Source organism: Sapajus apella, unplaced genomic scaffold, assembly GCF_009761245.1.
Source record: "Sapajus apella isolate SASKATOON/1434 unplaced genomic scaffold, GSC_monkey_1.0 scaffold1, whole genome shotgun sequence".
NCBI classification, from domain to species: Eukaryota; Metazoa; Chordata; class Mammalia; order Primates; family Cebidae; genus Sapajus; species Sapajus apella.
This window is the reverse complement of record NW_022436941.1, coordinates 64,302,546-64,432,225: the sequence shown is the minus strand read 5'-3', so window position 1 is coordinate 64,432,225 and position 129,680 is coordinate 64,302,546. Positions and strand designations below refer to the sequence as shown.

At 39.2% G+C, this 129,680-nt stretch overlaps 2 protein-coding genes and 1 non-coding gene across 6 annotated transcripts; 1 reads left to right on the top strand and 2 right to left on the bottom strand.

Moving 5' to 3' along the window:
• Window positions 1-9,618: 9,618 nt before the first annotated feature.
• ANKDD1B (ankyrin repeat and death domain containing 1B) lies at window positions 9,619-64,495 on the top strand. Its single transcript, XM_032278179.1, is given in 17 exon segments — window positions 9,619-10,041; window positions 10,043-10,115; window positions 15,343-15,446; window positions 18,799-18,897; window positions 27,415-27,513; window positions 27,604-27,708; window positions 34,516-34,614; window positions 35,405-35,503; window positions 40,035-40,133; window positions 46,565-46,663; window positions 49,392-49,490; window positions 52,379-52,477; window positions 56,206-56,236; window positions 56,239-56,300; window positions 59,630-59,831; window positions 62,389-62,520; window positions 64,087-64,495. Coding segments are annotated over 16 exon segments (1,536 nt in total). The 5' UTR covers window positions 9,619-9,894; the 3' UTR covers window positions 62,409-62,520; window positions 64,087-64,495.
• Window positions 64,496-67,295: 2,800 nt separating this feature from the next.
• Window positions 67,296-106,541, bottom strand: POC5 (POC5 centriolar protein). 4 transcript variants are annotated; one of them, XM_032278027.1, is made up of 12 exons: window positions 106,376-106,541; window positions 100,183-100,280; window positions 94,770-94,908; window positions 92,420-92,503; window positions 89,621-89,826; window positions 87,764-87,940; window positions 85,306-85,410; window positions 83,338-83,517; window positions 81,904-82,057; window positions 77,887-78,164; window positions 71,065-71,241; window positions 67,296-67,675 (listed from the first exon to the last, which is right to left on the bottom strand). In XM_032278027.1, the coding sequence occupies exons 2-12, from the start codon at window positions 100,264-100,266 to the stop codon at window positions 67,532-67,534; spliced, it is 1,728 nt and encodes a 575-aa protein (XP_032133918.1). In that variant the 5' UTR covers window positions 100,267-100,280; window positions 106,376-106,541; the 3' UTR covers window positions 67,296-67,531. The 4 variants fall into 4 exon arrangements, with proteins under 4 accessions (XP_032133918.1, XP_032133910.1, XP_032133924.1 ...); XM_032278019.1 differs by lacking the exon at window positions 106,376-106,541 and adding an exon at window positions 101,532-101,585; XM_032278033.1 differs by lacking the exons at window positions 92,420-92,503; window positions 106,376-106,541 and adding an exon at window positions 101,532-101,585.
• LOC116554178 lies at window positions 96,805-96,911 on the bottom strand. Its single transcript, XR_004270096.1, has one exon. It is a non-coding gene; the product is annotated as a U6 spliceosomal RNA (small nuclear RNA).
• Window positions 106,542-129,680: the final 23,139 nt, after the last annotated feature.

Below are 129,680 nucleotides of genomic sequence, written 5' to 3'. Positions count from 1 at the left end.
CATCCTTACCCTATTTACAAAAATGAAATGATCTAATGATACTAAGTTTTGGTGATGTCAACTTTTATATTGAAAACAATCACTGTGGAAAAGTTTGTCCTTTAATAAATTTAAAGATAAACATGCTCAAAGCCCAACAATTGCACTCTGAGTATACATCTTTGCAGTTTATCTTTCATTACCGTTATTTTTTTTCCCTGCTAGGACCCTAACTAATATAATGCCTTGGGAAAACTACTGAACATGTACCCTGGGAAGCATGTACAAGAAAGTTCTTCCCAGTCAGGAAGATGCCTCAAAAATTTTTTTCTTAATGTTCATAGTAGCACTGCAATAGCCAAAAGTTGGAAATGAAACAAATATTCAGCAGTGGTAGAATGGTTAAATTCTACTGTGGCATTTATATTAAAACAATAGAATTCTACACAGCGGTGAAAATGAAGGAAATAGCTAATCACAACGTAGATGAGTATCACAGACATATTGTGGAGCAAAAGAAGCAAATTAAAGAAGGATGCCATCAACATAATTCCACTTGTATAAAGTTTAAAACAGTAAAAACTGAACAACTACATTGTTTCAAGGATATATATATTTATGTATATGAGATAAAACTATAAAGAAAAGCAAGTGTTTTGCTGTCCTCAGAACCAGAATAATGATTTCCTCTGTGGAGAGGTAAGGTAATTTGATTGGGGAGTGGCACCTGGTGATTCTGGGATGCTGGCAATGTTCCATTTCTTGCCTTGGGTGGTGAGTGCATGGATGTTTACTTTTAAAATACTCTCTATACATATATATTTTACATATTCTTGTTCATATGTGACCTTTATCGTCATAAAAATAAAAAAGGGCAAAAACTGCTTTCATTAAGATAATATTTTCCTCCATCTCTGCAGGCTAGCTAGTTTCAATCGAGAAAAAAAACACATGTCTCTCTTCTAGTACCTTGCTGAACACAGCAAGAAAGAACCATCCCATGACAAATTTTTAGTTTTTCTCCTAACATTTCCCCTAATGCTACAGCCTGAATCAGCATTTGGTTTACTTTCCAAAGACAGCTGTTGACAGTTTGACCAAATGTTTTGTTACCACTTGTGATGGTTAATGTGAGTGTCAACTTGATTGGATTAAAGGATGCAGAAGATTGCTCCTGGGTGTGTCTGTGAGGGTGTTGCCAAAGGAGATTAACATTTCAATCAGTGGGCTCAAGAGGCAGATCCACCCTCCATCTAGTTTGGCATCATCTAATCAGCTGCAAGCACAGCTAGGATAAAAGCATGCCAAAGAACGTGGAAGGACTATACTGGCTAAGTCTTCTGGCCTCCATCTTTCTCCTGTGCTGGATGTTTTCTGCCCTCGAACGTCAGACTCCAGGTTCTTCTTCAGCTTTTGGACTCTTGGACTAACACCAGTGATTTGCCAGGGACTATCAGGCCTTTGAAGGCTGCACTGTTGGCTTCCCTAATTTTGAGGTTTGGGGATTTAGACTGGCTTCCTGGCTCCTTAGCTTGCAGATAGCCTAGTGTGGGACTTCACCTTGTGATTGTGTGAGTCAGTTGTCCTAAGAAAGTCACCCTCATATTTATATCTATCCTATTAGTTCTGTTCCTCTAGAGGACCCTAATATACCACCAAACAAGTCACCAGTTTTCCAGCCTGTGATATTTGCATCCCCACTCCCTAAAGTCTTCTCTCCAACCCTAAGGCAATTATATTAGGTTTTGTTATTTGCAGTACCCTATTTATGTATCAGTTCAGTCACAAGCTTCCTGGTGCCTCTTCCTCATTGAGTCACATGGGGACATGCTTCATTCTCCCAGAAATGTGTGACCAGCTTCCCTGGTTGACAATATTTAAAATAAAGCACTTCTGGTGGAGTGAATTGAATTTATACATACTTCTTATAATGCTACTTTTCCTACTATCACATAAGATTGAGGAAAGGTGTGTAGCTCCATATTTCAGGGACAATGTAAAGACTGATATTAAAAAAGAGACGTTTGAATTACATTGAAGAGAGGGTTATACACATATAATATTGCAAAATATTGTCAACCAGGGAAGCTCAACGAATCCTTGGTCCCATGGTTTTACTGGTAGTCACATAGACATGCATCACCCATGTGACTGACCTTACCTATTCAATCTCAAGACCCCCAGAGATGTAATAATACCTAATGGCTCAGGGCTTCAGCCATTCAAAAACAGACATTCACCATGAGTCATACTGTTAGCATGAACTATCTCATCAAACTAACAAAATGCAGCCCAAGACCTCAGGCATACTAGAGAACATTATCATCAAACCGGAAATCCCAAGGGCCAGGTCATTTCCCAGGAGCTAGTCAAGGGCCAGTACCAGTGTGCGTGTGGACGCAGGTCACACTGAGTGCTGGATTAGGTGTTATGTAATATGCTGAGGCAGTCACCTCAGTGGAAAAATGTAAAGACCGAAATGAATTTTAAGCTAATATGAAATCAGAGAATGTTGTAATAAATAAATGCCTTAAGAGTTTAAAAAAAGGCCGGGTGCGGTGGAGGCCAAGGCGGGTGGATCACGAGGTCAAGAGATCGAGACCATCCTGGTCAACATGGTGAAACCCCGTCTCTACTAAAAATACAAAAAATTAGCTGGGCATGGTGGCGCGTGCCTGTAATCCCAGCGACTCAGGAGGCTGGGGCAGGAGAATTGCCTGAACCCGGGAGGCGGAGGTTGCGGTGAGCCGAGATCGCGCCATTGCACTCCAGCCTGGGTAACAAGAGCGACACTCCGTCTCAAAAAAAAAAAAAAAAAGTTAAAAAAAAAAAACACCTCTCATTGAAAAGTGCAGTGCTTGAGTAACCTGAGGCTGCTGGCTTAACCCTTTACTGCACACTTACAAAATGTTAATTTATTAGAATTATATTCAAATAAAATGTGAAAAAGATCTTTTAGAGTAACTTTGGCCTGCCTCACTTGACTAATGCAGAGACACTTCAAATTTGTAACATGTTTAAGGGATCTTAAGGAGGATGGGCTATGCGTTTGGAATATATGCATATTAGAGTATAAAACAACAAATGACATAGGCCTAATAATTGTTTGCGTGTGTATAACCCTCTCTTCAATGTAATTCAAACGTCTCTTTTAATATCAGTCTTTACATTGTCCCTGAAATATAGAGCTACACACCTTTCCTCAATCTTATGTGATAGTAGGAAAAGTAGCATTATAAGAAGTATTTATGAATTTAATTCACTCCACCAGAAGTGCTTTATTTTAAAGTTGGTATGGGATTTGTGGTATCCACAAGGTCAGTGTCCCCACTGAAGAAGTGACCTTCTAGAGTAAGAAGTTTCAGCATCAACAAGGGTAATAGAAGCCATATAACAGAATTTAAGAGGGAACTTTGTGCTAAGAAAATGTAGACAGTGGTATAGGCATTTATGTAAGAAGGCTCTAAGTGAAAGGCAAGAGAGATGTAGCAATTAATAGGAGACACTTTTTCTGCCCTCATTAAAAACTGTATTTCTTTACTACTCCTTACATTTTAACTCATCCTGCTTATATCCACTGCTACTTCTGCCAAGTATCTGTTATCGAATTCTGTCTACTCTTGTAGGGCCTCTTGAAAATACCTATTTCTGTCCATTTCTCTTGTCAAATCCTTATCAGTTGTCTAAACTCTGACCTTCCAACTGATTTGTCAGTTTTCCCTGCTCTAAACCATCTTACGCATTTTTTACAGATTAGCTATAAACAACATGAGGGTGCTATTATGCTATTCCCATAATAGCACTCTCATATCAAAAAAAAAAAAAAAGGCAATTTTCAAAAGCTCTCAAGTCTCTCCAAGATTAGCAGTGGAATGGGTAGGAAAAAGGAGTGATTTTTAATGTTTGATTATTTCTGAGGTGTATATACTCCTACCATGACAGATTTCAAGTTATGTGATGTCAACCAGTTCACAAAATTCCCGAAACTTTAACAGCTCTTGCAAGCCAGTACAAGCTAACTCCTATATATCACTGTCCATAATACACTCTAAACACTGGCTTGGCAATCAGGGTTTCCTGAACAGACCAAGCTATTTCTCCTTTCTGGCATCTGTGCCAGGAGTGCTCCACTGCTCCCTCTGCCCAGAATATGCTTCCTGAATGCCCGTTTTCTCTCTCCTACGTACACAATCACTCATCTTTCAACTCAACTCAAGGCCCACTTTCAGAAAATGGTTCCTTGCCCTCTGGAAAAACTGATGAGTCACTATTTTGTGCTCCTGTTTCTCTACAAAGACCCTGAAACATTCGTTGCATGGTTCCTGATGTTGGTTTCTCCCTACCGGATTGTAGACCCCAAGAGATCCTGGGCTATCTTTCACTTATCTCTGAATTCCAAGTATGAAGTGTATGGCCTGGCACACAGTAAATATTAAGAGTCATTTGTTTACACACAAATGAATAAACAGTATGTGTCCAAGGGTGTTTACTATTGTTCTTCTCTGGGAAGACAGAATGGTGGCTAAGTGGCTGCACTCAAACCAGGTCCTAAGGAGTGGACATTTCAGAAAGAAACAATTGCATTTCTTTCCCTTTATTAAATAATGCCTATCTTTATACATGTTTTATTATTATACTGTGTCCTTTTGGAGTGGCTTGGAAGTATCTGGAAGAAGGCTTAAAATATGACTATTAACCTGGAGCTAAAAAAAACTTTTTTGAAAAAAAAAAAAAACTATTTTTTGAGGAAATATTCCATTTAAAAAATCATACCTGGTGTAGCTAGTGCTGAACTGTTGTTTTTAGAGAAAAGGTCTTGCTGTCATCCAGGCTGGAATGCAGTATCATGATCATAACTCACTGCAGCCTGGAACTCTTGGTCTCACACGGTCCTCTCATCTCAGCCTCCCAAGTAGCTGGGACTGCAGGCTGTTGCCACGATGCCCAGCTAATTTTTTTATAGAGATAGGATCTTGCTATGTGGCCTAGATTGTTCTTGAACTTCTGGCTTCAAGCAATCCTCCTTCCTCAGCCTCCCAAAGCTTTGGGATTACAGGCGTGAGCCACCACGCCTGGCCCTGGTACTGAATTTTCTTTGAAGTAATGTTCCATTTTGAAAAGCAGCAATATATTTGAACACACTTCGTGTTGGTAGGATTTTAGTGAACTTCACAGAGAGGTGATGTTTATTTCCCTGGAGCAAAAACTGTTCTTTCATTGTATAATTAAGGACTAATCACTTTTGCTTTGTGATACATAGCTGAATTAAGAAAAACTCAAATGACATTATGGTGAGTATTGGAAACACGATTCCATTTATTAAGCAAACCATAATATTGAACTGTTCCCCTTACCAGTATGAGGTAATTGCGACACTCTTATTTTGTAACTGCTGCTGTGTACAGAATGCTCAGGGAGATAAAAGATAATTGAGAGACAAATGGCACTAACCCTTTTCTTCTAAGTTCAGTTTCTAAAGTGTAGTATTATTTCAAACTCGTTCCTGTATACACACACACACATACTACCTCTGCTAACCACATGGCTATCATTCAGTTCTGTCTACTCTTGTAGGACCTCTTGAAAACACTTCTTTCCATTTCTTTTATCAGGTTCTTAACAGTTGTCTAATATCTGGCCTTCTAACTCATAGCTTAACTTTTGCTAGTTTCTTTCCCTGCTCTAGATCATCTTGTGCATTTTTACAGACAATACTTTCCTAATATCACTCATACTGTTGGGTGTATGTGGAGAGAGGGAGAAAGAGATTCCCTAAATTGGAGACAAAAAGGGGGAAAAAAGGTGGGTCAGTTCTGGAATCAAATCTACTTTTATGAAGGCTCAAAAGTTTTTTCTCTCCTAGAATATGCTAAACTTCAAATGTGACCTCTGAAACCGTCTCAAGTGTGAGATGCGCCAAGGTTTTTTGTTTTTTACTAGCAGTTCTGGGCAGAGATTCTGATTGTCCTTCAACATTCTACTTTTCGGTTATATTATTAGAATTTTAGCTAGGCACATGATCACCCAGAATAGACTACTGTATTTCATCAATTCTTTATTTTATAAACCACTAAGAAATAATACCTAAGATAGGGAGTCTAATAGGTTACCACTGCATAAATATGGGACACCAAAGTTTCTACCTTAAGAGCAAGGGTAAAGAAGAAGGGAGCAAAGCAACTTGGCATGCTCAACCTTGGCACTGGTTGGAAGGAGGAACTGCCAGTGAGAATTTAAACCACAAACCGGTACACATGTAGGCTTGTAATCTGAATTCATACAAATGGTATGATCCTAAAGAGCTCGAGCAGAAAATGTAATTAAAGTATTGTCCCTAGTGACTGACAGAAGCATATGCAAATCCTCTCTGGCAGAACTCAACTTCAGGGAGACAATTTAGTATCTCAATTAAAGAGATGTGATAATATGAAAAGTGGGTGTTACAGAATTGATGACTACAGTGTATCTCCCATCCTTCCAGCTCACACCCTCCCATCTAGGGTTAGCCATGTGACTGAGTTTTGACTAATGGAATATAAAAGGAAGTACTGGCCAGGTGTGATGACTCATGCCTGTAATCTCAGCACTTTGGAAGCCCAAGGTGGTGGATCACCTGAGGTCAGGAGTTCAAGACCAGCCTGGCCAAGAAGGCGAAACCCTGTCTCTACTAAGTAAATACAAAAAGTCACTGGGCATAGTGGCACACACCTGTGATCCCAGCTACTAAGGAGGCTGAGGCAAGAAAATCACTTGAATAGGGCAGGTGGAGGTTGCAGTGAGCTAAGATTGCGCCACTGCACTCCAGCCTGGGTGACAAAGCGAAAACTTATCTCAAAAAAAACAGAAGTACTATGTGTGGTTGCTTCTGGGAACCTTCCTTTCTGGCAGCTGTAAAGGAAAGTTTGAGGTTACGGGTGGTGTTCTGTTACAATAAATAATATTTTGTCATGTTTGTTTTTTCATTGATAAGGAAACATTGTTTTGAATTTAATGCCTCTTTGCCTCTTCTTTCTATTTCTCTGTTCCATCCTGCTGCCTGGAAGCAGAAGCTACCATTTACACCTGAGCATAAGGGTTGCACATGTGGATGGCGGGGTAGAGGGCTGCAGGGGCTGATTCCTGGGGGCTTTGTAAAACAGACATCCTATCAGCACTGGCCTGCACACTTTCAGACTTTCACAAGAAACAAACAAAAACTTTGTTTAAGCCATAGTTATTTGGGTTTTCCTATTAATTATAGCTAAATCCTAGCTGATATAGGACATAAAGATTATTAAGACATGTTTGTCCTAAAAAAAATGGAGAGCCAATCCAGGAAGTTTCCATTCAGTTAGGGAGGGCTATAATCAGTGAATATACAAAGTGGGAATCTAGAGAGAAATCATCTGGTAGAGGAGGACAACGAGAAATCTAGGAAGATGTTTTTTTAAAAATATGGAATCCTTGAACAGGACCTGGATTTAAAGGTTTACTTTAGAATTGAACGTATTTGTTTAGTCTAGACCTTCCTTTAGGGGAGAAACTAAAGCTTTCAGGACTTGAAGACAAGTTACTGTTCACATGGCTAAATTGCATTACATATTTATTTGACAAGTACTTATTGCAAGTCTGGTACTGTTTTAGCCACTGGAGATGCAATAAGAAACTTTTTTTTTTTTTTTTTGAGACAGAGCCTTGCTCTGTCACCAAGTTTGGAGTGCAGTGACATGATGATCACAGCTCACTGCAGCCTTGACCTCCTTGGCTCAGGCCATCCTTCCATCTCATCTTCCCAAGTAGCTAAGACTACAGGTGTGCACCACCACTCCTAGCTAATTTTTAAATTTTTTTGTGGAGATGGGAGTCTACGTTGCCCAAGTTGCTCTTGAACTCCCTTCCTCAAGCCATCCTCCCACCTTGGCCTCTCAAATTGCTGGGCTAACAAGCATGAGCCATCATGCCTGGCCAACAAACTTTTAAAAATCACTGTATTCATGAAGTTTACATTCTAGTTGGGGAAACAGGCACTAAACAGACATTTCAGTGGTAAGTGCTAAAAGGAAAGAGATAGCAGTGTAAGGGAATGGGACATGAAGGTAGGGGAGGCTTTTAGAATAGGATGATCTGGGAAGTCTCTTCTGGGCAAGTGACATTTAACCTGAAACATTAATGATACGAAGGATCAAACTATTCAAAAAATTTGGAAGTGAAGGTGGGGGAGAGAGGTTCTAGGCAAAGGGAAATAGAAGCTGGATGGCTTCAACCAGGAAACACTGGATGAAGGATGGAGAATTGTAGGGCCCAAGATCATAGAGATGAGTAGGGCCAGATCATGTGAGCAAACTTTTATGTTTTAGCATACTTAGAATTAATCTTCTACTTGAGAACTAACCTGATATTTGAAACAGAGTGAAAAAGAAAATATCTCCCACAGTATACTTCACAGCTTTTCATCTAGCCCAAGATCTCAGGGAAATTAAGTCCAGCTACGGTTAAGTTTCACATAATGCACTGCTTTGAGGTTTTCATCTCATCTGTTAGAGTAGGTTAAGTACCATGTCGTATTATAAAGCTATATAACATAAAATGATGATGCATTTTCTCCTGTCATTGATAAGAGGATTTTTTTTAAGTGAATTTCTTGGTTTAGAATTTGAAAACAATTTCAAACTTGGATAACACAATCAGATTTTTTTTTTTTTTTTTTTGATAGGGTCTGGCTCTGTCACCCAGACTGGTGCGCAGTGGCACAATCTTGGCTCATTGCAACCTCTGCCTCCCAGGCTGAAGCCATCCTTTCACCTCAGCCTCCCGAGTAGCTGGGACTACAGGCATGCACCACCATGCCTGGCTAACTTTTGTATTGTTTGTAGTGGGTTTGGGGGGGGGGTCTCACTTCGTTGCCCAGACTGGGAGATCTTTCTGTACTTAACTGTATGCCTTCCATTGGTCTGGTGCTGTTTTCACTATTATTCCTTCTTTTGTGTGGGTATTCTGATTTTTAGAATTTTAGTTGTAAACATGCTACACAAACATATAATTTGTGACTTGTTCTTCCACTTACATATTATACTTTCCATATTAGTACATTGTCTGATATTTCTGCATAATATTCAATTCAATGTATCTGCTATTGTTTTTATCATGTCCCTATTAAAAACGTTAGGCCCATTTCACTTTTTTATAAAGGGAACGTTTGAGGTTACGGGTGGTGTTCTGTTACAATAAATAATATTTTGTCATGTTTGTTTTTACATTGATAAGGAAACATTGTTTTGAATTTAATGCCTCAAATGTGGTGCACAGTAATTTGAAGGAAAAAACTGCCAAGTTTGAAATGAACATTCGTATTAGATAATTTACATTAAAATGATACCTCTTTTGTAAATTTGTAAGAATACAAAATAAGTGAAAATCTGATTTTCTTATTTGAAGTTTATTTGGGGGAGGGGTCAGAATTTCATTTGCTTCTGTATTATTTCACTTTTCAAAAGAATCCGCCAGGAAAGATTATATAATTGCATGGTCTTCAAATGAGAAATTTAGTCGAAAGAAAATGTTGGAAGTCCATTTCGAAATGATTTAATATTGAAGTTCCAATAGTGTTGGTTATAAATTCAACCTTGACATTTCTCAAAATTGTAGAAAGAAGTGGTAGAGCAGAGCTGGGAGTTTATTGGAGCTTGTAAATTTCTCAGGCCGTTTTATTTCCTGGAGAACCAAATTTAGCACAGTGCACGCCGCACCTGAGGGCGGATTCTCCCAGGCCGGCCCAAGCCAGGACAGGGAACCAGGGGCTTGTTATTCAGCGAATCACAACAGAGTGAACTCGATCCTGTGCTTCGGCCGGGCTCACCTGCCTGCGTCCAGCCCCGCGCCCTGGGCCTGAGTCTGAGTCTGGGTCTGGTCCCGCGCAACGAGTCCGCAGAGGCGACCATGGACGCCGCCGGCCGCACCCGGGGCCACGGGGCCACGGCGAGGGGACTGCTGCTCCGGGCGGCTGCGGCCGCCAAGGGGCTCAGGGAAGACCTGAGGGGCGCGACCGCCCTGCCTTGGAGGGGCCGGTCCCGCATCCCGAAGCGAGAGGGGCCGGTCCCGCATCCCGAAGCGAGAGGGGCTTGGAGAGGAGGACCCGGCAGTTGCCGGACACGAGCTCCGTGAGTCCCGGGACGAGGTCTCAGAAAATCAGGCTGCTGGGCGGGCTGGTTCGAAGGGACTTGGGAAGGTACCCAGTGCAGTGCCTCCGGTCGCCGCGGGAGCGACTCCTCCCTGGGACCCCGAGTCCCAGCCTCCACCGCTGCATTCCTGGTTGGCTGGTTTTCAGCTTTGGAATCCACCCCTACCATGTACTGTGGGTTGAAGGACAGTGTTATTCTTCCGAATTAAGGAGGAGGCTTTTAAAAATAACGATTAAGTCCTTTTGCAGATAAGAGTTTCCGTGCTCTTATCTCCTATATCGTGACTATGCGCCGATTTATTGTCTGACTTTAAATAAGTCACTTAACTTTTCTGCACTTAAGTTCTTAAAGCATGGAGTGGATCATCTATGCCTTGGGAATAATGTATAGAATAAATTGAGGCAGCTGTTAAACAGTTTAAAAGTTGAAAGTGATTCAAGCCTCTTTCTCTCCCCACTCCCTCCCCCACCACCACCCCCCACCCTTCCCCAGCAGGGTCTTGCTGTGTTGCACAGGCTGGAATGCAGTAGTGCGATCACAGATCTCCTCATGCTCAGGTGATTCTGCCACCTCAACCTTCCCAGGACTCAAGTCTCTAGACGGGGCACACCATCCAAGTCTGATAGCTGGATGGCCTTATTTCCTAAACCAGGCTTGGAAGCTGTACACCAATTCCTCAATATAATGTTCATTCAATCGTTCTAGGAATATTTTCAAGGGCTTAACTATTTGCTAGGCATGTTCTAGATGTAGGCATGGAGAGAAAAAGACAACCCCTGTTCTGGTGGAACATTCTGTTGTGGTGGAGGGGTGATAGACAATAAAATAAGTATAGAAATAAATGAATAAGGTAATTTAAGGTAATAGTAAGTGCTGTGAAGGCCATGAGACAGGGTGATGTGGTTGGACTCAGGCTGCCTGGGACAGTTCTATCACTTACAAAGCATGAGCAAGTGGTGTAAATTTTGAAGATCGCAGTTTCCTCATCTGTAAGATGAAGGGACTCATGCCTGCATCGTCAGGTCATTTGTTTTATATAAAACCTAGGGCATTCTAATATTTGGAGGTCAAGCAAAGGAAAAAGAGCCAATAAAAAAGGACTCTAAAGCAACGAGTGGTTTACCAGACCACTAGAGAAGAACATGTGACAAGGAGTGTTCCTTTGCGTCCCAATTGCCAAAAGCTCAATGCACGTGACAGAGGCGTGATGACTGGGTTTTGGCAAGACGGAGTGACCTCAGTGAGAGCAGTTTCAGTGGAGGGATGAGAAAGATGTCTGATTAGCGTGGGTTGAGACAAGACTGTGAGATGACGAAATGGAGACAACAATTATAGAGTACTTAAGTTTGGGGTAATGGAAAGTTGAAAAATGCAGCAGCAGTTGGAAAGGAAGCCGGGGTCAAGGGAGGGTTTTTTACACTTACGGGATTATGGCAACTCCATATTTTTTGAGGGGAGTGATCCACTGGAGAGAGATTAAGTGATCTAGAGGAAAGAAGAGATAATTTCCAGGAGATTGACATATGAAACACTTGAAAAGATAAGAGGGGCAGGGATCCAGAGCCCAAGCGTAGAGGTTGGCCTTTCCTAGGCACAGGGATGCTTCATCCTGTCTGTATAAATGAAGGTAAGTTGGTAGACTCGCCTAGGTGGGAAGATGTGGGAATTTGTGTCCTATTACTTCTGTTTTCACTATGAGGCAGTAGTAGTAACTGAGAATTAGGTGATGGTAGTGGGAGGAAGTAAATCAGGTAGATTAGCAAATTCAGATATTTGAGGAGAAAGGAAAGGATGTGACATGCTGAGGAAGGGAAGACTAGGGAAATGTAGAGGCTAGCTAGCAGTGCTGAGATTAGTCGGGAAGAATTTAGGAGACCTGTTAGCATGTGTATCTGTCAGGACAAAGTAAGCTTTTCCTGCAGCAATAAATGACTCCTACGTTTCAGTGACTGAACATAAAAACAATCTATTTCTGCCCAGATGTGGTGTTTCACACCTGTAATCCCAGCACTCTGGGGAGGCCCAGGTGGGAGGATCACTTGAGGCCAGCGATCCTTTTAAATCTCTACATTAAAAAAAATATATATATATTTCTTGCTTGTGTAGCATGTCCAAAATAGGCTGGAGAGGGTCTCTCATATTCTTAGTCTCTCAGGAACCCAGGTGTCAAGGGTCACAAAGGGACTGAGATTTTACCCTCCTTGTAATATCACAAGTTAGCTTACTAGGTGATAGAGATGCTGGCAGAAGACACTTTTGGATTAGAGATGATGGATTTCATTACTCACAGCAGTAGCAGTAGCCAGTGTTAGCATTTGTCTTAGTTCTCCAAGCCCCAATTTCTACAGGGAGATGTAAGGAATGCCCAATGACACTTGCACACACAGTGGGTTGTGTTACAGAACAATCCTGCACTTACGGAACCCAAAACTTTTGTAATAGTCAGTAAGCATGCTTATCATTGCTTTCTTCAAAGGCTGCAAGCAGACCTGCCCTTTGCTCCAGAGGAAGATATTATCTCTATTTTCAAAGGCTTTTCACTATACAAACATCCTTGAAAAGATAGTAAAGAACAAAGCCAGTCAATGCTTTTGCTTAGAAGATGTGAAGAAATGTGACAGACCCAGGGAGAACTGTCTCCCAATAAATACCAAGTTGATGAAGGTACCACTATCTTGTGACCTCCTTCATTTATACACGTGACTTCCAGGGTTAAGGCAAGAGAAAGAGACCTGGAGGGTGACACAGGCTTTTCACTGACTCAGCCTCAAAGTGACATGCCATCACTTCTGCTTTTAGTCCATTGGATAGATCTCATCTAGCTGTATCCAGGCTGGGATATGGGCTTACCCATGTGACCAGGTAGAAGAGAAGAAGCAGATATTGATGAACACTAGCAATGTCTACCATAGCATCGCTGTGTGTTTTTCTTCAGTACCATTTAGCTGTTCAGATACAGAAATAAAGCAAGTAGCAGTTGGATTTGGTCTCAGAATTAGGATCCTGACCAACTAGTCTAATGGAGGAAAAGATTGGTGAGGGAGGTAAGCGTTTGCATAGAAGTGATTTCATAGATGGACCATGTGGTATGGTCTGAATGTGTGAAGTAAATCTCTGTTCTTTTTAAATTACTCAGAGTCAGGTATTTTGTTATAGCAGCAAAAACAGTCTGGCACCATGGACTGTAAACATGGTAAGGAGAGAAATAAGGATATAGGGATGAAGAATATGAAAAAGGGGTTAGAACTGTGGATTGGAGAACTTAATAAGGTTGCAGAATTTCTGGACTTGGAGAACTGGAGCAGCTGAGCTGAATGGATGAGAAGTTGTGGTCAAAGAATAGGATTCTGGAAGTCAAGATTTCAGAAGTAGTGCCGTTTGAGTGATGATTAGTTCAGGAATGTGCCTCTGAAATTGGATGGCTGAGGTCAGATCTGGGGAAGATGATTAGAGGTGACAGAGTCAGGAAACTAAGAGGCAAAGGTGTTGGATTAATCATCTATGAGGAGGTTGAAGTCACCTAGAATAGTGACAAGAGTGGGGGTAGGAAGGAAGAAAACGATCCAAGTAATAGAAAGAATGAACATGTGAATCTATATGAGTCTGCTCAGGCTGCCATGACAAAGTACAGCAGACTGGATGGCTCAAACCACAGACACTTATTTTCTCACAGTTGTGGGGGCTGTAAGTCCAAGATCAAGATGTTGGGAAACTTGATTTCTTCTTAGGCCTCTCTCCTTGGCTTGTAGATGGCCATCTTCTCCCTACTTTCACACGGCCTTCCCTCTGTGTGTGTGCGTGTGCGTGTGCGTGTGCGTGTGTGTGTGTGTGTGTGTGTCCTAATCTCTCTTCTTATAGGGACGCCAATCATATCAGATTGGAGCCCCGTCGCATCACCTCATTTAACCTTAATTACCTCTTTAAAGGCTTTATCTCCAAATATAGGCAACATTCTGAGGTACTCATGAAGCAGGAAAAGTGAGACACAAACCTTTTGAACACCCAACTGGGGAAAGAAGTGGCTTTTTATTCGGCTGGGAGCTGTGGGGGGACTACAGCCTCATTTACCGAGCTCCCTGAAAAGCAGCTTCTTTCTCCTTTTATAGGCTTACAATGCTAAAGGAGAAACTGAGGTGAAACTATATCATTGTCCATTGGCTGGACATCTGACCTTACAATCTTTTGGCTTCATTGATTTGCTAGTTCATATGCAGCGTGAGCAGGAGCAAGCAGGGGAGGGGTCTGCCCTCTCACTTGGGGTTAGGACTTCAACATAAGAATTTTGGAGAAACACAATTCAGCCCATGACAATATTTCCCAAGAAGATACTCCTTGGTCTTTGATTGGACTTGGCAGTATTCTGAAGGGTCTTTGCTTCAGCAAAAATTTGGGGAACATTGAATGTCATGATAGTATCATTTAAAAAACAAACAAACCCTTGGGAAACTACTCAGCAGCAACCCATCTACAAAAACCTCTCTTTTTGGAGATGGTCTGTGGTTGACTCCTACTTATCCTCAATTCTGGTCTTATCCCCTGATGCTGGGCGGTCCTCTGAGAGCCCTCTACTCCCCTACATAACAAAAAACTCAAATCCTGTAATTTCTCTATGATAGTTAATAAAGCCTACCATCTGAATGTGTATATGTGTGTGAAATGTGATGTTTATAGTAGATGTGAATCTACTTTTATGTCTTTTTATATAAATGAGAATAAAACATTCTCATCCCATTTACCTTTGTGTCTGTGTGTATGACGGGCTGCATTTTGAAATTTTGTTCATGCAGGCCTGATGTCTGTATGGAGTTCAGAAGACAACAGTTTTATCTCTGTAAGCTGTATGGAGCATTTGGGCCCCTCCCCGTCTAATCTTGTACAAGGCTTTTTACAAACAATGCCCCCTGGGAAGTCTATGGCCACCTGCTTACCTTCTAAGCCAGATACCACAATGCTGACTTCAGGGTGGTCCTCATGAATAATGTTTTGTTTGGGGCCAGGAACATTTTTAAGGGTGTGGAAACCCTTGCAGCATGAGGAGAATGTGGAATCTCGATACTGCAGTTTTATAAGATACTGAAGCAAAGTTCCCATGTCCTAAATGAAATAGCAAAATGCGAAAGACTCAAGGCTGTTGTTGCCCTATGAAATATGCTTTCTCTTTGGCCTCCTTCAATTCCCTCAGTCCTGCTTGCTTGCTTGCTTTCAGTACTGCCAAATGAAAGAAGCTTTCAGAATGCTGCTAAAAGCAATAATTTGGATCTTACGGAGAAGCTGTTTGAAAAGAAGGTTAACATTAATGCTGTGAACAATGCGGGTAGAAGTCATAAATATGGCAAGTGACTACCCCAGTGATGGCTTGGGTTACATGGGACACCTGAAATAGTAATAAAAATAAAAATCATGGTGCTGGCTGAGATAAGGGAGATCTTCCGGGGTGTTTAAGCTAAAAAGTGGAGTCAAACAGTGGAAGAGGCTCTGGGTGTTTTGATTCCTCTTACAAGAGGGGGAGTGCACAGAATCTTCATGCATATCTCTGCAAAGTCTGTGGGTGGGCAGTAAAGCCAGCTGTCAGGGTTACGGGCCTGGACTCAGTCCTGGATTGTCGCCTGTGGATCGGTTTGGCCTCACACATTCTGGAAAGGCAGAACATTTTTTGCTATATAATCTGGGTTGTTTTCTTGCCAATGATGTCCTTTGTGGTTCTGTTTCTCCAAATTTAAAATCTAAAGGCGTGTGTGGATTTTCATTGTACTGGTTTTGAAATGTAGTGTATCTACCTCTTGGACAATGAGACCTTATCTAAAACGTGGCTCTTACTTGTTCTTTAAGTGCCTGGGTTTTAGCGGAGGGAAAGTCCACTGCCATAAATTTGGATTCTCTGCTACTTGCTTTTGTGAGGATTTCCTGATAGTCCTTTGAGGCCAGGTTTATCAAAGTGAAGGTTGAAGGCTGTGTCAATTGCTTAGGACAATTTGTGGAGTGGTTCAAGGTGGGTGTGGCAGAGGTGGATTTAATGGTAAATGAAGCATAAGCTTCAAGGCCCTTGCTTGCACAGTCCCCTTGTAAGGCACTGAGAGGACTCTAGTAATATGTTCCTATGACTATGTAAGTTTGTAAAATCTGAAAAAGGTAGGGCATTTTAACTGCAATTAGTTAAGCTTTCTGACTCTGGCTTTAAAGAGGACTCCTAAATAGTCTAAACTCAGGTTCCACAAAACTTATCTCTGTCCCAGGCAGTGAGGCCCTAGAAACTGAAGCTGCAGAATCTGAAATCACGTAGCATGTGCAGTGGAAGAATGTTGTGCATGTGCGGGGCGGTTTGTGCTTATGTGTGGGGATGAGTGTGGGGACTGCTATTTCTGTGTGTATAATGCGTGTGTGTGATGTGTTATGGGTGTATATAGTGTTCATGTTCCATAGATATCCTAGAATAGGAAAACAGCAAAATTTTGTAGCATAACAATTTTAGGTACAAAAAGAAAAACAAATCAAGAAAGCAAGGAAGGGCAAAAAGAAAAAATGCAAAGGAGGGAAAACAAAAGAAGTAAGTAAGTCTCTTTGAAGGGAATATTTGCATAGTTTCAAAAATTTTTATGGATAGATATCTTTGAAGATTATTGTGACCATGGAAGGTTAATTGTGGGAGTAAGTGAAGCAAAAATCACTTTTCCATGTAGCAGGAAATAGATTCTCCAGTATATTATTTAAACCATTTAACATTTTTCCATATACAACTTTCTGTTATTTTAAACATTTTTAAAAGTTGATTAAAGTACTTGGAGAGATAGTACAATCTAATACACTTTAACTTACAGTGTGGCAAATTATTATGAACTAATGAATTGTATTATACTTTCTAATGATACCTGTTTACTGTTTACAGAAAATTGTTGACATGGTTACTTGTAGAGTTCCTTAAAATCCGTGATGATGGAGATTTTTTAAATATAAATAATTTTACTGAATTATTTTGGGTGAAATTCTGGCTTACATCCTTATTCACAAATAAAGTTAATAGTGGAGCTTATAAGCCCAAAGTTGACATAATGGAGCCGTGTAACTCATGGGTTTTTTTTTTGTTTGTTTTGTTTTGTTTTTTGAGACAGAGTCTTGCTCTGCTGCCCAGGCTGGAGTGCTATTGTGAAATCTTGGCACCCTGCAACCTCCACCTCCCAGGTTCAAGCAATTCTCCTGCCTCAGCCTCCCTAGTAACTGGGATTACAGATGTGTGCCACCATGCCTGGCTAATTTTTGTATTTATACTAGTTACGGGGTTTCACCATGTTGGCCAGGCTGGTCTCAAACTCCTGACCTCAGGTGATCTGCCCACCTCGGCCTCCCAAAGTGCTGGGATTACAGGCGTGAGCCACCATGCCCAGCCATAACTCATGTTTTGTCAAACTTATTTTATCACTGAGTTAGCTATTGTAAAAGTTTTCAGAATCAAAATGGGGTCACCAATATTAAGAAAACCTTGACAAACAGAGCTGAGGAAGGCCATGAAGACAGAGTTCTCATGCTTGTATACTTGATAACAAAAACTATCACAAAAGACTGCAAACCCACAACCTTGCACAAAGGTCATCACAGCCTTGCACAAAAAATACTTCTGCAAGGACATCTGCCCAGCAACTGCCTTTCTAATCTCAGACTGGCGTCAGCTGGTTGTTAAACTTTGTAGCAAAGGATAATTATTTCAAAACAATTATGTAATCCTCCTTATTTTTTCCTTTAAAAAGCTTTGTCTTCTTTTACTCTTCTAAATACACACATAGTTTGCTATTATATGCATATTTCTGTTGCAATGCTTTATTCCCAAATAAATATCTTTTCTTTTGAAAGCCTCTCTTATTATTTAGGTAGACAGTACCAAAAAAGTCAAATATTTAATCAGTTCTCATTTTTTAAAATTACTTATGTGTAACAAAGAATAGTAAAACCATGACCAGACATCTTCTTTGGGAGCAAAAACAGTGCCTAAAATATGAGAAATGTGACACATATCACTTCCAAGCAAAACTTCCATTTTCTGAAATGGATTAGACTGTCTGTGGGCATCCCAGGAGCACCATGTTGACTTTTCTTTGGAGCAAAAGATAGTCATAGCTTTCTTTCTCTGCCTTTCTCTGTCTTACTTTCCTTCCTCCTTTCCTTGCTCCTTTTATTCCTTCCTCCCTTCCTTCTTCCTTTTAGAAGGAATTTATTTGCTTCAGTAAAATTTACAGTCCAAACACTTACAGAAGAACGAACATGAATGGATTGAACCTCTAGGTAAATTTTTGCTATGCATTATTAATATATTCTAAGCAGAAACTTTTACCATTATTAATGACTGCATAAGGATGGAATCCAACTTTTACTTTCTAGGCAAAACCCCTTATATTGCTACAACATAATGTTACAATATAATACAATATAAGCTGAAACAAGAATTTTAGCTTGAGGTGTGTTCTTCAGTGGATTGGCAAATTCTCTGATGTTATCTCATAATGAAGGCAGAATTCTGCTGGACACACTTCTCATAACTTTCAAAGGTAAAGAGTGGAGCCAAACTATCAAAATAGAAACACTGGATAGAAAAATATAGCCATTCAAGAAACAGGAAACCTAAAAAGGCTAAATAATGATCAGATGACTAAAAACATAAATTATGCTTCTGCAGATGAACCGCACAGCCCTGCATTTTGCAGTGGGGAGAAATCATTTATCTGCAGTGGATTTCTTGCTTAAACACAAGGCCAGGGTGGATGTTGCTGATAAGGTAAGCTCATCTTTATTGAGTAGGACAAGTTGGAGCATAACCAATGGACAGGGAGAATCTGATCACTCCAGACATCTTTTCTTCACATACACACAAAATATTTTAATTGGGAGTGCTCATTTTAGAAAGGTCTCTTTAGAGAATATATACATATCTGCTCTTTGAATTTGGGAACTAAATTGTTTACCCGTTACTTATGGGACTTGGGGTTTTGCTTATTTTTCTCATTTTGACCCTATGGCCAATAGTATGCATCTGTAAAAAGAATATCATTGTCCAGAGTATAATCTGGGATGTGGAAGAAGCTAACTGGCCTCAGAGACATTAAATATTGACTTTGCCCTATGAACTCTCTGATCATAAATAAGGCTTATTAAACAGGTACTAGGTGCCAGGCACAAGTTAGAAAACTTTGATAATAATCCTCCCCCTCTAAGAAAAGTATTATTACAGTAACTCATTTACAGATGAGGATCTGAGACAGAGAGATTAAATATATCCTGCCCAAAAAATTATGTCTAAGAAGGGTAGAGGCAGGATTTGGACCTAGCCTGTCTGATTCCAGAGACCATGCTGTTAGCGTAACTATTTATCTGCTTAGATTTCAAAACCCACACCGAGGATTTTTCACCTACTTTTCCCACCTTCATTTAATACTGTACCATGGCACAAGGAAACCAACAGAAGAGACCCGACATCCTGTTCATCATCTCACGTTGCGGAACAAGATGATAGCATTGCTCTAAAGTTCTTGGCTCTTAATACAAAGGACCATGATTCTTAAACTGTTCGGAAGATTCCCACAGAGGTATTCTCTTTTCTTTCTGGACTGTGACTTCTTGGAGGATAATGTTCAGCATTGCTTTACCTTCCTATCTCACAAGGTCTGGGTTTAGTATGTACCTTGTACATTTCTGGAAGACAAGTGGTTAAGGTCATAATACCAATTGGTCACCTTGTTGGTCTTGTTGGCAGTCATTCACAACACCTAGACTCGACAGTGATGAGAGTTTCTCTTTGTGTCACCATTGGGGCACACCCCTTTCTAGTTTATTGCACTAGTATTGGTGGGCAAGTAGTTTGTTACATTGGCAAACCAGAATTAAAAATTGGCACTGAAAGAACTCTGACTGTGAGTGTAACTAGTTGTATTAATGGCTGTAGTAATTAAGGAACATATATTTTAGGATTTGCAATATTAGCCTACAAAAGACACATTGGTTAATAGGCAAGATTATCCAAGTGTATTCTTATTTCTACATTGAAAACTTGATACAGTATCCTTTTATTTTACTTTAATTTTGGATTAATACACTTTATAATTAACTTTCCTTTTTGGTATGCAATTCTATGAGTTTTTAACACTGTGTGTGGCCAGGTGCTATGACTCATGCCTGTAATCCCAGCACTGTGGGAGGCTGAGGCAGGTGGATCATTTGAGGTCAGGAGTTCAAGACCAGCCTGGCCAACATGGTGAAACCCCGTCTCTACTAAAAATACAAAAATTAGCCAAATGTGGTGGTGGGCGCCTATAATCCCATTTACTCAGGAGGCTGAGGTGGGAGAATTGCTTGAACCTGGGAGATGGAGGCTGCAGTGAGCCAAGATTGTACCACTGCACTTCAGCCTGGGAGACATAGAGAGACTCTGTCTCAGAAAAACAAACAAAAATATTTGTACAAATTTGTATGACTATAAATAATCAAAATGCACAACAATTGCATCACCCAAAAAATTCCCTCATGACACTTCTTTGTAACCAACATCTCCCACACTAGCAACCACTGGTCTGCTTTCTGTCTCTGTCGTTTTGCCTTCCTGAGCATGCCACATAAATGACCTTTTGAGACTGGCTTCTGTTACTCAGCGAAATGCCTCTGAAGTTCATCCATATTTTTGTATGTATCAATAACTTCTCCCTTTTTATTGTTGCAATTATTCCAGTTTATGGATGTACCATCATTTATTGATCCATTCACCAACTGAAGAACATTAAGGTGTTTTTTTTTCTTCCAGATTGTGATTATTACAAATACAGCTGCTATAGACATTCATGTATAAGTATTTGTGTAAGCGCAAGTTTTCATTTCTCTAGTGTAAACACCTAGGAGTGAGATTACTGGGTCATATACTAAGTGTATGTGTAACTTTTACAAGGAGCTGCCAGACTGTTTTTGAGAGCAACTATGTATAGAGAGCCAGAGTAGCCCACCCCCTGTGGGGGGATCAGCAGCAAGGCTGCTGTGAACTTTGGGTAAACTCCAGAAAAGTAAAACCATAGTAGGAAAATGTGTATGTCTCAGAGAAAAACAGAGAGGCCTAGAAAAAGATAACCAGCTCTCACTAACCTTGCTGCAAAATAGTTGTTAGCTAAAGTATGTTAACTGAAGTGTAAGAATTATAATCACAGGCTTTTCAGAACCCCCCGGCCCAGCTTTCTATGTGTCTGTCTGTGTGTATTTCTTTATCCCGCCGCTGTTCCCTCTTAGGTCTTTAAACCCTCGTGCGGCATAAAACGCAGCACACACCAGACTATGCCATTTTCATTTCCACCAGCAATGGCGTTCTACTTGTCCACATTCTCATCAGCACCTGGTATTGTCATTTTCTCCCCCTTCATTTCAACCATTCAAATAGGTGTGTTGGCATCTCATTGTGGTTTTAATTTTCATTTCTCTAATAGCTAATGACATTGAACATCTTTTCATGTGTTATTTATCATTTGCAGATCTTCTTTGGTGATGTGTTTGTTCAAAAATCTTCTGAGCGTTTAAAAAAATTGGATTTTTTGTTTTCTTACTGTTGAATCCTTTATGTATTCTGGATTCAAGTCCTTTGTTAGATGCAAATACTTTTTGGTGTGCAAATATTTCTCACAGTCTGTACCCTATCTTTTCAGTGTTTTTCAAAGAGCAAAAGTTTTTAATTTGGATGAAGTACAGTTTACCTATTTGAAAAAAAGTGAATCCTGCTTTGGTGTTATATCTAAAAATGATTGCCTAACTCAAGGTCATGAGATTTCTCATATTTTTCTTCTAAAGTTTTTAAACCCTTGTGTTTTATATTAACATCTATGGTCCACTTTGAGTTAATTGTAGTACAGATAAGGTAGAAATAAAGTAGGGCTGAGACTCTCTGTTCTTTTTCTTTTTTTGCCTATGGATGACCTGATCAATTGTTTCAACACCATTTGACACCAATGTCACTTCAGTTTTCTTTTTCTTTTCTTTTTCATTTTTATTTTTCGAGACAGGGTCTCGCTCTGTTGCCTAGGCTGGAATGCAGGGGCATGACCACAGCTCACTGCAGACTTGAGCTCCTGGGCTCAGGGGATATTCTCACCTCAGCCTCCCGAGTAGCAGGGAGTATAGGCATGTGCCAACACGCTCAGCTAATTTTTTTATTTTTGTAGAGACAGGGTCTTGTTATGTTGTCCAAGCTGTTACTGAACTCCTGGCTGCAAGCAATTTTCCCACCTTAACCTCTCAAAGTACTGGGATTACAGGTATGAGTCACTGTGCCCAGCCCTTACTTAGGGTTTTCAAAACCTGTGTAGTTCTATTCAGATCTGTCCCATGTGTGTACCATCCAGGGACCAGTCTGCAACCTAGGTAGTGTGTATTCCATAGCTCAGTTCTCCAAGCCTTCGTCATGCTGTCTAGCGTCTGTCTGTGTACAGCTCAGGGGTAAACCCAGGAGCACACACACAACTTTATGCCATCCCTTTCTCAAGCTCCATTCTGTCCATGATCAGCTCCCCTTCATTTCCAGCTCCCGGACTTCTTTTCCTGGTCATCTGGCTGGAAAGCCAAGGCTGTAGTCTCCCAGCTCTGCTGTGTACTTCCTATAAAAAAGTCTGCCTCCAGGACCAAGTAGGGGAGGGTAACGAGAGAAAAAAAGAGACACGGATTCTCCCTGCACCCTGCTTTATGACCACAGTTCCTCTGGTCAGAGAGAAAGATTCTCCACTGTCAGAGTTTAAGGTGCTTGCCCAGCCACTATTGCTACCCTGCCACTGTCAAATTGTAGCTTTGAGAGTGGGGCTTGGCTCAGAGGAGGGGGCAGGGCCAGTGGAGAAAAATGAAGCAGAGAATTTCTCCTACTTTGTCTGTTCTATAGCGGCTCCCTTCTCCTCCTTAGAACAAGAGAGCTTCTCTTGGAAACCTTTCTGAGTGTGCCCAGGGCACAGTTCCATGATTTGCACTGCCTTGGGTCCAAGTTGGAAGGTATGGGAGGAAAAAAAAATCAGGAAAGTCACTGCGGGATTGTTCTTACTTTGAGCTCTGATTTTTTCCCCCAATCCACCTGTTACTGTTTACAGAGTCCTCAGCTGTTCCATACATTCTTTTAAAAATTTTTTTAATTTAAAATTTGTGTGACATAGTAGGTGTACATTCCATGGATTCTTTCCTGAGATTTTGTTTCAGTGGGAGACACAGAGTGGACTGTGTTTACTTCATTTCAGCCAGAACCATAACCCCAAACCTTTAACATATCAAAGTAGAGGGAATCATACAGCAAACACATATGTATCCAGATTTAGATATGTGCCCAGATTAGATTGCGTCTTTTCTTTTAAACAGTATATCTGAAGACTGACATGTTTCTAATATATTAAATATAGGATAGGTTTGTGTCAGAGTACAAGCCAATTATTCCTGAAATGATGGAGAGATATTTCACCAACTTGTTCTCCCTGAGGTTTTTCTAAACATATTTGTATTACCTTGTCTCTGAAGCATGATTCAGTTTCTCTTAACTTTGCTTGAAGATTGAAATAATGTCAGGTGAGAAATATAGTAATTCCTGGTGTGTCTCTTTTTCCTGCTTTGAAGGTTTACTAAGTTAAATATGTTTATAACTGATTAAATCATCTACAGTGGCATTACTCCATAACTAGTAAAATGTTTTTCATAATTCAAGCAAGGTCACGTTTGACCCACTCTGGCAGTTTCTTTATCTGAATTATGAGCCTTGAGTTTGACTTCTTCTAACACCATTTGCAACGAGCCAACAGTTGATCCCCTTCACCATCAGTATTTATTCGGTGGCCGTTGTGGGTAAGTCCCAGTGTCAACTACTGATGATTCAACTAGACAGAAGTTCTTGCTGTTTAAAGTGTGGTCTCAGGACTTGAAGCATGCACATCACCTCCGAGCTTGTTAGAAATGCAGGCTCTCGAGCTCCACCCCAGGCTTGAATCAGAATCTGTAATTTAAAAAAATTTCCAGGTGATTGTTTTTGGGAAGCACTGATATGAGACAGAGTCGTGGCTTTGCAGGGCCTACAGTCTATCTGGGGAGCAAGGACAGAGACTGTACCAGCTGAGTACCATTCAAGGCACTGCATGCTAGGGACCAAAGTGAGCAGCACCCCTGAGTCCTGGGAAGAGGCAGCTTCCTCCTAGATAAATGGAGGCTCTTACTCCAGACAGGAGTAAAGGATCCCAGGTGGGAGTGCAAGTGATGCTCAGAGGTTAAAAACATCTCTGCACAGAGCTTCTTATCTCTGGGAAGCTCCTAATACATAAGTGTTCCCCAGAGGAAATTATTGACCTCACTTATGATGAGACTGGCAATGAGGACAGACTGTCACTGATTGGTGGGGCATGTATACTTTACAGGGCTTCGTGAGCCAACCGTGAGTGTAATTTATGACACATAGTCTTAAGTAGTCTCAGACATGCCAGTTTCATATCAGAAGAATTTGTTTTATGAAAGCTCTTCTCGGGGAGTTTACATCTGTGAGCCGTGATTCATTGCCTCTGAGGAACAATGGCTCCACTCTGAATTTGTGGTGTTAGTTGCTTGCAGCTTGAATTCCCAGGTTTGAGATTTTATGATCAGAGCTTGGCATTTGAAAATGTAGGCTGCTTTGAAATTAGGAATGACCTTTTAGGGAAAAAATAGATCTCCTATCAAAGCATGATTTGTCACCTGTTTCAAATGTTTCTGGTCTCCTTTATATGTGAAAGCATACTTAGTATTGCTGAATATAGAGCACTGACTTGTAGGGAAGGCCAAATTAAGAGGTGGAATTTTATTTAGGAAACATGTTTTGAAGAACATCAAGTAGTCAGTCATTGTACATCACTGCTCTTTGGGTCAAAGAGACCAGAAATGAAGAGCTTTCTTCATGTTGGAATTGTAAATCTACAAATGGACTAACTCACCGTCTAGTGTGTATAAATATAAACTTGATAGGATAAGCACATTAAGAGAAGGTTTCTCAACAGCGGTGCTCTTGACATTTTGGGACAGATAATTCTTTGTTGTTGGGGCTGCCCCGTGTATTGTTAGGACGTTTGGCAGCATCCCTGGCCTATATCCTCTAGGTGCCAATATTAACCTCCCCCCACCCCAGCATGACAGTAAAACATATCTCCATACATTTTTCCAGATGTTTCCTGGGGACAAATCACACCCAGCTGAGAATCACCAATTTAGAGTTAGGCCTCAATAATTTGGACTTGCTGATTTATTCTCCCAACATGAATTCTACTGAGAATAAGAGAATACATTAATGCAGCTTGGTGGGGGAGCCAAAATAAATGCCAAAAGGCTGCTGCATTTTACAAATAGAAGTGTACCGCAGGCCCTCATTCCTTATGTATTTACTCATACTGTGTGCATCTCACAAACTGTTTCCTAGATCACAAACAGAACTGATTCTAAGAGGCAAATAAAATGCAGCGTGAGAGCTTATTTTGGGTAGGCGCTTGTACTGAGGAAATGGATTACTTTTTCATGAGGCCAAAGAAAACAGAAAAGCAGACACGTGAGTTTGCAGATAAGGAAGCTGAAGCTGAGAGGCAGAACTAAGTTCACCAAGATGCCCGTACTTAAAAGTGATAGAAAGTGGCCAGAATTTAAGATCAGTTCTGTTTGGTCCTGAAGATCAGGCTCATAGTGTCTGCCCTACACTGCTTCTGTAACTTAGAGCCCGGGGTGCAATGCATTTTTATGCTTATTTCCCTTGAATCTCACCTCCCTGAAATAGCCAGTGTTAACTGCTGGCTATGCTTCCTTCCACACTCACTTTTCTCCCAGCTTTTTTGGTATACACCTGCCCACAGTGTCCCTACAGGTCAGTAAGTCCTGGTCTCTTTCAGTCTAACAACTTTGTGGACACATGTTTGCACACACAAAAATCTATATAATTTTGCATAAATGAAATCTTTTAAGTAGCATCTATATAAGTGAGATCCTTTTTATAACTTTTTTTTTCACTTTTGTGTACCTCTCTTCCTCTGGTAACTATACTTAACAATCTGAGACATGTGTGTTTATTTCTGTACCTTTCTCCTGCTCACGTAGTCATATCTATATTAATCAATCTACCTACCTACCCACCAGCCCACCTATAGATAGATATAGATACATACATTTACATGTACAGGGTTTTGTTAATCACTCATTTTTAACAAATGTGATTATATCACATTCATTCTCCATATTATTTTCCATATTTAGTAAAGCTAATGGAAATCTTTCCAAGCCAATTGTTGTAGCATTAATTCATTATTTTTAATGCTTTCATTATATAGGCTGATTATTCTATAACTTATTCAGCATTCCCATGTTCATAGGCTTTTATCTTGCTCCCAATTTTTTGTATTGCAAGTAATAGCCTTGTAAATATAACATTAGGTATTGAAATTTTTATTTTCATGGGATAGATTCACAGGAGTGGGATTGCTGGTTGTATTTTCAATTTTGATTGATATTGGCAGATACTTAAACAATAATCATTTTCATTTCCTTTCTCTGTCCATTTTTCCATGAGTTTGTCTTTTCCTTCTCTATGTGTACGTGTGCTTCATGCATTGTAGAATAGCCGTTCATCTTTATTAAAGATACATTTTTAGACCGGGTGCAGTGGCTCACGCCTGTAATCCCCACACTTTGGGAGGCCAAGGCAGGCGGATCACGAGGTCAAGAGATCAAGACCATACTGGCCAACATGGTGAAAACCTATCTCTACTAAAAATACAAAAATTAGCTGGACATAATGGCACGCACCTGTAGTCCTAGCTACTCAGGAGGCTGAGGCAGGAGAATCACTTGAACCCAGAAGGCAGAGGTTGCAGTGATCTGAAATTGCACCACTGTACTCCAGCCTAGTGACAGAGACTCCATCTCAAAAAAAAAAAAAAAAAGATGCATTTAAAAAAATCTGTCATTTGTAATTGACTTGTTTATTATCTATCTATTCTAACTGTGGATTAAGAGACTGTACATTATAGTCTGGATTTTATTCTAATGTGCTTATTGTTTGTGAATGTGGTATAATATAGCATTTCATTTCATTTTCTTTTAGATGGAGAACCATGTGTGCCTGCACCACTTATTAAATACACCCATGTTTCCCCATAGAACCGAAATATCACCTTTGATGCGTATTGAATTCTCTGTCTTAGTTTTCAACAGTCTAGCATTAATTTGGCCTTTGTTGATGAGAGAGTATGCTGCAGCTCATCAGAGTAATAGATTCTCCTTTTCTGTCTTCTTGGGGAAGCACGGCTTGACAGTAATTCACCTTGCAGCCTGGTCTGGGAGCCTTGAGATCATGCTCATGCTGGTTAAAGCTGGAGCAGATCAGAGAGCTAAGAATCAGGTAGGTATGTTGGTCACACCTGGACAAAAGCTCTTACCTCACCATTGCAGGAGAGAGGAAGTTCTGAGGTCACTGTGTATCCCTCTTCAGGATAGAATGAACGCCCTCCACTTTGCCGCTCAGAGCAATCATGTGCGCATCGTGGAGTATCTCATTCAAGAGCTGCACCTCAAGGACCTGAACCAGCCTGATGGGGTGTGTTTGCTTTGGTTGTACAGGTCTTACATAACACCCCTATCAAAGTCCACTTTCTTCCTGCCTCTGGTAGAGCTGTGAAAGCAACCAGCACAACAGAACTGGCCCTGTAGCCAGCTCCTCTATCACCATGGCAGACCACAGAACCAAAGGGGAGAGTTGTATTAGCGGTGGTCCTGGCCCCTGATTGTAGGGAGAACAGGAAGTATTGAGGAAGCACCCAGATTCCTTCTTCCCATTCTACTCCCTCATCCTGGCCAGGGTGTAGACAGTATCCTATCCCCTTTAGTTATCAGAATGTGTACCTAAATTTTATTATGCTTGGCCTTTTGGAAATATATTTGACCCAAAGCTATACAGAAATGAACCATGACATACAATGCAGTTTTATTGCATTTGTCAATATTCCTTTTCTTTACCTAAGGGGATACATAACAATACCAGCTACTATTTAATGAGTATCTATTAATATGCCAGGTACAGAGGAAAGCTATTTACATACATTATTTCAGTAAGAGGTCTTGGGCCTGGCACCTACCAATGCTCAACAAATCATCTCTGAATGAATGAATGATCTCATTAACCCCTACAATAATCCTATAAGGTAGAAAATATTTTGCTCATCTGTAGAGGAAGTTGAGGCTCAGAGAAGCCAAGCAACCTGATCAAGTCTCACAACTAAAAAGTAACAGAGCTAGGACTTGAAGCTAGGTCTGGCTGAATCCAGCCTTCACACTGTGCTGTCTCCCTCCTCAGATTGACAGTGGGCATTGCTCCATGTCAGGGATTGTCCTTTCCCTGGATATCTCCCTGTAGGTATGTGGCTTTTTTTTTTTTTTTAATAGAGTGGTAGCCTTTTTTTTTTTTTAATAGAGTAGTAGGCTTTGTGAAATTGGCATTTTGATTTCTCAGCAGGAGTATATGCTTTGTGAATGGGACTTCTTTTTCCCTGTGCCACCAGAATACTATACCATAAAACTTTCTTTAGAAGCTGATCAGTAATATTCACTTCATTTCACCTCTTTTTAAAAAATTTTACATTTTTTTCTGACCTTATTTTTGAAAACAACGATATCAACAACAAAAAGTATTTCTTCAAGTTAGGTCTATAAACTTCTTTGACTTCCTCTGCATATGACTAAACAACTATACATTTACAGCTTAGAGGAAGACAGACTTGGGCTGTGGTCTTGTCAGTACCACCATGCACTAGCCATGTGGTTTTAAGAAATATTTCAACTGCTGAAAGCCTCAGTTTCTCCGTCTTTACAATGGAAACAATAAAATCTACTTTGGTAACAAGAAGGGTTGATAGGAGAAGTCTTGTCCCACATATAATGATTTTTTTAAAATCAGGAAACCTCCATTCTTTGATGTATAATGTTTGACATTTCCTCAATCCTATGTAAAAGCACCTATGCAAATGAGTTCGTGATGAACCATTCCACAACCCCCTTCCACCCCATGCCATTCCTATGTAGCAATACTTGGAGTAGCCACTGCTAAGAGGCTTAAATCAGCTAATGACTGTAAAGCACTTAGCAACAAGCCAGGCACATTGTAGGTGCTCACTGTTGCAACAATTGTTATAGGATAGAATATCCTACCTTATTTTCTCAAAGTGACAGTCATAGTCAAATGCCATTTAGTACTCAGGTGAGGAAGTTGGATCTTTCTAATTTTATCCATGCCAACTAGAGATGTGGTCAATGAATGAATTCCATTCAGTTCAGTTCAGCAGATATTTGTTGACAGCCCATTATGGATGAGACACAGTTATCTCCCCATTCAGTGTGCTCTGATTGCTTCCACGAAAGACAGCAGTGTGTGGGAAGGATCAGGCAGGCTGATGGGGTTCAGAAACCATAGTAGGTTTGCAGGGAGCCTTCCCTACTTCTTGAGTTCCTGCTGGCCGGCAGCCATCCTGTCCATAACTCTTTTCAGCTGATTCTGGGCACGTTGTCTCCCCTCACCTTCTTCCTCTTCCATCTGTTGGGAAAAAGGGTTTAGGAACACTGGCAGCAAACCGCAGAGCGATATGTCCAGCTGCGAGGTCTTAAACTGAGTTCAGAGACACACAAGGAATGAGCAAATAATGAATCCACTGGGTCATCTAGGGAAAGAAGACTCTGAGCTGGAGTCCAACTTTAGTCCTTTAAGAAAACTAAATAGATGAATAGAAAAGACAAAAAAAAAATCTACTTTTTTCCCTAAGATCTGCGAGTGGGTCACATATTTGGCAAAAGCCAGTTGGAATGGTAGTTGCCAGGTACTAGGAGGAAGGGAAAGTGGGGAATTATTGTTTGATGAGTACAGAATTCCAGTGTTGTGAGATGAAAAGGGTTATGGAGATGGACGGTAATGCTGGCTACACAACCATATGAGTATACTTAATACCACTGAACTCTACACTTAATAATGGTTAAGATGATAAATTTTGTTATGAATACTTTACCATAATAAAAAAATGCAGCGGGGGAAGGATGTGGGGGGAAAGCCAGTTGCAACTGGGATCAGAAGCTTAGGGTCTATTGATTTAGTGCTGGGTTTCCCATTTGCATCTGCTTAAAGGTATTGTGAAGCTGGTGAAATACATTTGATATTAAAGATGTCTTCACCTTCACAGTGTTACTCTCTTGCCTAGTTTCTTATCAACAGATAGTGACTGAGAGCCTATGTACTTGCCAGGGTTGGTAAAATCCATCTCTTTGGTCTGGAGGGAAATCCAAAAGCTAAAAAGGAAAGCTTTCCTGGGAGGAGGCCCTTAAAACAAACTGCACTTAACTAGGCCAGGTGGAGTTTGGGTGGGGAGAGATGGAGGATGCTGGGAAACCTTTTGCGATTTCCCCCAGCTCCACACCCATAGAAATCATTAAGGCCTCTCCAAGGAAGAGAGATTAGAGCAGCCAGGAGTTATGAGTAAAGTATAGATGTTTTAAATCTACATGTAAATGTCCATCTGGTGATCAAAAATAAATGCTCAGACTAACATATTTGGAGAGGGAGGGAAATAGGAAGGCCTTACATGCCATTCATATATTTGTTGGATATTTACAAGAATTTGGTGGTATAATGTTAGGTTGGTTTCAGCTATGCATATGGTGGACTTCCATGGTTTAAATTCTCTGGAAGTCAAAATGCAAAGAAGCTTCTTTTTCTGGAAGGGGTGGGAATAGTGAGTAGAAGGGAACTTGAGAAGACACCTGTTTTCTTATATAGACACCAGGCAACATTTAACAGCTTTGGATTTAATCAAATCTATTATTTCCTTTATGTAAGGGGAAAACTAGCCTGGTGTCTCCCACCTTACCAGTGCCACTTTTTCATCTTTAACATACTGCTTTTTTTTTTTTTTTTACCTCATGACACATATTTTTTTTTAACCTCTGAAATTTCTAGTTATTCAGGGTTTTCCCCTGGCTCAAGTGCCTGATCCCGGGGTAATGGGAAGTGTTGTGGGGTCGGACCGTGCACTGGAGGCCCACCCAGCGCCCTCTCCTCAGGGGATCCTCAGAGATCTCAGAGATCCCTGTGGTAAAGGAAGGTCAGGTTGAACTTTGAATACCCACTTAATGGCTATTTATGAAATTTTTGCTTAATTTGATGACATCAAATTTGATAACTTCATCTTCTCAGCAAACTTAAAAATCGTTTATAATAAACAATCCCAATCCCTCAGACTTACATGCAAACAAAAAATTAAATGCATTGCATTAAAACAGGTTAGCCAGGTACAGTGGCTCATGCCTCTAATCCTAGCACTTTGGGAGGCAGAAGTGGGAGGATCTCTTGAGCTCAGAAGTTCGACACCAGCCTGGGAAGCATGGTGAAAACCCGTCTCTACAAAAAATTAGCCAGCGTGTGGTGGTGCACACTGGTGGTCCCAGCTACTTGGGAGGCTGAGGTGGGAGGATCACAGGATCTCAGGAGGTAGAAGTTGCATTCCAGCCTGAGTGACAAAGTAAGACCCTGTTATAATCAGGTTAAATATACATGGAGTTAATAGAGGAAAAATGGAACAGAAATCCTGGACTCACATTATTTTAGTACTTAAAGGGACAGGATCTTGAGCAAGGGAGTCATTGTGATTTGCCCAAGGCCTAGAGCCCAGAGCTCTGACACCAAGCTCCACCATCCTTCTGGCTGGAAAAGCTTCCTGCCTTTCAAGTAAGGGAGGTCCTGTGAGACTGCCCTGGATAGATGCCTACTTGAATGTGATGAAAAAGGATTGATTGGGTGGTTAAAAAAAATAAAGGACATGATAAGAAACTATATTTTTTACAAACCACATATATCTTTGAAATTCCTATTGTCGTTTTGTCTAATATTGTGGCAGAAGGCAGGCAAGTAAGGCCTGAAAATGGACAGCACTAAATGCACTAAATGGTAGGGTGTGTATGTGTATGTGTGGTTGTTCTCCAAAGTAAAATGAAAGTGCTATTACTAGAAAAAAGGTAAATATAAAGGCAAAAGCAACAAATGCCACAACACCTTCATGTATGATTTGTGGTCTCTGGGTAAAGAGCTAACAAAACCCCTTTCCTTCTGCATGAGAATTTAAATTTTGGTTAACTTTTTGCCTCTGTGTCCTTGCAAACTAGATAGATTATCAACTATGTTACTAAGCAGCATAGATTATGATAAAATGACCCCTAATTGGAAATTCCATCTACTGGGAAGAACTACAGAGGAACTACAAATACCAGCTTGAGGATGAACAATGTATTTCTCAGCTTGGTCACCCTATTGCTTAGCACATTATCTGGCATATACATAGATACTCAATAATTGTTGAACAAATGAATAAATGATTTATAAGGATATGTGACCAGATGTTTTCATCTAGTATATAATCACTGTTTTTTGTTCCCTCTTTTGTGATTTGTTTACATGAAACTTTACCTGTAGTCACTATTTGCAGATATTTGTGTATCAGACCCAATGATTTTTGGTTTGTGATTTATGAAGAGTTGCTCATGGCTCAAGATTTAATTTTACCCTTCAATTAATGCTTACATTGAAAGCAGCAAACTGTGGTTCCAAGCAGTCTCTGTTTCTTCCCTTTGCCATTTCTTACTGATTTTCTGAGAATGAAATCACTAAACCCTTTGAAGGGTTGAGGATGTAAATCTCATTGGTGACATATATGGCCCAAGAATGATGAATTAGATGAAATTTTTGGAGCAAATTGTTTTCTCCCGCTTCCATACATGCATAAATACAGACCTCTGTAGGACTGATTTTATAGATTTGTTTGTGTTTTTGCCATTTACTATTTTAGCAATTTTTTCTTCCTTTTTTCTCCAGTTATTGGGGGCTCCTGAGTTGTTATCTCAGGTTAAGTGACCATGATCTTTTCATTACCCTATTTTTTCAAGTGTTAGATAACTAATCTCAGATTTAGGACCTTTTTATAAAGAGGCTTATATCTATTTTTTCACATTAAGACACCTTGCTAAGCTTTCAGTAACACACTAAGCCAATTTGTGAGCATTTTCTTCTCTTTGATTGAAGAAAATACTTCTGCTATCATATTGCCACCACAACTTTCTTTTCCTTCTTTTAATTATCTCAAGTTACAACATTACATTTTCTGTGGATCTGCTATAGTTTGGCTATGGTTCATCCCCATCAGAATTCATGTTGAAATTTGATCCCCAATCTGGTTGTGTTAGGAGGTGGGACCTATTGGGAAATGTTTAGTCATGTGGGTGGAACTTTCATGAATGGCTTGGTGCCATTCTTCAGGTAGTGAGTTCTCACTTTGGTGGGACTAGATTCATTCTCATAGGAATAAATTTGTTCCCACAAGAGTGGGAGCTAGGATACCCCTTGAGTTTTGTCTCTTCATACATGTTCACATCCCTTTGACCTTCTGTCTCATGTTATGGAACAGTGTGAAAAGCCTTGCCGGAAGCCAAGACCATGCCCTTGAACTTCCCAGCCTGCAGAACTGTGAGCTAAGTAAACCTCTTTTCTTTTTAAGTTACCCAGCCTGAGATATTCTGTTATAGCAACACAAAACAGACTAAGACATATCTTTCACTTTTCTTGATGACATTTTGGCTATGGCAAATGCAGTCTCCAATGGCAACATGAAAAGTAGGAGGAATTCCATAATCAGAAAATTCTATATTTGAGCTTATCTTCTAAAAAAATCAAACCTAAACATTTCTCTACATCTATAGTCTCTGGATAAAGCCTCATTTCTTAATTCCATTTCATATTGACCTATTCTCAAGAGTTTTCCTATTGATTCTTAGTAGATATTGTAGATAAATCTATGAGGAAGCAGGGAGGGCGTAAGGAGAAGTAGTTAATCAATCAAATGTCATGTCAGAATGAGCCACATAAATAATTAGCCCCAGAAAATTTCTGTTTCAAACATTGTTATCAGTAAGGGAAGGCTTAGTATGATGTGCAGGTGCCTGAGACAGGGTCTGGCACATAGTAGCTTCTCAGTAAATGGTGAAAGAACTATTGAATAAATAAAGTTCATAATATTACTATATTTGAAAGGGAATCTTGTCATCTGACTGTGATGTTGCTTGATCCTCCCTGATACTTGAGAGGACCTTTTCTGAACAGTATTTGTTTTCCCCTGTGAAACAGATTTCATGCTGATGTAGAGAGTCTCCCACAGTTTTGAGTGAAAACTCAGAACCGAATCTGGTTTGGAGTCAGAGATAGCATCATCTTTCTCCCATCGACTCCCCATCATCCTTAAAATGCCACCAGCTTTGTCCATTGTCTTGCTTGTTCACTAAGAACGTAATTAAATGCTTGAAGTTTGTGATTGATTTTTAGAAAGGAAGAAAAACATTTCTTTTGGCAGCTGAGAGGGGCCATGTTGAAATGATAGAAAAACTTACCTTCCTAAACCTGCATACTTCAGAAAAGGACAAGGTGAGTTGGAGTTTTATTTCTTTGCTGAGAACAAGAGAAAGGGGAGTAACAATTGATGCAGCGGGGTAACAATTGGCATGTAGATTTGGTGAGGGCATTTTAGCAAGCAGGAGAGTTGTTAAATTGTTACTGTACTCAGAGAGAATCATGAAATATCCAGGCAAAATCCTTCCACCATTTCTGTGGGTTGTCCAGATTGGTATTTTTTGCTTCATTAATGTTTGTGAAGTCAATAGACTACATGGATTTTTCCATGATCAACTCCACCCCTCTCCTCTCCTCCCGTGAGGTGTCCTGGAGGCTCAGCCCTATATGAAAGGGGAGGAAAAAATCCTGGGGTAGATGTCTATATTTATATATACATCTTTGATGACTTTCTTAGGAGAAAGTCCTAGATGTAGAATAGTGGGTCAAAGCCTTCTGCACATTTTTAAAAAGTTTTGATATATGATATTCCTAAAGTGATCTCACAGAAATTTTTCACCATTTTACCCTTACATAGGTTAAATGGAATTTCTTTTGTTGCTCCACATGTTGCTACCAATTGGTGGCAAAGTTATGACAAGGTGCATGGATGGCTTTTTTTCTACTGGTTCAAAAAGCTATGCCTTTTTATTTAAAACTTAAAAATATATAAATTTCACTTAAAACAGCAGATACTGTGGTCCACACTCTAGACTGCAGCTTTAACCAAAATGGAAGCTTCCAGAAACTCCACTGCAACCTTGCTATTGAAGGAGCATGCTTTCCCGGCACAGGGGATTCTACCTCCAGTGTGTCTCTGTTGCAGGAGGGAAACACTGCCCTGCACCTCGCTACGAAGCGTGGTCACAGTCCTGCAGTGCGGGTGCTGCTAACCCAGTGGCAAGACATAAATGAGATGAATGAGGTATGTGGAAACGCTCACTATGGACACAGGACTTAACCGGGGAATGGTTGGAGGAATGGCTTTCCAGAAAAGAATGGGAGGAAAACAAAAGTGTTAGTGCCATAGGGTGTACAATGTGATACTGAAGGATCCTTACTTTGTTCTTCAAAGTATCTCACAGCACTTCATTTGTTAAGCCATTCATTTATTTACCCATTCATTAAAAAAAAATTATGTATGCCGGATGAAGTATGTATTCTTATTCTAGAAGCCCACAGGGCAAGAAGGGCATGCAAAACAAATAATGTACTGGGCTACATGCAATAATAGAGGTCTACAGAGAATGCCATGAGAACACAGAGGAAGATGTTTTTCAGAAATTTCAGTTTTCACAGAAGAGGTGATATATTACCTGGGTCTTGACATTGCAATGAACATTGGCAGGAGGGATTTTGAGGATGGCACAAGTATAAAGTATTTCAGACAGAGAGAAGGGTCCAAGTAAAAGAACCAAGGCAAGAGTATGGTGCGTTCTGGGACTGACAAGTTCAAGGTGGCAGAAACTGAGGATAGGAGGCCTGGGAAAGCCAGAAGCTTAGTGGGCCAAGGCAGACAGACGATGAAAGGCCATGCTGTGCGGGAGGAAGGGCTTGGCTTTGATGTGCTTGCCAGAAGAGACCTTGAAGGGTTTTAAGCAGTGAAAAGGGATCAGATTCATCTTAGGTGTGGGCAGGTAACTGTCACAGCCTTTTGAAAGGTAGACTGGTGCCAGGAGGGCCCAGAACCAGGGGAGGACCAATCAGGTGACTGCCAAAATGGGGGAAACAAGACCTATGGAAGGCCTCTCACTGAGACACTCATGAGCAACAGACAGGATGAAGTTGTAGGAGGAGGCAGAGTCCTCAGGACTTGTCACCAGGACTTAGGGAGAGGAAGGACTTTCTTCCCCCAGCTCTCTGGCTTGGGCTGTTGCTGGGGGTACAGGGGAGGAGTAGGTGAGTGGTATAGGTAATGAGGGCTTGAATGGATTTTGTTTGAGGCGCCTGGGAGGTGGGTACAGTCAGGTGGAGTGTTAGCCAGCTAGAAACTGGTTCTGGGGCCGGGCGTGGTGGCTCACACCTGTAATCCCAACAGTTTCAGCGGCTGAGGTGTGCGGATCACCTGAGGTCAGGAGTTTGAGACCAGCCTGGCCAACATGGCAAAAAGCCCCGTCTCTACAAAAAATTTAAAAAATTAGCTAGACATGGTGACAGATGCCTATAGTCCCAGCTATTCGGGAGGCTGAGGTGAGAGGATCGTTTGAACCTGGGAGGTGGAGGTTGCAGTGAGCCGAGATCACGCCATTGCACTCCAGCCTGGACGACAGAGCAAGACTCCATCTATTAAAAAAAAAAAAAAGACACTGGTTCTGGATTTAGGGGAGGGGATATGGCTGTGGCTGTGTAGGCAGATTTGTGAGTTGCCCCTGGATGGTCATTTCTTAACCTATGGTTCAGTGATTTTTTGTCTGGCTCTTTGGAAACTCAGGTCAGTGGAGTCCTCCTGTATTTCACAGTTTAATGTTCTGATAATTTCTACACTTGATGCCTCTCCTGAGAGCTACCAAAAGAACTAATATCATAAGCATTTACCTTAAGATACCATTGATTGTAAGGCACATTATTATTTTATGTAACACTCAGAAAAAATCATGCTGCCATTTAACTATGACAAAAAACTTTATTATCACTTAAAATATTTATTTTATGCTGCCTATTTGAAGATGTTTTTAGACTTTTAGTTTTTTACATGCATGTATAAAGGAAAAAAATTAGCAAGATAACTCAGTTAATTGTTTCTAAACTTCATGCTGAATTAGATTCTTCTAAATCACTATCCTAATCAGTCTTGATGATTTCTTTCTTTTTTTCTTTTTCTTTCTTTCTTTTTTTCTTATAGCATCAAAGTCTTGCTTTGTCACCCAGGCTGGAGTACAGTGGCATGAGAGATGCAGCATTTCTTAAAGAGTGACCCACTATTGTTTCTAAGATTTTCTTTTAAGCCACTTTTACCCATTCCAATGTAATGCATGTGCTCAAACAATGACAATTCTATCCACCTGGTTGACTGAGCTAGCCCTCATGACCTAATCACTTCATAAAGGCCATCTCTTAATTTTATTGCATTGGGGATTTAAGTTTCAACATGAATTTTGAAGGGACATGAACATTCCAACCAGAGCAGAGATCAAGTCCTGTAGTCACGGATTGATAGTCTCAGTTATGCTTTCCCTGTTCTATTAAAACGTACTAAAACCACTGCAGGCTGGGTGCGGTGGCTCACGCCTGTAATCCCAGCACTTTGGGAGGCCGAGGCAGGGGGATCACGAAGAAAGGAGTTAGAGACCATTCTGGCTGACACAGTGAAACCCTGTCTCTACTAAAAATACAGAAAATTGGCCGAGCGTGGTGGCGCACGCCTGTAGTCCCAGCTACTGGGTAAGCTGAGGCAGGAGAATCGCTTCAATTCCGGGAGGCAGAGGTTGCCGTGAGCTGATTTCCCGCCATTGCTCTCCAGCCTGGGCGACAGAGCGAGACTCCGTCTCAAAGCGAACACTGAAATGTGTGTATGCATGTGGATTTCATCTACCTTTTAGCTATTTTGGAGTCAAGGCACATTGGGGAAAACTCATAAAGCCCAAGAAACTTTAATTTCAGATTATGATAGTTTCATTTGCACAAAATTAAGAGCACAGCGATAACATTATCTTTTTGGATGTGATTTATAATGTTTGGGGCTTCCTCCGCTTCCTGATGCAAGATATTGCCAGACCCATATGAATGTGCTCTAGAGCAGTGGTCTCTAGGCATTCTTGGTAGCAAACTCATATTGGTAAAGAAAGTTTGAGCTATCATATGTACATTTATAATTCAATTAATTCATTATAAAGCATATGCTAGAAATATACATTTTAAAAATGCAAGATAAAAAATAAATAGCAGTATTGTATTTTCTCTAAACTCAAATAATAATTATTATTAGAAATAGGGTCTCATTATGTTGCTTAGGCTGGTCTCAAACTCCTGGCTTCGAGTGATCTTCCCATCTCAGCCTCCCATGCAACTGAGATTACAGGTGTGAGCCACCATGCCCAGCTCAAAGGATGATCTTATACACATCTGATGTATTTTACTTCCAGTTTCCTTTGTGTTCCTATACATTGGTGTACAGTATATTTTTGTAGCTGCCCCAAATTCATTTACTATTCTTTAGCGCTTCGATATTTAGTTTGTTTTTGTTTATTACGGGTAGTGCTTCCACAAACCTCCTTGTATATTATATATACAAGGATATACTGTATATACTGTAGTCTGAATTCCTCACAATTGCCTTTGGGTATATCCTTAGAGGTAGATTGTAGGATCCAAGATATGAAACCTTATCAGGCTCTTGATATATTAAGGACATCAATTATTTCCTTTACACATTTTTTACAAATAGTTCTCCACTGGGATTTGTCTTTTTGCATCTATTTTCCCAGAAAAATGAAAAGAAAGATTATGAGAAGAAATTCCTTTGTAAGCAGATAGCTGTTCCAGGCACCCAGGTAAAGCAGCCTGGAATATGATTTTCCCACCTTGCTGGAATGGAAACACTGGTTTCTGTGCTCATGTGTTCCTGCTAACATGATTGTTCATACCTAATTAGCTGTGAGTAAAGCCTTCTGAATTTATCCTAAGGCAGTTGTTAAGCAGAATAATGTCCAAGGAGGGAAACTGTTAGGGAATGCGGAAGGAATTCTAAATTTCTTCCCAATATTTTTAGGAAAGAGTCTGCATGAGGAAAGGGAAATAGCCAAGTAGCTACTATGTGGGAACAACTCCTTCTTTCTCCTCTATGTTTTGGCCTGTATTAAACTTTTACTTTGTTCTTCTAATATTTATCCTGAGTTTCAGGAAACTGAAGTACTGAGATTTTTTTTTTAAATGTCATGTCACATTTAATCAGTCGTAAAGATTAAAGCTATACTTGGTACAAATGTACTTCTAATTTTGTGTTTCATACTGCACTATAATTCCTTATTTTTGAGATTCTTTTTCTTTTTTTTGGAGACAGGGTCTCACTCTGTTGCCTAGGCTGGAGTGCAGTGATGCAATCCTATCTCACTGCAGCCACAACCTCCTGGGCTCAGGTGATCCTCTCGCCTCAGCCTCCTGAGTAGCTGGGACTATAGGCATCTGCCATCATGACTGCCTCAGTCTCCAAAAGTACTGGGATTACAGGCTGAGCCACTGAGTCACTAAGCCCAGCCACTTTGACACTTTTCAGCTGAGGTTTAGTTTTCTTATCTGTAACATGTGGATAATATTAACCCTGCTCTTATAGCATTGTGTGATTTAACTGTGCTGAAGCATATAGTCTTGGCAGTACAAGTTGACACATAGTTGTTCAATAAATGCTATCCATTATTAAGAGGAATGCACAAAAGGCAAAGAAAAAGCATGTTGTTTGTCAAGTAATTTCGTTCCATGACAAGAGGCAATTAAATTTAACTTATTTCTCTTTTTGTTAGAGTGGAGAAGCACCATTCTTTCTGACTGTTGAAGGAGGTCATGAGGAGTGCAGTAAAGTGCTGCTGGCAGCAGGAAGTGACATCAACTTTCCAAATAAAGTATGTGTTCCAGACCATGTTCACTCACGCTGTGGGAGGGAGACTCAAAATGCTCTTTGGAAACTCTTGTCCTACACTGATCCACTCACTGGTACTTTAGAATTAATATTTATAATATGCTTTGTTTTTGGTAAGAATTAATGATTTACCTGCAATATTCCTCAGTTACTGCATCCTCAAAAGCAATGCCATTCTTTTTATTCTTTTGGGGAAGGAATAATTGAAAATGGAGCAAAAGGAGCAAGTACTTGTCAATTCTTAGAAACAGGCACTCTGTTCTACCTTGTTTTCTCGTAGCAACTAGTGCACACATGGGTTATACAGAGGGGATGCTGAAAAAAAAGTTTATTGTGTGAAAGCGCAAGTGGTCAGCCTGCAGAATGAAGAAGGAAGGATGGTCCCTTCCTCTAAATAGGGAATACTCTTGTCATTGCGCTGAGAGCCTCTGCAACTTTTGAGACTGTGTTATTATTTTCATTTTTTTTAGATAATAAAAATAGAATTTGGAAAAGTTAAGGAAACTCATTCAGGATCATAATAACTAGTCAATGGCAGTGTAAGGATTGAAACTCATGTCTGTCACCAGTGCCTTAGCTTTGAACCCCTGCAATGGCCTTGTCTTTAGATGGTTTAGTTTCTTTTTCTGTTTTTCTAATTAATTATAATAAAAACTCATGACAAAAAATTTGAATAGAACCAAAGCATATATGATACAGAAGTGTCTTACCCCAAACCCACATTGCAATTTTACTCCCAGGACTAACATCCTTAATAGTTTACTTAGTCTTCCAGGAATTGTCCATGAATCCACATGGAAAATGTGATTAAACGCACACACATATATACACCAACACCAAACAAACAGTGGCGCACTGTAAAAACAATTCCTTTTCGGCCGGGCATAGTGGCTCACGCCTGTAATCCAAGCACTTTGGAGGCCAAGGCGGGCGGATCACCTGAGGTCGGGAGTTCAAGATCAGCTGACCAACATGGTGAAACCTCATCTTTAAAACAATAATAATAATTTTAAAAAACCAAAAAACAAAGAACAATTCCTTTTCAACAAGTACAAATGTATAAACAATTCCTTTTCAACAAGTGCAAAGTTAAACACTCAAGAATAAAGTCCCAAACAAGAATAAAGTCCAAAACTGGCACGTTTGATACCCTGTATTCTGCTGGTGGGAGTGTACATTTGTATAATCTTTCGAAAAACAATTTGTCACTTTCCTTTTACTCACATACAGAAAATTATGTTAAGGAAATAATTTAAAAGGCAGAAAAAGCTAGCTGCATGCATTCAGTTAGATGATAAAGTTAGCTCCAGTGGTCAATAATTAGATACAACATATATGTGGAATGAATGGTAGGAGAAGGCGGAAAGAAAGTTTGGTGCATCTACTTCTTGGAAAATTATGTAGCTGTTAAAAATTATGTGACAAATACTGAAAATATATTGCGATATTGAACATGTTAATCATAGAAAAACACTAATTGACAAAATATAGTAAATATTAATATGATATTGGATTAATATATACATGGACAAGGATTGTGAGAGAGGAAAATCAAAGTAGTGTGAGTTAATTCCCGCTGAAGTTGCAAGGTTATTGATGCAATAAATAAACACAAAGTTAAGAATTCATGGGAGCCATGAAATATTCAGAATGTGGAGAGCTGTGCTGCTGGTCAGTCACTGCACAGGTGCCTCCTTGTCTTCAGTCTGTATTCCCCTTCAAGGTCCTGGGAAGGCTTCCCAGGCTAGCAAGACTGTCAGGCTTACTCCATTATTTTGTATCCTGCCTCATTCTTGTCCTTAATTATTTTGCCCTTAAGTATTTTGCTTTGTAATGGTTTTCAATTGCACTTGTTCTCCCTATCCGACTAAGACTGCAGGCTCCATATTGTCCCTGTGCTTACAGCCAGTGGCCTCAGCTGCTCTAGGCAGCCTGGAAATTATTGTGAATCTGTTTCTTAGCTTTTACCTCTTGAGTTTTTCCCAAGTTCATCAGCACACTTCTCTATCAACAACCTCAGCCCCCTACCTGCCATCCACACCGATCTGTCCACCCCAGTGCAAACCTTGGGGAGGAAAGCAGTGTGAAGAAAAGGCTGACAGCAAGGACACACATGATCCCGGGATGGGTTGGACTTTGTTTTGCTTTCACATTTGTAGGTGATTGCTGTGTTTGCTCTTGGAAATTCTTCACCTGCTGACACTGATGAGCCTTGGTGTCCAGGAGATTGCTTTTGTGCTCCCTCCCACCTCCCCGTCAGCAAGCGGAGAGGGTAAAGGGCCGAGTCATTTCTAAGGAGGATGTTGGAGGGAGATTATGAATTTAGATGACAGCTGGCTTCCTCCATTTGTGCTGGGTGGAGGTGCTGCCCAGGGTTAGGGCAATAGGCTCTCTTTAGGGCCTTATTACTGCCCTGGGTTCAATGAAGACTTTTGTACATCCTAAGAACTCATATTCCTGGAGGTCCTACCTCATATTTTGTCATACATATTTAAATGCTCCCATTCTTCTTTACATTTTTTTTTTGCTGTTAATTACTCTAAAAGGCTTTTTTGTTTTTGCTTTTTTGCAATTATTTGGCTATGACAGACTCACCTAATTTATGATTGACTCTGATTTCTTAGAACTCTGTGTACATAATTGGGAATTTGAGGGAGGTGAAAAAATGCTAGCTACAAATTGTTTATAAATATAATGAATATTTTATGAATATTACATTTAACAATCAATGAAGTATGAATGTCAATTAAATATTTATTCACTTCAATTTTGTGGTTTTCTTTCTGTATCGTGGAGCCAATAATTTTTTTCTTTTTTTACATTTTAACGATTTCTTTGGCTCATAAAAAGTCTGTAGGCCCCATACACGGAGCCCGCGATACTTAGAGGTAAATGCTGCGGACTCCCGTGGCTCTTCGCCCTACAGGATTCCTGCTTTGAGTTTTTCGTAAATTTGTTTCTGCTTTAGGTGGCTTCTGATCGTCCCAGTAAGAGCACTTCTGACCATTCTGATCTCAGTTTAAATGTCACCTTATCCAACAAGGCTTTGTTGATCAACCATGAGAAAGTAGCCAAATGTCTTTTATGTCTTGTAGAACTTACAACTAGATAATGTTGTTCTTCTAACAACATCTAGAATCTAACAAGCAGATTTAATTTAAGCCCACTGATTTACTGATTTACCAGTCTACCAATCTATGGATCGATCGATTGTCTGCCACCACTGAAATGTAATGTCAGATATCTTGTCAGTTTTGTTTACCAGCATATCTCTTCACTATCATAGTGCCTGGCACAAAATAGGTGCTCAGTATTTTGTGTGTGTGTGTGTGTGGAATGGATAAAATAATAGTTACGGTTACCATACACATTTAGTGGCTCATATATCCTCCCAGTAGTACTGTGATTTCAGAGAAAGAGGTAGGATGATGTGGTAGGTAGAATCAGGCTCCCCACCTCCAGAGAAGTTCAGATCCCAATTCCTGGAACCCGTGAATATGTTATGTTACATAGCAAAGGAGAATTTAAATTGCAGATGGAATTAAGGTTGCTAATTGGCTGATCTTAAAATGAGATTCTCTGGGATTACCAGTTGGACCCAATGTAATCTTGAGGATTCTTTAACGTGGAAGAGGGAGGCAGACGAGGATGTCACTGATGCAGTGTGAGAAGGACTCAGGTAACTGTTGCTGGTTTTGAAAATGGAGCAAGAGGATATGAGCCAAAGAACATAGGAGGCTTCTAAAACCTAGAAGAGACAAGGATGTGGAGCCTCCAGAAAGAAAACACAGGCCTGTGAACATTTTTTTTTTGTTGCCCAGTGGGATTCATTTCAGACTTCTGACCTCCCAAACTATAAAATAATACATTTTTATTAAGCCACTAATTTTGCGGCAATGTTTTATAACAGCAATAGAAAACTAATATAGGGGGTTATGCCATTTTTACAGATGAAGATAAAGAGGTCCGTAGTTGATAGGCCACTTATCCAAGGTCATATAGGCATTTAGCATCATGTGAGCTAGATTTCAGTTGGTCAGAGATAGGTCATTTCTGTTGGCATCTATTCCATTATCTATTGGTTCATAATAATCCAACCCAAAGTCCAGGGGCTTTAAATAACAGTGTATTATTATTTTCATGGCTCTGTGGGTTGACTGGGCTCAGTTGAGAGGATTCTTACTTTGAGTTTCTTATGTGATTACAGTTGGAAGTTGACCAGGATTTTGAAGGCTTACCTGAGCTAGATATCCAAGAGAGTGCACTCACATGCCTGACAGTTAATGCTGGCTGTCAGCTGGGAGCTCACCTGGGCCTCGCCATGTGCCTCAGCCTACAGCCTGGAAACTGTCCTCTAAGAGGAAGGCTTACAAGGGCAGGCATGACAAAAGGCAGACAGCAGCAGCTGCAGGCTAGTTAGGGGCCTCTCCTGGAACTGGAACTTCTGCCATATTCTATTGGTCAAAGCAGTTACAGGGTCAACCCAGATTCAGTGAGGTGGAAAACCCCACCTCTGATGAGGGGAGTGGCAAGATCATATTGGAGACAAGCTTGTGGGACAGGAGATGCAGTATTTTGGAAAAACAGTTTCCAACAGCATCCTTATTTGGAAGATGTAAAAATACTTCATAGCAATCTTACAATTAATCAGTCAACAACCAATTCATTGACCTTGTATTATTGTAAGGCACCATGCTGGGCCATTTGGAGTATGGCAGGAGCGCCCAGAGCCGACCATCCCCTCCATCAGTGTGCCATCTAGCTACAAGGTGTCTTCACATAGTGAAGGGGCTGAATAAGAAGATGAAGGGGGAATGCTGCACATAGAAATTATGCTGAGCGTTGAATGTCTGCCTAGCACAGGGGACACTGGCAGTAAGCAGACAGGGCTGCAGGACACTGAGGCCTTTCCTGGGGCCAATACTAAGTCACCTATTTTGGTTCAAAGAGGGGTTTTGCTAAGGTGCGCAGAGAGAAGACTTGGTTCTAGCCCACTTCACACCTCCTGGGAGAAGGGAAATGAGGATTTAACTCACATTTGCCCTAGGCATAGTATCCTAGTCAGCTCAGGCTGCTATTAAAAATACCTTAAAACTGGGTGACTTAACAAACATTTATTTCTCAGAGTTCTGGAGGTTGGAAGTCTGAGATCAGCGTGCTATAAGATCAGGTTCTGATGAGGCCCTCTTCCTGGTTTACAGACAGCTGTCTTCTTCTTGTAGCCTCACATGGCACAAAGAGAACTAGCTAGCTCTCTGGCCTCTTTTTGCAAGGGCACGAGGGCTCCACCCAGGGTTCACCTAGATTCAAAGGAGTGAAGAAATAAGCCCCACCTCTTAATGAGGGGAGTGGCAAGGTCATGCTGCAGAAGAGCCTTTGGGACGGGAGACACTGAGGCAGCCATTTTGGGAAAACAGTTTCCAGCAGCATCCTTATTTGAAAGACCTGAAAATACTTTGTAGCAATCTTACAATTAATCAGTCAACAACATTAGGTAATTGGACATCTGAAAGGCCCCACTTCCTATCATCCTCACACTGCGATTAGAGTTTCAACATGCGAATGGTGGGAGGTAGGCAAACATTCAGTCTGTTGCACATATGTTCCCTAGGGCTCTGACACTTTCATGGGAGATACTTAGAAAAAACCAATTAGGTAAAAACCACAATTGCTTTTGCACCAACCTATTAATAGCTCCCTCCACCCCAATAATTGAAAACACAATGGATTTTCTGTTTATTTCAAGACTGGGTCTCACTCTATTGCTCAGGCTGGAGTGCAGTGGCATGATCTCCGCTCACTACAATCTTTGCCTTGCAGGCTGAAACCATCCTCCCACCTCAGTCTCAGCCTCCTGAGTACCTGGAACCACAGGCGCACACCACCAAGTCCAGCTAATTTTTGTAGAGACAGGGTTTTGCCATGTTGCCAGCGCTAATCTCAAACTCCTGGGCTCAAGGGATCTACCTACCTTGGCCTTCCAAAGTGCTGGAAATACAGGCATGAGCCACTGTGCCCAGCCAGATTTTCTTTTTTAAATACAGCCATGCATCTCTGAATGACAGGGAAATGTTATGAGGAATGCCTGATTTTGTTGTGTAAACCTAATAGAGTGTACTTACACAAATCTAGATGGTACAGCCTACCATTACTCCTAGGCTCCTATGGTATAGCTGTTGCTCCTGTGCAGCATACTAACACAATGGTTAAGTATTTGTGCCACAGGAATTTTTCAGCTCCATTGTAATCTTATGGGACCACGGCGGGTCTGTCATTGACCAAATCACTGTTATGTGATGCATGACTGTAGTTGTACTATTTCATTGTATTAACTGATTACTGTGTGATAAACCCCAGAAAGCATGCTGAATTATAATGGGAGTTCCTCCCTGCCCTCTCCATTGTCTCTTGCAGCTCAATATCAGTAGTTTGCAGATAGCGACCAGGAATGGCCATGCATCCCTTGTTAACTTTCTTCTCCGTGAGAACGTTGATCTGCACCCGAAAGTGGAAGTGAGTTTATTTTAATGACACAGGGTTTGGTCCTGGCGCCATGAGGTTGGCTGTGCCAGGGAGATGCCCCTTGCAGATACATGTAGGAAATGAGATGTTTCACAAGGGAGAAATTCTTTCTGGGAAGGCTGGCTGACTTATTTTGGAGGCAGAGTCTTAATCTTGAGAAATAAAATCCGAGGGATGAATTTTAGAAAGTCATTGAAGTTCCTGAACAAAATGAAATCTTTGTGTTTTAAATATTTGTATTTGCTGCAATAAAGCTTTCTCATATGTCTAGAGATGCCATTATACTTGTATTAATTTTATCAGTCTGGGAAAATAATGAAGCAGCTATACATATCAAGAAGAGTGATAATTTTTCTCCCTTCACTGAATAATCTTCCTTTTCTTTTGAAAGTCAATTCTTTATACTGATTCAGGTTTTCTGACGGTTGAATTGGCTTTGGCAGAATTAACAAAAGGCCCTCTGTGTTGGAATTAAACAAGAAACATGCTTCTATTTTTCCACTGTATTTTCATTTCTCCATTGAGAATATGATTTCCTCTGATCTTGCTGAGCCATTACTATTTATTGTATTAACTCGAGAGGAGGGATGTGATTTAAACCATGTCTGATAGTTTTCGGAGCATGGCGTTGGGGGAATTGGCTCTGAACTTACCTGGTTCAGTCCAAGGACACTTCCTGTTTCCCAGGAGGAGCTGGGCCACTGCAAGGCGGGTGGCCCCGGCAAGGACAATGCCCACTTCTTTGCAATGTGGATGTTTTCTCGGTTTTCATGCTTAGTGCCTCAAGGAGGTTATTCCCGGGCAGGAGGGACCTATACAGAAATTCTCCCCTTCATGCCGCCTTCACGGCCCTGCTCACGCCGTCTGTCTGCTTTGATCTTTGTTGGCCTCTGACAGTCTCTGATTACTCAGCTGTGGTCTTCTTCTATCTGTCCCCTCGTCTCCCCTCCCTCCATCAGCTGGTGACATTCTTGCCATCTCACTATGGTCTCTCTTCCATCCACCTACCCCCATCTCCTGAGATGGAGCCTGGTACAGATGGTAGAGTCAGAAGGGCCTGGGTTCGAGTCCTGTGTCTGCCACTTCCTTGCTGCATGGCCTTGTGGAAGTTACTGATCCTCCTTGTGTCTCATGTATGAAATGGGGAATATGAGATCAAACTTCTAGGGTTATTAACATGGTTTCTGAAAAACTGTGAGGCTGGTGTGTAAAACAGAGTATAAACTGTTAGGGCAGCCTGGGCAACATGGCAAGACCCCATCTCTCCAAAAATTTAAAAATTATCCAGGCACAGGGGCGCACGCCTGTAGTCCCCGGCTGCTTGGGAGGCTGAGGTGGGAGGTTCGCTTGAACCCAGGAGTTTCAGGTTACAGTGAACTACGATGGCTCCACTGCCCTCCAGCCTGGGCAACAGAGTGAGACCCCATCTCTGAAAAAAGATAAACTGTTGGGGAAATGAATGTGTAGCAAGCACCACAATGAGAATGTGCTGAGTGTGTCTGATGCGTATCATTAATATCAGCTGTTCCACTTGAGCAACACTGCCCTCGTCCTAATCACTCACCCTTGCAGGTACCCGTTCCCTCTCTCCACTCACTCCACACTCAGCTCGGCTCCTGATCTGCACAGTGTCGCTGGCTCTTCAGCCCTTGCCATCACACCCCTTCCCACCTTCCCCTGGCACCCCCCTCCCTCCCTCGTCATCATGCTGGATGATGCCTCCTTCTCTCTCATGCCTTAATTGCTTTTGTCCTCACTTCCCTTCATTGCTTCTTCCCTCCCTTTCCCCCACTCTCAGCTGCAGTCTCTACTGGAGGCAGGTGTGTCTTCTCTCCACAGGCCAGTGGCAGCTGGGTGGGATTGCAGCAGCAGGGGAGCCTAGAGATAAAGGGCCGGGGAAGAAGCCAGTGGTGGGGATGAGTGAGTGAGAGGGGCCGGGGGCTCCATGAAGAGCTGTGGCTGGGAAGACAGGTGGTTTAGCCACAAAGGAAGAGAACAGAAGAGCAGGCTGCAGAGGGCTTGGTGAACACCCCGTGGCTGGACTCTATGCAGGGAGGGCTGAGCATGAGGATGGTGCCCCTGAGCAAGGGGGATACGCTAAGGAGTCAGGGCTCCAGAGCAGATCATTGCAGGAAATTCCAAATGTGCAATGATTTTACCCTTGTGGCTACTCTCATTGCCCTTTAGCTCTTTGAAGGCTCTGAGAAGTCCTGTGGTTCGGCCTACTTAACACTTATTTATCCTTCATATCTGAGCTTAAATGTCAGTTCTTCAGAAAAGTCTTTTCTGACCTTCTGAAAGGTCAGTCTTCCCCCTACCCCACACTGGCTCTTCTACCTCCAAGCCACTTAATTGTATTCTGTATTTATATGACTTAAAAAAATCAATATTTCTTTACCCCACTAGATTGGAAGATTCCTGAGAATGAGCTTTGTTCACACGAAATCCCTGGCAACCTGAAAAGAGCTTGGCCCATAGTAGGTCCTTAGTATATAGCTCCAGAAAGAACAAAGCGGGTGAGCCATTTGCTGGGGAGCAAGTTTGCTTCAGAGCCTTGGATGACAATAAATGCTGAACACTTACAGGGGGTCGCCACTGGGATGGGCAGTTTCAGTACTTGGGGGATCATCAGGAAATAGCTGCTGAAATGAGTTGGTTTTTGATTTGAGTAATTAAGCCAGAACCTTTTGGATTTGACATTTTTATTTATCTCTTGCAGCCTAAGGAGTCCCCTCTTCATTTTTCTGTTATCAACAACCACATCATGGTTGTAAACAGCGTATTAAGTGCACAGCAAGATATTGACGTCTTAAATCAGGTAAGCCAGGCAAATCAGAGCAGGGAGGGTCTATTTTCTTATGTTTCAACACAGTGTGTGTTTATGGGGAGTTCTGATCAAGTTCAAGGTACCTAAAAATTCCTGGGAGGAATATGTGCATCCTTTTTATCCTTCTCCTTCTGTAAGTCCCACTGCATCCCCATGCCATACTTTTGTCTTTCTCAGCCACACAACTGGAGTTCAGCCAGTGCGTGATTAAATCCTTCATTTTTAACAGGCCCAGCACTTTTGATAGAAAAACAGTAGCTCAGAGCTAAATGGCCGGAGGCTCTTTAAATAAAAAAACCACTCCTCCAGAGTGAAATATTGTACTTGGCAGGGAGCCTTTCCCCACCCCGTAAGAAGGAAGCTTTGTTTCTATATTAAAGACAGTAAATGTGTCTTCTCTTTGCCTAAAGGCAAAAGAGACCTCTTGGAATAAAAGAAAAATCACCACAAGTTCAGTCAACTGGAGCAGAGTCAAATGACTCATTAAAGCAATCCATCACTGGCTGGAAGCAGGAAAGCCACAGTGGAATCACGAAGAGAATGGGGGTGGACACTGGATGAGCCTGCTCTCTGGGGCTCTTCTGGGGCTGGCCTGCCTTCTTCCAGGAGATGTAGGGGAGTGAGAAGAGCAGCCTTTCTGGGGTCCTGAGGCCGGATGAGTTCTCCTGGCTGCCTCTCCCCAGAGAAGCCTCTGCGGTGCCCCTCCGGCTTAGGGAGGAGCCACCGTGCAGTGGGCATGCCTGCATATCCTCCTAATGCACTGTGAAACCAGAGCATTGAGTCCTACCTCTGCAGTCTCCTCCAGTTCCCACCTATGAGCTAAGTTTTGCTCTGAGCTGAATGAAGATTTACCTGGACTTCTGTCCCTTCCCTTCTCCAGGGAACCTAGCCTCCTCCCCTGCGTTTACCTATCCCAAAAGTTTTTTGGGGAAAAAAAAAATCTCCTCTTGTTATTAAATATACTTATGTATTCAACTATATTAATATCTAAAATCTTTCCCAATGGGCAAAATCTTTGCTAGAGAAACAGAGCCTTGTGCTCTCATGTGATACTGGTTTTGACAGAACTGGCTAGATGCCAGTAAATAACACTAGGGAAGGAGCGTTTATTAGGGTTTTTATCCTTTTACAGAACCAGACTTTATCACTTCAATTTTTTTATTAGACCAATAATACACACATAAAATAGGAACATTTATATTTTAAATATAAAATATGTATGTAAAATTTAAAAATATATAAGCTAAAAACACTGAATGTGTTTGAAGTCCCCAGCAAAGAAAGATAACTCCTGTTAATGTTTTAGTGCATTTCCTGCCTTCTAGACTTGTAGCAGTGTTGTTAAAATGGGTTTTGTTGGACTTGATAGATTCCATTTCCGCGTTTGTTCCATGGAGGTACAGTACAATCTTTGATAGGTTGGTCAGTATAAGTGGAACGTCTTGAATGACAAACACCTAGACACACTGCCATTTGAAGGTGAACCTTTAGGAAATGCTTTTTGGAGGCCAGGTGTGTTGGGTCATGCCTGTAATCTCAACATTTTGTGAGGCCAAGATAGGAGGATCACCTGAGGCCAGGAGTTTGAAACCAGCTTGGGCAATATAGTGAGACTTCATCTCTACAAAAAAAAAAAAGAAAGAAAGAAAGAAAGAAAAGAAAAATTAGCAGACCCTGTAGTCCCAGCTCCTCAGTAAACTGAGAAGGGAGGATTGCTTGAGCCCAGGGGTTTGAGGTTACAGTGACCTATTATCACGCTCCTGCACTCCAGTCTGAGTGACAGAGTAAGAAACTGTCTCTAAGAAAACAAATAAATAAATAAATCCCTTTTGGTGGCATCTCCAGCATGTTGGCCCTGTGCTCTGGTGGGAAGAGTAGTGGTCCACATGCCATTGCCCACCTCTGTGACCCTGGGGTAGCCGCTTCCCATTTTTGGCTCAGGAGTTGGACTAGATCACATCTAAGGCTCCCCTCTGCCCTAATATTTTAGAAATATCTTCACACCTGCATTCCTCTTGGTGAGAGGTTAAGATAGGTGATTTTCCTGTGATTTCAGATATTTCTTTTGAAACTCTTATCCTCTTGATAGGAAAATGATTACTCCAGAAGGAAATTAGAAGGCTTGTACTCCTTTATACATTATAACGTAGAAAATTTAGAGAACAGAGAAGTGCATTAAGAAGGCAATAAAAATAAACTCTAATCCATTCATCTAGACCTTAGCATTAACATTTTTATGTACTGTATTTTCTTTCTCTATATGTATTTTAATTAAATCAAGCTCAAGTAGATAGTATTATTTCCTAAAGTTTCAAACATTATATCAAAAGCATTTTTTTATTTTCAAAAAAACTTTGAAATTATTTTTATTGTAGTAAAGTACACATAACAAAATCTATCACTTTAACCATCTTAAGTGTCCAGTTCAGTGGCATTACTTACATTCATTGCGGTATAACATCACCACCATCCATCTACAGAACATTTTCCATCTTCCCAAACTGAAATTCCATATCTATTAAACAGTAATTTCCCATTTCCTCCTCCTCCAGCTCCTGGTAACCACCATTTAACTTTCTGTCTCTATACATTTGACTACTTCAGGTACCTAGTATTGAAATCATTTTTTAAAAATAATTTTTCATGGTTGCCTATTATTCTAATATGTAGATGTATCATAATTTATGTAATGAGTCTCCATGTTAAACATGTAATTTCCTTTCCGTTTTTCACTATTGCAAATAATACTGCCATGACTGCCCCCATATCCATTTAAAAACATACGACCTCTGTTTTCCTTTGAGCCTAAATAGGATGGCTCTACTTTCCCTTTGTCTTTTCACCATCCAAATTGGTTCCCCTCCTTAATTTCATGGCAGAGGCAGCAAACCCCTCTGCATGTAGCTGCTGATCGAGGAAATGTGGAACTGGTAGAAACCCTGCTGAAGGCAGGCTGTGACTTGAAGGCTGTTGACAAGGTAAGTGAATGGACTTCATTCAGCTGAGATGGTTGCTGAGACCTTCCTGTTGGCTGTCAGCCTTGAGCAGCGACATTGGAATATCCTCTGTGAAATGGGCACGAACTGGAGAAACCGTGTATCTTCATAGTCAGTAAAATATCCCAGTTTTGATTGAGCTATGTCAGTAAGAATTTTTACTTTGAATAACAATTATGTGGTTTTAAAATTCAAATTCTACATTAAATTTTTGAAAAGATTATAGATTCTGCCAGGCGCAGTGAGTGGCTCACGCCTATAATCTCAGGATTTTGGGAGGCCGAGGCAGGTGAATCACCTGAGGTCAGGAGTTCGAGATCAGCCTGACCAACATGGAGAAACCCCATCTCTACTTAAAATACAAAAAATTAGCTGGGTGTGGTGGCGCATGCCTGTAATCTCAGCTACTTGGGAGGCTGAGGTGGGAGAATTTCTGAACCCGGGAGGCAGAGATTGCAGTGAGCCGAGATCGCGCCATTGCACTCCAGCCTGGGTAACGAGCAAACTCCGTCTCAAAAAAAAAAAAAAAAAAATTATAGATTCATATGGTCCAAAAATAAAAGAATATAACTAGCAAGGGTTTAGCAGTAAAAAATTCCCACCCACCCCATTCCTACTTGTCTGGTTACCATACTACCTTGCCATATGTATCTATTACTATAAATTATTTCTGTTCCTTCCAGAGTTTTATATGCATATGCCAGCAACCATAAACACATTATACTCTTACTGCCTTCCTCCATCCTTTTTAGACACCGATGGCATACCCATAACGAGCATACTGTTCTGCATTTAGCATTTTTAGCATTATTAAGTGGAGATCTTTGCATATTAGTACATGGAGAGTTTCTTCTTCTTTTTTTACAGCTGCATAGTATAGCATAGCACAGACATATCACAATTTGTTCAACTACTCCTCAATTTATGGACATTTAAGTTGTTCCTAAAGTTTTGCTTTTACAAACAGAGCTGCAATGAATGACTTTACATACGTCTAAACTTGTTTTTTTAAATTAAAAAAATTGTGGTAAAGTCCAGATATATAAAATGCACTGTCTTACCCATTTTTAAGTTCAGTATGATTAAGTATGTTCACATTGTTATGCAATCAGTCTCCAAAACATTTTCATCTTGCAAAAGTGAAACTTTATACTTGTTCAATAACTCCCCATTTCTTCCTTCTGCCAGTCCCTGGGAAACAGAAAGTCTACTTTCTGTTTCTGTGAATTTGGCCACTCTTAAGTATCTCATATAAGTGGAATCACATGGTATTTGCCTTTTTGTGACTGGCTTAGTTCACTTAGCGTAACGTCTTCAAGGTTTATCTATGTTGTAGCATGTGTCAGAATTTCATTCCTTCTTAAGGCTGAATAACATTTCATTGTATGTCTATGCCACATTTTGTTTGTTCATTCATCCATCGATGGATGTTGGGTCATATGCATAGTAAGAGGCAGAGCTGGCTTCAAAGCCAAGTAGTGGCTGCTCTGTCATCTGGTGCTTTGCTACAATTGTCAGCAAAGATGACTACTTCCGAAGCTTGCAGTTTTCCCTTCCTTATTTTTACCCACATAGTTCAATAGCTAGCACCTCTCTAATTCACAGTGGAAGCCTGAGTCCACCCTACTCTAGTTCAGAATCATCCATTTTACATGCGTAGAATCTAAAGTATTTATATGTTATTTTCCTTTTCTCTGTGTGTCAGTTTCTAAAATTAACTTTTCTTTTTCTTATCATAAAAGTAACACAGGCCCACTGTGGACAATTTAGAACACACAGAAAAGCGTAAGGAAGGAACACACAGCCACCCATATTTTATCACTTCTGTAGCATTCCACCCCTTTCACTGCCTGGTTAACTTGGTTTAACATTTACCATTGGTATTTTCTAATGTCATCTTTTTGTAATTTGTTCTAGTTTTTCATGAACACTTAATACCCTGAAGACCATTCTGTGGGTAGAAAATCTATAGCATTAGGCAGGGATTGATGTGGGGCCCCTGGTGCTCAGTGGAGTAGATATTCCAGTGAACACAGTCAATGCTACCAGTTGACTTTGTTTTCAAAACAAGAGCTCACAGTTCGTGGGGCCTCATAATTTGATTTCCCCAGATTTCCCTTCTTTCTTTTCAGGGTCTGGCACATAGTTGGAACCCAATACATAGTTAGTTAATGACTAAAAAGTATCTTTTCTATTGGCTCCCACAAGTTTTGTTGTCAAAGAAAAGTGTTTCTAGGACCATGCTAGGGTCTGCTTAGGAAATAAGGAGCCAAAATTTGGTGTAAATTTGACTCTCCCAGCAGCTTGTTCTCTGCTGGTCCTTTTGGCCTGAGGTGTTGCAGAGCTCTCAGAGGACCTTCTATCCCCGCTACCTCCCAACCCCTAAGGGCAGAAGTGTTTGGATTTTTACTCCAGCGTATATTCCCTAGGAAGATTTTCCTATGAATTTGAAAACTCCGGCTCTCAGAATGCTGCCTTCTCAAAGCAGGCTAATTATAGTGATTCAAATGGCTTTACAAGCCAGAATGTAGACAGCATGCAATTAGAGGCTTGCTAAATGCCTGCAAAATGCAGGTCTTTCTAATTTCATTACTGTCTCTTTTGATTAGAGGCTGATTACTTTCAGCCCTAATTTTTCTGCTGGCCTGGGTCTTAGCGCCTAGACTAAGAACCAAATCATTTACACTGGTGGGATTTGCACTTGTTGCAAATATCTAACCATGTAAGATAATACTTGGGATGTATTTCTGGATCCATAAGGGTAGAAACACAGGTTCCTAAGATTGGAACTTCTTCTTGGGTCATTTCTGACCATTAATTTTAATTGTTTTCCAAGCAAATTCTTCATGGGTCACTTGAAAAGCAAATGAGAACCACCATCCTTTGCTCAGGGAAAAATGTTTAGATGTAGAAGTTGTACACTGTATGAACTCCAGGGGATTCTGCTTACAAAGCTGTGTGCCCTGGCTTTAAGCTCTGTCCACCTTGAGAAAAGTGTAGCTTTTTGTAATTTGTCTAAGATACCACGCAGGCTCCAGGCAGAGCATTCCCAAAATTATGTCCAGAACAGCCCTTGATGATCATTCCATTTGGTTAAGATTCAAACCTCTCACCCTTGGTTGGAGGCAGTATGGTATAATGGAAAAACATTCTAGATGTGGGTCCAGTGAGCTATGAATGACCAGAGTTGCCATTACTGATATTTTATTTGTAATAAAATCCAGCCCTTTTCTGTCTTATTACTCAATGCTCCTCAAAACATAGCTTCTACCTCCTGGTCTAAAGTGGCTGTTCAGGCTCCTGCCATCATGTCAGCATTCCACTCAGGAGGAAGAAGAAAGGAAGGAAAATACCATTCATCCCTCTTCTGTTTAAAGATACTTCCCAGAAGTTGCATGTCCCACTTCTATTTACAGACCATTGGCCAGAACTTAGGTCACATACCTAACTGCAGAAGAGGCTAGGAAATATTCAGCGTTATTAGCATATGTTCTAAAGGCTTTATATGTGTGATCACGTTTACCCCTGACCACTCCACTATGCGGTAGTTATAAAGACCCAAAGAGAAAAGGACTGGCCTAAGTTAACACAGCATGGGGTGGTAGAATCAAGATTTGAACCCAGTTCCCCATGTTCCAAAACCAGAGCTCCTAATCACTGGGCCATACCGCCTGATTTTTTTTTTTCTTTTTTCCTTTTTTACATTTTAGCAAGGAAAGACTGCCCTGGCTGTGGCCTCCAGGACAACCATAGCCTCGTGGTGGACATGCTCATTAAAGCAGAGAGATACTACGCCTGGAGAGAGGTAAGGAAGGACGAGCCCAGCACAGTGGAGGCTCTCCTGGCAGCACCCATCTTCTTGAGGGGCAATGTGGGGGCTGCGTCATACTTTGCTCTAATGAGCAGAGCCCTGGTCAGTACAGTTAAAACTGTGCCTTCTGTTTTGTGCTGCCCCCATTCATGGAATGAGTAGCTGCCTCTTCCTTTGCCGACATCAGATGTCAGAACTGAGAGTGCGTAGAGTTTGCTTGGGTCAAGCGGTGTTGTCCATGCCAGCTCTAATGGACCTGGCATGTGAACCCCTGATGGGTGACGCCCTGGTTGTGCCCTCTGTCCACAGTCTGGCCATGAGCTATTCCCGGGAGCACTAATGAATGATTAAGAAAAACTCCTTTCTGTGGCTTGGCAGTTTTCAACACACCTCTGTGCTGGCTTTCTGGCATTTAAGTATTCCGTGAGAGTCATGAAAACCTTACTCACTTGAGAACACACAAAAAAACCATTGTCTGTAAGTCATTCTTTTTGGTGTTCTTTCATTTTTATTTCCTCTGATATCCGCTACCCATGCAGCTTCTCGATAGACTGCCCTCCCCTGCAAGATTCACGTCTATGCCCTCAGGCAAGAATGGCACTGCCAGACACCATTCTTGACTTATAGTGACGTGTTGTTTCCATTCTAGGCTGCATGGCGTTCCCTGGCCCAATGTGTTAGCTCCGGAATTCAGGTCCTGATCATGTGGGGCTCACCCTGAGTTTCTGTGAAGCTGGATTGCTGTCCACCTGGCCAATCCTGGGAAATTTCCCTTAAATCCTTAAATCAAAAAGCATTTACTCATCTCCTTCTCTCTCACAATTCTGTTTAATTAGCTTGCTAGTCTTGATCTATATGGATTCTTTTAAAGGTCACGCCATCCTTCTTGCAACTTTTCTTGCCTGTAAAACCAAAAATAAAAGTGCTTTGCTTATAAAACTTTTTTAAAAAATGTTAACAATTGGAATTCTCTTTCTTCTCTCCCATTCCTCATCTTTCTATGTTCTTTCATCTCCTCCCCTTACCTCCTCCTCTTTTCCTATCCTCAGACTTATTTTCTTAAATTATCATTTTTTTAATTGAAGACAACTTTACCAAGTGCCATCTTTTCTCTTTCTCTTTAACTTGCTTTCACATTTTCTTTGGAAATAGAAATATTCATTGGTTCTATTTTTAATTCCTGGAAGCTTTAAAAAAATTCTTTTGGGTAGATGAGAATAAATTATTTTCCCACCAAATGAATACACCCTCTTTCCTAATGAATCTTTAAGACATAAGAGTTAGGTAAACTTTGAAAACCATATGTAATACATAAATATAGCTAAAGGAGACCCCCCAGAAATGGTAAGAGTTGTTTACTCTGGTGACAACTGGGGTCCTGGGGTCTGGAGTTGGAGAAATATTTGTCTTTTAAGATACATTTTTCAATTTTTTTAACCAAATGCATTTATTATTTTAAATTCTCTTTGTTCATTGAACAAGTTTATATCCTGCCTAATATAAATGGTTCCTAGTAAAAGGATTAAAGAGATGATTTAAATTTCCTCTCTTATATCCATTTATCCATTAACATAACCACCCAATCATCCATCATTAAATTCAGTGGTTCAAAGGCAAATGGGAGCTTCCTAAAATCTGGCTTATGTTATTTTAATTTCCACCAGTTCTGGCTCATGTTATTCCTGCAAATGGTTCAGTGCTTTGGCAGGCAAGCTATTTAATGCTTTCACTGACTGCTGAAAAAGACCTAGGCTTTCCAAGTCTCCTGCCCTTTTCGATGGAAGCCTGAGGGACCACCCAGCCCAATCCCGAAATGCAAAACCATGTAAGTTTCTTGAAGAACTAAAAATGTTACCGCACAAAGATAAACGCAGAAGCATTTTGTGTTCTTCCCTTTCCCTCGTGACGTTTAGGCTTTGGATCTTGCTGGATTCATCATTGTTTCAGGAGATGGAATGAGGAGAAAAGGACAAAGAGAAGTGGCCCACAGCACCCAAGTTTGTTAGATCTCCCCATCCTCAACCTCACTTCCTTTGAATTCCTGGGAGCTAGGCACTGTGGAAGTAAAGCTGAGGCTGGGTTGGAGAAGACCCTGCCTTTTACAGTCTCTGAAACGATTGTGGGTAATTCACACCTCCCATTCCTCTTCCAACTTCTGTACACAAAGTTCAGATACTAGAGGAGGGTTTTGCCCTTCTTGGCCAAGCTTCCCAGGAGGAGCTTATTACGCTTCCCCTGTCAAGCTTTCTGGAGGAGATTGCTGGTGCCGTGAGGGGTGCAGGCTGATCCCTGGTGGGGATGAGCCTGTCCCATCAAGTTCTTCTCATTAGTTTTGAAACCCAGGGTCCCATACCCTTTTGATCCATTTCCTGCCCCAGCCTTGACTCCCATCTTGTTGTGAAGAATATTTTCATTAAGATACACCTTTATTTAAGTGAAAGACAAAAACAGAGTCACTATACATGAAAAAGGAGAGGTAAACAGGAAGTCCCAGACTTCTTGGTGGGCCACGTGTCCTGGATGTCCTTAACTGATTTGCAGCTTTCTGCAGGAGGATTACCTGGAGCCCAAGAGGTATCAGCACAAGAGGCAGTTCTAGGAAGACGTGCTCCTGCTTTCACTCAGGAATTTTTCTCCAGTGTTTTTGGTTTGATTCTGTAGGTCTCTGGTGGATTCTGCGGAAGAGACAAAAGAAACCTTTACACAGACAGAAAACAAGACGCCAATCTAGGCATAGTGCTGTTGGGCTGAACCTGGCTGCAGTGACTTTAAATGATATCCACTCCTGTCCTCTCCACCCCCTTGGTCACCTGTTCCCCAAGTCACACCCTGAGCTAGGCTCCTGGTTTCCTCTCCTCATGCTTACCAGAGAGCAGGATGAATGAGGGACCAGCTATGTGATCTTATAAGGGATACACCCAGTCTGGGCCCACTGAAGCTTTGATATGAGAACATCAAATAAACAAAAGAAGAAAAGGGGGTATGGATGGATTCAAGCAAAGTCCAATAGTGATAGTTTTGTTGTTGTGACACATCCTTCCCCAAGACAGCCTCTCTGTTCTCATTCTCTATTCTAAGCAGCATGGAACACAATAGGCAAAATCCCTCCCATTTCCTATGTCAGACAGACGGTACCCAAACTTTTGATTTCAAGCATTTGTTTCCATTTTGGATGGCAAAAACATGATCCAGTGACAGATGGCATCGAAAACATAGTCTCGGTTACCACTTTACCGGTTATGTTTGAAAAACATATACACTGTGAAATAAGGTAGTAAGTAGAACACATCTGAAATCTTCTGATACAACTATTTTCACTTTAGGAGGATCACGAGAGTATCAGGGACCCATCGACAGGCTTTACTCTGACATTCAAGCAAGATCATAGTTTGGAGACCAGACATATTCACACACTCCTTTGGGACCTGGCTTATCGTCAGCTGAAGGCCAATGAGTGGCAGAGGCTGGCCCGTTCATGGAACTTTACAGATGACCAGATTAGAGCCATAGAGGAGCAGTGGTCGGGTGAGTACAGACTGGATGATGTGGGCAGGAGGAATTCACTGTTAGGAACAGCAGTGCCTCCTGGTGTGAGGTCTTCCAAGAAAGTACATGGCACTCACAGTAAGCCGCAATCTTCGAGGGGCCCAGGAATAGGGGCTGCTAGCTTAGGCCCACACCAGTGATTGGACGTTAAGATTTGCAGAAAAGTGAACACTCATGGTCTGCAGTAAACTGAAGTCTGCAAGAGATTATTATGTTTATTGAGCCATATCAAACATGTGGCATTTAGAAAGAAATTAAGGTTCCCACTGGACAGTCACTAAGGAAGCAAGGATTTAACAGTTGGTGTGCCAGTGGGAAGCCAATCTGATTTCTAGTGTTCCTTGAGACTGTCCTGGGGTGAATGGATTTATTCTGTAATCAATAGTCTCACTGTTTAAGTTTGCACTCCAGAAAGAGGAATTCCTTAAGCCAGGTGGGTGTGGGGGAAGAGGTTCTTGTAGGACTAGGCCTTATGGGAGGCTTGGCTGTCTCATGAGAGACACAGGGATGAGACTCAGGGCTTTCTTGCCTAGATGATTCCAAGCAATGAAATCATTTCAGCTGGACTCAAGCTGTCAGAATTAGTGAGGTCAGATCAGCTGGATTCCTTAGTTTTGCTTTTTTGTGGTTAGACCGAAACCTAGGAAATACAGAAATTTTGCTTGGCATTAATCAACTAATTAGCTTCAACAAGTAAGCAGCCGGGCACAGTGGCTCATGCCTGTAATCCCAGTACTTTGAGGCAGGCGGATCACAAGGTCAAGAGATCGAGATCTGGCCCACATGGTAAAACTCCATCTCTACTAAAAATATAAAAATTAGCTGGGCATAGTGGCGTGAGTCTGTAGTCCCAGCTCCTGGGGAGGCTGAGGTAGGAGAATTGCTTGAACCGGGAGGTGGAGGTTGCAGTGAGCCGAGATCACGCCACTGCACTCCAACCTGGTGACAGAGGCAGACTCCGTCTCAAACATAAATAAATAAAAAATAAAATAATCAATGAAGCAAATATGTTTCTTGGCCAAGTTTTCTATTCAGAGCAGTGCCCTCTCGTGGACATCCTAAGACGAGAAGGTGTCCCTGCTCAGGGATAGATTTGTATTCGTGATTGCTGGGAACTGGGGATGGCAGAAGCACAGCCCTTGAGCACACGCTGTTTATACCATATACAAGTAAATTATGGGACTGTGTATTGCTCATGCTTAGGATACATTTTCATGTGAGAGATAGAAGATAAGGTATTGAAAACATTGAATACTAGCTAGTTTCTAACTAGAAAAGATTTTTTATTGTTAAGATTTCTTTTTTGTCATGAATAAGGCTTATAGTGTTCTGTGAAGTCTTAGGAAAACTGAGTTGCCTCCTGGAACTCTATCTTGACCTGAAGAGATGACTTGAAAATACAGTGTACCTTCAGAGTACTTGGCAATAGGATAAGGGGGATTTTAAGGTGTTTCGATGAAACCTTTACGGAGGGCCTGGATTGTTTATCTCTGCCGGATGAGGGATACATACATCAGCTCTCTAAGCCTTGCATGTTCGAAGGAGTTTATAATCTAGTCGGCACAATAACAATGACATTTACAATTCAATTATGTTGTGATCTAGGGTAAGGTTACTAGCACCAGGGAGTTTGTGGGCTTTTGAGTAAAGAAGTAACAGGTTCATGATGGTATTTAAGAAAAATTAGTGTATCAAGAGCAAGATTAGGAAAGGAACAGAGGACCTGCCCAGGAGTACATTCTGGAAGCGTGCAGTTCCTCTCCCTGAAATGCCCGCCTCTCTAACAGTCTGTCCAGTGAACGTCTCCCTTGCCCCCGCAGAGCTAAGCCTCTTTCCTTGCACAGCATGTCTGCTCCTGCACACTCTCCCTCATAGCAAGGAGTCTGTAGTGTGTTGGTAACTGAACTCCTGTTGGGAGCCACAGTGGCTTTGTGGTTCCCAGTCCCAGTACTTCCCAGACACCCCTCCAGGCTGAGTTATCCAGTGATTATTTGTCAAATGAATAATCCTGGCCCAGGGATGCAAACTTCCATCAGAGTAGCTTCCTTGAAACTGGAGTGGCAGAATGAACCGTGCATGCTTGCAGCTCAGAGTGGTGAACATAGAGCAGCATTAGTGGCAGCACCCGAGAGTTGGTGAATGCATGGATTCTTACCCCAGATCTACTGAACCTGAACCTACATTTTAGTAAGATACTCAGGTGAAAGAAGCACTGTGAGTTTGAGGAGCATTGGTCTGTGAGAAGTTGCACATCTCATCAAAACTGTTACCACTGGGCAGGCACTACAACTGTCCTCTCTTGTACACTCCTTTGGGTGTGTGTCAAGCACAGCAGGTGCATCATGGCAAGGGCTGGAGGGCATGCAAATGCTGGTCACCACAAGGCAGTACAGTGAGGGCAATGGGAAGGGCTTTATGCGAAGAGGAACGGACTTGCAACCACAGTCATTCAGAAAGTTTAGTTGGAATTGAGATTACAATGGAAAGAGATAGCAGCTCATGGTGTTTTACCTTGGACCTCTTGTGCTTGGTGCGGGAAATGAAAGCTTCCGTTAACATGGCCACAGGGCTCTACTTATCTGGCTACATGGGACCCTGACGACTCAGGCTGATCCGGCCAAGCACCTGTAGGAAGAGCTGGTATGCGCAGGTTTCCCCAAACTAGCTGGTAAGTGACAGTTTCAACAGAAATTCTTTCTCCCTTAAAATGTCAGGGAGCAGTCTACAGAAACACCATCCTGACCAGCTGCAGTCCCAGCGTGGTGTTAGCTGTGGCTCACACGGAGTATGGAGCTATGCAAGGGGCTTGTAAGCTGTCAGCAGCTTCTTCTCTGGGGAATGATCCAGTGAATACTGGTCACCTGTCAGCCTGGTAGTTCTATGTCATCCCCCTGCTGGGCATTTGAAGAACTGTGGGAGTGTTTTTGCTCATGTGTACGTGTGGTCGGAGGAGGAGGGATGGGGCAGAAGTGCTAAACCATCCCATACAGTTATAGGATTGTTCTCCACCAATAAAAGTTGTCTTGCTCAAAATGCCATTTTGCCCGTTGAAAAACCACAGGTTAATGGATCTGAAAATGTTTTCTCTAGGTGGAACAAAAGGAGCAGACAGGCCACCTGAGGTTATTGCTAAAAATCACTCTGCCAAAATGACTGACTATATTGTCAGGAAAGATGCTTTAAAAACTTATCAATAAATTAGGAGGTGTTGTAGCTCTCATATAATAGCAAGCATTCAAGCAAAATGTAGGAACATCTGCCATTATTTCTACGAAGCAGTTTTACCTAGAGCAAGAAGATAAATGAATGAACACTGAGTGATCTAGTAGTTTCCAGCAGTAGTAGGTACAAGGAACAGTGTGTGGATACCTACTTTTCATCACATTATCTCATACGATTGGAACTTTTCTCTTAACCCTGTTCCCATTTGCCCCGAGAATACTCACCAGCGGTGCTTGCAGCATTTCCCCTGAGGAAACTGTGCCATGAATTATCTTACTTTTATTATTATTTTTGCATTGCTGTAGTATATTGACTTTGGAAACAAAAGACATCATTCTACTTGTAGCATTCTGTTTTTAGTAGTGGCATTTCCATGTACAAAATATGGAAACTCTTGATTGTTGAAAATGTTAAGTCCTAGAAAATATAGCATTCCTACATGTGATGTTAACATCATTCTCAAACAATTGTCGGCTGAAGATTCATTCAGTGAACCCAGTTTTTCAGAAATTGACAATTCGCATGATTCAGACTACCCTGATGTTAGTTCTGTTTAGAAATAACTCCAAGAACAGTTTTTATATTTTTCACATTGAAAATCAGTCAGATTTACTTCCGCCTCAAAGAGTGTATTTATGTAAAGCTGAAGCCCTGGCAGTGAGCTGTACTTTTTTTCTAAATGGGTAAAGGGTTAAATGTATTCTTCCCCTGAAAGAGGTTTCAAAAGAACCCTTGGAGAAGACGAAGATGCAGCCCACTGAACTGGCTAAGGGTATGTGTCCTGATGCAAGCCTGTGTGAGTTCACTCTTGAACTCCAAAGCTGACTGGTTGTAAATCTTGAGCAAGCTCTGTGACCTCCCTGTGACAATCTTCTCATTTATTAACTAGGAAAGAAAATAAAAATGTTTACTTCAAAAGACTGTTGTGGGATTTAATGAGCAATAGTGCCTGGTACGAAGTAAGTGCTTTCAAAATGTTAGGTATTAATAAATGTCATCTTATTTTTTCCAGAAAAGACTCGTCATTTCAAAAGCAAAACTGACTCAAACTCCAAGAAATGTGTAGTTTCATAAATGCCTAAAGAAATTGTATTTACATGATTTTCCACTCAGCATTCAGTTCTTTTAATGCCATAAATTTCTTCCAGCAGTAGGCAGTAGCATTGATTTCCAGCTCTGGTGATGGCGGTGATAGGGTACTCTAACAGATGAAAGAAGAGTAATACCATGATACTTTTCAACCACTGAAAAGTCAAACAGTTTTTTTTGTTGAGGGCAAGTTGTATATGATTTTCCCATTTCTGTCATTTGATGGAACTCATGTAATAAGATAATCTAGGAGGGTTTTGCTGTCTTTTTTTTTTTTTTTTTAAACTCATGGAAGCAGCATCATGGTACAGCAAAAAACCAATGGTTTTTACGATAGACGGATATGGTTGTGAACTTGGTTTTGCCACTTATTAGATGTGACTCTTTGAGCATGTTAATATTTAAGTTCTTAGAGCTTCACTTTCCTATAAAGTGGGACAAATGTCTATTCAATCCATAGGACTGGAGTGAAGATGAAGGGAAAATGCCTGTGAAATGCCTAGCTAGCCTCATGCCCACAGTATGGAGATCAACTGTTTCAGTAAGAGAAACTGGGTTTGGAAATTTACAGTCATTGTTGACTTTAAATCACACATAATGTGTAATATATTACTTCGAAAAGACCAGAAGTATGTACACCAATTTTTAAAAAAAATCTCTTGGCGTTGTAATTAATTACAGATTATTACTTTCCTTGTACTTTTGGGCAAATTCCAATTTCTTCACAACAAACATGCATTATTTTTGAAACCTGAGAGTTATGAAATAAATGTAAAATCAAGTATGAATTTGTGTCAGTTTATGTTACCTATTCATTAGAATTTAAGACTCCGTTCTCAGATTCTGACTCTAAATTTACAAGGCACATAATAAAATCATGAACAATTTCAATCCAGTTATTCTATCATGAATTTGTAGTTTTATGTCTTTGTCTCATAGTGATTGTAAATGGCCGACTTAATATTATGAATGTTTAAAACAGGTAATAGATTCACATGCATCCAAAACATTTTTCAAAAATGTATTGAGAAGTCTTATCCCATCTGTTCTTCAGTATGGCCAGTTTCCACTGACCTATCGCTGCTCCCCACCAGATTGGGGTAACCTCTTTATGTGAAAATAAACAAATATGAATACATACTCAACTGTGTAAAGTGTTTGTTAAATTTACATTAACTTAGGCCAACATTAATTGCTTGGTGCTTTAGACAACGTACATTTCTAGAGCTTAAAGCTTAAAAAGATGTTTATAATATTCTTAATCACAACATTCATAATATTCACTTTAGTTTGTCCATATTGTTTTAGCTTGAATACTGAAAACCATTCCTAGTTGTAGTCTAGATTCCTCAAAAAGTGGAGCTTAAGGCCGACGTTTACGTGCAACAACCTTTTCAGAAGTGTACGTATAGGGAAGCAGGAGTGGAGGAAAAGGGGAGTTGTCCAGGGAAGGAGGGAGAATGAGGAGGACAAAGTGAATTACCAAAGTTGCCACCACCACTTGGTACTTGGTACAAGCATAACTGATTATTTAATCATGGGCTACTTTATTCTGAGAGACACGACGTACTAGTACATCTCAGGACAATTCATACAGGGGAGAAGGAAGGAAGAATTGGTCTGTTTACCACAATGTGGGTGTTAATTTTGGGTTGCATGAGTGGGCTCCCCAGTGGAGCCCGTACTCTCCCAACAAAACTGGGAATGAACGGAGAAGCCCGGGAAGAGCATGCACACAGAAAGGGTGCGAGATGAGGTGCTGGTGGTTTGTGTTCATGAAAAGCTTGCTGAAGCCCATGAAGGGTGGAGCTGTTTGCCACAATGGTAGTTGGGCCAGAACCCAGAACAAGTGTTGTGTAAATAGCTAATACTCTTTAAGAAACAGCCTGATAATAATTCAGAAAGGCCTTAATGGGCCCCATTAGAAAATGGGATTCTATTTGCCTGTATCACATTTATTCTCCAATGTCCTGTGAACATGTGAGGCAGCAAGAAAACCTATTTCCTATAATAAAAGTGCAGAGAATTTATATTCAAATTAGAAGAGGCTACAGATGATTAAGTCCATCCACTCTGTTAAAGATATGGAAATTGAGGTCCTGGACAGACTCTTTAGAACCTGCTCATTTTTATGTATTACATAAGTACTTGTGAAATAATAGTAGGTAAACAGATGAGGATCCAGAGAGTCATTTAAATTGTGTGGCCCACACAGTCAGCAATAAAACCATTAGAAGCCAGGTCTTGTTCACCTAAATCAGTTCTGCCCAGATGGTTTCTTTGTATTGGCCAGCCATTGAACAATTTCTGCCCAGGCCTAGGTTTGCTGAGTTGCACAAGGCTATATCATCACAGAACAGTGTTTAGATTTTTAGGGGGAACAATGTCGGTTCAGTGCTGCAGAGTTTCAAATAAGGTGAGAAAGAATACCAGAAACAGGATCATTCTAACAGGAAATTTCTGATACTTCAGTAACTCTGTTCTAGCATTAAAAATGTTTTCCCTTTTGGCATTAAACATAGGTGTTGCCATTTCCATCTATTGTCAACTGTCAGAGTCCTGGAAAAATGAAGACTAACAGACAAAAGCCACAGAAAACTTGAGGCTGGGTATAGTGGCTCATGCCTGTAATCCCAGCACTTTGGGAGCCTAGGGCGGGAGGATCACTTGAGGTCAGGAGTTCGGAACCAGCCTGGCCAACATGGTAAAACCTCAACTCTACTGAAAAAGATACAAAAATTAGCCAGGCGTGGTGGCTGGCATTTGTAATCCCAGCTACTTGGGAGGCTGAGGCAGGAGAATCACTTGACCATGGGAGAAGGAGGCAGTGAGCTGAGGTAACACCACTGCATTCCAGCCTGGGTGACAAGCAAGACTCTGTCTCAAAAAAAAAAAAAAAAAGAAAAAAAATCATTATTACACTCGGCCTTTAACTTTTTAAATTGAAAATAAAAATATCACAGTTTCTACTAGTTCTTAATAGTTTAAGTAAGGTTCCCTCTCAACACTTTGAGTGAATTACAGCTGTGTAACATTGGAAATGATTTAGTGTTTTATAAATAGTGAAAAAAATTTATATACTTTGATGATATAATCAGCAACAGGCTAAACATATTAAAAAATAAAGTCCAGTTTCTTTTTTAATTTAAAAAAGTTTTACTTAATTACTTAAATAAAAAATAACATTAAAATAATTTCTACATATAGTTACAAAGCATGGTAGAGCATGAAAAAGCCTCTTGTAATTCTGAACAGATGAACATGATGTATCCATGATGTTCTAACAATATGGAAAGTTAAAAACAAAAGACTTCTAACCCTTGGTAAGTCCAGAGGAATTAAAAGACCCCACTATGGGCATATTCACTTCAGTCAACCACTTTTATGGACTGAACACTTGTGAGAGACTGGGTGTGAGCTGATCTGGTTCCAAGTGATCTAGAAGCTGAGGCACTACTTTCAGGATGAATGGTCCGGGGATATTTTGCTGCAGTTGCCTGAGGAATGGTTTGCTGAAAAGAAAAAAATCTGTTTTAATAATACCACAAGACTATGTATACTAAGTATCATTTCATCATCTATGATCTATAATTTAATCCAACAAACATTTGTTAAGATCCAGTAGAGAGAAGCAATGAGCGGAGTGAAGCAGCTGTTAAATGAGACAAGGCCCTGCTCTGTAAGGAACCCATACCCAGTCTGACTGACGTGTTGAACACCCACGATGTAATAGCAGAGCTATATCTGCAAGGATCATAAAAAAAGCCATGGCAGCCATTCCTCCAATAGGACCAGGGAGAATCCTGTAATGTGTACAGAGGCTCTGTATATACACAGGAACTCTGTGGTGTTTGGAAGAGGGGTCAGTCCTGAGTCCTCCTCCTCATTCCATCCAGCTTCCTTCTCTCCACTTGACTGTTAGTATGTGGAGACCAATCCCAGGGACACAGGGAAGCCCTCAGATGCAGTATGGTCCTTGCTTTACACCAGAGCCCTCATATTTAACCTGGGTCACCCAGGAGCTGACTAAAATTTTCATGCACATCACCTCAGAGCTCAAAGGAACACCTTAGATATGAGCACTGAAGCATTAAAGTCAGGATACACATGACTCCGTCCACACATGTAATATGCATATAATATGTATAAGTACATGCTATGTACACAAGTACACATTACATGCAAACATATGTATAATATGTATCAGTACAAGGCTTTTCCCCATTAAACCCGATAAAGCTTCTTAGTAGCTAGCAGTGGGATTTGTACTAAGGTAAGTTCTCACTCCACGTCACTGACTAGGACATGTCAATTTCTACTAGGGTCTTCCACTTAGAAAAGTCATTGTTAAAACACTGGAAGTAAAATTATATATATTTGGTCAAAACATTCACTGCATGTTTAAAAAACCCCAAGCTGTAGTTTTTGCTTAAGAAAAGGAATGAAACCTCTTAGAAACAAAAGATCCTGTCAGATTCCACTTTAAAAAGAACAGAACTATTTTTTTTTGAGACAGAGTCTCTCTGTTGCCCAGGCTGGAATGCAATGGCATGATCCTGGCTCACTGTAACCTCCACCTCCCAGGTTCCAGTGATTCCCCTGCCTCAGCCTCCCAAGTAGGTGGAACTACAGTTGTGTGCTACCATGCCCAGCTAATTTTCATATTTTTTAGTAGAGAGGGGGTTTCACCATATTGTCCAGGCTGGTCTTGAACTCCTGACCTCATGATCCTCCCACCTTGGCCTCCCAAAGTGCTGGGATTACAGGCATGAGTCACTGTGCCTGGCCAGAACTCCTTTTTAAGAAACAGAAAAATAACTTCCTTTCTTAAAGTACCTTATATAAATGTTTCTTTGTACATAAATAACTGAATAACCATTATAAATAGGAGATACTCTTGCAACAGATAGGAAATTTTACTTGCCAGCCACCTAAACTGAGCCTACTGAAAAGGCTTTCTCCTTGGGGAGGATGAGCAGGAGGAACTGTAGAAATAAAGCTATCACTGAAATTATGATACACAAAATATGACAAAGAATGAAATAGCTCTAGAAGCATGGAATCATCCAGCAGGTGGGGCTACGATGTCACAAATTGCATCCTCGGTTTTTTAGTAATAACCATTTCTGGTAGTTTTAGATCTTGATTCCTGAGGTAAAATGAAATACAGTGCAGACGACTGCCACTGTGTCTGTCACATGATCCAAATTCGGTGACAATGGAAGCAGCTGATGGCTCTCTGATTCATATGCAATTAGTGGGGAGGAAACGCACATACTGAATAAAGGGAGGGCAGCATGGGAGGTAAGGATCAGAAACAAGGGTTCTAAATTTTTAGTTCTTTGATTTTTCTTCTGTAAAATATGACTTCCTATCATTATTACAAAACAAAAGGTTGTGCTCTCTTTACGCCTTCTTTACCTCACAAATGGACAGTCTCTCACCATCTCTATACATTTTTATGCCTGAAAAAACAGAAATGGGTTTCTTCTCACTTTTGATAACTTGTCTTCCATATTCAAAAATATATAGAAAAGTCTTCTATGAACTTTCAGAGTCTGTCCAATTTATAAAACATGAATCTTAAGATAATCCTAAAATAAATCCTCCATCATCTCCAAGAAGACTTCGATAGGTGCTTCCATCTCTAGCCTTCCACCTCACTAAGGTCCTACTTCACCTGAAGTTCAGTTCAAATCAATCCAGCTTGTCTTCATTTAATCATCTAGTAACCATCTAGTATTCAGGAAAAAAATGATTTAAAATCATTCCATATACTTTTGTTAATACTTAGTAAGTACACAGGAATGCTGTCTAATGCTGAGAATTTATACAGAGCACTCTCTTTTAAAATATATTCTTGAAATAAGCGGGTGTGGTGGTGGGTTCCTGTAATCCCAGCTACTTGGGAGGCTGAGGCAGGAGAACTGCTTGAATCTATCAGTGACCCAAGATTGAGCCATTGCACTCCAGCCTGGGTGACAAGAGCAAACCTTTCCCTCCCCCACAAAAAAAATCCTTCTTTCTCTTTAGGGATGTTCTTATCATTACACTTATGATACTTTTTGAGATAATTGTTGATTTGTATGCATGTGTAGAAAATAATTCAGAGATATTCCATGTATCTTTTTCTAGTAACTTTCAGTAAATTTGCTTATGGTTTTACAGTTTAAAAAATGCCTTAATACATCTCATTTAATTTTTATATTATCTCAGTTAATCTTGAATCCTAACAATAACCCTAGGAGCTCACTATTCTTATTAACCCCATTTTACAGAAGAGAAGGTGGAGGCTCAAATACTTTACTTGATTTGTATCTATCACAAAGGCAATAAGTAGCAAAGTTGAAGCACTAACTTAGGTTTTAAAATATTTGCTTCAAATTCAATGCACCTTCTTTATATCAGGTGCATTTGTTTCAACTTAAATTTTGTTTAACTAAAAACATGCTGACAATTGTATTGAAAAAAGTGGAAGACTTTTTTAAAAAAAGAAACAAAAATTAAAAACTATAAAATGTAGGTAAATTTACTTACAATCAAGTATCTGCTACATGAGCAGCTAGTGACTGAACAATTTTTGTCTATTTTTAAACTGATAATAAATCATTTACATATTTTACTCTTTTGACCACAAACACACTGGATTTCTTTTAGTATTTTACAATTTTTACACTGTTTGGAAGAAACAATGTTTCTGAAATTAATTTCCCAATGGTGGAAAGGTAGACTTATAGCAGGTTTCATAAATACAAGTATAAAAAAAATGAACAGGAAACGGCAGAACAAGTACCAGTCATCATGAATTTTTATCTTCTCAACATGTTCTGTAAGTGTTTACCAGTTTATGAACTCTCAGGAAAAAGAATCTTTGACAAAAGGTCATCAAATGTGAACTCACCACTGTGACTGGATGATGTTTTTCCACAACAACTGAGCTCATGGGAGGAGAAACACCCATTATAGCCAAACTGCTGCTAATTCTGTTTTTTGAAGCAAAATCACATCTTCCTGTGATCCGGGCTGTAATAGTTCTTCCTGCTTTCTGTTGTGCAGAGGTTACAACTCTTGGTACATACTAAGAAGAAGAAAAAAAATAAAACAAGTGACAAGGTAGCAGAAAATCCACAGCAAAATTTCTGTTACTTTTGATTTCATAAATTATGAAGACAATACACAGGCACTTAAAATAGCTGTATATTCAGCCAACTTTAACATGGAAAAAATAAACAAAATCACAAGATAAAAAGCAAAACCTAAAACTGAACACCCTAAAATATCCCTTTAACCTTAGTATGCCAACAATTTTATAAGATTTTAGTAACTTAAAAAGCTATCTTTTTATTTTGAAATAATAATAGATTTATAGGAAGGTGCACAGATCATACCGAAAAGCCCAGTGTGCTCTTCACCCAGTTTCCTGCCATGGTTACATGTTACATAATTAGTATATAACAAAGTCAAAACCACGAAGCTCACCATGAGATAATGCCTGTGTATAGATTTCTGTCATTTTATCACCTAAGTTCCCGTTAACTATCACTCAGTCAAGATACAGAATACTCATCACCACAAAGATCTCCCTCGGGCCAGCCTTGACAGTCATACCCATCTCTCCATTCCTTCCCCAACCATCCTTAACCCCTGGGAACCATTAATCTGTGTTATGGACTTTTTGATCCTTATTAATTAATGATAATTAATATTATCATTACACACATGCTTTTGTGTTCTGCCTTTTCTCTTCTCGTTAACATACTTCTTTTCATGAAGTAACACACAGACCAGTATAGTTCTTAATGAGATGGTTTTTATACCAACAAACTATGTTGTCTTTTTCTATTACATTTAGCACATTTTGCAAAAGAAAAATCCTTTTCTGAGAGTTATTTCTGTATAATATATTGCAAAAGATGGGCCAATCATATAAAAAGGTATTATCAACTCTTACAGCTTTTGTTGCTTACTGCTGAATGATACTCCAGAAAAATATTTACAGCAGGAATAATGCATAAGTGGACTATTTTTCCACTGTCAATCAATTACACAGCTGCTCACTGAAGTCTGAGGTAAAGTCTACTATTCAATTTGTGGTTCTTTATTAATGTTTCATATTTGTATTCCATTTTGTCAACTATCTATACTCTTTATTTGCCAAAAATTGAAAGGGTATTCATACTTAAAATTTTTTGATAGTTCCTGATGAATAGTAAGCTTGTTTAATAATTACAGATACTTATCTAAGAATGTAAATGTTTTCCCTGTTTGATTTCTTTTATTTTTTCAATGCACATACACTTTTTTTAAGTTATGGTTAAACCTGTCGTTCATTTCCTCTTGCTTCCACGACAAAACCAAAACAACCAGCTTTGGACAGCTGAGGCAGTTATATTCTTATAACATTTACTTATTTTGGCTTAATTTATTAAAACACCTGAAATTTCAGTGTGAAGTATTAATCTAAATTCATTTTTTCTCTAAACAGTTTTTTCCAAAGGCATTTATTTAGTACCGATCTTTTCCCAATATGTTATAGTTCATCTCTGATTCTCCATATAGCTGCCTCTAGCTACACACAGTCACAGCTGTATACAGAAATGGGAAGAGAGTGGGCTTCAGGAGAGATGTCTCTGGGAAAATTAAAATGACGGAGTATTGATATTTTTGGAAGACCCTATGGAAAATAGCATTCAGTGGGGTTTTGTAATCTCTTGGAGAGTTTGGAAATAATTCACTACAGTTGGATAAAAAACCAAAGATAAAAATGAAGCAATTAATTCTAAGAACAAACCATTATACTAGAAAGGAAATGTGGTCATAGTATACATTCATGGCTTACCTATATTAGTCATCATAAATGATTTAATCTGAAATTGGAATATCTATATCTAAATATTTACATCCAGGGAGGATGAGGAAAGTGAAGAGAGAGAGAAGGAATAAGGTGGTATCAGGAGGCCAAATCCTTTTATCTGTAATAAGTTAACAGATAATGTCTGAAATTAATAAATGTAGAAATGATATAAACATATTATTTAGGAAAAAACGGAAAACAGAAGAAACATCTCACAGGGAGAGGGATTTAGAGGACCGTTTCTCACTATAGTCCTTGTAAAAATGATTTGGTTTTTTAAGCCATAAACTTTTATGGATCATATAAATTTGATAAACTAAATCTCAGATTTAAAAATGTTTACAAATGTGTTTTTGTGGACTAAATTTATGCTTCTGGCCTGAGGGAAACTTTAACCCATTACTTACTAAAATAAGGGACAAAAAAGATTTTATAAACTCTTAAAGATGCTTAAATGCTATTTTAAAATAGAAAACTAATTGCTGGTAGGAATATTCATTGCCAAAATGTGGAAAATGAAGTACAATTGAGTTTATAACTTTCCTCCTGCACAATCAAGCCTAAAGAGTGTCTCCTCAGTAGCCGAGATTCTCATCTGAAGCTTCAGGTATGAATGAAAAACTAGAGAAGTCTGGACTGAAGAAAGTTAGAGTAGCGGGAAAAATACTCATAGATGATAAACTTCATTCAACCCAGCTCAGAATTGCTTTAGAATACCTTCAATAATTTGAAAATATATACTCCTGTCAATAAAATGACTTTATTTATTTCGACATGGAGTCTCGCTCTGTCACTGGGTTGGAGTATAGTGGCGCGATCTCAGCTCACTGAAACTTCCACCTCCTGGGTTCAAGTGATTCTCCTGCCTCGGGTCCCTAGCTGGGACTACAGACATGTGCCACCATGCCCAGCTAATGGTTGCCCCATGTTGGCCAGGATAGTCTTGATCTCTTGACCTCGTGATCTGCCTGTGTCAGCCTCCCAAGTGCTGGGATTACAGGTGTGAGCCACAGCACCTGGCCATAAAATGCCCTTTAAAAGAAACCTCAATATACTCATTTGAATTAAATAGAAGTTGTCAAATGGTTTGCTATTTGTACTTGTTAGTAATACTTATGTAATGTATTAAAAATTGTATAAATTGAAAAAGTTGTTTTGAAAATGCATAAGGACATTTTACAAAGAATTCATAAAGATAAGTTAGAAAAAAGCTGCTACTAAATTAGGGGGAGGAAAGAAAAACCTAGAAGGATTCTATAATCAGATTGTTTGGAAAGTTTTGTTAGGTTCATGCTTTACAGAAACTGAAACTAGAAATCATAGAAAATATATTGGGTGTGGTTTATATTTAAAAAGATGACAATTACAATCTTTGAACCCACATCCAGTTTGGCTCCACATTAAAAACTAGCAAACTGATATTTATGATTTAGGATAAAATAATGTATTAGGTATGTATCATTCTCTGCTTTAACATACATTTTAAATTAAATGACCACTTGCTGATACCAATAATGTTAGAGTTCATTAAATTTATCAGCTTAGCTGACTTTAAAAAATACTATAAAAATAAAAATTCTAGCATTTTTAGCCATATCAACATAAGCAACAAAATTGAAAGGAATAAGAAAAACAGGAAATGACATAAAAAAGAGTATTATATCTTAATGTTTGACAAGAGACAGTACAGATTACTGATTAAAAGTAAGAGGTCTAAATCAGATTGTCAAAGTCTATCTACCAACTCAGTTACTAATTGTGTGCATAGGCAAGTTGCATACTTCCTAAGCCTCAATTTCCTCAATTATAAAATGGAGAAAGCAGGACCAACTCCCTAATGATAGCCTTTCACTTTCTATTCGAATGAAGAGGAAAGTTAGAAGATAAACTTCACTAAAGGCCTTTACCAAATAGCTTTAAAATTCAACAAAAAATATTTCCCCTCAATTATTCCAATTGGAGTTAGAAAAAGAATAAAATGCCATCTACTGTTCAACTTTATGAACTGCAATAGGCTTGCTTGTATTAACTGTCTAGCCTTTTTTGAAAAATGGTTTCCACCATGAAATCCTGATATTGTCTTTAACATACTGAGGATGCCTGCATTAAAGAAAACCATTTTAAATATGAAGATATTATTTTACTAGCATGGTAATCTTCCTTTCTCCAGTTATTTGATTGCTAATTATCTGTACTTTCTGCACCTATCTCCTGTTAGCTACTGGAAATATCAAGAAAACCTGAAAAAAAAAAAAAAATCCTTGACTCTTAGTAGGACGCCTCGATGATAAAAAAAAAAAGAAAGATAACCAAGGCAGGATTGCAAATCTCTCTCTTCTTTTCCTACTCCCAACAATGACGGTTTCACAGTAAGTTAGCCAATTACTGGATGTGTTCCTACTTTTGTTATCAAGGTTCTTTTAAAAACAAAAAGACATATTTGAGGCCAATCTGAGTATTTTAATTATATAAGGAAGGAAGGAAGAAAACTAAGATTATACTTAGAGATAGATTTAATTGTGATTCTCTTTTCTTCCTGGCCCTAAAAGCCACTTACTTATGTGAATGAAATAGAGTGTGTATCTGCTTTTGAAGAAGTGGATATAGTGGGGTGGGACAGATGTAGAAGGGCTGTCTACAAAATATTATGGTTTTAAGGTTTCAAAAACTTCAACATTATCTCCAATGACCAGATTATTCAAAAAATTAGCAATAAAAAGGATGCTAAGCAAACTTATTCATTCAGTTCTTTCCATACATATTCAGGTTTACATATAAATGCAGATGTACCCATGTAGTCATATTTTAGGAAGAGAATTTTGAAAAATCTATCTCTGCATGTGTTATCTGCATATGCAAGACGAATGAGAAACCAGAACATGAACACAACGAGTGAGTGTTTAAATGAGGCCATCTGTACAGGATCACACTTCAAAATGTGTAATAATGGAAAATAAACACAGCTGAAAATATGTCACAGTTGAATTTCAGTGTCTTTTTTTTGGGCGGGGGGGTGAGGGATGGGAGTCTTGCTCTCTCACCCAGGCTGGAGTGCAGTGGCATGATCTTGGCTCATTGTAACCTCCGCCTCCCAGGTTCAAGCGATTCTTCTGCCTCAGCCTCCCAAGTAGCTGGGACTATAGGCGCATGGCACCATGCCAGGCTAATTTTTTTGTATTTTTTTATAGATAGGGTTTCACCATGTTGGCCAGGCTGGTCTTGATTCTCCTGCCTCAGCCTCCCTAGCTGGGACTACAGGCATGTGCCACCATGCCCAGCTTGTGATTCACCTGCCTTGGCTTCCCAAAGTGCTAGGATTATAGGTGTAAGCCATTGCGCCTGGCCAGTGTCTTATTTCTAAGTCAAAACTCCCCCACACAAATTTCTCTTAGCCATGTGCTAGATATTTTTCAACCTCTTTGTGTCAGTAATTGATGAATAATTGATTTCAATGTATTTTCCTCCAGTAATTGTTGAATAACTGATTTCAACGTATTTTTCCCCAAAGTTAGAGCTCTTGAAAGGTAGAAATTCAAATCTTCTAGGATGCTAAAGATGACCACTTGTCTGTCTCAATACCTCCTTTGGCTACAGACAGCTGTCCAGAGCATGGCACCTTCTGATGGCCTGCCAAGGGAACTTTAAGACCTAAAACTTATTCTGCCTCTTCTTTCCTCTTATGTAAGTGGCTAGGAGTTGGGGAGAAGAGGAAGACAAGCAAATCAGAATCATCTCAGGAACGTTATAAAACTATACCTGCCTTTATGCCAGATCCACACCACAGCATGGAAGAAGTTCATAGTGTTTTTTTGGGCAGGGGAGGGGGAAAAACCTCTGCACAGGTGAGTCTGATAAGCTTGGCTTGCATCCATACTCCACCCTTATGTGAGAAATATGATTTCTAGAATACAAGTTTAACAACAGGAGGCTAAGGAGTTAGAGCCACAGTGTGTTTCATCTGAAACTCTAGTTTAAAAAAAAAAAATTTAGAGACAGGGTCTCGTTCGTTGCCTAGGCTGGAGTGTAGTGGTACAATCATAATTTGTAGTAACCTTGAACTCTTGGGCTCAAGTGATCCTCCTGCCTCAGCCTCCTGAGTAGCTGGGACTACAAATTCATGGCATCACACCTAATTTTCTACTTTTTTATAAAGATAGGGTCTCACTATGTTGCCCAGCCTGTTCTCAACCTTCTGGCCTCAGGCAAACTTTTCACCCAGCCTCCCAAAGTACTGGGATTATAGGTATAAGCCACCATATCCAGGCTCTTACCATATTAATAGCTTGATCAATTTCACTTCAGGCAAATTCTTACACAAATCTTCCATCCCCATTCAACACTATCCTCTTGGCACTTCTCTAATAGAAGCTCACAGATTCTAGGAAAAACTATTTCTATCTCCATTCCAATTACGAATTAGAAATTAAAACTCAATCAAGATGTAGTCACTATAGAGCAGTGTTAGTGATATATTTGCATTCAGGAAAAAGGTTAGCTGAATTGAAAATATAAAATTAAATAAACATTAAAGTCCCATGCCTTTGAAAACACCCACTAGTGTTCTTCAAACTTAAAGTCTGTCATCAGTTCTTTCTCAAATTAAATCTACTTTTCCTATATAATTTTTGAAAAATATAAAAATGTTCTTTGTCTTAATTATCACTACTGTGATAGCACTTTTAGGTATTTTCATTACAATTTAATGTTCTAGTCACTTTGTATGTTAAATATTTTCTGTGACTTTGCCTAAATACCACACAGATTTTTTTTTCCCTCCATAGGAAACTATTTTATGAGTTCAAAATATTCAATTTACAAACAAGCTTTTGAGCCCTTTTCATAGGTGGGACCTATATAAACTGTACTAACCATTTCTTCTGATGCAGCAGTAGCTGCAGATCCTGCACCAAGAACAGAAACAGGAACGTGAACAGAAGATGCGGAAGCAGCCCTGGTAGCAGTCATCGAAGCAGCACAGGGAACGGCTTTTGCGCTGGCTCCTCCCACCGAAGCTTGTGGGGATGGCAGCAGTGGTGATGTAACTGGTAATGGGATCGGAGGAGCTGAAGGATCCAAATGAGCAGAATGTTCTTTTCCTTGAACACCGGGACCATATTCTTCATTTTTATTATTTGTGGAGTCTATCCCTATAAATCACAAATTAATTCCATTCAAATTATTCCAGGTTAGGGCTACTATTATCCTCCAAACAATGAAAATACATACTGGATAAAGTTTGGTCCTAACAAAAATTTAGATATTTCTTTATAGTACATTAGATACAATGTTTAGTTAATACAGTTTGTCAGTATTAACTGGTTAATGTCAGCACTAACCACTAAAAACTTCAGACTACTTCCTTCCACATGTTAGTACATACACTGTACTCACCGTTTCATTCTTTTATATAAAAGATGAAAATAAATTACGTACTCAGCTGGGACTCTAGCTAACACAACTGTCACAAAAATATGGTCACAGTGAGCCTAGAGATCTAGGTCCTTTTGTATTAGTTCATACAAACATCCTGATAAAAGGCCAAAATGGCCTGGAATAGACCTTTAGAACCACTTTCTGATATCACTGTACTCCCTCATGTTCATGAATTGTGCCTATCCTAAAAATTTGTTTTTGTTCTTGAGTTGTCAGAAAACAAAAACAAATCAATAAAACTAAAATCTTTACTTTTTACATTGTAAAAGAAATGGGTTCTTGCAGATAAATTATATAAATCATAAATCAAGAGCATATTTGTGCACTAACTGATTTGTAGTGACACCCTAATTAGTAACCTTCCTTCAAAACTGAACCTTAATCTTGATCTAAGGAGCCAATAATGTCAAATTCCAGAGGCAAGTACAAAGGGTTTCTTCCAATTTTAGATGTTTTCTCTCTAGAATTACAATTTGGTTAGTTTCTGCTTAAGACTGTATCTGTGTGGTACCAAACAGCATGGTGAGGGTTTAGAAATTCAGTCAATGAGCTGTTTCAGAACATCTGAACAGAGGGCATTATGTAAGTCCTATGTTTAAACGGTTTTCTATGCAGTTTTCTTTCCATCCAGAGATTTGGACTTCTGCATAAGTCTTTACCTTAGACTATCTGTATAGAAAATTTGTAGAGTAATAGTTACCTTAAGAAGTTTAACAATGATTACAGTGCCTACCTAGATCCTCTGAACTGAACTCCTCTGATGAAAGGGACTAATTCAATATAAAATATATTGCAGCACTGTTTACAATAGCAAAGACCTGGAACCAACCCAAATGCCCATTGATGACAGACTGGACAGGGAAAATGTGGCACATATACACCATGGAATATTATGCAGCCATCAAAAACGATGAGTTCGTGTCCTTTGTAGGGGCATGGATGAACCTGGAAACCATCATTCTCAGCAAACTGACACAAGAGCAGAAAATCAAACACCGCATGTTCTCACTCATAGGTGGGTGTTGAACAATGAGAACACATGGACACAGAGAGGGGAGCACTACACACTGGGGTCTGTTGGGGGGAAACAGGGGAGGGACAGCAGGCCATGGGGAGTTGGGGAGAGATAGCATGGGGAGAAATGCCAGATATAGGTGATAGGGAGGAAGGCAGCAAATCACACTGCCATGTGTGTACCTATGCAACAATCTTGCATGTTCTTCACATGTACCCCAAAACCTAAAATGAAATAAAGAAAAAAAAGAATTGCAAAAAAAAAAGAAATACTTTCAACTTGAAAACAAAACAGACATTGAGTTTTGACATGTTTTGATAGAGATTCTGAGTGTCTATCTTTAGATGGTGGCAGACATTAAGAGATGTAGAAACAGTACGAAGGTCAGGTCTGGCCATGGGATATTTTGGAAGAGAAGCAGGTGACCAACTCTTGCTATTATGGGCTGATTTATGCAGTTCCTCTTTATCAGATAACTCAAGTTTAATAATTAATCTCATTTTAGCTGGGGTAAATTTTTTAGTTGTCAAGTATTTTTTTTTACTGTGCCTAAAATTGCTTTTAAAATTGGCAGACATCATTTTAAGGACATTTTTATTGTCATGTTCTAACTTCTTCATTAAAAACCTCTAATTTATGGTAAGATTTACGATGCTGCACAACATGAGAGGCACTACAAATTACAGACATCAAAGAATAGGGACAAATCAAAAACCAAATATTTAGTTTGCTTTAACAAGACAGGTGCATTAGGAACTTTGCATTATTAAAAACTGCATTATAAAAAACAATTGTTTTAATAGAAGTGGGCCAGAATTAATTTTTTTCTTATGAGAATTTAAAAAAATAGGTGTCATTAAAATGTCATAAAACCTAAATGTCACAAAGGAGATCTGCCGAATTATACTGAACTTTTGCTTTTGGTAGCTCTATCAACATTATTGCTAATGCACGTTTTACTATTCTTGTCATCTTTCTCATCATTTTAAAAGTAACAGGAACAAAACAAATCATGTTGTGTAATTAGCAGAAGGCATTTTCTTCAAATCCTGTTATGGATATCGGCCTTAGGAGACACAGCTGTATTTCAATTTAAATTTTAAGATGGTAAATTTATTAAGGTAGGAAACACTCTCCTAAGTCAATTCAAAATCTTCTTAAGTAGGTTATAAGAAACAGGTTTCTTGTAATTTAATGTAAGAAGTTCTAATAAGAATTTGTCACTTTACTTGGGAAACCTATTATTTCTTCCAAGTAAACAATTAAATTTCTCAATTTGCAACATACAACTTGCTAATACTTAGAACTGAAACAAACTATTCTATCATTGAAGGTGGTGAGTTGGTTTTCAACATTGATACTCAAATAAATTACCATTTACTGAAGAAATCAAGTACTCATCTAGGCATTAGCAAGATAAACTATTCAGCCTTGAGATTCCATGATTTAAATTAAATATGGACCACACAGCACAACCACTTCATATAGAAAGCAATTTACCTAAACTTACTACTATCCACACAACATGCATGCTTTAAATAATAAATGTTTGTTGATGTTTTAAAATAAGGGCATCACAAGCACAAGAAGTTATTCATTGGATTGAAATCATGTTAATAATTTACAAAATCTTGAGAGGTTGACTTGAATTAAAACTACGATAATTATATCATGACTATCATCTTACATGTTAAAGTGGATTTTGTCTTTCAAAGTGCTTTCAGATGTTTTACTGCATCCCACAAGAAGCCCCTAGGAAGCAGGTAAGGAAGGTTTATGTTACCTCCTTTGCTCAGAGAAGAAATCTAAGGCCCAGTGAAGAAAATTGGCCCCTTGGTAAATTGGTGGTAAAGGATTCTAGTTATGGGCTTTTCTGTGCCATGCTGACAAAACTACTACATAAACCACTCCTATGTCAGGCAATATGTGGATTAAAAAATAAAATAAAATTACTTCTATAGATAGGCCTATATTTATGTTTGCTGCAATGAGTTTGAGGCCTCCCTTCAACCCAAAGACTAGGAATTTTAAAAATAAGAAACCATGACTAGATAACAAATATTACCAAAATAGTCCAAGAAATTTGGCTACTTAGGAAAAGACAAAATTAGAAATTTTGTACTTAAAAAGACATTACAATTCTTAGTTAAAAGAGCCTTAAAATCATGTTACACATTAAAATATTACTTTAACATTTAGCTTAAATACTTAGGAGTGACAGTTTATTTGATCAGCCCTAAGATACCATAAGTAAACATGACTGAGCTGATTTTCATGGCAGATTTAAGGCTGGATATGACACCATGGAACTAAGAATATCAGCACCTGGATGCAACATATTTACTTCAGATTATTAGTACTGCAGACCATACCAGTCAACAAAATCTCCTCAAATCATTTCTCGAAAGTAGGCAGAGAATCTTCAATGAAATACTAACCTGTATCATTTCTGTTCTGAAATATAGTCATGGCTTCAAGATTTAATGCACATACACCCCTCATGAAAGCTTTTTTCATGGAATCTTCAAAGTGCTCTTTTTCATGCTGCATTCTTTGAATCTCAGCTTTTGCATTTTCCAAAGCTCCGGATAACTACAATAAAAATTTTAAAAAACAAAACAACTTGAGATACAAGGAAGAATACTGTCAAAAAAATAGATACATACTCTGAGATTATTCGCATGTGAAATATTAAAAAGTCTGCCACTTACCTCTTCTGCTATGTTCAATCTATTTTAAAAGGTATATCCTTGCTGTACTTTATTCAGTTATAGCCAAAAAAAAAAAAAAAAAAAAACAGAAAGGATAAAAAAAAAAAGCTACACCTTACCTCTATTATCTCCATCAACAAACTGCTTTCATTCCTAACCTTAAAATCAAGGCTCAAACAAGGGGAATTTTATCTAGACCCATTGAAGATTGCTGATGTATTTTCATTTTACAAAAAGATATGCTATTTTTTACCATAAAACTTTTATGTAGGATGTTAAACAAAATACATTACGAGCCACAGATAGCCCTCTCAGAAAAAAAATTACTACATGCCTGCAATATTAACAATTTTTATAAAGTAAATGTTACCTTCTATATTTGAAATGCAGAGTGAGCCTAGACACAACTTTACCCTAGGCCAAACCTCAGGGGACTACATTTTTTTGCATGTCATTTTGAATTGCAGGAAGCTATTTGTATTATGGAATTTATTTTTAATCTTAAGAATCTAATGGTATAATGATGAGCTATTTTTTTTCATTTTAATATTTAACTTCAAGAGGCCTATTGCATTCTTTAGAATTGTTTTTATTTCATTTGGGTTCCAAGTGTTTTCCCTTGAAAACAGTGTTAATTTTATTATTAAAAGCCAATGGGAAAAAATAATTTCAATTTCTATTTTTTTTTTTTTTTTTTTGTTGAGACAGAGTTTCACTCTCATCACCCAGGCTGGAGTGCAATGGTGCAATCTTGGTTTACTAGAACTTCTGCCTCTCAGATTCAAATGATTCTCCTGCCTCAGTCTCCCAAGTAGCTGGGATTATAGGCATTACCACACCCAGCTAATTTTGTATTTTTAATAGAGATGGTGTATCACCATGTTGACCAGGCTGGTCTCGAATTCCTGACCTCAGGTGACCCACCCACCTTGACCTCAGGTGAGCCACTGCACCCAGCCAATAATTTCAATTTCTATACAACTATTTATATTAATCTTGTAAGAATATACAATAAACATTAATGCAAGAATAAACATTTTAATATTTCTGTTTTCATTCTTGATTAAAGATCAAAAGATTAAAGATCACTTAATTAATAGTGAGTCTACCCATCTTTTTATTCTATTAGAAGAAAGTGAAAATCCAAAAAAAGATGCTTACCATAGCAAATTTGGCTTCATAATCATTGGAAATCTGGACACAAACTTCTTCAGCTCTTGCTTGACAAGCTCTCTCTACCACATCTTTCCACTGCTTTTGGACTATGGAATGCCAGCCTTTCCAGACTTTCTTAAGTAAAGCTCTCCGGTAGTACTGGTCAGCTAGCTTGCCTTCATAAACCTAAATAAAAGTAAAAGATAACTTCAAAACACAGTGGACTGCTGAATATAAGTGTACACATATACATTATTTAATCCTGTACTATTTAATCCTGTACTATTCTCATCTTGCACGTAGGAGAACAGGCTTAAAGAGGTTAAGAAACCTATACAGGTCACACAATGAGGATGAGTAAGGCCAGACCTGCCTGACTCCAGAGACTGAGCTCTTATCCATTATATCATTGTTTTACACAACTAATCAAGTTAGGGAAAAAAAAATGAAACCAAATGAAAGAAAATGAGCATATCAGCACTTGCCATCTTAGTTATGAATTTAGCAGGACCAGGAGAATGGCAGAGTGACTAGAAGGCAGGAAAAGTTGGTGGCTGTGGCTTCAGATGACACTGCTTTCTCTTCAGCTTGATGGCCACCACAAGCAAGATTAATTTATAAACCTTGCCATCATATATGGTGCCAATCCAAATAAGAATATATGCTATTTTTTTCATCAATGAGTTTAAATTCCTTTTAACAAGTAGTTCCAATTCTCAATTTCTTAAGTTTGAAAAACTATCCAAAAAGTGATGTAGCCTCAACTATTCTGGCTAACATTTAAAAATAAATATATATTCTCATTATTTTACTTGACAAGTTTCAGAATAGAGTATATTCATTTTCACCAGTTTACGTAATGTGGATTTAATCTATTGGGATTAATTAAAAAAAATGAAAAAACCAGAAAGTATTCTTAAAGGAAAAATCTTATTTCAGGATAAAGTAGGTTGAGCATCCCTAATCCAAAAATCTGAAACTTTTTGAATTCCAGCATGACGCCACAAGTGAAAAATTCCTCAAAGAAGTATTTAACACAAACTTCGTTTCATGGATAAAATTATTAAAAATATTGTATACAATTACCTTAGGCTATGTGTATAAGGTGAAATATGAAACATAAATGAATTTTGTGTATAAGGTGTGATATGAAAAATAATCTAAAATCCAAAATTCTCCTGGTGCCAAACATTTTAGATAAGGGATACACAACCTGTACTAGCTTTTTCCTTAAATACTAATCTCTTGGAATCTAAATACACAGAGATTACTCCATAGCTCACATGAATATACATGGAAAACATATATATATTCATCTCCTATACTTATGTGTCTCTAAACTCTGTCTTCTTGTCGGACATAGATATACTCTCATACTTTTCCACTTTTGATACAATTTATTGGTCTCTTTCAGTTCACTATTTACTGATATACCAAAACTCAGCTCTTAATTAAAAGATGTCCAAGTTTAATTGATATACTACAAGCTAAAGATAACTCTTAAAATGTTACACAGGTATGGCTTTCTCTGATTCTCACTCTATAATGAACATTTATACTGTGATTTAATGTTTAAATATAGTAAAGCCTCTGTATTCAGGCATTTAAAAAGTAGAAACAATACAGGAAGCATTTGATATGTTAAAGACTGTAATTCTTTCTCCACATAACCATAACTGAGGGCCCATTTATTAAAAGGGTTCTATTACCAGGGCATTCACAATTTAGGAACAATCCCTATTAACCTACTATGAAGCAGCAAATGATATATCCATTGTAATATATATTATATGTCTGTAAAATCTAAAATGTATTTTTTCAAACCGCATCAAAATCAAATTTCTTTGAAATGAGAGGAATATTAAATCACAAATTCATTTTGACTTATTAGAAAACAACTATAATTAGTGATCCTGAACACTTTTGAATTCAGAAGTCTAACATCCATCAGTGGTCTTCTGCTTTTACACTTACGTCCTGTCTGGCTCTGACATGGCCAATTCGCCAGTGAAAGAAGGTTCTCATCAATTCTATCTTTTCCTTTTGCTTGCCTATGGCATGAGACAAGCTAGAAATCACCTGTAAACAGCAATTAACCCAATTATTGTGATATTACAATAACAGTAATTGGTAAAGTGATTTTTTCATATATCAAAAAATGGTAGAGAGGATAGCTATGGATTACTACAATATTCATAAGTTAACCTCATAATTATCTTTAAAAATATGATAAAACTTTCTCACATGAATACACCAGATATTAACTAATGAAAGGGAACAAAAGAAAGAAAGCTTCATTATGTGTATATCTTGGTAATCACCAATAAAAAGTTTATGTATATACAAATTAGATACTGACATTCAATTCAGGTAAAACAATTATACATTTGAAATTTCTGCTATATACACCATGTCTTTATTCACTAGAGTTGAGGGCAGGGGCCTGAATATTTAGATATTTAAATATCTTTCCAGTCCCTACTACTACCTTGGATATAGAAGTTCCTCAAAAACTGTTCAATGATTTTCTGGATTAAACCTTTAAAAGCAAATAATAATGATATTATTTGCTTATTAGTTATATGTTATACATCTATAACTAACATGTTATACATATAACTTATTAATAACATGACATGTTATATATCATGTTATTAATAGTTACATGTTGACTCACTTCTTCAGTGATATTATTCTTGTTCTTAAAAAACAATTTAGAAGGCTTTAAAATCCTAATATTCTCTCTTATAAAGAACTGAATAACTGAAATACATTTCTAAAAATAGTCACATTGAAAAGAGATTTTGTAAATTGGGCATATTTACCAAGAGATATTTATACCTGTTCTTTAAATAATTTCCAAAGAGGAAAAGGGCATACATTCTAAGATACTGAAAATATTCCATGTATTAAGCTGAATGGTAGTACTTGTCTATCCACTTTATTCATTCTCATAAACTGAACACAGTATCTATATTCTTTGTGATATTTTAAAATTAAAATATTAAGTTAAAAACTGTAGAACAGAATATTGAGTATAACAAAGAAAATGACATTAAAATCCATTGTTTCAAAAAAATAAAATTATATAAAATGTTCAATTTTATATGAAATCAAGATATATTTAAAAAAATTATAATCTTTAATTCATGAAAACACTTAAGTGCTGCTTCTGCAGACAAGCGGCTGAGGTGTCTGCCCAAGTCCTCCTCCGATGACCACCACCACCCTCCTATCTGTAAGTGGATGCCCTTCTAGACATCCATTTATATAGCAGGACACAGACCTTTGCCTATCTGCTTTGTTCCAGGTACTGTGTCAGGAGGCAAAAAATTAACACCGACTTGAATCTTATCCTCAAATTCTTATGAAGCTAATGGAAAGTGAAATAAAAAGTTTTCTGTGTTTATCAATAAAATGAAGAAAGCCTTCGTTAATGAAAACACACCCATCACAGATAGAATTTGAGATGGTTGTAGCCAGTCATGGTGGTATGCACCTGTAGTCCCTGGAAGGGGCTAGGACAGGAGGATCACTTTAGCCCAGGAGTTTGAGGTTGCAGTGAGCTATGATTATGCCTATGAATAGCCACTGCTCTCCAGTCTGGGCAACATAGTAAGACTCTGTTTCAAAAAGAGAAAGAAAAAAAAATGTATGAGATGCTTAAAATGACCCCTAAAAGGATGGTTTAAAATGTAGATAATGCTGGTTCCCCGATGGTCTCTTAAGGTCAGTTTTAAGAAAGGAAAGATCTAGTTTTTTTTTTTTTTTTTTTTTGAGATGGAGTCTTGCTCTGTTGCCTAGGCTGGAGTGCAGTGGCACAATGTTGGTTCACTGTAACCTCCGCCTCCCATGTTCAAGCAATTCTCCTGTCTCAGCCTCCTAAATACCTGGGACTACAGGCACACACCACCACACCCGGCTAATTTTTGTATTTTTAGTAGAGAGGGGGTTTCACCATGTTGGCCAGGATGATCTCGATCTCCTGACCTTGTGATCCACCCACCTCGGCCTCCCAAAGTGCTGGGATTACAGGTGTGAGCCACCGCACCCAGCCAAGGAAGAAAAGATCTAAGGATGATTAGAAAGAAAAATTTAGTGTGTTTACATTTAGCATATGCTCTTTTTAAAACAATTGTTTTAAATTGACAAATCACAGTTTTATACATTTATGGGTTACAAGGTGATGTTTTAATATAGTTTACAAAGCAAACACTCTTAAAACATCAAGAACATTGAAGTCAATGGTGAGGGTAAAATGACATTATGCTAGTATGTTTAATAGGAAGAATAAACCCAATGGCTATGAATTTTTCTATCAGTTTCTTATAGAAACTGTATCTTGTATGAGCTAAATAATCATTTCTTGGAATTTATTATTTAGCAAGAGATTTAGTGAATCTCAGTTAAAAAGAAATATAAAAAGGAAGACCTCATCTTTTCTCCCAATGGAGATTTCAAAGGTTTTTTGCAGCTCCTTCAAGTCACTGATCTGATTATACAGTTGTTTCACATGTGCTGCGTGTTTTTCTTTCTCTTTTTTCATTTCCATTCGGTGCCAGTCAATAAAATTAAGTCTCCATTTACTTAGTTCAGATATGATGTTTGTCTGAAAAATATTGTGACAAAATTCATTAATATAACTTCTTAAAACTAACTGAAATTAAGAAACATTAAAAAAATCAGCACAAGCAATCAACACAAAAGCCATAAAACAATCAGAACACTCTAATAAAAAACATATGTAAGTTCAACAGTCACAGGTCTTTGCACTTTACATTCATACTACAGAAGCTAATTTTTCCCTATTTTGAGTAATTTTGTGTGAAATCTTGTTGTCATTTTAAAAAGGTTCCAGGCCTCATTTACTGTGTTCCTTTGTTTATTCAAGGATTAAATGTCCATATGAAGATGGATCAGGAATAAAGGGAAACACAGAACTACAGCATAGGCTAAGCCATACTGACCGTGAAGTTATTTAGATACAGGTGATAGTGGAAACCACGGGAGTTGATATTTTTTCCCAAGCCGTTTATCACAGATTATTATCTGTTATAATAGACTAAGTTCTTTTACCCTACTGACTGGCGTAAATAAAAAGACCAAATAATCATTTGTTATTAAAAAAAAAAAAACAAACAACATATTAACTAAACTATAACAATTTAAATGGCTGGTGGTATAATAAATACTCCAACTGACTTACACTATTATAAGAATGTAACCTGTTCCAAGGTGAAAATGGTAAGAACGATGCTGAAGAATTATTTCTAGAATTTAAGGTTCCAAATGAGAGAAAAATATAAATGCCACAGAACTCATATGGCTATAATTTTTCTGCATTATGTGAATATGCAACTTAGTTTTCTCAAATTATATGTTTCAGAAAAACGGTCATTTTCTCCAGTTTTTTAATAATAGCAAAAAACAAAACAAAACAAAACAAAACAAAACACTTGCCATTTCTGCAATACTTTGTTTTACTTAAAAACCAGTACTATCAAAATAAAAATCAACTTTTATAGATTTATCACTTATATATCATGGTTGCTGTAAGAGTAGCTATAAAACGAATATCCATTACAAAAATTGGATCTTTTGTTTAACATAAAAGGAGACATTGCCATTATTCACAACTATGATATGGTAAAGGCTCAGTATGTGTGTAACAGACAGGCTGAGCCATTCAAAGCATCTTCGAAATTCAGTGGAGCATGTAGAACTGTTGCAGCAACCACTTAAAACCTGGCAACTCAAAGTACAGTTTCTGAACCAGTAGCATCACCTGGGAGCCTGATAGAAATGGGAACACATGGACACAGGGAGGGGAACATCACACACTGGGGCCTGTCAGAGGGTGGGGGGAAAAGGGAGGGAGAGCATTAGGATGAATACCTAATGCATGTGGGGCTTAAAACCTAGATGATGGGTTGATAGGTGCAGCAAACCACCATGGCACATGTAGACCTATGTGTAACAAACCTGCATGTTCAGCACATGTATCCCAGAACTTAAAATAAAAAAACGAACAAACGAGTAAAAACAAAAAAGAGAAAAGCATAATCTTAGGCCCTGCTGAAGACCTACTGTGTATGAAACTATAGTTTAAGAGGCTCCCTTATGATTCATAAGTACGTTAAAGATTGAGAAGCAAGACTTAAGACACTGAACTGATCTCAGGAAACAAAAGATAAAAAAAAGTTTAATTCAAAAAAAAAATCAACAGTATAAACGAGAGTAAAATTATTACATTACATATTAAACAACTGTAATGGAACAACTGCAGTACCTTAAGACCTGAACTCCAAAGATCAAGTACATTTTCCATCTTCTGAAGGTTTTCGTCAGAAACAAGAAAATCACTCACAACTATTTCATGGACATCTGTATGACTAGAATTTGTTGCTGGTGAGGAAGAGTCAGCTAAAAGATGTGAACTGAAAAAATCCATGACTGGGTGAGAAGGCTTCCTTGGTGATAACACTGGTGACGACTCTAGAATAAAAGAAAAGTTGTAGCTGTCAAGCCAAATTGAAAATAACTCAAGTTGGTAAGGAACCATACTGGAAGGCTAAAAGACGTCTGCTACCTATGGAGGCTGAGAAAAATGTAGAGAAACTACTTTTCAGGTGTACCTTAATCTATTTTTAATTTCAGTATTGCCACTGATTTAGCATGGACTGGCATGAGATACCTCCTATATTCCCAATCCCTTCTCCCCCAGCAAATGACCTCTATCCCAAATATGGATCCTTCATATATCAAGGTCCAGCCGGAGCTGAAACTATCATCATCTGTATCATATCACCATTAATGAAGTGCTGTTTCTGTAATAAAAACATTATAAAGATTAATTATCATAATACATGCTACCCCCCAAAAATCGGTATTATTATCTCCATTTTACTGATGAGAAACTGAGGTTCAGAAACAGTTAAGTAATTGGCCAAGGTCAGTGTGGTTGTATATAGGTCAATATTACTCTATAAGTTCATCACTGTAATTGGTTTTAATACTATTAAAATTCAACAATATAAGTAGAAAAAGACTCATAATTTAGTTTTTCAGATATTCTGTTATAAGTACTCTGTTAAGCTTCAATATACAGGTGAGAAATACACACATCCTATATGTATGTACAAACATATAACTCTAATCCCCTGGCCATATACAGGGAGGTGGGGGAGAGTCAGGGCCCTAAAGAGGACTGGAATCTATTTCTAAAAAAAGCACTGAAAGGCCGGGCGCAGCGGCTCACACCTGTAATCCCAGCACTTTGAGAGGCCAAGGTGGGCGAATCACAAGATCAGGAGTTTGGGACCAGTCTGGCCAACACGGTGAAACCCCAACTCTACTAAAAATACGAAAAATTAGCTGCGTGTGGTGGCTCATGCCTGTAGTACCAACTCCTCTGGAGGCTGATGCAAAAGAATTGCTTGAACAATTCTTTTGTTCGAGCCAGAGGTTTTAGTGAGCTGGGATCACACTACTGCACTCCAGCCTGGGTGACAGAGCGAGACTCTGTCTCAAAAAAAAAAAAAAAAAAAAAAAAAGCACTAAAAAAAAAACTTACTATTTTCTCACACATTATGCTGGAATTACACTGTCATCAATTGTCACCTATCTCACATTTGCTATGAGCATCCTAATAACAAAGATGGAAGAGCTTTCTTCTTACTGAATGAAAGATAAGTCTATAACTTGTTACTTAAAAGTAAATCTTTCAAGAATTGTTTTTAAAAATTTTTAAGATTTTAATTTTTTTGGCAAACATATTTCTGCTTATGTAAAGACTTCTCTGCTAAAGGGAAAATAATTCCTTAATATTTGTGTTGTGTATAAAAAACGTAACACAAGGTTTGGGGTAGTCACATTAGGACTACACGTTCTGAGAATGGTTAAGAAACCCAAAGAACAGGTGGATTGACAAAGTACATGAATATTCTCTTTTACTCAATTTTGTCAACTAGATCTGTACTCACAAAGAAAGTAATATACTCAATAGACTGAAAATGCTTTTCAATTAAAAAATATCTCAACGGTCACCTTTTAAGAAATTCAATCATGTAACTTCAAAACTTGGAAAGGTTGTCAGAGATTGTGCTGCCTAAGACTTCTACTTATAAGTGAGGAAACTAAGGGATACAGGCATTACTTAAGTGGTGGCAAAAATGGTTACCACATTAAATAACATTAAATAGAAAAATATAAAACAATATTACATTTTTATTATTTTAATTATTCTGACTAGTCAAGAAAAATGTCTCAGTCCAATTCTAGTATGCTTTTAACAGCTCTTTAAGGCCAGGCATGGTGGCTCATGCCTGTAATCCCAGCACTTTGAGAGGCCAACAAAGGTGGATCACTTGAGCCTAGGAGTTTGAGATCAGCCTGGGCAACATAGTGAGATCCCATCTCTACAGAAAATTTAAAAATTAGCTGGGTGTGGTGGCATGTGCCTGTAGTCCCAGTTACTGGGGGAGGGGGTACTGAGGCAGGAAGATCGCCTGAGTCCATGAGGTTGAGGCTGCAGGGAACTCTTCACTCTAGTCTGGGTGACAGAGTAAGATTCTGTCTCAAAAACAAAACAAAATAACAAAAACAAAAAACAACCCCCCTCCACAAACCTCTTTAAGGCTTGTTAATCTTTCTTTTCAACAAAGACAAAGCAGGCTTTTAAAGAAAAACACTAAATGATAGAACAGGTGGCATAAAGATAGGATGAAAATCCTTACATTGGTATGCAAATATCTGAAAATTGGGAAACAGTGCATTGGTTTACATAAAAACTTGACTTGGCCAGACCGTCTAATATCCCATTAAATCTTTTAAAAGTTAGATTTGTCCTCTAACTTAGCAATTTTAAGAAAAGATACTACACACTATAATGCATTAACCTGTTTTAATTGTACTATTGTTGGATCTTATAAAATTATTTAAAATATTATCATTTAAATTAGCAACAACAGCATTTTAAAATCCTACCAATAAGTAATATGCTGAAATTATTTCTCTTACTATATAGAAAATATTCGTTAAACCACAAAATGTTGTATATTAATACAAATAAGCTAAGGAAAAATCATACCATCTGTTTTTGAATGACTTGAAATATTAAAATCACATCCTTTTCCAACTTCCATTTCAGTTTCTCTTACTTCAGAGTTACTTCCTGCCAAAAGGAAAGCTTTTTAAAATTAAACTGAACCACTCTTAAATAAGAGGTCTAATCATACATAATTTAAGAAGGTGGCAATACATAAGTAAGATTTTAGAACAAATAAAGTACAACATGCTGTGGATGTAGGACCGCTAAAACAAAGAAGAAGAGATAAAAATCTGAGACGAGAAAAAGACTTACTATATCACTGATAAGTTCCATCTTATGTACCAAATATAGATGAGAGATAATGTAGTCTACTAGAGCACTCAATTCACACTAAGAGAATAAGTGGGTGAATGACATTAGAACTTAGAAAAGGATCTGCTCTTTTATGACACTATTTCCAGGGGCCTGCTCCTTTTCACTAGCTGCAATCAAGCTAAAGTGGCACTGGCTCTCCTAAACAAGGGCTTTCTTGCTTCCACTTCAGGAACCTGTAGTCAACAGACGGCAAAAAGGAAACTGGGAAAAACCTCTCAAGAATGGCTGTTACAGGCTTGTATTTACTTTGCCAATTTCCACATAACATGCCTTATACCAAACAACTGAGATACCAAGAATAAAGAGAAGGTGTGATGATGAAGTTACATAGCAGAGTTTAACAAGTCTACTTGTGAATCAAAATGACTAAAGGATATCTAAACTTACTATATATTCCATGTTTTAATCTCAAATCCTTTTTGGAAATGTCAGAGAATAAATAAATGAATAGTATCTTACATGGTGGTCTTAAATCCCAGGTGATTACCTTGAGTCAACTGCTGAAGATTTGGAGCAAGGGAAGGCCTCCATGCTGTGTCACTGGGAACAACAGTACAGTAGTATTGCTGGTAGTGGGAAAGGAAACAAGCTTTTGGTGGTAGTGGGAAAGGAAACAAGCTTTTGGTAACCCTCTTAGATACAGGGTTACAATGCTGATTTCCCTATTTAAATTTATAGAAGAGTACACAGTGCTTTGGGTTTGCTCAGCAGGAATTGCATGTTGACGGATGTAATCAAACTCAAGATCATTGATGTAGAATGAATTAGATCCAAGGTTCATATCTCTTGAAGACCACTACAATTTGTGTAGCGTTGGAATAAATACTTTTATTTTCGATTACAGTATCATGAGAGGTTTTTTTTTTTTTTTTTTTTTAAACAGAGTCTTGCTCTGTCGTCCATGCTGAAGTGTAGTGGCATAATCATGGCACACTGCAGCCTTGAACTCCTGAGCTCAGGCAATTTTCCCACCCCAGTTTCCCAAGATGCTGAGACTATAGGCTGCTATGCCTGGCTAATTTTTTTGTAGAGGTGGTGTCTTGTTATATTTCCCAGGCTTGTCTCAAACTTCCGGGCTTAAGCAGTCCTCCTGCCTCAGCCTCTCAAAGTGCTGGCATTACAAGCATGAGCCACTGCCTGGCCTATATTTTTAAGGCTTTCGTCCTGTGGTCCCATTTGTTGTTCCACTGCAATAGGCCAAAGACTGAGGAGCAGTGAAAAATCCAGTCTGCAAAGAGTAAGACAACAGACACTAGGGCTATGACTTTGCAGAAGCCCAGGAGCCTTTGGCCTGAGTAGCCTGTGTCATGTGCCTTCAAGGACAGGGATCCCTGTAGTTACGCCTATAGTATGATGACTGCTCCTTATCAGGGCTGTTTTAGGAAGGCTTTCTGTGCCCTTTGAAAGAACACTTATTTAGAGTTTGGGATGCTGTCTTTACCTGAATAAGGAATGGAGGTAAAAGGAGCTTCATCCTCGTTTCTCCACCTTTCACTCATCTATCAACACACATCTTGGTTTGTAGTAGCTTTCAGTTCTGTTGCTAACATGGTCCATAGATGGGTTCACCTTTGTGATAATTATCCAAACAGTCCTCCATGCCCACATAAACACTGCTGATAAAGCAGCATGTGGTTTGTAATTTAAGGGACTCTCAGGGCTACCATATTTAATTTTAGGCTTGGGCATTTAGTTTTCAAGTTAATCCTGATATAAAACTGTTGGAACAAGTACTGAGATATGACGTACCTAAAAGCCATGCAGTTGCTATAGTGTTGCTTCAACTTTATTATTCTTCATAAAAGTAACAGTCAAATGACGTTCAAAGAAAAATCAAGCTGTCATACAAGAGTCAGGAATAACATATTAAAGTGTAAGAAGCTCCCCTAGATGATATTAATACACGTAAATGGTTGAGAAGAATCACTGACCTTAGCATTTTCACAATCCTGTCAGTATCATTAATAAACTCAATAATATCTTAAATTAAGACAACTTGAAAAATATATATAACCTTGACCATGAAGAATATCATGAACTGAAGAAATTCTGACATCTGGCACCACTTCTGCCTTAGGATGAGATGACTGTGAAGCACCGGAATCAACATTTGGAGTCACTATAGCATAACGAAGCAGTTCTTCATATTCTTCCTAAAAGAAGCCGATAATCAATAATGTAGCATAACAGTTACAATGTTATAATATATTCAACCGAATTTTTTTTTTAAGAAATGTAATTACCATAATAGAGTCACATGCTGATTATATTACAAAGTTTTAGCACTTATTCCAAGCTTGAGTTCTTTGAGTGCTTCTTGTGTGATTTTTACATTTATTATTAACAGTTTGAAGAGGGCTGTGTGCAGTGGCTCATGCCTGTAAACTCAACACTTTGAGAGGCTGAGGCAGGAGGATGGCTTGAAGCCTTAGCGACAAAGCAAGGCCTCATCTCTATAAAAAAATTAAAAAAAAATTAAAATTAAAAAAAATTGCTAGGTGTGGTATGCCTATAGTTCCAGCTACTCAGGAGGCTGAGGCAGGAGGACTACTTAAGCCTAGGAATTGGAGGCTGCAGTAAGCGATGATCATGCTGCTGCACCCCAGCCTGGGTGACAGAGCAATATCCCACCTCTGGGGAAACAACAACAAAAAAGCCTGAAGAGGTGATAAGATTCTGTGAATCAAAAATTTTCTATCACTTATTTTTTATATGTCAGATCAGTTTAACTGAAGATGAGACATGCTACTAAAAAGATACCATTTCCAGAATTTTAAAAATAATATGTAACCCACACAAAATATAGAAGCAAATTGGATATTTAAGCTTATAAAACTGCAATGGACTTCTATTATCCCCCAATTTCAAATGAACATTTATCAAGACACCTCAATTGCTTTTATTAACTGATGCTATAAGAGGCAAATGTCACATATTTGAATTAATTTACAAAATAAACCTGTACAATTGTAGTTCTGTTTTTATCTGCTTTTAATATTGGAATTTTAAGTAAAATTGTTTAAAAAGAGGTTTATGCTTTTACATATTTGAAAACTGCTAGCTTTTATGGCAATTACATGTACAAGAGTGACCTGGTTTGTGCTTCAACCTTAATTTACTTTTTTTTTTTTTGAGACTGAGTCTTGCTCTGTTTCCCAGGCTGGAGTGTGGTGGCACAATCTCAGCTCACTGCAACCTCTGCTTCCTACGTTCAAACAATTCTCCTGCTTCAGCCCCCTGAGTAGCTGGGATTATAGGTACATGCCACCATGCCTGTTAAGTAGAGACAGGGTTTCACCATGTTGGTAAGGCTGGTCTCGAACTCCTGACCTCTTGACCTGCCCACCCTGGCCTCCCAAAGTGCTGGGATTACAGGTGTGAGCCACCGTGACCGGCCTGATTTACAAATTTAACATACATACTTACACAGTAAACATTAGGTATAGCAAATACCGATATTTATATATTTTAAGGCTAATGACAGAAGAGGAAGAGAGAGATAATCCAAAGAGAAAAGTATTTTAGAAAATTCAACCAGAGGCTGGGCCAGGTGGCTCATGCCTGTAATCCCAGCACTTTGGGAGGCCAAGGTGGGCAGATTGCTTGAGCTCAGGAGTTCAAGACCAGCCTAGGCGACACAGTGAAAGCCCACCTCTACTAAAATACAAAAAAATTAGCCAGGTGTGGTGGCATGTCCCTGTAGTCCCAGCTACTTGGGAGGCTGAGGCAGGAGAATTGCAAGAATCTGGGGGGGCGGAGGTTGCAGTGAGCTGAGACTGCGCCACTGCACTCCAGCCTGGGTGACAGAGCGAGACTCCATCTCAAAAAAAAGAAAAAAAAAAAGAAAAGAAAGAAATTCAGCCAGAATTTCCTGTCACCTTCATGACAATAAACATCTCAGTTTTTAACTTATATTTTCTAGTAGCAAATAAAAATCAGTATTTCACATAGTGGTTTTCACTAACGCAGAAGGGTCTTATTAGGAAACAAATCATTTAGGGTATCACAATACAATGTTTATTTTTTATAAAATTTAAAAAAATTCTTAAAAAATTATGGAACACTTCATGAATCTGCGTGTCCTCCTTGCACAGGGGCCACACTAATCTTCTCTGTGTAGTTCTAATTTCAGTATATGTGCCGCCAAAGTGAGCACCAACACTTAGCTTTTACATTGACAAAAGTTAACTCTGATTATTTAAATAGATTTAAATATTCTTAAGTTAAAAAAAATACACTCCTCAAACCATATTGGTTTTCCAGTTATTAAAATAAAAGGAAATTCCCAAAGAGTTTGACAAATTGGGGCCATACACAAGACATTTACTAGTTCCTATAAACCTGAATGTGTGAGTTGGTCCTAATACACTAATACATAAAATTTCAAGTGCATAGAGACTGTAACGAATCCAGCAGCATCCATTTCTTTTTATTTCTTTAAGTTAATAAAGCCCCAGGGTTTGATTTGGGCAAATGGCTACCCAGCTACATTTCCCAGCCTCCTCTGCAGCTAGGTGTGGCCAAGAGACTGGTCTATGGGATTCAAATGGAAATAATGTGTACCACTTTAGGCGAAGTTCTTAAAAAGTAAGCTACTTCTTTCTAGTCCCCTCTTCCCATGGGCTAGAGGTGGTGCACTGTCAGTGCACCAGCACCTGACAATGCAAACACTGTCAACAGCTCATGGCACAGCAACAAGAGAGAAGGGATTGGGTCCTCAGATGACCTCAGGACTATGTATCAGCTCAGAATTTACAGAGAGAATCAAAATGTAAGGCACCCACTCTAGCCACCCTTACTTGGTTTCTGTTAAAGCACTATTATACGTCCCAAACAGCCAAAGTAAACTTTTGATTTTGGCTAAGAATATAAAAAAGTGTGGCTGTTATGGAGTTTTGGACTCTGAATGTTAGTGTCCCTCCAAAATTCATATGCTGAAGCCCTAATACCCAGTGTGGCTGTATTAGGAGATGAGGCCTCTAGGAAAGTAGATAAGGTTAAATAAGGTTATTGGCTGGGGCCCTGACCTGATAGAATTAATGTACTCATCAGAAGAGACACCAGGAAGCTTGTGCTCTCTCCTCCCACCTATACATACTGTATACTAAGGAAAGGCCATGTGAAGACACACAGCAAGAAGGCAGCTGTCTGCAATCCACAAAGAGAGCCCTCACCAGAAACCAACCCCACTGGACTGTAATGTGGGACTTCTAGCCTCTAGAACTGTGAGAAAATAAATGTCTGCTGTTTAAGTCTATGAATTTATGGTATTTTGTTACGGCAGCGTGAGCAGATTAACATGATGGTATCTTATATTTTGAGGTTCATAAACTTTTTATAGAGTGTCCCCACTGTGGTGGCAGTTCCAACTAGACTTAGCCAAGTTAGCTCTGCTCAGAGTTAGCCTATCACCACCTCAGGCCTGTAGAAACGGAGGAAGAAGTGGAAGTCAGTGGCTTTTACTTATGGCTTCCCTAGTCTAACTTCTGCTCTGGATAAGAGACGGAAAAAAAAGACACAAATGTATATTTCAAATCATATATTTCACACGTATTAACATTTTTCATGTATTTTACCACAATTGCTATGGTTTAAAGGGGAAATAAATAAGTATATGTCAACAGTATTCCATGATCATATATTTCAACTTATTTCAAGAAAAGTATTTTTAAAAAATGTTACTTAAATGACTGTTTTAGAGTTTCATATATGTAGATACAGGCCAAATGAGTTATTTAAAAATAAGAATTTAAAATTAAGAATCAAAATAAATAACACTGCTTTTCTTAATTGCCAAACATAACCTGTGTTAAGATAAAGAATTCTGGAGTGACATTCAAAACTTGTAATTTTGTCCCCCTCTACAACCCCCAAGAGCTGAACTTATAAGACCCTGAAATATTGCTCCACCCATGCCTCAACCATTACAGTCAGGGCAACTTGGCTGACAGGAGCTGCAGTTCGAGGAAATCTTTGGGGTGTAAGCACTTATGGATGCTGCCCATCCCTCAGCATTCACCACCTTCTGGCTTGTGAAGCATTTGCACAACAAAATGTCCCTTAAGAGGAATATTGATTTATGAGGGGCTTTGGTATTAAATATTTGGATTTACATATTTACTACATATGTAAAAATATACATTTTATGTTATTTTTAAGATTATTTTTTGTATTTATATTTTGAAATGTTTTCAGTAGTGAAACCCAAAGTGATGACACTGTATCTACAGGGAATATGGAGAGGCTTTCAACTTCAGTCCAAGAACAAGCAGGATCGTAAGTTGAGGGTTACTAATAGACTCTCAGTTGGGCTTAGGTTATAAGCGGGTAATCAATAACACAAAATGATTTCTGGCAGGTTCTTCTTCCATCTCTCTAAAATTCCACTCTGCAGATTTATTCTTTTGATTTAAAGCTTTGTCTCTTGACAAAATGACAATCTGAGTGCTCACAAGGTGTTTACATTTTAGTACAAATGAGTTAATCAGTTCTGTCTTGAAGTTTTAATCAGACAGCTATGAAGGGTGGAGGGAGTACTGGCACATGAAGAGAGGACTACATGGGAGAGGTACCATTAAAAGGAAAGGCTAGGGTGCAACAGCTATGTCACAACTCCAGACTACTTTTATCCTAGTAAATATTCAGATATTTCCCAATACCTTCCCCATTTCAAGATCCATAATTTCAATTAAAGGAACAAATTTGATTCATAAAATATTTTCCTAAAGCTTTTCTCATGTTATACAGAATCAATAAGAATTTTCTATGCTTAGGCATAAATAGCCTTTCCCCTTGAGTAATATAACTATAAAATTTAAGATATACCATGTCATTATTTTCTCATTTAAAATCTACTCCAGAAATCTAAATCCATATTTTTGATGATGAAATATTTAGAAATAAAAGAAATTTAAAACACTTAATGTAAATACCACACCTTCTATAGTCAACTGACCCATTTCATTTTATCTGTCAATGTCCAGGTCCTGGGCAGCAGATTGTACTGAATGTTGTGGCAACAGAGACTAGACCTCAGCAAGTAGAACACAAGGGAATCCTGAGCTCTAGAACTGGATGGTTTGATACTGTATTAATTTGCATTAGAAGTGAAAGCAGCATTCACGAGAGGTAGCTAAAATGAAAAAAATTTAAAGAAAAAAATGTTTCTTGAACATTTCAGTTTCGCCTCTTAACTGTGTTGGTCAAAGCCTTTGTACAGAATGTTTGAAGAGTTCATCAATATTTTCTGACAAGTTAAAACAATGTAAAGTACCTCCTAATATTGGTACAGTAATTCCTAAAGTTATTATTACAAATTGAAAAACTCCTTTATAAATGGAATAAAAAAATAAATAAAAATTCCTAGCTTCCCCTTACATTTGTTTAAAATAAAAAAAGTCATGACAAATTTAGAAATTTTTCCCTACCTGAAGATCCGAAGAGACAACACTGCCTTGATGAGAGTCATTTTGTACAACCGGAAGTGAGTATTTCTCCTCATCTGATGACATTCTGCACAAATATTCTAAAACAAAAGAAGCTAACGTTAGCTTTTTTTCTTGACATTTAAACTAAGACAAAATGCTTTCTAGATATATATAAGTGCAACAGTATCCAAATCTGCAAACAATCTTCATGTGATATATTAAAATCATTCATTCAACATACTGAGTATCTATAGGCAAAAATCACTGTGAAAAAAAAAATAAAGACCCAATTCCAATATTGGTGAGTTTATAAGGTAGTCAAGGAGATGAGACAAATACATGAAAGGTTAAGGAAAAACAGAGGGAAAATCCCCAGTGGGGCCTGTTGAGGATAATAGATGGTGATCACTGTCCTTAAGCAATGTGTGACAACCTGGGTGTTGTGTACTTTCCTGTAAGATACTGAATCAAGAGAGAACAAACAATTTGTGCAAATTTCCTTCTAGGGAAACTTACCTTTTGGAAATATTATTTTAAGAAAAGTGAGCTTATACAGAACAGAATCAAATACAAGCATAGAGAATTTGTTAACAGCCCTAAGCAAAATATTAAAAGTACTTTTAGTAACAAGTAACCAAATAATTTAAAAAACAAATAGTGACTATTTGAACTATCTGAATATATAATATGTAAGACATTGGTCAGGAATGTAAAATAAGTCCTCATTCTTAAGAAGTTTACAATCTGTAGAGAGGGCCAGACCTAAACATTATATAAGTTACCAACTGATGACTAAACTGCTGATAGGCCCTAAAATAGCAGAGGTACAGAGTAGAGAGGTAGGAGTAGCTATTTTTCATGGGGTAGGATTGCATGACTGTAAATAAGCAGGAAAGGAGGAATAGAAAGCTTTTAGAGACGATGACCAGGTGTTGAGACCTAAAAGATGAGCAGGTCTCATCCGGAAAGATGGATAAAAGGTATAAACAGAGGTGAAGATATTCTAGGCAGTAGAGTAATGTAAGCAAAGACACAGAGTCATGGACACGTATGTCAGGAATAGCAAGCAGTTTGGTAAGGCTAAAACAATGGGTGCAAAGCAAAGATTGGCTAAAGATGAAACAAAAAGTAAAGAGCAGCCAAATGGAAGGTCAAGATTTGTCATATTAAAAATCTGAGTGTTTATTCTACACAAGTTATTAAAATATTTTAAAAAAGTTACATGATAAGAAAGATCATTCCAGCAGCACTGAGGATTAGTTTGGATATGAAGAAAGAGAGATCAGGCAGGGTGCAGTTGCTCGCACCTGTAATCTTAGCACTTTGGAAGGCTGAGGCGGGTGGCTCACCTGAGGTCAGTAGTTTGAGACCAGCCTGGCCAACATGGCAAAACTCCATCTCTACTAAAATTACAAAAAAATTAGCCAGGCGTGGTGGCAGGCACCTGTAATCCCACCTACTCAGGAAGCTGAGGCAGGAGGATTGCTTGAACTCTGCCGGCAGAGGTTGCAGTGAGCCAAGATCACACCACTGCACTCCAGCCTGGGTGACAGAGCTAGATTCTGTATAAAAAAAAAAAAAAGAGAGAGATATCAATTGAGAGCTGACTGCAATAGTCCAAGAGATAAATGTCCTCTTTGATAGTAATTAAGGAAATAAATGACCTAAGTCTAGAAAGATCAATGGGAAGGGGATGGAGGGTATGACTACAAGACAGCTGTGCTATGGTAAGAGAAAATGATCAATGATTGATTAAGGGGTTAAAAAGAACTGTTGATGGCTTCTAGATCTCTGGTTTGGGTAACTAGATAGATAGTGCCACTCACCAAGGCAAGGAAGGTAGGAAAATGAGCAGGTTGGGAGGAAGGACAATGAGTTCCATATCAGATGAGTTGGGTGTGAGGTTGCCTCTGAGGCACCAGGATAAAGCTGCAGGTATGCAGTCTGTGGTCACACTGGCTATACAGTACCCCATTCCAAGGACTGCCATTCACAATGGCTACACTGTGAATGGTGTTTCCTGGAGTTAAGCATTGTGGGAGCCCTGCACTGGAGGTACAAGTTAGAGATCCAGTTTGAGGAATCATTGGAATAGGAACTGCTGAAAAAAGGGAATGGATGAGATCACCTACAAAAAGAAGTGTGAGAAAAATTTTTTAGCCTGAGGTCCTGTATTAGTATGTTCTCACACTGCTATAAAGAACTGCCCCAAACAGGATAATTTATAAAGAAAAGAGTTTTAATTGACTCACATTCTGCATCTCTGGGGAGGCCTCAGGAAACTTACAATTATGGCAGAAGGGGAAGCAGGCAAGAGGATCGCCCTTATAATCCAATCACTTCCCTCCCTCTACACGTGGGGATTACAATTCAAACTGAGATTTGGGTGGGAACATAAAACTAACCATATCATGTCCATACACCTGATTTGTATGCAATATTTTTATCATAAAGGCTTATGTATATTTTTCTAGAAATAAGATCTTTAGCTTTCAATATATGTTCAGAGGGGACCACGGCCCTAATACAGTTAAGGACTACTACTGTGAATGAGAAGAGGGTTAAAGCCAGAACCACTAACATCTAAAGGGCAAGAGAAGAAGAGCAGTCAGCAAAGGAAGTCAGAATATTAAAACTATTGGAGCAGGATCATAACAACTTTGAGAACAGAGTTAGTTAGATGCCAAAGAACCATGAGGATTGGACAGAATTGGGCAATTTGGAGGTTGCTGAAACATTTGCTTGAACAATTTCAGTGGAAAGTAAAACAATTTTAGGTCTCAGTCACAGTGGCCTGAAAAATAAATAAGAAATCTCTTTGTAGGTCTCTAAGAACTTGCTTTATAAATCTGGGTGCTTCTGTATTGGGTGCATATATATTCAGGATAGTTAGCTCTTCTTGTTGCATTGATCCCTTTACCATTATGTAATAGCCTTCTCTGTCTTTTTCATCTTTGTTGGTTTAAAGTCTGTTTTATCAGAGACTAGGATTGCAATCCCTTTTTGTTTGTTTGTTTTGTTTGTTTGCTTTCCATGTACTTGGTAAATCTTCCTCTATCCCTCTATTTGGAGCCTAAGTGTGTCTTTGCACATGAGATGGCTCTCCTGAATACAGCATACTGATGGGTCTTGATTCTTTAACCGATTTGCCAGTCTATGTCTTTTAACTAGGGCATTCAGACCATTTACATTTAAGGTTAATATAGTTATGTGTGAATTTGATCCTATCATTATGATGCTAGCTGGTTATTTTGCCCATTAGTTGATGCAGTTTCTTCATAGTGTCAATGGTCTTTGCAATTTGGTATGTTTTTGCAGTGGCTGATACTGGTTTCTCCTTTCCATATTTAGTGCCTCCTTCAGGAGCTCTTATGAGGCAGGCCTAGTGGTGACAAAAATCTCTCAGCATTTGCTTGTCTGTAAAGAATTTTATTTCTTCTTTGCTTATGAAGCTTAGCTGGATATGAAATTCTGGGTTGAAAATTCTTTTAGGAATGTTGAATATTGGCCCCCACTCTCTTCTGGCTTGCAGGGTTTCTGCAGAAAGATCTGTTATTAGTCTGATGGGCTTCCCTTTGTGGGTAACCCAACCTTTCTCTCTGGCTGCCCTTAACATTTTTTCCTTCATTTCAACTTTGGTGAATCTGACAATTATGCATCTTGGGGTTGCTCTTCTCAAGGAGTATCTTTATGGTGTTCTCTGTATTTCCTGAATTTGAATGTTGGCCTATCTTGCTAGGTTGGGGAAGTTCTCCTGGATAATATGCTGAAGAGTGTTTTCCAGCTTGGTTCCATTCTCCCTGTCACTTTCAGGTACATCAGTCAAACATAGGTTTGGTCTTTCAACATAGTCCCATATTTCTTGAAGGCTTTCTTTGTTCCTTTTCATTCTTTTTTCTCTAATTTTGTCTTGATACTTTACAAAAGCAATGGCAACAAAAGCCAAAATTGACAAATGGGATCTAATTAAACTAAAAAGCTTCTGCACATCAAAAGAAATGATCATCAGAGTGAACAGGCAACCTACAAAATCGGAGAAAATTTTTGCAATCTATCCATCTCACAAAGGGTTAATATCCAGAACCTACAAAGAACTTGAACAAATTTACAAGACAAAAACAACCCCATCAAAAAGTGGGCATGGGATATGAACAGACACTTCTCAAAAGAAGACACTTATGTGGCCAACAAACATATGAAACAAAGCTCATTATCACTGGTCATTAGAGAAATACAATTCAAAACCTCACTGAGATACCATCTCATGGCAGTTAGAATGGCGATCATTAAAAAAATCAGAAAACAACAGATGCTGGAGAGGATGTGGAGAAATAGGAATGCTTTTAATACTGTTGGTGGAAGTGTAAATTGGTTTAACCATTGTGGAAGACAGTGTGGCAATTCCTCAAGGATCTAGAACCAGAAATGTCACTTGACCCAGAAATCCCATTACTGGGTATATCCCACAAGATTATAAATCATTCTACTATATTGACACATGCACACATGTTTATTGCAGCACTGTTCACAATAGCAAAGACTTGGAATCAACCCAAATGCCCATCAGTGATAGAATGAATAAAGAAAATGTGGCACATATACACCATGGAATACTATGCAGCCATAAAATAGAAGGAGTTCATGTCCTTTGCAGGGACATGGATGAAGCTAGAAACCATCATTCTCAGCAAACTAACACAGGAATAGAAAACCAAAGACCACATGTTCTCATTCACAAGTGGGAGCTGAGCAATGAGAACACATGGACACAGGGAGGGGAACATCACACACAGAGGTCTGTTGTTGGGGGGATAGGGGCTAGGGGAGGGATAGCATTAGAAGAAACACCTAATTTAGATGACGGGTTAATGGGTGCAGTAAACCACCATGGCACGTGTAAACCTATGTAACAAACCTGCACATTCTGCACATGCATCCCAGAACTTAACAATATAATAAAAAAATAAAAAAATGAGAGATGAGGAAATTGAAAAAGAAAAGGAAGACACAGGCAAAAGTGCAAAATTAGAATGGAAACACAGGCTGGAACTAGACTGTGCAAAGGAAATTTCAACTTTTTCCAGTGAGTATCACTGTGCATACACATGCTAAGTAAACTAAATCTCAGCATGACTGTCTTTAGTTAAGCCAATTAGGGAGGGTAAAATAAGCACATGTATCTGCAGCAAGGAATGGCTGCTTCACTGATTTCAAATCTACCACTGTGATAGCTTGGTCCATTTATATTTTTATTCACTTCTTTCAGGATTTGAGACCAGGCAGGAAACAGGAGTGGGGAGTGGGGCGGTGCTGATTATTTTAAAAATGAGCTGGTAAGTATGGTCAGACCTCAAAAATTGTTTCTTAATATGGGCACTGCAGACACAAGAAAACCCACCGCACTTTTGAAAATACGCCATCTTCCATCTGCCCTGCTTTATGTCAACAAGGTATGAGTTATTTGAAACCCTAGAACAGTAGCATTTTCCTTACTCTTTCTAGGTTCGGAAACAAAGGAGAAAAATGAAAACTGCTTTAATGGGTGGCAGATGTACGTTAGTTGACTACATTTTCAGTTGTCTCTAACCCAAGGTATCAGAAAACAAGATCAAAACTTTTGTGTGCTTTTCTGTTGGCAGACATAAAATAACATCTTCGTAATTACCTGGCTGACAGAAAAACAGGGGTATGGGAATTCAAATGGAACCCCCAAGAGGCAAAGGAAGAGTGAATTTACATGCAAACTAGCAGCAGGGTGACGTCCCCCGTGCCCTTCACCAGGCCTAGCTGCATGTAAGGAGGGGGGCGCACCAGCCCCTCCCAAGGCAGGGACTGGAAGCAGAGGGGAAAAGCCGCTGCGGTAAGCAAATGCCATGGTTTTCTTTCATCATCTTCCGACCCGGCCTGTTTTAACAAAAATCTTACTTAAGCACACAGAACTTTATACATGGTTATTCTTTTCCTACGTTTAAGTGACCAGAGCCTCTGGTGACAGTAACTGGTCAGCATCCCTCACTCCTGCCCTCTTCCCAGACGCTTCGGAGGGGAACCTTTAGGACCTTCCAGCACAACGGCAGAATCACCCGTGTCTGAGAAAGAGCCCCAGGGGAGGAAGCCCGCGCCAAAGAACTTTAAATCTTACTCCACTACTTCCGCCAGGGACGCAAGGTCTGCTTGGAGCTCTGTTACCCACTGCGGCCAACGGCTACCAAATCCTGACTCTTCACTCTGCGCCTCCTAGCCGCCTGGCAGCCGCAGCCTCAGCAAGCACAGCCGCTACCTAGGAAGCAACCTGACAGTTTCAAACTGCAGGGAGGAATTAAGGACAGCCCTGTGCATTGGTCCTTTGCTTTAGCAATGTGCCATTTGATTGGTCCGAGATCTGGGGGCGGAGCGTTGGACCGCTGTCCGGAGAAGCCGGAATACTTTGGAGAGCCCCGCCCCCTGGCTCCGCAGGTTGCGAGGAGGTGGGGTCCTAGGAAGCCCCACCCAGCACCCATGGAGATTAAGTACTGCGCGTGCTCAGTTCTGTTGAGCGACTGCAGGCTGCTAAGCGGCTCCTGGAGCAGATTTGGTTAGACAACCGTTGAGCGGGGCTGAAGTTTGCCGATGCTGTGTGCTGCTGGCTTTCAAGAATTGTTGTATCCTAGGCGTGAGTCCTCATGCTTAAGTCTGCATAAGAACAATCCAGAATTCTGGGCCAAGAGTGGTGGCTCATGCCAGTAATACCAGCACTTTGGGTGGGTGGATCGCTTGAGCCCAGGAGTTTGAGACCAGCCTGGGGAACATACGAATACCCCCTTTCTGCATAAAAAATGAAAAGCAAAAAAATCATCTGCATCCACAGATCCCCTGCAACAGAATCACTTGGAGGTGCTTTTTAAGCATAAAGATTCCTGACCGCTCTTTGTTGATTCCTTCCGTCGTGAGTACTGTCAGGAAATCTGAGTTTTTAACACACACTGCCAGTGATTCTGATGCAGGAGTCTGCAGACTACCTTTGAGAAATTGCTAGTGTGGGCCAGGTGCGATGGCTCATCCCTGTAATCCCAACACTTTGAGAAAACGAGACGGGCAGATCACTTGAGGTCTGGAGTTTAAGACTAGGCTGGCCAACATGGTGAAACCCTGTCTCTACTAAAAATACAAAAATTAGCCCGGTGTGGTGGCTCATGCCTGTAGTCCCAGCTACTCTGAAGGCTGAGGCAGGAGAATCTCCTGAACCCAGGAGGTGGAAGTTGCGGTGAGCTGAGATCGCACCACAGCACTCCTGCCTGGGCGACACAGTGAAACTCTGTCTTAAAAAAAAAATCGCTAGTCTAGTTTTAACTAATCTCAAACGTGTCAGACTTCAAGGTGGCCCTTCTGGCGAAGTATTGACCTTAGAATCAGATCGTAATTATAATCTAGCTCTACCATCTACTCACTCACCTTGGATAATACTACTCACATACTAAGGTGGTAGGAGATTAAAGGAATTAATACTAAAATACCTAACACACAAACATATAGTCTTTCAACTTATATTGGCAACAGATAGGCTAGAGGACATGAGGACCCAGATGGCAAAGGTACCTAAGTAGCCCAAACTGTGGTTCTCCAATCTGAAGAATAGATACTGGGATCTGGGTGAGTTTCTAGACTTTCTTTTGTTACCTCCAGGATGAGGTTTCTTTTTCTATAGATAGAAATGGCATAACCTGGGTCTCACTTACTTTCATGTTGGCAGAACCAGACTTCTACTTATACAAACAATGAAGTAAGAAGAACACCAGAAGTTTCTTTGGCGTAAATTAGGTATGTTACCCCCCCACATTTTTCATGCTTATTATAAAGGACAAATTCCTACTAATAGCTGCAAATTCATACTTGGTTCTAATAATTGTTTTTTAACTGAATTGCCTTTTGATGACCCCAAACACTATAATTGTTACTGATTCACTCTTCTGGTGCCCTCCTGCCACTAGGTTCCAAGTTTCTATTTTCTGTCTTCCTTTTGGGGGAGAGAGGATATTTATTAAAAACCATTTAGTGAACAATTCCCATTCTCCTGTAAAACTATAGAGAGAAAGAGACAGAACCTGGTCTGGATGTTATGAATTTAGAACTGATATCTTTTCCCAAGGTTCCTAGAGAGGGAGGGAGAGAGAGAGAGAATTTTAACCCCCCACAAACCCATAATAACATATTTGCCAGCTTGAACCCTTCATAATTATTTATTCATTCAACAAATATTTAACATCCATCATAGGCAAGGCAAATTTTTGTTGGTGCTAGGGATAGAGTGATGAGCAAAACACAGTCTGCCCTCATGGAACTAAGAGTCTAATGGGAAAAACTGTATCAAACCAACAAATCCATCACACATATGAAAAAATACTTAACAGCTGTGTGAACCTGGGCAAGCTGCATATCCCCTCTGCACTTCAGTTTCTGTATCTGAAAAATGAGGATAGGAATTAGCTCACTGAGAATTAAATTAACATAGGTGCTATTTCTATCCTAATTTTTCAGATGGAGAAACTGAAGCACAGAGAGGTTATGCAACCTGCCTGGGTTCATGCAGCTGGTAAGAATAGCGTCGGTGTCCATGTTCTTGTCACTCAAGATGTTCTGTTGGGACAGCATGCCATGGGTCTTGAGGTAAGAAAGGGCGTGTATCTGGATAATAGCAAAGGCTAGTAAGATTGGAACTTGGTGATTGAGGAGAAAGTGGCGCAAGATGAGGTTGCAGATGGAGGTGGGGGCCCAACTATGCAGGACTTGTTAAGGATTTGAGATTTTAAGTTAATGGGATGTATTTTAGATGTTCAGGAGAGAGATGAGGGGCTTTTGCATATATATATTGTGGAGGATTGCAAAAATGGCTCCAATTCTATATCTCTCCAGGAATTTATGTCCTGTTTCATATAACTTCACTCATCGTGCTTCTCTGCTAATGACCAACAGAATGTTAACAAGTATGATGCAAACCGAAGTTTCAAAATACTTATATTCTTGGCTTAGCTTGCTCTTGCTTTCTATTACAACCATGAAAATATGCCTGGGCTAGCCTGCTGGAAGTTGAAAGACACATGTAGTAGAGCCAAGTTGCTCCAGTCATCCGAGTCAAGGCCATCCTGGATCAGCATATAGCCATTTGATTCCCCAACAGGTGTGTGAATCTAAGAATCGCCCACACAACCTACAGAGTCATGAACTCAATTAATGTTGATTGTTTAAAGTCACTGTGTTTAGGGTGGTTTGTTATGTAAACTTATGACAGTAGACAACTGTTACAGATGCAATTTAAAGCCAAATAACTAGATGAGACAATCTAGTTGGGGAGAGCAAAGTGCGTAGAGAAGATGATTTGGAACTGAACCCTGATGTCCTCTAAAGTTTAGAGGTTGCGTAACAATGGAGGAGCCAGCAAAGGAGACTGAGAAGGAGGTGCTGGAGAAATGGGAGGAAAACCAGCAGAGGCGTCAGTAAAATGCTAGCGAAGTGACATTGTGTTTGACAATATGGAGGTCCCCCATGTCTTGGCCCTTCCATGGGCCCCAAGTTCTGAACCTCCTCTAGTCTGTCCTTCTCTCCATCTCTAATGTTTTTGGTTAAGCCACTGCTGAATTTGGCTTGGACTATTTCTTGATTGTATACCTTCATTTCTTCTCTCTACAATTCATTCTTCACACTGCTGATAAACGATCTTCTTAAAATATCACGGGATTGCGTCATCTATCCAAAAGCCTTTCATAGTATTGAATAGCATTCAAACTCTCCTAAGCTAAGCCCTACCAAACACCAAAAGATCTATGCTGGAGTCCGCGAAGGTACCATTTATCAGGTAGGAAGCTTTGGGGCAGGTGTACATTCTTTATATGCTTGAGTTTCATCTCTTTAAAATTGAGAAAACATTAGAGCATATAAAATCTAAATCTACCTCTAAACCAGGACCGAAACCTAAATCTATTATCTCTCTCTTCTCTTTCTGTCAATATCAGTTCCCTCCTGCTTTAGTAAAATAATTAAAACTGAGCACATGGCTGCATAGCAAGACTACATTTTCTACCTACCTATCAGTTAAGTGAGGCCAGAGGTCATCGAATATGAGCGGAAGTGAAGTGTACCACTTTCTGAACTGGGATTTAAGACGTTAGGTATGCTTTCTCCAAGTTGCCTCCACTTTTCCCACTATGTTGGACTGCATGACCATGTGGAATATAATTCCTCTTCCAGTTCTGTAGTATGAGAAAACATCTTTTTAAAAAACGTCCTTGTATTTTGGGGTCAATTTGTTATGTCTTTTAACTAACACCTCATCTACACCTATAAAGTTGTTGAGAAGTAATTTATGTGAAAGCACTTTGCAAAATTTTAAAGTAAGGCAAGCAAGTGAGGTAGCAAGAGCGAGCAATTTGGATTCTTAAGATCTGGGGTCCAACCTTTCCAAAGATTTAGGCGTGAAGTTAAGATGACTTTAGGAACCTGTTGGGAAGCATCTATTAATTCTCACTAATATGATTATTAGTGGAAATTATTATTACTATATTAATAATAGTATTAGTAGAAAGAGTTGATACCTATGTTATTTTTGCTAAATGTGTGTTAGCGCACTGATTTGAAACCTGTTTCTTTTTAAGGTCATCCATGACTCACCTAAAAATACTTTACCCAATTACTTCTTCACCCCATTATCTCTTTACCCTATTATTTGTTTAACTGGGACTATAAGAGAACATTCCTCGCTCTAGGGATCATTAACACTGATGACCGTTGTCCAGGGTAGCAACCACAGTCTAGCCTATTACTTCCATTGTATGAAGGAGGAATTTAGACAAAGAGGGATCTATGTTTGCTTTCTTTGAATTACAGATCTGGAGAGTGAGAGAGAGAGAGAGAGAGAGAGAGAGAGAGAGAGAGAAGAGAGAAGAGAAGAGAAGGGAAGAGAAGGGAAGAGAAGTACAGGGAGTAGGAGTGGAGATAGGTGCAGATTTTAGGACAGGACCCTTACTAGGGCCTACATCTAGGTAGCGGCTGCCATGATGTTCCCTAATAATTTGATTTTTAAAAAATATAATTTCAACTTTAATTTTAGATTTATGAGGTACATATGTAGGTTTGTTATATGACTATACTGCATGATGCTGAGATTTGGGATATGAATTATCCCATATACAGGTAGTGAGCATAGTACCCGTTAGTACTCAATAGTCTTTCAGCCCTTTTTCCCCATCCTGCCAGTAGTCCATCAGTGTCTATTGTTGCATCTTTATGCCCATGAACACCTGATGTTTAACTCACACTTGTAAGTAAGAACACACAGTATTTGGTTTTCTGTTCCTCTGTTAATTTGCCTCGGATAATAGCTTCCAGCTCCATCCATGTTGCTGCAAAGGACATTTTTTTATTCTTTTTTTTTTTTTTTTTTAAACAAATGGACTCTTGCTATGTTGACTAGGCTGATCTTGAACTCCTGGCCTCAAGTGATCCTCCCATCTTGGCCTCCAAAGTCCTGGGATTACAGGCATGAGCTCACCATGCTGACATGATTTTATTCTTTTTTATGGCTTTATAGCATTCCATGGTGTATGTGTATCACATTTTCTTTATTCAACCCAACATTGATGGACACCTAGATTGATTCCATGTCTTTGCTATTGTGAATATTGCTGTGATGAACATATGAGTTCAGGTGTCTTTTTGGAGGAACAATTTTTTTTTTCTTTTGGATGTATACCCAGTTATGGGATTGCTGGGTCAAACAGTAGTTCTGTTTTAAGGACTTGATTCTTTACAAGCTAGCCCCATAGCTGCTTTTCTACTAGATTTCTAGACTCACAGATTATCTTTCCCTCTTTTTCATCTTACCTACGCATCAATTCAAATATACCTGCCTTTGTTATAGCCTCCCAGGCTGGACTTTGTTCCTCCAGGGTACAAGTGGCTGACATAATAACTTAACCTCCACAGACAAGAGATGTGAAAGCCTCCAGAGCTTTCCATTCCTTGTGAACTCTTTAACATTGGCACACTGGAAACAATGCTCTGGTTTTTCTAAGTCAGAAAAGTAAATTGATGGTGAACTCTGAGTTCAAGCAGGAAGGTGTGCAAAGATAGTGGTAAATTAATTTTTACCAAGTGGCTCACAAAACAGGTCCCAAATAGAACTTCTGTAGTTAGACTACACAGTCTATTTACAACCTTTTCACATTCTGAGAGCCATTAAACTGAGGCAGAGCAGAAGGAGAAAGACCCTATTAATTAGGCAAAAACACAGGGCAAATGATGGTTATTATGGACACAGTGGTCTACATATAAGGCAGTTCAACACTTTGCTATGGATTAAGGGCTTATTCAGAGTATTTTGATTCTCTGGATTCTACAGCCTGGGCTCTGTTATTGCAGAAAGGAGTTCATTTCTTGGCCCTCATTGTCAACCTTCTGCTCTTCCTAATTATAAACACTCATTCTTGAATCTCTCTAGTAGCATCTTCTAGCCATATAAAAACTTTCTTACCTTTGGCATTTCTTTCTCCTGATAATACAGTCTAGCACTATTTGTGAGAAGTAGGATAAATTTGCTTTTCAGAGAACAATATTATTGAGTTTCAGTGCTATGCAGATGCTGTACTCTTGGATCTTTAGGGCTTCTGAGAGTGAGTTTGCAGATCAGGGTCTTCCATTCATTCTTCTTTCTTACCTTTCTTTTTTTCCTTTTTTTTTTTTTTAAGTGGAAGGAAGAGGAGAGAGGCTAGATCTAGCCTCTCAAAGCAGATTTCAAATGTTGCAGAAGAACTTGTTTCTTGTCTTTGAAAGCACCGTTCTAATTGATTGTTTCACAGTTGCCTTTTGTTTGTGAGGGGTCATGCCAATCAATCCACTTCGTGTTTATAAACACATCCCAAAGCTTAATCGTAGACCTATTGTTTGTAACTTTAAATGCATTTTCCTATAGAAAAATGAAGATGTTATAATTCCAAGGTCAGCTCAATTATGAGTCCATAGTTGTTTGCAAGCAATAAAAATGTGTAGAAAACCATACTGTTGCAAGTCTAGTAGACTTAATGAACAGGAGCAATAATGCTAAATGAGAAAAAGCTTACTGTATTTTTATCTTGAATGGTGATGAAAAAGAAAAATAGCAATATGGTAGGAGTGGGGATACACTTAGAGGAGGCTACAGAAGATGTATTGAACTTAAGAAATGGATGGGGAGCTGGCAGGAGAGGAGTAGACGGGACGAGCTTAGTGGGAAACAGGTATGTGTTTTCTGCTCTGAGACATATCCTGTGGCTGCCATGCTCCCAGCCCTTCTGGAGCATCTGTACCTCCAATCTCACATAAGTTACCGTATGAGTTGAAATATTAGTCTCCCTATACACAGCCTGCACGTGTCTTAATTTGTCTCTCATTACAGAGTCTGTGGGAGGATAGGTAAAAGGAGATTGTGTATCCCAGGTTATAGTCTCCATCCTGTAGCCCACAAGTTGGGGTCTATTTTAAGTCAGATTAATGGAGACTCTTGGCTAACAAATAACTCTTTTAGTTATTTTTAAATGTACAATTAAATTATTTTTGACCAGAGTCACCCTGTTGTTCTATCAATAGTAGGTCTTATTCATTCTTTCTATTTTTTTGTACCCATTAATTGTCCCTGTCTCCCCTGCCAGCCCACCAATACCCTTCCGAGCCTCTGGTAATTATCCTTCCACTCTCTATGTCCGTGAGTTCAATTGTTTTGATTTTTAGAGCCCACAGATAAGTGAGAACATGCAATGTTTGTCTTTCTGTGCCTGGCTTATTTCACTTAGCATAATAATCTTCAGTTCCATCCATGCTGTTTCAAATGATAGAATTTCATTCTTTTTATGGCTGACTAGTACTTCATTGTGTATATGTACCACATTTGCCTTATCCATTCATCTGTTGTTGGACACGTAGGTTGCTTCCCAATCTCAGCTATAGTGAGCAGTGCTGCCAGAAGCATGGGAGTGCACATATGTCTTTGATATAATGATTTCTTTTATTTGGGGTATATACCCAGCAGTGGGATTGCTGGATCATATGGTAGCTGTAGTTTTAGTTTTTTTTGAGGAACTTCCAAACTCTTCTCCATAGTAGTTGTACTAATTTGCATTCCCTCCAACAGTGTACAAGGTTCCCCTTTTTCCACATCCTCACCAGCATTTGTTATTGTCTATCTTCTCGATATAAGCCATTTTAACTGGAGTGAGATGATATCTCTTTGTGGTTTTGATTTGCATTTCTCTGATCAGTGATGTTGAGCACCTTTTCATATACCTGTTTGCCATCTGTATGTCTTCTTTTGAGAGATGTCTATTAAAGTCTTTTGCCCATTTTTGATTAGATTATTAGATTTTTTCCTATAGGGTTGTTTGAGCTCCTTATATATGCTGGTTAATTAATCTCATGTCAGAGATTAATTCTGGTTAGTTTGCAAATATTTTCTTCCATTCTGTGGGCTTTCTCTTCAGTTTGTTGATTGTTTCCTTTACTTTGCAGAAACATTTTAACTTGATGTGATCCATTTGTCCATTTTTATTTGTAAATCTTTTTTTAAAATTTATATTATTGCATTTTAGGTTTTGGGGTACATGTGAAGAACATGCCAGATTGTTGTATAGGTATACACGTGGCAGTGTGATTTGCTGCCTTCCTCCCCATCACCTATATCTGGCATTTCTCCCCATGCTATCTCTCCCCAACTCCCAACCCCCCACTGTCCCTCCCCTATTTTCCCCCAACAGACCCCAGTGTGTAGTGCTCCCCTTCCTGTGCCCATGTGTTCTCATTATTCAACACCCGCCTATCAGTGAGAAGATGCGGTGTTTGATTTTCTGCTCTTGTGTCAGTTTGCTGAGAATGATGGTTTCCAGGTTCATCCATGTCCCTACAAAGGACAAAAACTCATCGTTTTTGATGGCTGCATAATATTCTATGGTGTATATGTGCCACATTTTCCCTGTCCAGTCTATCATCGATGGGCATTTGGGTTGCTTCCAGGTCTTTGCTATTGTAAACAGTGCTGCAATGAACATTCGTGTGCACGTGTCCTTATAGTAGAACGATTTATAATCCTTTGGATATATACCCAGTAATGGGATTGCTGGGTCAAATGGAATTTCTATTTCTAGGTCCTTGAGGAATCGCCACACTGTCTTCCACAATGGTTGAACTAATTTACACTCCCACCAACAGTGTAAAAGTGTTCCTATTTCTCCACATCCTCTCCAGCATCTGTTGTCTCTAGATTTTTTAATGATCGCCATTCTAACTGGCATGAGATGGTATCTCAATGTAGTTTCGATTTGCATTTCTCTAATGACCAGTGATGATGAGCATTTTTTCATATGTTTGTTGGCCTTATGTATGTCTTCTTTTGTAAAGAATCTGTTCATATCCTTTGTCCACTTTTGAATGGGCTTGTTAGTTTTTTTCTTGTAAATCTGTTTTAGTTCTTTGTGAATTCTGGATATCAGCCCTTTGTCAGATGGGTAGAGTGCAAAAATTTTTTCCCATTCTGTTGGTTGCCAATTCACTCTAATGACTGTTTCTTTTGCTGTGCAGAAGCTGTGGAGTTTGATTAGGTCCCATTTGTCTATTTTGGCTTTTGTTGCCAATGCTTTTGGTGTTTTGTTCATGAAGTCCTTGCCTACACCTATGTCCTGAATGGTTTTGCCTAGATTTTCTTCTAGGGTTTTTATGGTGTTAGGTCTTATGTTTAAGCCTTTAGTCCATCTGGAGTTAATTTTAGTGTAAGGTACCAGGAAGGGGTCCAGTTTCTGCTTTCTGCACATGGCTAGCCAGTTTTCCCAACACAATTTATTAAACAGGGAATCCTTTCCCTGTTGCTTGTTTTTGTCAGGTTTGTCAAAGTTCAGTTGGTTGGAGATATGTTCTGTTGCCTCTGAGGCCTCTGTTCTGTTACATTGGTCTATATCTCTGTTTTGGTACCAGTACCATGCTGTTTTGATTACTGTAGCCTTGTAGTATAGTTTGAAGTCTGATAGTGTGATGCCTCCCACTTTGTTCTTTTTGCTTAGAATTGACTTGGCTATGCGGGCTCTCTTTTGGTTCCATATAAAGTTTAAGGTGGTTTTTTCCAGCTCTGTGAAGAAGGTCATTGGTAGATTGATGGGGATAGTGTTGAATCTGTAGATTACTATGGGCAGTATGGCCATTTTCACGATATTGATTCTTCCTAACCATGAGCATGGAATGTTTCTCCATCTGTTTGTGTCCTCTCTTATTTCGTTGAGCAGTGGCTTGTAGTTCTCCTTGAAGAGGTCCTTTACATTCCTTGTTAGTTGTATTCCTAGGTATTTTATTCTCTTTGTGGCAATTGTGAGTGGGAGTTCGTTCTTGATTTGGCTCTCTTTAAGTCTGTTATTGGTGTATAGGAATGCATGTGATTTTTGCACATTGATTTTGTATCCTGAGACTTTGCTGAAGTTGCTTATCAGTTTCAGGAGATTTTGGGCTGAGACAATGGGGTCTTCTAGATATACAATCATGTCATCTGCAAATAGAGACAATTTGACTTCCTCCTTTCCTATTTGAATGCCCTTTATTTTTTTTTCTTGCCTGATTGCTCTGGCTAGAACTTCCAGTACTATATTGAATAGGAGTGGTAACAGAGGGCATCCTTGTCTAGTGCCAGATTTCAAAGGGAATGCTTCCAGTTTTTGCCCATTCAGTATGATATTGGCTGTTGGTTTGTCGTAAATAGCTTTTATTATTTAGAGATATGTTCCATCAATACCTAGCTTATTGAGTGTTTTTAGCATAAAGGGCTGTTGAATTTTGTCAAAGGCCTTCTCTGCATCAATTGAGATAATCATGTGGTTTTTGTCTTTGGCTCTGTTTATGTGGTGAATTACGTTTATAGACTTGTGTATGTTGAACCAGCCTTGCATCCCCGGGATGAAGCCTACTTGATCATGGCGGACAAGCTTTTTGATGTGCTGTTGCAATTGGTGTGCCAGTATTTTATTGAAGATTTTTGCATCTATGTTCATCATGGATATTAGCCTGAAGTTTTCTTTTCTTGTTGAGCCTCTGCCAGGTTTTGGTATCAGGATGATGTTGGTCTCATAAAATGATTTGGGAAGGATTCCCTCTTTTTGGATTATTTGGAATAGTTTCAGAAGAAATGGTACCAGCTCCTCTTTGTATGTCTGGTAGAATTTGGCTGTGAACCCGTCTGGACCTGGGCTTTTTTTGGGTGGTAGGCTCTTAATTGCTGCCTCAACTTCAGACCTTGTTATGGGTCTGTTCAGGGTTTCGGCTTCTTCCTGGTTTAGGCGTGGGAGGAGGCAAGTGTCCAGGTTTGCAGTTCTCATCTCTGATAAAATAGACTTTAAAGCAACAAAGATCAAAAGTGACAAAGAAGGACATTACATAATGGTAAAATGATCAATGCAACGAGAAGAGCTAACGATCCTAAATATATATGCACCCAATATAGGAGCACCCAGATATATAAGGCAAGTTCCTAATGACTTACATAGAGACTTAGACTCCCACACAATTACAGTGGGAGACTTTAACGCCCCATTGTCAATATTAGATCAACCAGACAGAAAATTAACAAGCATATCCAGGACTTGAACTCAGACCTGGACCAAGCAAATCTAATAGACATTTACAGAAATCTCCACCCCAAATCCACAGAATATATATTCTTCTCAGCACCACATCACACCTACTCTAAAACTGACCACATAATTGGGAGTAAATCACTCCTCATCAAATGCAAAAGAATGGAAATCATAACAAACAATCTCTCAGACCACAGTGCAATCAAGTTAGAACTCAGAATGCAGAAACTAACTCAGAACCGCAAAGCTTCATGGGAACTGAACAACTTGCTCTTGAATGTTGATTGGATAAACGATGAAATGAAGGCAGAAATAAAGATGTTCTTTGAAACCAACGAGAATGGAGACACAACATACCAGAATCTCTGGGACACATTTAAAGCAGTCTCTAGAGGAAAATATATAGTAATAAATGCCCACATGAGAAGCAAGGAGAGATCTAAAATCGACACCCTATCGTCAAAACTGACAGAGCTAGAGGAGCAAGATAGAAAAAACTCAAAACCTAGCAGAAGACAAGAAATAGCTAAGATCAGAGCAGAACTGAAGGAGATAGAGGCACAAAAAACCCTTCAAAAAATCATTAAATCCAGGAGCTGGTTTTTTGAAAAGATCAACAAAATAGACAGGCCACTAGCCAGATTAATAAAAAAGAAAAGAGAGAATAACCAAATCGATGTAATAAAAAATGATAAAGGGGATATCACCACAGATTTCACAGAAATTCAAACCATCATCAGAGATTATTACAAACAACTCTATGCACATAAACTAGTAAACCTGGAAGAAATGGATAAATTCCTGTAAATCTTTCTGTTAAACTCTGATGAAGAAATGTGCTATTTTATGTAAATCTTTATATTTAACTCTGATGGAGAAGTGTGCTATTTTACATAAATCTTTATGTTTAACTCTGATGAAGAAATGTGCTATTTTACATAAATCTTTATGTTTAACTCTGATGAAGAAATGTGCTATTTTATGTTGCAGAAGCACAGCCTTCTGTTGAACAGATCTTTTAGAAGGAAGTCCCTTTCCAGTCTTGAGTCTTCATAGAATTAACTTACTTTCTTCTAAAAATATCTGCCCATCACTCTCATTTAGAATTCTTCTTTTTCTGAGACTGTTCATGTATTAGGATGTTCTTTCCCCAGACTCTCTGTTTTTTCCTTTACTCCTCAAAAAGAACACACTGTCTCTTCATTTTAAGATTTAAAAACAAAACATAAATAAATCATGATAAATAGATTGGATTATAAAAACAAGTCAATCTGTACAAGTTTCAAAACTTCCTGAAATGTTAAAAAAACTCTCATAGTAATTATTCACCATTTTCAATTTCCTGAGTTCTCTTCTGAGGTGGTAAGTACTGACTCCAGTTTTTAGTTTGGGAATCAGCTTATTTGTTTGCTATAGGTGCCAAACTATACTGGTCTTACTATAGCCTGGAGTTGATATAAGTTAGTTTTATGGACAGGTCTGAGCAATGGTCCCTTTGAGAACGTGCTTTCAGTCTCTACCTTCAGAGAATGGGTTATTCTTATCCCCATGCATTTCACTCCATTTTCCTCCCTATGTAAACTTCCCCCCACCCAACATTGCTTGGGTCTCCTATGTTCCTTAGTGTGCATCAAAATAATCTGTGTTGACCTAAAAGGAAGAAGCTGAAGCAGAATTAATGTAAGTAGCGAGTTAATTTGGGCCAAATTTGAGGATTGCAACCTGGGAGCACAGATTCAAGTTGTCCTGAATATACACTCCAATTAGTAGCAGTTACAAGTAGATTTTTGGAGGCAGAAAGAGGGGGAAGGGAGTGGGCTGATACAAAGTCATCTGCCAGAAATTCTCATTGGTTTACAGAAATAACATTGATTAGTGATCGGCTAGACATTTTAAACTATAGGGTGTTGGTTATAGTGTCCGGTGTGGCATTAGGTTAAGTTATAGAAAGCAATAGCCGGTAGTTTCAAGAGATGAATATATAGCTCAAAGAAGGGAGTAGGGTGTGATTGCTGTCTCATTTCAGTGCCTCTCTGGGCCTAATAATTTGAAAGCGCTCACGTTCCTTAGATGAACCTTTTTTTCTTTCCTCACCTAGTAAGGACATGGGTTGCTGGGTTTCACTTTGGGAGTTTCTGATTAAGTAGGCTTGAAGTTGGGCCCAAGAATGTGTATTTCGAACAAGTTCCCATGTGATATTGATACTTCTGGCCACAGAACCACTTTGCCCTAGGTCAGTCAGGGTCCTAGCTTCTAGCAAGGGCAGTTTTCTCACTGGCTCTAAGCTTCAGCCTTATTCACCCTATCACAATCAGGCCTCTCTATAGCTCTGCTCTAGACACTCCAAGCTTCATAGGTGGTCCCTTGGAGGTTGAAGTCAATTTCCTACCTAAACCCCAAAGACAATTTTCCTGACTTCAGACTGTAGAGTCCAGTTCTGACAGCTGTGCACATTGGAAGTCTCCAGGGTTCTGGGCTTTTCAAGTCTCATCCTCTCTTCATTCCAGTTTCCTCTGTTCTTTTCAGTCGCCAGCAAATCCACCCTGCTGAAGTTCAGTTTTTCACCTCCTCTTCTAAGTAACACCTTATTCTAATTCATTCATGATGGGTATGTGATCCTGAGAGCCATTTTGTGTTTCATCTTTTCCCTCCATAGCTTGTCTTAGTCCATTTTGTGTTGCTGCAACAGAATACCACAACCTGGATAACTTTTAAAGAAAACAAATTTATTTCTTACAGTTCTGGAGGCCGGGAAGTCTGAGACTGAGAGGCTGGCATTTGGTAAAAGCCTTCTTGCTTCAGTGAGCCCATGGTGGAAAGTGACAGGGCAAGAGTGTGAAGGCGAGCAAGAGGGGGCCAAACTCACCTGTATAGCAAGCCTACTCTCTTGATAACTAACCCACATCTGCAATAACAACATCAATCCATGCTTGAGGGCAGACCCTCATGACTTAATCACTTCTTAATAGGCCCCACCTCGAAACACTGCTGCATTGGGAGATTAAGTTTTCAACACGTGAACTTCAGGGACACATTCAAACCAGAGCATAGCTTTTAGCAGATGTTCATTGCCTGCCTCAAAGCTGCTGTAATTGAAGGTGGGAACTGGGTTCCAGGGTTTACTGTGGCTCCTAGATCTGTAAGTTAAGACGCTTCCCACATGCTATCCCATTACTCAGACATTGATATTTCTCCCAGGGAAATGGTTTTGCAGAATTGCAGTTTCAGGCTGATAGCAGTTTTGGAGTAAAGCCAGGGTCTCAATAATATTTCTTTTATTTGATTCCCACTAGTCTGACAACAAAGCCTTTGTTCTCTAGAGAAACTGTGTGTGTGTGTGCGCGCATGTGTGTATGTGTTTATTATAAAGAATTGGCTCATTGGCTCATGCAATTATGGAGGCTGAGAAACTTTACAATCTGTCATCTGCAAGCTGGAGACCCAGGAGGTCTTGTGGTGTCCAGTTCAAGTACAGGACAAGACTGATGCTCCAGCTTGAAAACAGGCAGACAGAATGAATTCTCTTTTGTTCTATTCAGGCTTCCGAAAGATCAGATAAGGCCCACTCATACTGGGAGGGGCAATCTGAGACTGAGTCTGCTGACTCAAATGTCAACTCCTCCAGAAACCTTCACAGACTCACCCAGAATAATGTTTAACCAAATATCTGGGCGCTCCGTGTCCCAGTCAAGTTGACACATAAAACTAATGATCACAGTCTTACTCCTAACTAATTCCTGTTAATCATAGGGGTTCATATAAATGAACAATCACAGACATCTTCTCAGGTACCATGAGAAGCTTGCCATATTTTTCCTCTCCTTCAGGATTGCCCTCTTCTTAGATGACCTGCTGCTGACCTCAGATACCTACAGAGACTCCGTTGGTGCCTGTCAAAGATGCTGTCACCTTCCACTCACCAAAAGTGCCTCTGTTCTCTCTCATCTGCTAGGTAGCAATGCTGGAAGTCTTGTGTGGAAGTGGAAGGTCTGATATCTTTGCTGAATATATTGGCACCTCTGGTTGGCAAGGTTGCTAGTGTTCCACTCTGTCGATGCAGGCCCTGGCGGTAGCACTGATGTGATAAAGATTTCAAAGCACCAACAGGTTCTTTACTGAAGTAGAAAGGATCTTTTTATGTCCTTTGTCTTATATTTCTACCTGGGCTCCAAAGTCATGCTTCCTGGTGTTGCCAGTAAGCAGAGAGAATTTAGGGAAGAAGCTTTTTGCAGAGATGGCTAGCTGTTTGCTAAAATTCCACTATGTAGAATGAGTGCCAAGAAGTAGCCACACACACATTAAAAAAAAATTCTGAGGCCCTGTACTCCACCTTTGCATTTGGTGGAGTCATAGGACTCGCTTACACCGATGTGAACAGAGCTGATGTGTCTCATTTCTGGGCCATTGAGTTTAAGAAGTGGGGTGCGTCTCCTTCACATTCTCTCTTTCCACTTCTGCCAGCTCTAATACCTCAAGGAATGTCAGAATACAGGACAGAAGGAGCCAGTACATCCATCTTGGACTGTTCTGGGAGAAAGAAATACATTTTCTGGGCTGGGCACAGTGGCTCCTGCCTGTAATCCCAGCACTTTGGGAGGCTGAGGCGGGCGGATTGCCTGAGTTCAGGAGTTTGTGACCAGCTGGGCAACATGGTGAAACCCCGTCTCTACTAAAATACAAAAAATTAGCCGGGTGTGGTAGTGTGCACCTGTAGTCCCTGCTACTCAGGAGGATAAGGCAGGAGAATTGCTTGAACCCAGAAAGTGGAGGTTGCAGTGAGCTGAGATTATGCCACTGCACTCCAGCCTGGGCGACACAGCAAGATTCCATCTAAAAAAAAAAAAAACATTTTCTGTATATTTAAAAATAATTAAAATGATAAATTGTATCCTGTGTCCTTGTGTTATGTGTATTTTACAATTTTAAAAATTACATTTCTACTATGACAAGTTGCTGAAAATTTGAGGTCTATTTATTGCAGCTGCTAACTAGTATTACCCTAACTGATTCTCAGCTGCTTACATTTGTTCTCATTTAGGATTCATTTACCAGATTATTGGCACAAGCCACACACAGAGTGCACTAGGAGCAATTCTCAGAATTTCCTTTCTGTTTTCAACTTGGCCCTATGCCCTTGGCAAGTGTTTCTTTCGTTTTTTTTTGAGACGATGTTTGGCTTCTGACCTCAAGTGATCTGCCCTGTCTCAGCCTCCCAAAGTGCTGGGATTACCGGCGTGAGCCACCCCACCCAGGCTGCTTTACAAGTTTTAGCTCTGTTACTGTTGATGATGTACCTCACAGACCCTCCAGTCATGCCACATGTGAATTTTTAGTGAGCAATTTAAGTGAGTTTCTTCCAAGAAAATAATAAAATACTATAGAACAACAGATGTAATTTCCAGAGAAAGGGCAGAGGATAGATTCTTACATTTTTTTGGGTACTTAGTCCAAAAAGTATTTGGGTGCTTCCTATACATCAAGCAATGTTCTAGCTTAGTTTACATTTTACTACTATAATAGTTGTTACAAAGTTCTGCATAATTAAACCATAGGACCAGAAGAATATATTCATAATAAAAATTTGGTTTGAAAATACATGGAGAATTGCGATGCAATTATTAATTGTTATTTATTATTATTATTATTTGCTGCTCTTAGGGTGGAAATTTGTTCATTAGATTAACTGTTATTTTATATTATAATACTATATCATACATGTATCTCTAAATTTAAGTATTATTTTATACCATGTTGTTTTCCCTTTAGAATTTTTACTAATAAGGAAAAAAGCAAATACACAAAACCAAATTAAATAAAGGCTATTCATATTTTAGAAGTGCACCAAAAGAGAAATGACATTTAAAAATGAGATTTTGCATTCCTCCTGTCACTTTTATTCATCAAGATACAAAGATAAAGAATCTTAACGCTATATAAAACAAGCTTGATTATGTTCCCTTAACACTAAATAGATTTTGTTAATATAAAAAAAGCAAATGTTTTTAGAAGTTATGGCTTGAGCTGGGTGCGGTGGCTCCATCTGTAATCCCAGCACTTTGGGAAGCCAGTGTTGACAGATAGCTTGAGCCAAGGAGTTTGAGATCAACCTGGGCAACATGGTGAAACCCTGTCTCTACAAAAAAAAAAATACAAAAATTAGCTGGGCATTGTGACATGTGCCTGTAGTCTCTGTTACTTGGGTAGCTAAGGCAGAAGGATCCCTGGAGCTTGTGAAGTGTGAAGTTGAGGCCATAGTGAGCTGTGATGGCATCACTACACTCCAGCCGGGGTGACAGAGAGAGACCCCATCTCAAAAATAAATAAATAAATAAATAAATAAATAATAAATAAAAGTTATGGGTTGATAGAGTTTTATATTTAAAAATCATTTTGCATAGGTAATTATTCAACTTATATAAATCATTATTTTCCCAAGATGAATGTGTATGTATTTTAGTCCATCCAGGCTGCTTTAACCAAATATAAACTCAATGGCTTATAAATAACAGAAATTTATTACTCCCAGTTCTGGAGGTTGGGAAGTCCAAGGTACTGCTGGATTCAGTGTCTGGTAAGGGCTTTCTGATTCACAGATAATTCCTTTCAGCTGTATCCTCACATGGTGGAAAGGACAGCCAAGCTCCCTCAGGTCTCTTTGATAGGGCACTAATCCCGTTCCTGAGGGCTCCATCCTTATGACCTTATCACCTTCCAAAGACCCCACCTGCTAATACCATCACCTTGGGCATTAAGATTTCAAAATATATATTTTGAGGAGACAAACATTCAGACCACAGCAGTATGTATTCAAAGACTATTCTAATAAAAATTCAAAAGTTATTGCTTTCTTACTACATTGAACGTTTATAAAATTTATGTGAATACCCTGAAATCTAAGAAAAATATGCCAGGAACATATTTGACAAAATCAAAATTTAAACTCAAGAGTATGTGATAGCCCCATCTAAACCAGGATTTAAATAATTGAAATCACCACTTAAGATAGAAAAATGTACAATATCTAAGCATTAATTTTACCATAAGAATAAAAGAAAGGATGATGCTGATTTGCTGAATTTCTAAGAATCAGGAGTCACACAGATTATCTGAATTTTTTAAAAAAAATCTTGAAAAGTGAACAGCTACCAATTTTGCTGAATTTCTAAGAATCAGTAGTCACACAAATTATCTGAACATTTTTTATAAAAAGCTTGAAAAATGAACAACTATTAATTCTTTTATGTCCTGTGAATATTTAATATATATTAATATGATATGAATTATGTGATAATGATAATATGAATATTTAATATAACTTATTTAAAACTATACATAATCCTATCTTAATAAAACTTTGTAAAATATATTTGGGTGAGCTTTTTCGTCTTTTTTTTTTTTTTGAGGCAAAAAAGATTTGAAGAAAGTAGCAGAATTGCTATTAAACTTTGTCATTTAGGATTTACTTTTTAAGGAAAGAAAATTAATTGTGAGTATTGCAAATTAAATATCTTTCACCTTTCTAATAATCAAATCCTAATAACATATGACTCGTGAAAATTATAAATTTTCTCGTGTACACTTTGCTGATAAAATAATGAGAAAAATAAAATAAGACTGTTGTTTAAACTAGAGGTTTTAATTTATTATTATTGGTATATATTTTTCCCGCTCCTCCTCAATTCCCTTATCTCTGCCCACAAAGTTCCAAACTTCCTTTAAGGTCTATCCCAAATGCCACTTTCCCTAAGAAGTCAAGCACATTGCATGCTTAGCTCGTGTTATATTCTGCCTTTAATTTCTAGATGCTCTGGGGCAGGGATTGTCCCTTCCTCATTCTTGTGTCACCAATGGCACAAAGCACAGTCCTTAAGTTTGATGAGCCCTAAGTAAACATTTGCTGAATTAAAATGCTAAAGATTTATGATTTCCCCTTCCTCTATAAAATAATTTGGTTGTGCTGTTGATCCAAACTTCTCTCCTTATTTTACATAGACCTGCAAATTCTTCAAGAACAAAAGTCAGCCTGAGGCGTGATACAGCAACGCTGGGTCAGTGTGTCGACCCCGCTCTGGTAGCTTCCAGAGAGCTGAAGAAAGTTTGTTCCAGCCACACCAGGTGGCAGTGTGAACCATGTCTGCATGGCTGGAGTATGAGCAAAAACAATGTAGACATTCTACCAAAAAAGACATTTGAAAACAGTTTAACACAAAACAGATAAATAAAGTCAATATTCTATATTCTAGTGAGAGATTCAAAGACTCACATGATTTATACAACTGCTGTTGACACAGAAAAGTGAAGAAATAAGTTTTATTATTTGCACTGGCAACAGGTTCAGAGAGAAATAAGTATGTATCCTGGCAGACAAGAGCAAATCTTGGCATTTATATAAAGGAATGGAAGTGATCATAATGAAAGTTAATATTATTATACCATTTTGCAAATATGAGAATAACTGTAAAAGTCACAATTATTCCTTGAAACTCAACTGGTCAGACTATTTCACTTATTAAAAAATCAAGAGATTAATCTGATTTTAAAATATAACTGATTTTGGCATTATGGTTGAATTTTGGTGCAGGTAAATGATCTGTGCAAAGTATTTTTCATGTATATGAGTACTCTTACTGTCTTAAAGTTGGGATTCTGGGTTAAGTCCTACTGAATTTGGGATATGGAGAAATAAGAAACAATTGCATTATTCTGGTATCAGTAACATATTCCTCCATGATGTAGCACACTCTGCAGTACCTGATAGGTATCAGCACTTCCACCTTTCAGTTGATCTTCTGAGTATTTTCTGCAGCTATAAGGCAGCGGGGAGCACTAACAAACAGAGAGAAATCTCTCCTTTAGACACTTATTATTGTGGACACTCCTGATTACTCAGCACTCCTTGAATGCTCTTCTAATGCTTGAAAAATTTCCTGTCATAGGAGTCCCTCTTCCCTAGGTTGCAGCAGGAAACTTGCTTCCCTTGGGGTCGTAGGTGTGCGTCCTGGATTCTACCAATTCCCAGCTTCCTTGGGGTCGTAGGTGTGCGTCCTGGATTCTACCAATCAGATGCACTTTCATGTGGCTTTAACTCAGAAGTGAGCAATGGGAGAAAGGAGGCATGTAGAATTTGTCCTTAAGCAAGGGTGGCAACAAAGATGTTGGGGCTCTTTAGGATCATCGATGCCGGAGTTTCTGGCATCTGATTCTGAGAATACCCACGTAAGCTGAGCAGCATTTGTGCAAGTCATGGTACAGATGCTGACCGTACAGCAGGGGTGATTTGGTTGTAGTAGCTCCTGCAGAGGAATTGGACATTGTTCCTGACTGCCCAGCATCCAAGCCTTGTTCTCAAGCCCTCTCAGAGCATCTGTGAACTACCTACCAGTCTTTAATTACTTTTTCACTTAAGCCACTTAAAACCCTGACTGAAACAGGAAGAAGATACACTCTTTTTTTTTTTTTAGACACAGCTTTTGGGATAATTTGTAACATTTTTGTTGTGTTATGAACCTAGGGAATTTTCGTATGAAATTCCTGGCCTCAAGAAAGGAAGAAAGAATGAATACAATACAATGGCTGTAATCTGGAATTGATTAAAGATCCAGTAAATGAGGTAAAGCAATAGCAATCGAGTAAAGGTAAAGTGATTTCAATATTTATAAGTAGACGCTTTCTATAAAAAGAGGAGAAATAATTTTAATGTTTAAAACTAGAGCAATATTAAGAAACACCTAAATTTGATATTAAAGAATAATTGAGCAAAGTCACACTTTAAAAACAAGCAGAGTAGACTATTGTTTTTGTCTTAACTAGTACGCTATTTCCCTTCTTTTTAATGGATCCTTCTTTATTATGGGGAACCCTTAGCATGGGACTAGCAACAGGCTGTTCCACTTTGCTTCCCCATTGCCCCAAGGAAGGAAGGTGACCCAGCTCTGGCTAATCAGAATACTCCCCTCCCTGTCCCATGTTCACGTATGGGCAAATGATCCAAGCAGGGTGCATCAGAATCTTACCTGGGATTTTATATGTGGACTCTGGGACAGTCCCTAGTCCACTGGGATTGCAAGCTCTAAAGACAATGTAACAATTCTCCCTAGTCATTTGGAAGAATTTGCTTATTGTAGGAGGGAAGGAGGCAACAAACGAAGAGGATGGGCATGGAGGAGAGCTGTAGGGCCTAAGACCCTAATAACATTTTTTGAGCTTCTAGTCCATTTGTACCTGGGCAATTTCACTTAAGCTTATTTGATTGGGTTTCTGACACTTGGCAATCAAAAGAATCCTGGTAATATGATGAAATCTGTTATTCTCTATTTCTTTTTAATTTCTTTTTTTTCTTTTTTCTTTTTTTTTTTTTTTTTGTAGAGATGGGCTCTAAGTATGTTGACGAGGATGGTTTTGAACTCCTGGCTTCAAGCGATTCTCCCACCTTGACCTCCCAAAGTGCTGAGATCACAGGTGTGAGCCCCTGCACCTGGACTTATTCTTTATTTTTTATTTGCTTTTCTTATCATTATGCATAGTGGGAACAAAACCAAAGAGAAAAAAAAAAACTGCTTCTAGCTTTTTTTCTGATTCTAAAAGTAATAAATGCCTTTTATAGAGAAATTGAAAGACATTAAAGAGTGCACGGACATAAGCACACAGAGAAAAGCTAGACAAGTCAACCCATAAGCCCATCGCCCAGAGAAAAAGCACTTTTATGTATATCATCCCACATATCTATGTATGTGAGCCACTGGGAACATGCTGTACTTTCATAATCTGTTCTTTTCATTTAATAATACATTGTGAACATTTTCTTGCAGCATTAACTTTTTTTCTCCTGCATCATTAAATTGCCAAGCCATTCTGGAGAGCCATGGTAAAAACTGTCACTTGACAAGCACCAAGACAGTGAGTGTATGGTAGACAAGTTTTCCAGCACGATACAAGAACAAACTTATTGAATCTGTCTCCCAGCACTCATCAGTCTTGTCCTAACAACTCTCACTCATTAAACACATCTTAGGGCTTCAGAGAGTAGAGCAGACATGTTGTTGAACCTCCCGTTTACCTGACTAGAGGGCACCAAACAGATATGATGGCCTCGTGTGGTAGAATGGAGATGATGGAATGGGGTTTGGGGAGAGAGAGGAGCCTGTGGAGAGACAGTTTAAGTGCTAGTGGGCCTACTAGCGGGGGCTTCTGTGTAGCCTTAGGAGAAGACAATAAACCTTCCATGTTATGTTGATATTCAGTACTAGCTCAGAAGACATAAGCTAGCTCAGAGGCTAGCTCAGAGATGTACTAGCTCAGATGCTACACTGTCTAAGGAGGATTTGATTGCATTTCCCACTTTTAACATATCCAAGTCTAGATGCCCCATTCACTGGTGTCAGTAAGTACCAGAGTAGCTATCAAAAATACATTTAAGAAATATAAATTTATGTGTGTGTGCATGCATAATATGTGTGTGTATGCATATATATGTTTATACAGTCATGTGTCAATGATTGGGATGAATCCTGTGAAATGTGTCATTAGGTGATTTTGTTTTTGGTAAGCATCATAGAATGTACTAGACAGTACTAGACTAGACTACATGGTATACTCTAGTATAGTCTGCACACCTAGGATATATGGTATAGCACTGCTCCTAGGCCACAAGCCTGTTCAGCACATGATTGTGCTAAGTACTACAGGCAGTTGTAGCATAATGGTAAAACATATCTAAACATAGAAAAGGTATAGTAAAAATATGGTATCATAATCTTATGGGACCACCATTGTATATGCTGTCCATCATTGACCAAAGTGGTGTAATACAGGGCATGACTGTATGTATGTGTATGTGTGTGTATATCTATAGATGAGATTCTTGCAGGTGTAAGAGGTACAAACTGATGATAA

Excerpts from the sequence above, each read along its gene's own strand:
- POC5 (XM_032278019.1), bottom strand. The coding sequence starts at position 101,580 with ATGGAGTTTTGCCATGTTGGCCAGGCTGGTCTCAAACTACTGACCTCA. Across the intron at positions 89,827-92,419 it reads AAGTCATTCAAAAACAGATG|AGTCGTCACCAGTGTTATCA; the intron begins GTATGATTTTTC and ends CTTTTATTCTAG. Across the intron at positions 82,058-83,337 it reads ATGAAGCCAAATTTGCTATG|TTATCCGGAGCTTTGGAAAA; the intron begins GTAAGCATCTTT and ends TTTTTATTGTAG.